Raw genomic sequence first — 144,179 nt, 5'->3', positions numbered from 1 at the left:
TGTGTTTGGGTAATTTGACAAGTTCCCTGTGCCGAATCGTGAGCATCGAGTGTCTTATAAATGGCTACAGACTCAGCAAACCTTCCACGATCCCCTGAATTCAGAAAATGTTGCAATGGCATGGAAAATCACAATTGTATATCTTAATTGAGAAAGTTTGGAAATGCAATCAGCCAGGTCGATATGTTGTTTTAAACTGAGAGAGATTGCAGAACTCTGCAGTACAAACGGACCCGAGTGTTCTGGTTCATGGATCTGAAAAGGATAGCATGCAGGTACCGCAAGTGATTCTGAAGGCAAATTAAAAGTTGCAGTGTAGTCAATGGGGAATTGAGTATGAAGTAGTTGACTTGCTGCAACTGTCCACAATTCTGGCGTGGTGCATCTTGAGTATTGTATATAATTTTAAATTCCTTACTTAAGAGGGATATAATTGCATTTGAAATGGGTCAGGAACGATTCACTCGATTTATTCCTGGGTAACTTGTGAGCAGGCAATGCGTAAACCCATGGGAATGTGGTGCAATGAGAGCTGATATTATTGAAACTTAAATATTCCAGTTGGAAAATCGCAGGGTGGGTGTGAACGGGATAGTCACTGGTGAAGTGAAACAAACGAAGATGTGCCTGGATAAGCTACAGCAGCCATTTAACTGCAATCTAATTAATTAGGAAGCAAATAAAGTGGTGGACAAAGACATGAAGCATGGCTAGCCTGATAATCCTGTTTCATGCTCGCACTCTGACCTGTTTACCAATCCAACTGCCACAGTGAATGTCAAGACAAACTGAAGGAACAGCACCCACTTTGGGCTCGGCATTTAACTCTCTTCGAGAGTACATATTCATTTTGGACAAACGTTAACGATAACGTCTGCCACCATGTTCTTTTCTGTCTCTTGTTTTTTTTTTTGCTGGTTCCGTATTTCTCCCTTCTTTGCTCACTGACTTTGCATTCAGAAGATTTCGGCAGAGGATCAGCAATAGTCATTTTCAATTGCAGGAAGTCCTCGCAATCCACGGTTAATATGCTCTATCATCTTATGTTCATTTTTAAGACTATTTATTTAGTCCACATATTGTAATTACTTGAATTTAAAGTCGTCAGTTACCATGACGCGAAATAACACTCATGTACCTTTATTCCAGAACTTTGGATTATTAGCCCAGCATTCTACCATTCTTGCCTGATGGAAATATTTATGAGGCATCTCTTTATCATTTCCCACGTTTGTGTGATTATCAGTAATTCTCAACATTGCACATTCTGATTCGCATTAAGTGTATTAGCAGTTTTATTTTTGCAGTTCATGGGCTCAGATTGGTGGCAAAAAAGATGCCCTTGGGCCCATCGAGTCTGTGTTAGTCATGAAGCACCAATCTGTTCCAGCTCTTGGCCCCGAACCTTTCAGCTATGGCGTTGCAGGTGCTCATCAGAATGTTTCATAAATTTTGTGAGAGTTCTCGACTCTACCACCCTCTCAGGCAGTGAGTTCCAGATTCCCACCACCCACTGGGTGAAAAGGTTGTTCTTCAAATCCCCTCTAAATCCACTCCCCCAGCCATTGTCCTTTCTACTAAGAGGAAAAGTTCCTTCCTACATACGCTATCCATGTCTTTCATTATTCTGTATATCACGGTCAGATTCCCCCTCAGCATTCTCTGCTCTAACCTCAGCCTCTCTCCGTGGCTGAAGCGCTCTTGCCCGTGCAACATGCTGGTCAATCTCCATTGTACGCTCTCTCGTGCATTCACTTCCTTCATATATTGTGGCGAACAGACCTGAACACAGTACTCTACTTGTGGTCTTACGAGGGTTTCATGCAGTTCCATCAAAACCTCTCTGCTCTTGAATCTTATGCCAGGCTAATAAAGGCAAGTATAACATACACGTTCTTATTCCCTTCATTGACGCAACTTTTTCCCACCACATATGCTTACTTTGTTGGGCAGCGAACTCTTGCCGGGACTCCATATTGCTCAAGTATTTTCTTCAATTAAGTTTCTTGAATACAACTCTGGCCAATGTGATTCTCTGACGCCAAAGCGTCAAGTAAATGCCAAGGCTCTTTTTATTGCTGATTTTTATCCATCTTTTAAATGAGAAAACCTTGGAGACAGAACTCCTTTCACACACAATTCTGGGATTGATTCCTGAATCTAATAATCTTCGATTTGGATGTTACAGTACCCGATTAATGGCCAGGAGGTAGGAATGTGCATTGACGGCACACCCGTTTAATGAGCTGCTATGTACATTTTCTAATTGCACTGCAAGATCTGTGCACATAGTGCTGTACCGTGTGGAACGCAGCAATTGCATTTGCCTTCATCAGCTTTATTCGATATCATTCATTTCGAACACCTCCCGTTGTCAGATTCTAAACATTTTGGCCATTATTACATGTAAATAAACCTAAAATGGTGTTTCCGTGACGAGAAAAATCAAAATCTTTCATTGGACTCACATTGTTTCTTATCCTTGAACAATTCGAGAAATAGTGTCCAAGGAGATCTCAGCATATTAGACAGTTCGTCTCTGAATTTCCTCTGAGTCACTGCGTAAATACAGGTGTTTGTGCAGGAACTCAAATACAAGAGCAGATATCCCACCTCAGTGGCGATATATCCGGGTTTGGAGTAATCACCTTGATAATAAACGGCGTTTGACATTCTGGTAGCTGCGAAACTTGCGACAGATGTTAACCACAAAAGTATAAAACTGCCTGACACGGCGAAGAGTAAAACGATGGATTTCCTTCGGCTCGTCAACTGTGCGTCACTGTGACTCTCACTGACCTTAACCCGGAGCTCCCTGCGTGTTCTGTTGGCCAATAAAATACGTTTGACGGTCAAAGAATTGAACAATGTCATGAGAACAATTGGAAGCAATACAACGGAGAGAGACTGCATCCAACTGTACGCTGTCCACGCGGGTAATGTATAAACAGCTTCTATTGTCCGGCAGCCCCAATGCACATTGTCAACTACTCGTTCAGCTTCATATGAAAAGAACATAGGAACACACTTTAAGCAGGCCAAGATGGAGAATATGAGTACAATCGTCGTTGCAATTCTCTGAGTGCAATATTTATCTTTAAAGTCCTGGCAGCAGATAGAAACAAATCGGTCAAATGTAAATGAGACTGTGAACCACACTGACATATCCAAGTTGACAAAATTTATGTACAGCATGCATTTACAGGCAGCAGTGTAGGACAAAAAAGAGTTTGGAAAGTGATAGTTAAATATCAAATACACAATTACGTTAAAGATCATGACCAGTAGATCTGCTGCAGCTATAGCCACCATATAGACCGAGATACATTTGGAGAGGCCACAGTTTCTTCTGGAGAGAATCACGATGGTCATAATGTTCGCTGCGTGAAAGAAAGGGAAAAGAAGAAAGTTACGGTGACCCATATGGAAACATTCATCTTTGTCATTTATTAACACAGCATGTACCGGTGTCATTTTACCAGGCCCTGTTAACGGGAGTGAGGAAATAGAGTTTAAAAAAATCAACAGAGAATCACATTTTCTCCTCAGAAACGTAGGTGCAGAAAACAATGGAAATCGGACAGAAAAAAGGAACAAAGGCACGGATGTATTTATTATCCGTTTTAAGCATGGATTGAAGGGGAAGTTAGATCGGCCACTTACACCAATCAACACATTGATTATTTCTTGAAACTGAAGGCCAGGCAGGAATGTTGTACATATACGTCCACTCAGGCAGTGTCTGCGAAAAAAAGATGTATCCTTTTTTGTCTGTGACCTTTCATCAGACCTAAACCGCTAATTCATTTTCTCTCACTGTCTGGTGTGTTTAGCATTCCTGTCGACCTATTTTGAAGCGTTACCAATTTGGAACCTTTATTTAAGGAATGGTTGGTGACTTTTCTGCCCTAATATCCTACGCTGCCTATCCTGTTGCGAATCTCCAACACGTTATGCTTTATTTCAGAATTCCTGTACTATCCGCAGCGTTGGTGTATGGTGTTCAGTTCTCCTTACCCCAGAAAGGACGTACTGGCGCTGGAGGGTGTGCAAAGCAGATTCACTAGGTCATCCCAGAGCTGAAGGGGTTGGAGTACGAGGAGAGGTTGTGTAGACTGGGACTGCACTCGTTGGAATTTAGAAGGATGGGGGGGTGGGGGGTGGGGGCGGGGGTGGGGGCGGGGGCGGAGGGAGGATCTTATCGAATCATATACAATTATGAGGGAATAGATAGAATAGATATGGGCAGGTTGTTTCCACTGGCAGGTGAAAGCAGAACTAGGGGGCATAGCTTCAAAATAAGAAGAAGTAGATTTAGGACTGAACTCAGGAAAAACTTCTTTACCCAAAGGGTTATGAATATATGGGATTCCTTGCCCAGTGAGGCAGTTGAGGCTCCTTTATTAAAGATAACGATAGATAGTTTTTTGAAGAATAAAGGGATGAAGGGCTATGGTGTTCGGGGCCGGAAAGTGGAGCTAAGTCCACAAAATATCAGACATTCAGACATTCTCATTGAATGACGGAGCAGGCTAGAGGGGCCAGATGGCCTACTCCTGCTCCGTGTTTTTATTGGTGGAATGTTTTCAAAGTGATGCTTCCGAGAACAAAATACTGCCTATTAAGTCACTTCGGCATTTTTTTCACGTGACTGAAGTAACTTGAACTCTGTGATCTCTGGGGAGCTTCGTTTAAATGCCTCCCAGCACATATTCAATTTCAAGTCGGCTGGTGAAAACAGCACCACGTTATGACGGAATAGGCGTCCATTCGGCAAAGTGACCAATCTGACTTGCTGGCTGTGTTCACGACTGTGAGCGGCAGTCACTCTAAAAGATCATATAACTCGAGTGTCGAAATATGATTAACCTTCTTCCTGCAGCTTGGGTAATTTTGTCTCCCTGTGTCCCCACAGCACCTCTTAAGAGAGCCCCTACAACTCCATAGTGATCTCACCTGCACTCACCTGGCAGGTCACAAAACTGCTCATGGACCGTCTCCCACCCCTATAACTCCCCCCGCCGCCCCAGTAGTTCAAGTGTTCCTCAAATATTTACTCCCACACACCTCCCAAGCATGCCAAATTTTATCTCCATCTTGCATGACTCACTTCTCCATTCTTCCCATCTGTTTCATTCAAGGAGAAACTCGAGTACAACAGGCGTGAGTGGGCAGAACCGGCCAGAATGATGCCGGAACTCATGACCCTATGCCCAATTCCATTAAAGCCCTTCAGTGCAGAAGGAGACCAGTCGGCCCAATAATCTGCACCGGCCTTCCGAAAGTCCATCCCATCAGCTATATCCCCGTAACAGCGTGGCCCCACCTAGCCTGCACATCATGGCAATTCCACCTCACCTGCACACCATTGGATTCTGGGAGGAAACCAAAGCATTCGAAGGAAACCCAAGCAGTCACGGGGATAACGTGCAAACCACACAGTCACACAAGGCTGGAATCAATCCCGCGATCGTGGAGCTGCGATGCAGCAGTGCTCACCACTGTGTCACCATGCCGCCCACGTGCCATCATGCCATGAGCAATGAGAATTCTGGCGAGGAACAGGACTGTTCCTGTGCTGAGGTGAGGTCGGTGCCAAATGAGTACCTCAAAACAACCATCCATCGTGAGACCTCACGTGAGTCACATTTCTCCTGTCACTGTTCCCTGTCATGCACGAATGTTATCAGCCTTCTATTGCAGGTCAATGAGCAGACATGTCCGGACCACACTTGTGGCTACTACGGACCCCAGCACCCGACATTTCAGAGACCAGCATTGAAGAAGCATCACACCTGTCACCCATACTGTCCAGCAGTGCAGATACCCAGACTCCGGGAGCTCAAGTAGAAGGCAGGCTTCTGGGTCACTCACTGGTGAGCTCCTCACAACTGAAGATCCACATAAGGTGGAGTCAGGGACGTTCCAGTGATCTGGCACTGGGGACGGGGAGATGCCAGATTCCAGGACACTGCTGAACCCTTGGCCAATGACGTGCTTTGGGTTCGGTTGTCCCAGCGTTGATTGAACTGCAAAGGCAGAGAATAACGAGCGTCAGGAAGGGATTGCAGCATCCTGCCTCGGAAAGCATGTTCTCAACTGGAGGTGTCTGAAACCCCTCTGTCCGGGGAGATGGTGCCATCACTGTGACTGTCTCTGTCAGCGCTGGAGAAAATGATGACGATGTTGAATGTGCTGAGGAGAAACTGCCTTAATGCTTTCATTATGTGATGCACTTTCTGACTGTCTTCTGACCAGTTCTCTTTGCTATTCTGCATGCAACAAGTCCAACAAAGCGAGGATGGCATCTGCAATGGAGGACTTGGTGCAGGACTCCATGGTGGGGGATATCCGCATCATAGTTAAGGTCATGAACTCCGTGGCTGAGAGCATGAATTCCACGTGCATCGCTTGCATTGCATGGTGCAAGCAATATCCACAAGTGTCAACACCAGAAGATTATGGGTTTCTGGACCTTACCCAGCTGCCCCTCCAGCCCATGGTGGAGCCTAGGAGCCCCGGGCACGCGAAGGGAAGAAGATAGACAATGACACAGCTGACGGCTATACTATGTGTCCTTGTAGATAACGCAGAATACTTCCAGAAATTGCTCCTTAACTATACTTTCCACTCACTTCCGGTGACGACGATGTGCTGAGTAGTCATACGTCAGGTGGCTTTCCTCCCGCAAAATAGACACTTTTTATCAAAAGTTTACCACAAAATCGGACAAATCGTCCTTCTAACCTTATTAAACAATGGGGAAGAGAGAAGGGGGAAAAGTGCCCTGAAAAAGCCTGTCACGGGGCGGAGCTCAGGCCAGGCGTGGACGGAGCCTGGAGCTGAAACAATTGGATGAGCCGATCAGCGCAGGAGGCAAGTTTCACCGGAGCGATGGGGCAGACCAACCACACACGAGTCCATTCCTCACAGGGGGATAGCTGGATGGCGTTCTTCTCTGAAGCACTGAGGGAACACAGGCCGGAAATGAAAATGGACATCCAGGCAGCGGTAAAACAGGCGGTGGCGGATGCCCGAGCACAAAGATGGTTCGCCTGGACAAAGCGGAAAAGAAACTGGAGGCCCAAGAAGCGATTATTAAAGACGTGAAAAGAGCCGCAAGTGACCAGAGAGACCGCATCGTTGCCCGGGAGAAACGTGGCGAGGTTGGTCGCGACACAGGGCAGTTTGAGAGAAAATGTTGAGGGCCAAGAAAACCGGAGGTGGCATGCTGTCACAGTGGTGAGCACTGCTACCTCAGAGCGACAGGATCCCGAGATCGATTGAAGCCTTGGGTGACTGTTCAGTTTGCAGGTTATCCCCGTGCCTTCGTGGGCTTTTTTGGGGTGCTTTGGTTGCCTCCCACTGTCCAACGATGTGCAAGTTAGGTGGAATGGCCATGATGTGCAGGTTAGGTGAAGTAGCCAATGATACGCAGGTTAGGTGGAATGGCCATGATGTGCAGGTTAGGTGGAATGGCCACGATGTGCAGGTTAGATGGGGCCATGCTGTTACACGGATCTAGCAGGTGAGATGCTCTTTAGGAAGGCATGTCCAGACTGGCCTCATTCTGCACTGTAGGCAAAACCTGCGGATTGTGGGCCGACCGGAGGTGATCGAAGGTACAGATCCCAGAAACTATGTGGCCCAGATGCTGGGCAACCTGGTGGGAAGGGAGGCTTTCTCCATTCAATCAGAAATACACAGAGCACACTGGTGGCTGCGACCAAAGCCCAAAACCTCGGACCAGACAACGTAGCAATAGTAAAATTGCGCCGGCATTAGGACCGGTAGAGAATCCTGCGCAGGGCCAGCCAGTCTAAGAACTGCAGCTGAGAAAGAAACGAAGTTAGAATTTCCCAGAACATTGGGGCTGACCTGGTCAAGCCCCGGGCTAAATTTAACAGAGCAAAGGCGGTACAAGAACGGCCTACATTTTGGTATGCTGTACCCAGCCAAGCTCTAGGTCACATACCAGGGTAAAGAACATTTCTTCATAGCTCCGGCGGAGGCTGGTAGGTTTGTCTCAGACTCCGAGCTGGATCAACGACAACAAGGGAAACAATGAGGAGCCCATGGGAAGGAATGGCAATGCGGCAATGAGCCGACACAGCGAATGACTTGCATCAAGAACAATTTATGCGGGAGAACGTGGCCTCGTTGGAGACAATGATGCTAGCGACAGAGGGAAGGCGGAGGGCCAATCAGGAAGATTACACGGTCAGACAGGACATCGAGTGGGAAGGATGTCCAGAGAGCGGCGAGCGAAAATCCGGACAGAGACTGCCGGGAGGGGGGTCACTACACTAGCGGGATAGCTAGCACCGGGATCATGCAGCCGCCAGAGGTCGCGGCTAACCTTCAACAGGGGGGACAGTTGCAGGTAGGGTGGGATGGGGGCAAATGAGGAAACAAGCAGGAGGATAGAAGGGGGCGAGCCACGGGAAGGGGGAATGGGACGGGACGAAGGCAGGGGTATATATAAACTGATAAGAGCAAAATGATAACGGCAGTATGGCTACAAAGGTCTGCAACCGGGGGCCCGAAGCAAACAAGTACTAAGTAACCACCTAGTACGGCGTCTGGGTGAATAGAGACCCAGGGGAGCTGTGGCATATCCACGTGGCGGATGCACAGTTAGCAGCCATGCTGGGTGCCCGCTGGACAACGGGAAACCCCGGAAGCAGGGGCCCGACTACATGGGCAGAAAAGGTGCCGGCGGCCATCTTGGACGGATGCATCCACCAGATAACTGTGATTGATCCCACCAGAGTGGTGAGGGGGAACAAAAGCACCCCTACCTGGATAGTCACCCGTCAAGGGACTCAACGGCCCAGTGAAAATATCGAGAATCTTCATCCACGTGAGAAACATGAAAGCTGATATAATCTTCCTTCAAGAGACACACCTTTAGAGTAGGACCAGCTGCGGAAAAGGAGGGGCTGGGTAGTACAGGCCTACCATTCCTGCTAATGGGACGTGGGACAGAGCGGTAGCCGTACTAATTAAAAGCAGTGCACCAAATCCGCCAGGTTAGGGGACCCTATATGAATACGGGCACAAAGGGAACCATGGTTGACAAGAGAGGTTGAATGTCTTGTTAAGAGGAAGAAGGATACTTATGTAAGGCTGAAGAAACAGGGCTTAGACAGGGCGCTGGAGGGATACAAGATAGCCAGGAGGGAACTGAAGAAAGGGATTAGGAGAGCTAAGAGAGGGCATGAAAAATCTTTGGCAGGTAGGATCAAGGAAAACCCCAAGGCCTTTTACACATATGTGAGAAATATGAGAATGAGTAGAGCGGGGGTAGGTCCGATCAAGGACAGTAGCGAGAGATTGTGTATTGAGTCTGAAGAGATAGGAGAGGGCTTGAACAAGTATTTCTCTTCAGTATTTACAAACGAGAGGGGCCATATTGTTGGAAAGGAGAGTGTGAAACAGACTGATAAGCTCGAGGAGATACTTGTCAGGAAGGAAGATGTGTTGCGCGTTTTGAAAAACTTGAGGATAGACAAGTCCCCCGGGCCTGACGGTATATATCCAAGGATTCTATGGGAAAAAAGGAATGAAATTGCAGAGCCGTTGGCAATGCTCTTTTCGTCCTCGCTGTCAACAGGGGTGGTACCAGAGGATTGGAGAGTGGTGAATGTCGTACCCCTGTTCAAAAAAGGGAATAGAGATAACCCTGGGAATTACAGGCCAGTTAGTCTTACTTCGGTGTTAGGCAAAGTAATGGAAAGGGTACTGAGGGATATGATTTCTGAGCATCTGGAAAGGCATTGCTTGATTAGGGATAGTCAGCACGGATTTCTGAGGGGTAGGTCTTGCCTTACAAGTGTTATTGACTTCTTTGAGGAGGTGACCAAGCATGTGGCTGAAGGTAAAGCAATGGATGTAGTGTACATGAATTTTAGTAAGGACATTTGATAAGGTTCCCCATTGTAGGCTTGTGCAGAAAGTAAGGAGGCATGGGATAGTGGGAAATTTGGCCAGTTGGATAACAAACTGGCTAACCGATAGAAGACAGAGTAGTGGTGGATGGCAAATATTCAGCCTAGAGCCCAGTTATCAGTGGTGTACTGCAGGGATCAGTTCTGGGTCCTCTGCTGTTTGTGATTTTTATTAATGACTTGGATGAGGGAGTTGAAGGGTTGGTCAGTAAATTTGCAGATGATACGAAGATTGGTGGAGTTGTGGATAGTGAGGAGGGCTGTTGTCGGCTTCAAAGAGACATAGATGGAATGCAGAGCTGGGCTGAGAAGTGGCAGATGGAGTTTATCCCTGACAAGTGTGAGGTTGCCCATTTTGGAAGGACAAATATGAATGCGGAATACAGGGTTAACTGTATGGTTCTTGGCAATGTGGAGGAGCAGAGAGATCTTGGAGTCTAGATCTTTGAAAGTTGCCACTCAAGTGGATAGAGCTGTGAAGAAGGCCTATGGTGTGCTAGCGTTCATTAGCAGAGGGATTGAATTTAAGAGCCGTGAGGTGATGATGCAGCTGTACAAAACCTTGGTCAGGCCACATTTGGAGTACTGTGTGCAGTTCTGGTCACCTCATTTTAGGAAGGATGTGGAAGCTTTGGAAAAGGTGCAAAGGAGATTTACCAGGATGTTGCCTGGAATGAAGAGTAGGTCATACCAGGAAAGGTTGAGGGTGCTAGGCCTTTTCTCATTAGAACGGGGAAGGATGAGGGGCGATTTGATAGAGGTTTATAAGATGATTAGGGGAATAGATAGAGTAGACAGTCAGAGACTTTTTCCCCGCGAGGAACATACCATTACAAGAGGACATAAATTTAAGATAAATGGTGGAAGATATAGAGGGGATGTCAGAGGTAGGTTCTTTACCCAGAGAGTAGTGGGGGCATGGAATGCACTGCCTGTGGAAGTAGTTGAGTCGGAAACGTTAGGGACCTTCAAGCTGCTGTTGGATAGGTACATTGATTAGGGTAGAATAATGGAGTGTAGGTTAACTTCTTAAGGGCAGCACGGTAGCATTGTGGATAGAACAATTGCTTCGCAGCTCCAAGGTCCCAAGTTCGATTTCGACTTGGGTCCCTGTCTGTGTGGAGTCTGCACATCCTCCCCGTGACTGCGTGGGTTTCCTCCGGGTACTCCGGTTTCCTCCCACAGTCCAAAGATGTGCAGGTTGGGTGGATTGGCCATGAAAAATTGTCCAAAATTCTTTGATTAACCTAGGACAAAAGTTCGGCGCAACATCGTGGGCCGAAGGGCCTGTTCTGTGCTCTATTTCTCTATCTAAAGGCAGCCACCTGCTGGTGCACGAGCTTAAAAAGCAGGCAGCCACAAGGCAAATTGCGCAAATTAGAGACAGCAGATGCACATTAGAAACAGACCCAGCCAAGGTCAACAAAACCTTTGATGCCGTTTACCGGGGGCAGAATACCTCGGAGACCCCAGCAGGAGACTCTGGGTTCAAACAGTTCCTCGACGGACTGCACGTGCCAGTCGTGGGGGATGACAGGGAACGGCCAGGAAGCACCTCTAGAGCAGGAAGAAATCATGGAGAGTATTATATCCATGCAGCGTTAAAGTAAATGGGACGGATAGTTCTCGGCGGACCAGAGATGTTCACAGACTTACTGGTGAGGGACACACTACTGCCTATGCTGGCACAAGCCTCATGATCGCAAATACTTAAAAAAAAAAAGACCCAACCAAATGCGGTTCCGACAGACCCATCTCGCTACTTAACGTAAACACCAAAATATTGGCCAAATTCGTACCTGAAAGGCTGGAGAAATGCATACCAGAAGTGGTCGCAGAAGACCATACGGGATTTGTCAAAGGTATTAGCAATAAAATGGATGAACTAACAGCGCATTAGATATAAATTAGTATGATATAATTGCGATTACGGAGACATGGCTGCGGGGCGAACAGGGATGGGAACTGAATGTCCCAGGGTTCTCAGTATTTAGGAAGGACGGACATAAAAGAAAAGGTGCTGGCGTGGCACTGCTGGTGAAAGAGGAAATTAACACAATAGTGAGAAAGGATATTAGCTCTGACAATGTGGAATATGGATGGGTAGAGTTGAGAAATACCAAGGGACAAAAAACATAAGTGGGTGTCATAATTAGACCCACAAAGTGCACTGGTGATGTTGGGAATGGCATTGAACAGGAAATTAGTGATGCGTGTAATAAGGGAATATCTGTGAACATGGGTTATTTTAATCTTCACATATATTGGGCAAATCAAATTAGCCACAATACCGTAGAGGAGGAGTTCCTGGATTGTATAAGGGATGGTTTTCTTGAACAATATTTGGAGGAACCAACGAGAGAGCAGGCCATCTTAGACTAGGTACTGTACAATGAGAAGGGAATTATTGCCAATCTGGCTGCACGAGACCCCTTGGGGATGAGTGACCATAACATGCGGAATCATTTATCAAGATGGAGAGTGAAGTCATTGATTCGGAGACTAGGGTGCTGAATCTTAATGCAGGGAACTATGAGGATATGAGACGTGAGTTGGCCTTAATAGATTGGGGTAAGTTACTAAAAGGGATGACAGTGGATAGACAACGGAAAACATTCAAGGTACGCATGGGGGAACTACAGCAAAAGTTCATTCCTGTCCGGCACAAAAACAATGGGGTAGGAGGGTAAAATGCGTTGCTTACAAAGGGAATTCGAAATTGTATCCATTCCAAGAAAGAAGCATACAGATTTGGCCAAGAAAAATAATAGGTCTGAGGATTGGGAGCAGTTTAGATTTCAGCAATGATTGGCCAACAAGGGGTAAGAACAGTACGAAAAGAAGCTTGCAGGGAACACAAAGACTGACACTAAGAGCTTCTACAGATATGTGAAGAGACAGAGATTTGTCAAGAGAAATGTTGGCCCACTGCAGACAGAAACAGGGGAATGCATAAAAGGGACAAAGAAATGGCTGAGCAATTGAATACATACTTTGGTTCTACCTTAAGAAATGTGGAAACAAATCAGATTCCAGAAATGCTGGAGAATGAAAGGTTTAGTGACAGGGGAGAACTGAGGTTGATCAATATTTGTAGAGAAATGGTGCTGGGAAAATTGATGGGAATTAAGGCGGATAAATCCCCTGGTCCTGAGAATTTGCATCCCAGAGTGCTTATGGAACCAGCCTCCCTGGACAGGCGCCGGAATGTGGCGACTAGGGGCTTTTCGCAGTAACTTAATTGAAGCCGACTCGTGACAATAAGCAATTTTCATTTTCACTTTCATTTTTTCCAAATGGCTCTGGAACCAGTGGGTGCATTGTTGGTCATCTTCCGGGATTCTATAGACTCTCTAGAACTGTCCCTGCAGATTGGAGGGTATCTGACGTCCCTCCGGTATTCAAAAACGGGGGTAGAGAGAAATCAGGGAATTATAGATCAGTTATCCGGACATGGGTAGTGGGGAAAATGCTTGATCCATTATCAAGAAACTTAGAGCGAAACTTAGAGCTTTAGAAAGCAGTGGCAAGATCAGTCAGAGTCAGCGTGGATTTATGAAGGGAAAATCATGCTTCACAAATCTTTTGGAATTCTTTGAAGATGTAACCAGTACAGTCGACAACGGGGAGGCAGTCGATGTGTTATATTTAGACTTTCAGAAGGTGTTTGGCAAAGTCCCGCATAACAGATTATTGTGCAAAATTAAAGTACATGGGAATTGAGGTGAATAAAAAACTAGTTGGTGGAGAGAAAGCAAAGAGCAGGGCTTACTGTGTCATTTTCAAATTGGCAGGCAGTAACCAGTGGGGTACCACAGGGATCGGTACTGGGACCCAGGCTATTCACAATATATATAAATGATTTTGATGAGGCAACAAAATTTAACATCTCAAAGTTTTCAGGTGATACCAAATTAGGTGCGAGGCAGAATTGTGAGGAGGATGCAGGGATGTTATTGCACGATCGGCACAGATTGGGCGAGTGGTCAAATCAATGACAGATGCAGTATAATTTGGATACGTGTGAGGTTATTCATTTTGGAAGCAAAAACAGGAAGGCAGATTCCTGTTTGAATGGTTGTAAATTGGGAGAGGGGAGTGTGCAGCGGGACCTGGGAGTCCTTGTGCACCATTCGCTGAAGGTGAGCATGCAGGTGCAGCAGGTGGTAAAGAAGGCTAATTGTATGATGGCCTGCATTGCAAAAGGTTTCGAGTATAGAAGCAGGGTTGTATTGCTGAAATTGTACAGTGCCTTAGTGAGGCCACACTTGGAGTATTGTGTGCAGTGTTAGTCTCCTTCTCTGAGGAAGGATGTTCTTGCTCTCGAGGGAGTGCAGCAAAGGTTTACCAGACTGATCCCAGGGATGGCGGGACTGTCATATGAGGAGAGAGTGACTCGGTTGGGATTGTTCTCGCTGGAGTTTAGGAGAATGAGGGGGGATCTCATAGAGACTTATAAAATTGTTACAAGACTAAACAGGGTGGATGCAGGGAGGATGTTACCAATGATAGGTCTGTCCAGAAACAAGGGTCACAGCATTCAAGGTAAACAATTTCGGACACAGATAAGGAGACACTTCTTCATACAAAGAGTGGTGAGCCTGTGGAATTCATTAGCACAGGAAGTAGTTGATGCTAAAACTGTGAATATATTCAAGAGGCGGATGGATATAGCAATTGGGGAGAATGGGATCAAAGGCTTTGGGAAGAAAGCAGAATAAGGCTTTACACGATTATCAGCCATGATCGTGAGAAATGGTGGGGCGGGCTCGAAGGGCCAAAAGGCCTCCTCCTGCTCGTATCGTCTATGTATCTATGTGGACAGCTATCATCGAACATCAGGCGACTGCTCAACATGGTCATGACACCATCTACGGAGAGAACACCAGAGGTGATCATCCCCTTGTCGCAGAAAAGGCTTTTGACAGAGTCGAGTGGAAGTACTGCATAGAGGTACTGGAGCGGTTTGGCTCCAACAGGATTTACCTCCTGGGTGAAGCTCCTGTACAACCCTCCGACAGTGAATGTACGGAAAAAGAACACCAGATCCCAGTACTTCAAGCGCATTATTACTGCTGCGGTTCACCCTCGCGATCGAACTACTAGCAATCACACTCATAACAGCAAAGTACCGGAAGTGAATTTGAAGAAGAGGCAGAGAGCGTCGACTCTCTCTCTGTGTGGATGACCTCGTCCTCTATATCTCGGACCCACAAAGCAGCATGGAAGGAACCATCATGCTCCTGAAAGAGTTTGGTGCTTTCTTGAGCTACAAACCCAAAAGCGAGATCTTCCCTGTGAATCCACAAGGGGGAGGGGCAGCGCTGGTGGGACTACCGATTAAACAAGCCCAACACAGTTTCAACTACCTGTGGATTCAAATCGCTCATGACTGGGCGGGGGTCCGCAAATGCAACCTGACCAGCCTGTGAGAGGAGTTAAAATAGACCTGCAGTGATAGATTACACTCCCACTCTATAAGGCGGCGAGTGTTCACGTGGTTAAAATGACCGTACTGTCCAGGTATCTCTTCCTACTTATATCTATCGCAATCTATATCCCCAAGGCCTTTTTCTACTCAACGAACAAACTAATGAAAGTGTTCGTATGGGTGCGAGGAGGGAGGGTGGGAAGAATGCTACGATTTCAAAGATGGTCCCCGAGAAAAAGAAATCCAGGGGGCAACTAGCCTTCCCAAACCTTCAACACTATGAAATGAAAATCGCTTATTGTCACGAGTAGGCTTCAATGAAGTTACTATGAAAAGCCCCTAGTCGCCACATTCCGGCGCCTGTTCGGGGAGGCTGGTACGGGCTGGTACTACCACTGAGCAGCAACGGCAGAAAGAGTAATGTGATGGATAAATGATCCAGAAGCCAAGTGGGTGCGTGCAGAGGAGGCCTCCTGCAAGGGGAGCTCTCAACGGGCCATCGGCACGGTGGCGTTCCCATTCCCACCCAAGAAGTACTCGAACAAGCCCAGTGGCGGTAGCATCGCCCCAGTCCTGGAAACAGCCACGACAACAATTCTGCCCAACTGAAATGTCCGATAAGGCCCGCATGTGCAACAATCACAGGTTCACGCCAGCACTCACAGACGCCACCTTTAAAATATGTAGACAGGACTGGGGGAGGACATTAACAGTTAGAGACCTACACACCGACGGTCGTGTCACAACAATGAAATGACGGAAAGTGGTCAACTGGCAGGTGGCAACAAATCTGGTGCCTGCAGCTGAAAAACATCCTACAAAAGGAAATGAGGACATTCCCTACTCGGAGAATTGCTGGGTACCCACATTCTAGGCAGAGGGAACTGTAATGACATGTACCGATGACTGATAGACGGGGACCAACGCCAAACTCGACGCAACGTAGAGGAAGTGGGAGGACGGCTTGGGGCTTAAAAGAGGGTGGGAATTCTGGAGAGAAGCACTGCACAGTGTCAACGCCACCTCCACATGTGCACGACTCAAACTGACACAGCTGGAAGTGATGATTAGAGCCCACATGACCAGAACCTCAATCAGTATATTCTTCCCGAAAGTGTAAGGCAGATGTGAACGTTGTCTTGCCCCAGACATGTTGGGGCTGGAGAGTCTTAATTGAGGCAATGTTCAACGTGGTGATGATGAGAGTGGAGCCGACGCCCTTCGCCTTGTTTCCCTGATCGTCTACCATAGAATCCTGCTCAGTTAGCGGTCAGCAGCACCACCTAAAGCTACAGACTGGCTGTCCGACCTCTGGAAATTTGTGCAAATGGAAAGAATAAAATTCGCCATTCGTGGGTCGGAAGAAGGCTACATAAAACATGGGAGCCATACATCCGATTGTTCCAGGGCTTGTTTGTGGCCAGCAACTAAGTACCCAGGAGACAGGATAAGGTAGCTGAAACCCAATAGGAGAGAGGGGAAGGGTGAAGATCCGTGGAAACAAGAACGCGTAGCCAAACAGTGAGAGAGAAGGGTCAGTAGTGAAGGAGGATGAGGGGAGGGGAGGGGGACAATGGAGGAGACCAGAATGGAGAAAACAGAGGGGTATAAACTGGGTAGAGAAACACACGAGAAGGCAGCGGCCACAAAGAATCAACCAAGACGAAAGGAAGACACAAGAACGAGAAGGAAGAACGGTCCAAAGTCGAATCTCATGCAAATAAATAACACAAACCCACCGAAATTCTGTGTGTGTTTATACTATGTATAACAAAACCAAATACAATTTTTTTTTTAACTATACTTCCTCCTTTCCATGTCTGGTTCAACACATGACATCCCGCTGGCCCGTTAGAATTTGCCAGCACTTATCCTAATTCTGCACCCTCGCATTAACGAAATACACAGCAGATGGAAAACGTATATTGAGGGCAATGTCGGTCTTTGTCGTCAGCAGAAGACCATAAGACAGACACGCCTTCATCGCGAACCTGGGCGAAAGCTGTAAATTCTTCCCTCAATTCACAATATGGTCCGTTCTGACATTGGAAAGAACTGAATGCATCCCATTCAAGGTACGGGGGGAAGGGGGGGTTTCAGGGCTGAGCTGAGGCACCTAGAGGAATATCCGGAGGTAAGTCGCAGCATTTTCTGTCCTCCAAACCGATGGTTTACAAATCATCTTGCAATTATATCAGGTGGAAGTGTCTGTAGCCCAAGCATTTGTCCACATTGCGCACAGTCTTTAGAGTCAGCATCAGAAACATAACAACTAATATTGAGTGAACAACCCATTGGACAAAGGGGTAGAAAATTCCGCACTCGCGAAAGGAATTTCAGTATTCCGTTCTTTGTGATTTATAGACCTGGGTGGCCTCTGCCCTGTTTCACGCCCTATTCCAGTACTGCTGACACGCATAACCTCATTCCAGCTCAATGAGATCTGAAAAGTGGTACAATATTCAATAGGCAGCAAAGCAGGCAGCTAGTCTCACAGTCATGGACTTACCGGGAACGCCAAACGCCGCAATGAGAGAATAGTAAACGTCTTTTATCTGCAGGATTGCCGGTCGTTCCATTTCTTCAGAAGCAAGCGCACTCTGTCCGGAATTTTATGTTCCAATTGAAGTGCATCTCAGACGAATCAAGGAGCCCCCTGTTTATAGAGCAATCGAGTCCCAGCTGGGCAAATCGGGTGACCTAATGTTGCACAATTTTCACTTTCAGAGGCTCAACAAATAATGTCAGAATTTCGGCATCAACGCTCACGGCGGCTGCCATTGGGAAATGGTGCACCTCAGCATCAAGCGTTCAAGTCACTAAACGGAATGCACGGTAATCTCAGAGGGAATGCGCTCCCGGCACAGGACCAATACCTCAACCTAAAGTCTCTCCTGGGTCCTTGCTAGATAATTTGAGGATTGGTTTTAGCACAGTCAGAATAATTTTAAAGTGTATGTATTGATTTCACAATGAAAATTACATTCTACCGTTATTGGTGCCAACTCTGTCCTGCAGTTCGAACCCAACTCAGCACGGAAAGAGGCTCTTCGGCCCATCGTGTCCTTGCCGGTCATCAAGCTGAATTTACTCTAATCCCATTTTCCAGCACGTGGTCTGTAGTTTTCATCCTTTGGCATTTCAAGCGCTCATCTCAATATTTAAATGTTCTGTGGTTTCCCGGCCGTGCCACCCTTTCAGGCAGCAAGTTCCAGATGCACGACACACTATTGGCGAAAAATATGTTTCTCAAATTCACTCTAAATTTCCTGTTGCGGACCCCTTCCCTCTGGAGAAAAGAACCTTCCCATACACCCTATCTATGTCCCTCATAATTTAAAACACCTCAATCAGGTCCCATCTCAGCCTTCTCTGTCCAAGGAACACAGCCGTGGCTCTCTTCATGAGCTGATAAGTTCACGCCAGTCAACATCCTGGTGAATCGTCTCTGCTCCCTTTTTAGAGTAATTTAATATTTTCTATTATGCGGCAACTAGAACTGCACAGGGTACTCTAGCTGTGGCCTGACCGACGATTTATGCAGCTCCACCATAACCTGCCTGCTCTTATAGTCTGTTGCACGGCGAATGCAAGCATCATACATGATCATAATCACCATATCGACCTGTCCCGATGCTTTCAGAGATCTGTGGGCATGCAATCCAAGATCCCTCTGGTCCCCTATAATCCCGAGCATCCAACCAATCATTGTATATTCCCTTCCAGGCAGTCCTCCCAAAATGTATCACCTCACACTTTTCAGGGTTAAATTCCATTTGTCACTGTTCTGCCCATCTGACCATACCGTCTATATTGTCCTGTAACTTAAGGCTTTCTTCCTTACTATTAACCACAGCACCACTTTTGTGTAATCTGAAAATTTACTGATCATACCTCCTACATTCACATCCAGATCATTAATGTATACTACAAACAAAAAAGAACCAGGCAACATGTCTCAACATCCGGAGGCCTTGACATCTTTCATTAAAAAGTGCTTCGAAAGGGGGGCCATGAGACACATCGAGACTCCCAGAATGCCTTGATCCACTGCTATTCGCATACTGCCACAACCAGTCCACAGCAGTAACCATCTCCTCAGCCCCACATTTAACTTTGGAGCATTTCGACAACGTGGAGTCCCATGTCACACTCCTATTAATTGTTTTAAAATATTTTTACTGAGGCATTTCGATATGTTCATTAAACACAACTTAAACCAAAAAGAGAATAAACAGGAAAGCTCATAACAAACAAATTATACCCCACCGTCCCACTGTCCCTGCCGTTCCCCTCCACCCATCTTGCCTTTATCATTTTTACTTCTATTTCAACAAAATCCATTTGCGGACTACCAGGGAGGCAAAGACCATAACGTCGGCACCTCGCGTCCCCTGGACTCACGGGTCTCCGGACACTTCGAAAATCACCACTACTGGACTTGGGTCAAACTGCACGTCAGCTTCGAACAAGCCCAAAACATGTTGACTGTTTCATGGGCCTTCCCGTGCACCACCCACACCTATACCCTACCCAGTCGAAGAACCTGCTCATTATGCCCTTCATCATATGCGCCCTATGAACTATTTTGAATTCAATAAGGCTAACCTAGTACATCAACAGGGTGCATTTACTCGCCTCAAATCCTCGTCCTATAACCCAGCCTCCAGTTCCCTCTCCAATTCTTCAACCTACTTCCGTTTATCTTCTCCAATCGGGGCTCCCTCCCAAGCCATTAATTCCTTATAAATCCCCTGTTTCTGACACCATTTTATCCTGCAGCCCCGGAGGCGGCAGGCCGGGATAAGGACGGTACACACTTCCTTACATAATCCCACACATGAAAGTAGTGGGACCAATTTCCTCTGGGCAGCTCATACTCCTCTTCCGATTCCTCTCTGCTCGAAATTCTGCCCCCCAGAAATATGTCCCCAAAGCATTCGATCCCCGCCCGCTGTCACCCCCGGAACAGTGCATCCAGCACCACCCCATCCCTCACTATGATTTCCACAAATCGGTGCCCGGACCGATGCACCCTCGAGCCTTGGGTACTGCCGCAACTCTCCCAACGCCCTCATGGCCGCCACCACCACCGGGCTCCTGGTATACCTGTCCAGCGAGAATTATTAGAGGCTTCGTCAACAGGGCCAGTAAGCTTGTTCCCTTAGACGAGACTGCCTCCATCCACTCCCATACTGAACCCAGCCATATCACGCACGCCGTGACCATGGCTATATTCGCGACATAGTAATAGACCATTATGTTTGGCAAACCCAGCCCCCCCCCCCCCCACACACACACATCACCGTCCCAATAGCACCTTATTTGCCCAAGGGGTTTTCCTGCTCACTTGAACTCCGCGGTAAAAGCATTAATTTCCTGAAAAATGTCTTTGGAATAACGATTGGAAACTCGGGAGTTGCATTATTTCCACAGTCTGCACCCGCCCTTCCAACGACTGCGGGAAGCAAGTCTCATCTCTTCAAATCCACCCCCCCCCTCCTCCACCGGCACCTGCTGTACCAACCGTGCCATATGCCGTTGATGGATCTGTTCCCATCCCCACGCCACCTCGAGGCAAAAGTATCTGAAGTTCTTCTCTACATGACACCCCCCATCCCCATTACTTTCCAGGGGGCCCGATATGGAAAGAAAAAGGTTGTCTGCATATAGCGAAACCCTGAGCTCCACCCTTCCCCCTTCACCAACGCAGTATCCCTTTCTAACTCCTGTACGCTCTAAATGCCATTGCCAATGGCTCTTTCGCCAAAGCAAACAGCAACGGGGAGTATTCGCATCCCTGCCTTGACCCACTATGAAATGCGAAATACTCCAAACTCACCACATTCGTCCTTACACTTACTATCGGTGCCCTATACAACAACTGGACTCAACTCACAGACCCCAGCCCAAACCCGAACCATCCCAGTCCTTCCACAGATATTCCCATTCTACCCGATCAAAATACTTCTTCAAAATTAAGGCTAATGACTCCTGGGATTATGCGACCGAATGCCATCCTTCTCCCTAACCTCATTGTATGTCATTTCCAGCAGTGCGAACAGACTCCACCCCCCCCCCCCCCCCCCCCCACCACCACCACCACCAAACCTTTTAGAAAATTCTACTAGGAACCCATCTGGGCCCGGGCTTTCCCTAACTGCATCGCATTCAACACCTCTACTAGTCCAATGGTTTGCCCAGCCCCTCTACCAGGTGTTCCTACACCTTGGAGTACTCCAGCCCATCCAGAAATCACCACATTCCCTTTCCCCAGCCAAGGGCTGCGATTCGTGTAACTCCTTAGAAATTCCTGAAAAACTCCATTCACCCCCACCAGATTCAAGATTACTCTTCCCCTCCCATCCTTCACGTCTCCGATGTCCCTTGTCTCATGCTACCTGATTTGGTGAGCCAGCATTCTACTCGCCTTCTCAAGATATTAATTCACTGCCCCACCTCCGGGCCCTCCGTTACTCCCGGAACTCCCCACTGCAGTCCCTGTACACGCCAACCTGAACTCCATCTGGTGTATCTGACGTTCCTTCAAACACCCAGACTCAGGGTCCTGCGAGTGCCTCCTATCCACCCGCGGGATCACATACACCAGCCTAGCCATCCTTGTCCATTCCATCCTATCCCTATGCGCCGGAATGATATAAATTCACCCCTGCCCATTGTCTGAAGCACCTCCCATAACACGGCGGTCGAAACCTCCACCATGTCATCAGCTCCACATACCCTGAATAACGGCCCTCACCCACTCGCACACCCCCTCATTTGCTAGGTACCACACGTCTAATCTCCACTACGGCTCCTGCCCCCACCTCCCCCCGCCCGTCCATTTGCAAGTCAACCCAATGTGGCACGTGGTCTGAGACCATAATCGCTGAATACCTCAACTCCTCCACCCCGTCAACAGAGTCTTATCCGCCATTAAATAATCGATCTGTGACCACATGCTGTTCACATGGAAGTTTGAAAATTTCTTCATCCTCAGCCTCCCAAACCTCCATCTGTCGACCCCCCCCCCCCCCCCCCCGTTGAACTTCATGAACCGCTTCAGATCCTTTGCCAACGTGGACACCCTTCTCGACCCGGGACTCTACCGGTCCAGTCTCGCCTCGATAATCAAAAGGTGAGAGTCCAGGTTCGGAATCTCACCTAACACCGCCTCATGAATTCAACATCGTCCAAGACTGCGGTATAAACGTTCAAGAGGACTTCTGGCATCCTCTCCAATTTCCTACTCGGCATTACAAACCTGCCTCCCGAGTCTACGGATATATTACCCACTTCAAATGTTAACCGCTTATTTATCAGCAACACTGACTCTACAACCCCCCCCCCCCCCCCGCCGCCCCCCGCACCCTACCACTACCGCTCCTTCATGTCCGATCCCTATTGAAAAACTTTCCCTACCCACTTTTTCGTTTGCCGGTATTCAAATGCATTTCCTGTAAAAATGCTACATCCACCTTTAAGCTCCTCGGGTGCAGAAACATGCATGACCAGTTGAGTGTCCAATTCAGCCTCTCATGTTCCATGTAACCAGCCTCGCCGGGAGCTGCCCTACTCCCCTCCGCTGCCGATCAAATATAACCCTTCTTGGAACAGCCCTTGCACGCGTCACGCGACACTCCCGGCCCGCCCTCAGATGTCCGCAGTGACCAACTCCCTCCTTAATACACTTCAACAGCATCACCCTCGTTAGCAATCCCGCTCCCACAAACTAAACAACAATCCCACCCCCATATAACATCTGCTCACCCCCCACCTTCCACACTGCGCTCAAGTTACTAGCTCGCCCAGCTAGCCCGGCAGCCCGTGCCAATGGCGCCAAGGATTCTAATTCTCCCCCCCCCCCCCTTATTGATTCCGGGCGGGTTTCAGAATCCGAAACTTCACTCTCTTCTTAAAGACGGCAGCCTTAACACCAATCCGCGGGGAACACCTTAGTACTCAGGCTTCCAGTCACAAAAACAACATTAGACCATCACCCTCTGCCTCCTGTCACTAAGTTAATCTTATTCGTCCATGTTGCCAAATATCTCTGGATCCCTTGCTCTAGATCAAAATACTGTAATATCGCTGGAAGTGACCAGACTCTACCATTATTCCTTGTGAAGTTACACAAACAATCCAAACCACGACCCTGCATTATTGAACGAATTCGATTAGTCTCATGGATGGAAAAGATTCAAGGTCGTGGTCATACAGTGAACATGAGGAATGCAAATACCTCTCACAAAGTGAACTTGCAATTAGATAGGTTCAAAATTTGATGCAGGAAATGCCTGTGCGTTAAAGCATGAGAATAGATCGTCAGCGATCATTTAATAATTAACCAATGATTATTGAATATCAGGTATATCTGCGGTCTCTTTCTCGTTGAGAACATTAATTTTAAAGGCAATGGAGAGAATACATCGCGGAGGCTAGCTGCAGTGATGCTGAGGGTCATGTCATTGGCTCGACATATATTAAAGCATAAAAATGTGGATATTTTATCATTCATAATAAGTGATAATTTAATAAATCTTTTCAACTTCGGCAATAGCGGGACATTACTGTATTTTGTTTGTTCGTCAGTGACACTGGTGATCGACAGAGAAATCTTACACGCAAATGAGCAGAAAGGTTAGCAGAAACCTCTATGTGCGAAGAGTTGCTTTGAGCATGGAATATTTTGTCTCACAGTATGGTCAAGGGAAGAATATGAGACCATTTGTAGCCGTCATATGAAATGAGTGTAGAGAATGAGGAACGCAAGTTTGGAATACTTTGTGTGATTTCTCAAAAATTCGAGAACAGATCGAGTGGATGAAATGACCTACACTGATTCAATACATTTCTATTATTTTCGTATGGCTCTTCAATTCCGACATTATTTCTCTTTATAACATTCCAGATGCCACATGCCTACGGGACACTACTAAATAGTGTATTAAAGACAAGCGCGCAGCATGTTAGATTGCCAGGGGTGCAACAGTCAACCATGATGTACCAGTTAACCCAGTATGCATGGCCTCTTCTATCGCATAATTATTCACCCGTGTTTCATGTGGAACTCTGCCCACGACAATAAGACTGGAACACGTGGAAGAATATGTAGGCTATTCGGCCCGTCGTGGTGCTCCTCCATTCAGAGGGATCGTGGGCATTTGCTGGCAGTGGAATTCTCTTGTCCCACCGGGAGACCCTCACTCCCCCCCCCCCCCCACACACACACACACACCCTTCACACCCCTCACATCCGTGGGTTTCGCGGCTGTGTGGTATGTCTTCAATGGAAAAACCCACTCCTAGTCGAGGAGCAGCGAATGCCTCTGCCAACAAACAGGTGCTGCCACCCCCCAACCCACCCCCCACCCAGAAACGGCGGGAGGCTGGAAGATGCCATCCAATGACTGCCCTGATAAAGCACTGCATTCTATTATCACCCAGCCGCGCGGTTCTCTGCATCACTGAATATCTTTCCGAATGAAATAGAGAGGTTTCTAGTTTCTGAATATGTCAAGGAACACGGGCAGAGCATGGCAATATGATATTAAATAGGGAATCAGCCATGATCACATTAAATAGCGCGAAATAGGCACCAAGGGCCAAGCCGCCTCCTGCTGCTTCTATTTTCTGTCTCTGTTTCCATTTTTTACCTTTTGCATTGGTGTTAAATTTCTTCATCCCATGATTCTTTTGGGAAAGAGGATACTTTTTAATTAAGTTCTCGCTAACAATCTTATATTGATACTCTATAATACTGTTCTGCTGCAGGAAGAATCCTTCGCAAAAATCGACTGAAATGAAAAACTGGTAGATATTTCTTCAATTGTTAAAAATGTATAAGGTGGTGGCACTGCTAATGTATGAGTACCTCGAAAATGTAGGACTAGTGGGCCCATTCTCAGAGTAAGGGTCACCCATCTGAAACAGAGATGAGGTGGAATGTCTTCCAGCAGTGGCCAGTGAGTCTGTGGAACTGATTACCGCAGAGAGCTGTAGAGGCTGGGTCATTAATTAACTTTGTCAAAGGCAGGGATACATTTATTTTGAAACAGTAAGGGAATCAAAGGATACAGGACAAGGCAGGAAAGTGGAGTTGAAGATTAAGGTTGAGATGCTTTGTTCCGCCCGGCAGCCCACACCTTCACGTGGGTTTCCCAGCAGCATGGGATGGGTTAAATGGAAAATGTCACTGACAACCACGGCCTTCTTTGGTAGGAAGTTCCATGGGTGAGATTTTCTGACCCAACAGCACGGTAGCATAGTGGCAGCACGGTAGCATAGTGGTTAGCATAAATGCTTCACAGCTCCAGGGTCCCAGGTTCGATTCCCGGCTGGGTCACTGTCTGTGCGGAGTCTGCACGTCCTCCCCGTGTGTGCGTGGGTTTCCTCCGGGTGCTCCGGTTTCCTCCCACAGTCCAAATATGTGCGGGTTAGATGGATTGGCCATGCTAAATTGCCCGTAGTGTCCTAATAGTAAGGTAAAGGGGGGGAGTTGTTGGGTTACGGGTATAGGGTGGATACGTGGGTTTGAGTAGGGTGATCATTGCTGGGCACAACATCGAGGGCCGAAGGGCCTGTTCTGTGCTGTACTGTTCTATAACAGCACCATTTTCCGGCGCGGCAGGACCCGGCCATCAGCAGAATGTTCTCTTCCCACAGCCGGCCAATGGGGTTTCTCTGAAGTGGAGGATCCCACCGACGGAGAATCACACAGCATAGGTTTACTACTCTCTGAGTCAAAGGCGACACCGTAGCACAGTGGTTAGCACAATTGTTTCACAGCGCCATGGATCTAATTTCGATTCCCGGCTTGGGTCACTGTCTGTGGAGTCTCACGTTCTCCCTGTGCCTGCGTGGTGCTGTCCGGGTGCTCCGGTTTTCTCCCACAGTCCAATGACGTGCAGGTTAAGTAGATTGGCCGTGATAAATTGGCCTTAGTGTCGAAAATGTTAATGGGTTTATTGGGCTACGGGGATAGCGTGGAGGTGTGCGCCTGAGTAGGGTGCTATTTCTAATGGCCGGTGCAGACTCGATGGGCGAATGGCCTCCTGCACTGCAAGTTCCATGATTCTAAATGTATCCAGCTCGGTCCTAAATGGTCCACTCCCAATTCTGAGACTGGCCCCTTGTCTGCAACCCTGCCCCGTCCCCCAGCCATAGGAAACAACATCTCTGCATCTAGTCTGTCCAGCAATCTGAGAATGTATATGTTTCAATGACATCAGCTCTCCAGTATGTCGTTTCTTAGTTAAGGGTCGAAACCTGCACACAGTACTCCAGATCTGGTCTCACCAAAGCACCATAAATCTGCATTGACATATTCTGTACTCAAGCCCTCTTGCAATGATGGTTAACCCTTTATTAACTGCTTGCTCTAGCTTCTCGCTCACTTTGAATGACTGGTGTACTCGGACACCCAAATCCATTTTACCTCAACATATCCCAATCACCATTTAAATAACACTCTGCCATTCTGTTTTCTGTCCAAGTGTATCACTTCACATTTCTCCACACTGTACTGCATCTGTAATGCATTTGCCACTCACACAAATTGTCTAACTCACCTTGAAGCCTCTTACCATCCTCCACAGCACTCACATTCCCACAAATGTTCGTGTTGACAACAAACATGTAAATCTAGTTTTTGCTTCCCACATCCAATTCATTGATGCATCTTGTGAATAGTTGATATCCAAGTACTTATCCCTGTGATCCCACTGATCACTTCCAGTTACATCAAAAAAATTCCAGTTTATTCCTTCTCTTTGTTTCATATCTGTTTTCAAGTTTGATCTGCCAAGTTGGCGATGACAATAATATTGGAAGCAAGTGGTGAGGATGACAGTCTACAGAGGGATGTGGATAGGTTAGGTGAGTGGGCAAAAACTTGGCAGGTCGAATATAACATAGGAAAATGGCAGTTTATGCCAAGTTAAAGTGAATAATATAGAGACATGCAAACGGGAACGAGAGAAGTATATGAGGGAGAAGCAAAATAAACATGTTAATCAAAATTATGAAGAATATGATTGCAAGAAAGAATTAGTCATGAAGTTTCTCAAGCAAAATATTATTCTATTCAGGTTGATTCAACACAAGATAATTCATCCATCGATCAGTTTAGCATTATTATTCGGTATGTGCTTAAAGGTATTATCTGTGAGCGACTACTTTCAGTTGTGCCAAGTAATGATGGTACAGGACAGGGACTTTTTGATCTATTGATTGAAACATTGCAACATCTTAAAATTGACCCCCAAAAATGTTTATCTGATAGCACAGATGGCGCTGCAAGCTACCATGGCCAGTATAATGGTTTACAAAGTAAAATTGCTGATGTGGCTGATCAACATGTTCATATATGGTCCTATGCCCATGTCTTGAATTTGGTGATAACTGAAACAACAAAATGTTGTGTGCCTGCAGTTTCTTTTTTCAATTTGCTCCAGAATATAGCAACTTTTGTGAAAGCATCATACAAGAGAATGGCTGTATGGATAGAAGTTGTTGGAAAACATCAAAACGATTAAAGCTAATTGGTGAGACCAGATGGTCAGGAAAATCCATTGCAGGAACAACTATATTTGGACGTTTTGATGATGCCGCTGCCAGTACTTTCGTAAATCTATTGACATGCTTATCAATGATACAAGATTCAGAAAACTTTGATGCAAAAACAAAACATGAAGCAAATGTTTTACTTCAAAGTCTTCTAAAGTTTGAAACCATATTGACAGCATTTATTTACTTGTATATATTTGAAACTACAACCCCGTTACCAAGTTATCTACAGACAAGTGGTTTAGACATGTTTACTGCATGGAGTTTGGTAGATTCAGCTACAACAAAGTTGAAGGAACAGACAAGAATATTTGATAACGTTCACAGCAAGGCTTTGGAATTTGTAAGTACATGTAATGACAGAATTTCACAGATGAATATGGATGAAAATCAAACATTGGAAATTGATGCGTTGGAAACAGCATTGCCAGTTAAGAGGCAGAGGAAGAAGAAAAGAATGGCAGATGAGCTTATTGATGATGAAAGAAATTCCTCAGATTCTCTAGCTGATTTTCGAGTAAATGTGTTTAACCTAATAATGGATCGCATTCTTCAGTCACTAGAATCACGCTTTGTACAACACAAACAGTTGTATAAAGATTTGTCCTGCTTGGACCCAGAAAAGTTTAAAACTATTGCAGAGAAGGGCCTTGAAGATGAAGCATTGGCAGATATTAAGCTGTTTCCACAAATCAGCAAAGATCAAGTAATATTGGAATTGTTTTCTTTTGCTTCAAACTTTGATGTATTAAAGCTATTGCTTAATGATGGTGAGAATATGGATTCCAGTTGCAACAATTGTAAAGTTTGCAGCACTTGCCCATCGTGTGTACTAGAAATTCTGGCATCCAACAGAATTCATGACAAGGCATATGATAACCTTTATGAACTTTATAAAGTCATCTGCACACAATCAGTTACTCAAGTCCAATGTGAGTGGGCATTTTCAAAGCTAAATATCATAAAGACAAGGTTAAGAAATTCGCTGTCTGAGGAGAATTTGGAATCATACATGTTGCTATCCATTGAAAAGGAATTGTTAGATGAATTGAATGCAGAAGCAATTATCGGCAGATTCGCACAATCATCTAGCGAACACAAACGATTGCTCTTAATATAGTGGACTGCATGCAATGTTCTATTGTGCTTTTTAACTATCTGTTAATGTGTAAATTGTGCAGTAAACTATTTAAAAATATCAACCAATTACTTAAACTAAAAACAAATTTAAAAATTCAATTACAACATTCTGTATTTACATTTGGTATCTACTGCCAGTAATATGTACAGTACATGTACACTGTAATTACTAAGAAATACAAAAAATTTCATTGTACCCTTTTTTCCGTATGTATTTTTTGAAAATTTTATATATTCGTTATGAAAATTAAATGATAGCATTGTAGTTGCGGGTGGGGCCCCTTTGTCTCCTGGCAACCAATATTTTTAGACCCAGTCCGCCACTGCACACACACACACCCTATAAATATCCCTCGGGATGTTAAATATTTTAAATCAGTCGCCTCTTACACGTCGAAACTCCAGCGGATAAAAACCTAACTCCTCCAAACTTTGCACTTCAGTCATCTCTCTCATACCTGGCACTCGTGGAGTCAAAAGTGTCTATTCGCCAGCGCCCTTCCACTACGCACTTATTTGGTAAGGTTTCCTATAATAGCATCTCGATTGTATTCCTGATTTAATTTCCATTTAAATAAAGTTAGCGGAAAACATCATCCGTTCTGTATTGTGTCCATGAAATCCCTCCGAGATGGGTGTTTTGGAAGAGTGCATCAGAACAGTCTCCAGTCCAGTACAGCATTCCCAGGTGTCAAAGATTGGGATGCAATTATCTTTAAATTAGTGACTCAAAATGGATTGTCAGGGGTCCTGATTAATAATAGAATGCCTCAGAAAAGCTGGTTCAAATAACTTCACTCTGATCTAATTAAACAAGGACGTGTCCACAGCATACAAAAATGTCCTAAGAGATGTAAAATAGGTTCTGACTTCATCTTGCCTATTTTAAACCATCAATGACAAGCAAGATTGATACCAGCTGTTTTACATTGTTAATATCAGCGATATAATTCTCTTGCCATCATTTACCTTACACCACCATTGCAATTAAACGTTATCGCAAATACCCATTTCATCCTGTGGCTAGGAACCATGTTTCTCAACTACACAAAGTCCAAATATACCCATCTCGACTATTTCAATGCTGATCTCAGAGGCTAACGAATTGAACCCTTCATAAGATTCAGCTCATCCATAGTTCTGCAAGGTGGAGGTGATCAATAATCTGTTGCCTGTGCTTCAACCAGACCCAGCCTTCTTCACTCGTCATTGCTGTGCCAATTGTTCGATACTGGCTAAGTAACGGCTAAGAATCACCTTGATTTAAAAGAATACGCATGCTTGTTCCAAAACCCTCCCTTCCAAGAAGGAAATACGAACAGTAAATGGACAAAATAAGAATACCAGTACAAAACTGATCCTGTACACTATAAAATTGAACACTAGTAAAACGGGGAAAGAAAACGATTGGTCTGAACTTTCCTTCGGGAATGCCTTCAACCTCTTCCATAAGTATTTGCCCGCCAATCAAAAGCCTTCCATCCAACTGTGGCGTCGGCAGTTTCAGTGACCCATCTCTAGGAATTGTTGTCATCTGCCACTTACTCGACTTCGAACGATTCATCCCACCCCCAACTTTAAATTACTCTGTCTCATAAAAACATAAGTACATACGATCTAGGAGCAGGAGTAGGCCATCTGGCCCCTCGAGCCTGCTTCGCCATTCAATGAGATCATGGCTGATCTTTTGTGGACTCAGCTCCACTTTCCGGCCTGAACACCATAACCCTTAACCTCTTTATTTTTCAAAAACTATCTATCTTTAGCTTTAAAACATTTAATGAAGGAGCTCCTACTGCTTCACTGGGCAAGGAATTCCATAGATTCACAACTCTTTGGGTGAAGAAGTTCCTCCTAAACTCAGTCCTAAATCTGCTTCCTCTTATTTTGAGGCTATGCCCCCTAGTTCTGCTTTCACTCGCCAGTGGAAACAACCTGCGCGCATCTATCCTATCTATTCCCTTCAGAATTTTATGTTTCCAAAAATCCCCCCTCATCCTTCTAAATTCCAACGAGTACAGTCGCAGTCTACTCGACATCTCCTCATAATCCAACCCCTTCAGATCTGGGATTAACCTAGTGAATCTGCTCTGCACACCCTCCAGTGCCAGTCCGTCCTTTCTCAGGTATGGAGACCAAAACTGAACACAATACTCCAGGTGTGGCCTCACTAACACCTTATACAATTGCAGCATCACATACCTAGTCTTAAACTCCATCCCTCTAGCAATGAAGAACAAAATTCCATTTGCCTTCTTCATCACCTGTTGCACCTGTAAACCAACGTTTTGCGACGCATGCACTAGCACACCCAGGTCTCTCTGCACAGCAGCATGCTTTAATATTTTATAATTTAAATAATAATCCCTTTTGCTGTTATTCCTACCAAAATGGATAAACTCACATTTGTCAACGTTGTATTCCATCTGCCAGGCCCTAGCCCATTCACTTAACCTATCCAACTCCCTCTGCAGACTTCCAGTATCTTCTGCACTTTTTGCTTTACCACTCATCTTAGTGATGTCTGCAAACTTGGATACATTGACTTGGTCCCCAACTCCAAATCATCGATGTAAATTGTGAACAATTGTGGGCCCTACACTGATCCCTGAGGGACACCTCTAGCTACTGATTGTCAACCAGAGAAACACCCATTAATCCCCACTCTTTGCTTTCTATTAATTAACCAATCCTTTATCCATGCTACTACTTTACCCTTAATGCCATGCATCTTTATCTTATGCAGCAACCTTTTGTGTGGCACCTTGTCAAAGGCTTTCTGGAAATCCAGATGTACCACATCCATTGGCTCCCCGTTATTTACTGCACTGGCAATGTCCTCAAAAAATTCCACTAAATTAGTTAAGCAGGACCTGCCCTTTATGAACTCATTCTGCGTCTGATCAATGGGACAATTTCTATCCAGATGCCTTCCTATTTCTTCCTTGATGATAGATTCCAGCATCTTCCCAGTGTAGTCACGTCCCGATTCCAAAATGGACACTCGCAAAGAGTGCAGGGAAAAATGGACAGCACTAGATAAAGCAAGCAGGTGCAAGGTTTTATGTGGATTAGGACTTCCAGAACCCAGAGAGAACTGAAACCAATAGCCATTAGCATAGTAATGAGCGATCTCCGGGGACAAAAATAAACATTGAAACAATCGGTACCAGGACTGAATTCCCGGCGCCAGTGGAAGCTAAAACAAAGGCAGGCCAACGGGCACAATGATCATTGAACAACCCCAGTATTGGAGAAAATCAATACGAACGATTGGGACATGGTTCAATTAATTGGGACCACGTCCGGGGTCCACCCAGAAGGGCGCGAAACCCCTGGGGGCTAAAACACAGAGCCCCCAAGGTCAGTTCGCTCTCTTGGAAGATCTTTTACTCCTCTTCGGCACCTTCAACTTGGCATTTGGCTCTCAGCGACGAGAGGCCGCCAAGCACCAACAAAGTAAGTCTAAGGTCAATGTACGCTACAAGATATGCGCTCCTAGCTACTATTCCATATCAGATCGAAGCCAGCAGTATCAGAGCCGGACAACGGCCATTGTTCCTCTGACTGAGTGGGCAACTCGAAGCTAAGTATAGGCTTTAGTAGTAGTTGTAGTTTAGCGAGTAGAGTTTATGCATTAGGGCAGCACGGTAGCATTGTGGATAGCACAATCGCTTCACAGCTCCAGGGTCCCAGGTTCGATTCCAGCTTGGGTCACTGTCTGTGCGGAGTCTGCACATCCTCCCCGTGTGTGCGTGGGTTTCCTCCGGGTGCTCCGGTTTCCTCCCACAGTCCAATGATGTGCGAGTTAGGTGGATTGGCCATGATAAATTCCCCTTAGTGTCCAAAATTTCACTTAGTGTTGGGTGGGGTTACTGTGTTATGGGGATAGCGTGGAGATGTTGACCTTGGGTAGGGTGCTCTTTCCAAGAGCCGGTGCAGGCTCAATGGGCCAAATGGCCTCCTTCTGCACTGTAAATTCTGAGTAAAAATTGACTGTGTTTGTAAATAACTGTGTATTCATTTCAAACTTACTAACTGGTGTACTGAGTTATTGATCAGTATTCGGCTCTGAACCCTGTGGTGGAATCAGAAAGATACCTGGCGACTCTTGAGCAAAGGTAATTAAAACAGAGCAAATTAAGGGAAAGCATAACGAGAACACCTACTCCCGAAGTTAAGCTCACTGGCCTATAATTACCCGCTTTCTGCCTACCTCCTTTTTTAAACAGTGGTGGCACGTTTGCTCATTTCCAATCCACCGGGACCACCCCAGAGTCTATTGAATTTTGGTAAATTATCACTAGTGCATTTGCAATTTCCCTAGCCATCTCTTTTAGCAGTCCAGGATGCATTCGATCAGGGCCAGGAGTTTTGTCTGCCTTTAGCCACATTAGCTTGCCCATCACTACCTCCTAAGTGATAACAATCATCTCAAGGTCCTCATCTGTCATAGGCTCATTTCTATCAGTCACTGGCATGTTACTTGTGTCTTCCACTGTGAAGACCGACCCACAAAATCTGTTCAGTTCCTCAGCCATTTCCTCATCTCATTATTAAAACTCCCTTCTCATCCTCTAAAGGCCCAATATTTACGTTAGCCACTCTTTTTTGTTTTATATTTTTGTAGAAACTTTTACTATCTGTTTTTATATTCTGAGCAAGTTTACTCTCATAATCTATCTTACTCTTCTTTTTGGTTTTTGCAGCTTTCTGTTGCCCCCTAAAGATTTCCCAGTCCTCTAGTCTCCCACTAATCTTTGCCACTTTGTATCATTTTTCCTTCAATTTGGTACTCTCCCTTATTTCCTTAGATATCCACGGTCGATTTTCCCTCTTTCTACAGTCCTTCCTTTTTGTTGGTATAAACCTTTGCTGAGCACGTTGAAAAATCGATTGGAAGGTTCTGCACTGTTCCTCAACTGTTCCACCATTACGTCTTTGCTCCTAGTCTACCTTAGCTAGTTCTTCTCTCATCCCATTGTAATCCCCTTTGTTTAAGCACAAAACACTAATATTTGATTTTACCTTCTCACCCTCCATCTGTATTTTAAATTCCACCATATTGTGATCGCTCGTTCCGCTAGGATCCCTAACTATGCGATCTTGAATCAATCCTGTCTCATTACACAGGACAAAATCGAGGACCGCTTGTTCCCTCGTAGGTTCCATTACATACTGTTCTAGAAAACTATCGCGGATACATTCTATAAACTCCTCCTCAAGGCTGCCTTGACTGCCCTGGTTAAACCAATCGACATGTAGATTAAAATCCCCCAAGATAGCTGCTGTACCATTTCTACATGCATCCGTTATTTCTTTGTTTATTGCCTGCCCCACCATAATATTAATATTTGGTGGCCTATAGACCACTCCTATCAGTGACTTTTTCGCCTTACTATTCCTGATTTCCACCCAAATGGATTCAACCTTACCCTCCATAGCACTGATGTCATCCCTTACTATTGCCCGGATGTCATCCTTAAATAACAGAGCTACATCACCTCCCTTACCATCCACTCTGTCCTTCTGAATAGTTTGATACCCTTGGATATTTAACTCCCAGTCGTGACCATCCTTTAACCATGTTTCTGCAATGGCCGCTAAATCATAGTCATTCACGATGATTTGCGCCATCAACTAATTTACTTTATTCCGAATACTACGAGCATTCAGGTAAAGTACACTTATGTTGGCTTTTTTACCTGTTTTGAATCTTAACACCTCCATCAGTAACCTCTCCTAAGTTATATTTCTGTGTAACTTTTCTCCTAATTTTCTTTGTCGTTGAACCCATATCTTCATATAACAACCTACCGCGTCGCTTACCATTAATGTGTTTACTTCCAGTTTTAGTCCTTTTAGTATTACTTGGCCTATTCACTGAACTCCCCTCAGTCACTCTACCTTGTACTGTCGCTCTTTGTGATTTTTGACTATGGCTTCTCTGCCTTACGCTTTCCCCCTTACTTCCTTTTGCTTATGTCCCTGTTTTACTATGTTCCAACATCCTGCATCGGTTCCCATCCCCCTGCCACATTAGTTTAAACCCTCCCCAACAGCTCGAGCAAACACCCCCCTAGAACATCGGTTCCAGTCCTGCCCAGGTGCAGACCTTCCGGTTTGTACTGGTCCCACCTCCCTCAGAACCGGTTCCAATGCCCCAGGAAGTTGAATCCCTCCCTCTTGCATCATCTCTCGAGCCATGAATTCATCCTATCTATCCTGATATTCCTACTCTGACTAGCTCAAGGCACTGGAAGCAATCCTGAGGTACTACCTTTGAGTTCCTACTTTTTCGTTTAACTGCTAACTCCCTGAGCTTGTAGAACCTCATTCCGTTTTTTACCTATATCGTTGGTTCCTATGTGCACTACGACAGCTAGCTGTTCACCCCCCCCCCCCCCCCCCCCCCCACAACCACCAGAATGTCCTGCAGCCGCTCCGACACATCCTTGACCTTTGCACCAGGGAGGCAACATACCATCCTGGAGTCTCCATTGTGTCCGCAGAACCCCCTGTCAATCCCCCTTGCGATTGAGTCCACTATCACTATAACCCTGCCATTCTTCTTCCTACTCGGGCAGCACAGTGGCCTAGTGGTTAGCACAACCGCCTCACGGCGCTGAGGTCCCAGGTTCGATCCTGGCTCTGGTTCACTGTCCGTGTGGAGTTTGCACATTCTCCCCGTGTCTGCGTGGGTTTCACACCCACAGCCCAAAGATGTGCAGGGTAGGTGGATTGGCCACGCTGAATTGCCCCTTAATTAGAAAAAATAATTGGGTAATCTAAATTTTTTTTTAAATAAAAATTCTTCTTCCTGCTCTGGTGCCATGAACCATGCTGCTGCTGCCTTCCCCTGGTGAGCCATCTCTCTCAACAGTATCCAAAGCGGTATCTGTCTCCCCGGCTTGCGCAAAGCATACATCTCATACATCTTACTCTAATGTGGTGGAGTCATAGAGTTTTAAAGCACAGAAACCGGCCCTTCGTTCTGTCGTGACCCTGTTCATCAAAACCCTGTTTATTCTAATCCCATTTTTCAACACTTGGTCCGTAGCCTGTTGTACTGTGTCATTTCAACTGCTCATCTGTGTTTCTTAAATGTAGGCAGTGAGTTATAGATTCTCATCACCCTCTGGGTGAAAAGCATTTTCCTCAAACCCCCTCTAAATCTCTTACCCTCACCTTAAATCTATGCCCTCTGGTTATTGGTCCATTAACAAAGATGAAAGGGTTATTTATATCTATCCTGTCTATATCCCTCATAGTGCTGTAGACCTCAATGAGGTTCCCCCCTCAGCCTTCTCTGCTCGCAGGAAATCAACTCAAGTGTATTTAACTTCTCTTCATAGCTGAAACACTCAAAATAAGGAAACATCCTGATAAACTCCTTTGCACTGCACCCTTTCGAGTGCAATCACATTGTTCCTATAGTAAGGAGACCAGAACTGCACACAATATACTACTGTAGCTGTGGCCTAAACGGGTTTTTTCAGCCCCATCATAACCTCAATGCTCTTATATTATGTGCCTTGGCAATTAAGGCAAGAAACGCATATGCCTTCGCAACCATCTGATATACCTGTCATGTTGTCTTCAAGGATCTTTGTACAAGCACATCAAGATCCTCCTGATCTTCTGCACTCCCTAGCGCAGTAGTATTCATTGTCTATTCTCTTGCCTTGTGAGTCCTTCCAATGTGTATCACCTCACACTATTAAGAGATAAATTCCATTTGCCACTGTTCTGACCGGTGGACAATTTTTATTTGGTTTTCCTTGTGAAGCATCTTGGAAGAATTTTCAGAGATTAGGAGGTGATATTTTTCAATGCGCTAATATCGTGTTCTGCTATTCTTTAGGCTATGTTGTCAGCATATTATTTACAAATAAGAATTTTCCCCAGAACAGGGACAGTCATATCAGTTAAATGTCGTTTTCGTTAAAATGGTTGCTACAACATAAGGCACCACATTCCGAAACCACTGTTCACAGTAGGAGGACTTACTGTCCCAACGATGCATTTCTTGCAGGAACTGCTGACTCCCATAGCATGGGTGGTGACTCCAAGTGACTGTAAGTCAGACTCCAAGGTCCCCAGCATGCCATCCAGCGAGCTCTCTGCTCCCTTTGATGCTATCTCTGGGGCCGGATCTAGCGAGATCTTTACAGATTCACTGGGGCTCAGGAGCTGCAGGATAAAAGAGTGACGTTAAAATAGTTGTGCGTACCAAAGTACATGATACATGTGAACGTCTCGATTCAACCAGGCCGATGTAGAAATTATCAGGAGTGCTGGACTTGATTTGCAAAATCTGGGAATTCATGAAATGCTGGAATTAAAGGTAGTTTCAGCTGTAAACTCGCCCCGAACAGTGATGCAAAGAAAGCATTTGAACCGTTCACTAGATTATAATGGAAGGAAAAGTCTACCGCTACATATAATGGATGATAAACCTGATAGATCCATTTTACGCCATCTTATTTTTGGGCTTAGAGATTGGAAACATTTGAAGGTGGACGGGTTAGAGCAGAACTTACACATTCTCACAGATCATAAGAATAAAAATCACGACATTGTGTCCTGTGATACCTCCAGTGTGTTCCACTTGATTCCCTGCTCGGTTGAAGTATTGGAACACAATGAATGTCCAATTAGACCAGGTCCACACTGTACCCAAATGTAAAATTGGCCCCACAATCTCCTCGAACATTATCAATTACTTGCTGTTTAACATATCTTGTCCAGTAAGACACTTACGCCAGCCAGGTTGGTCATAACATCCTCCAGCTGCTTGTCTGCTGACGTTGGACGCAACATGGTGCCCATGGTATTCCGAGAACCCTCCTGAATCGTACTGAAATAACATGGAATGAAATGAGTTAGACTGTCAGGCAGGCGTAAGGCTGGAGCAGTAAATTAACCTGGCATTGCAAATGATGATGCTGAGTGAAAGTACTATATCAATATCCTCATTGTGCTTCATCAATCTCAGGATGTGCATATCACTAGCAAGGTCAAATTATTTTTTGGCCTCTTGGTTCCCCTTGACATGGTAGGCCTTCTTTGCAGGCGAATTGGGAGTCCTTGCGGTAAAGTTTGGCCTATCTTGCTTGAGAAATGATTTTGATCCAGTAGCGTGAAATATGTCCATGGTTGCACAGGGGATTGTCACTGACTAGCAGTTCAGAATCCCAGCATCATGCTCTTGACCGGGGGTTCGAATCTCGTCATGAGAGATGGTGAAATTGGAGTTGAATAAAATATCTGGTATTAAAAGTGCCCATGAAATGAATGTCAAAAACATTCCTCAAATCGTCTCAGAACCTTCTGCTTCTCAGTTTAAAATTATGGTCCCTCATTACTGATAGCACGGTAGCAGAGTGGTTAGCACTCTGGCTTCACAGCGCCAGGGTCAATTCCCTACTGGGTCACTGTCTGTGGGAAGTCTGCACGTTCTCCCAGTGTGCGTGTGTTTCTTCCGGTTGCTCCATTATCCTCCCACACTTCAAAGATGTGCAAGTTAAGTGTATTAGCCATGCTATATTACCCGTAGTGTCCAGAAAGATTGGGTGGGGTTATGTGGACAGGGTGGAGGTGTGTGCTTGGGTAGTGTGCCTTTCGTGGGCCGGTGCAGTTTCGATGGGCCGAATAGCCTCCTTCTGCACTGTAAGTTCTATGAATCTATGGTTCTATGTTAACTGGGCTGCCTCTAATCCCAATATATTCTTCCTAAATTATGGTATCCCAAGCAATTCATAGAATAAAATCTCTATAGTGCAGACGTCGATTCTGCATTTATTTAAAACCTTTACTGTCGCAAGTAGGCTTACATTAACACTGCAATGCAGTTACTGTGAAAATCCCCTCGTACCACATTCTGGTGCCAGGGATAATTCAGAATGTTTAAATGACGTAACAGCGCATTTTTCGGGACCTGTAGGAAGAATCCGGAGCACCCGGAGAAATCCCACGCACACAAGAGGAGAACATGCAGACTCAACACAGACAGTGACCCAAGCCGGGAATCGAACCTGGGAGCCTTGATCTGTGAAGCAACAGTGATACCCACTGTGCTACCATGCTGCCCACCCTATGAAAGAGCATCCTACCCAGGCCCACTCCCCCGCCCCATCCCGGTAACCCCACCCAACGTGCACATGATTGGACTCTAAGGGACAATTTTAGCACAGTCAATCCACCTAACCGGCACATTTCTGGATGGTGGGAGGAACCCAAAGCACCAGGACGAAACCCACGCAGACACGGCGACAACATGAGAACATGACACACTGTCACACTTGGTCGGAATTGAATCTCAGTCCGTGGCGCTGTGTCATCGTGCTGCCCCATATTAGCTCCAAGTGTGGTCATATCGGGGTTTATGGAGCCCAGGTTACACCTTCCCCAGACCCCGTTTTCTATTCCTCTAGATATTCCACGAATTGTTTAGGTTATGTTCAGTACTTGTTCCTCGTGCTGTAATTGTATGTGTGCCTGGCCCAATCTACCTTTGGATTTCTACTGTTTGAGGTTTTACAGCAAAGTAACTGGGGTAGATAGTATTGATTTATGGTCCTATTGTCCTTTCCTAAATTCTGCGTATTATGTCGAAGAAGACTTGACGAACTTTCTTTCAATATGGTACACACCACATTCGCAATGTATTTGTAGTGCAGAGCATGGATGTTAAAGATGACAGGTGCATTTGCCTTGGGTGATCTCGAGTTTATTGAGTGTTCTTGCAGCTGAACAAATCCAAGTAAGTGAAGAGTAGTCTATCATATGTTACGGCACCCTGAGCGAGTGCACAGTCAAGTCCAAACCCACAGACCCCGGAGTTTTCCGAAGGTCTTTAACCATTGACTGGTCAAATTAGTTAAAGTGACCCAAAATCCCAGATTTAAAATTAGAACTTTAACAGATTATGTATTAATAAAAAGAGGAAACGGTGAATATGTACAAAATGGTAACAGAACGATGGTCTATCCGTCTCCCACATCTCAAAACCCTGTCCCGCCCTCTACCCAGACACACACAAGAAGACAACAGCGAAGGGTTGGAGGGGATAGGAGAAACGGGGGTTAAAGTGTAGGTTTGTGATTAGTCTTCACTGCTCTGCTTGCAACCTCTAGGAAATATAGTTACTCAAGAGGTTCAGGTTGGCTCGATCCCGTCCTTCGTACCACCAGATGGCGCTTCACCTAAAAATTCCAGGTCGGTGCGATTCCGCTCTTCGGCCACCAGATGGAGAAAGGTCTAGTGTGTTGAGATCAGTGCTCCTGCCGACGCCGGCCACCAGAGGGTGCAGTACACATGGGGCTCAGGTCAGTTGGCCTCTGATCTTCTACCAGAAAATGGAGATTCCACCTCCCTGTGCGATTCTTTCAGCCTGCCTGAGTAAACTCAGGTTTTATTTCCTTTATCTGAACTCTACCTGGAATTCTACCTGTATGTTATTCTGGCTGTAGGTTATTCTCAGTTTAAATTTCAGTTTTGACCTCTTCCCAGCCTCTGACATCAACAGTTCGAAGATTACTGAACTTTGGGGAAAGGGCTTACACCTTCACATTCAAGATCTCTTTCGCAGTTCTGGTGGCTGTCTGTGCTCCCTTTAAACAATAGAATGTTCACAGATTCAGCCAAACAGCCTCTTCGAATCGGCCGGCCGAGAGAGAGAGAGGAGTGAGAGAGTCTTCATGCTTCTTACTCGCTGGCATCATTAACAGAACCGAACAAAAGTTGGATCTCTCCAGAAGACCCGCCCTCTCTCACGAAAGCATCTAACTGGCCACACCAACCATAGACCACGATAGGAGAAGGTTGAAAATTCCACATCCACCGATTGGCTGCTTGCCAATTATTTCAATCGAATTCACAGGTACAGCCATGGAACCCACGTCTTCGCCCAGCCTAACTAGACAGGGGAGTTCCAGCTGTGCCTAAAATCTGTAGTTTATCAGGAATCCCAAATGACACAGAAGCATCGGAGCAGCTAACCAGAAGACTTTCGATCAAAGCAAGCAGCAGGACGGGAATAATAAGGGAGACTCAGGGCAGACTAAATGTTTTACAACAATATCCTAACACGGACTTGAAGACTTCTGTAGTGCAGTTAACATACATATTTTGAGGTGTCAGGGACCGAGCTGCACACTGCAGAGTACTCAGATGAATAGTGATTGCATTGATGTAGCTCCTCCAGTCTAATATCTCGTCAAAGCCAAACTGAAATGAATTGAATTGAAAACGCGTATTGTCACAAGTAGGCTTCAAATGAAGTTACTGTGAAAAACGCCTAGTCGCCACATTCCTGGGCTGGTTTAGCTCATTCAGCTAAATCGCTGGCTTTTAAAGCAGACCAAGCAGGCCAGCAGCACGGTTCGATTCCCGTACCAGCCTCCCCGGACAGGCGCCGGAATGTGGCGACTAGGGGCTTTTCACAGTAAATTCATTGAGGCCTACTCGTGACAATAAGCGATTTTCATTTCATTTCATTTCATTCCGGCAGCTGTTCGGGGAGGCTGGTACGAGAATCCAACCGTGCTGCTGGCCTGCCTTGGTATGCTTTAAAAGCCAGGTATATAGCCCTGTGCTGAACCAAGGATTTGAGGAAAGATCTGGCGACAGAAATAGCTTTAAAATGATTGAGATTAAACTCCCCATTGGTGCAGCTGGTTATTTCGTGACGACCAGATGGCTGACGTGGTACTTGCCACTGTGAGCTGACGACTGGCTGCCTCTCCTCTCACATCCCCAATAGGTCTGGCAATAGGGGCGAGTTTTCCCGTCTTCCCTGCCGCGGGAATTACAGTGGACGGGGCGGAAAATGGGACAGACCAGTTAACGGTCAATTGAGTCTCGGGGCAGATGCGACCGGAAATCTATCCCGTTGTCTTCATTGTTCCGAGAACTAACTCGTTCGTGATATCTCGTCATTCTATATAATGTATCCACCAGGGGTACCATTTCATTTTTTCTGAACCTTTTCTAGCATTCTTCCTACATTTGCAAAGATCGATCTTCTTTTCATTTCGAATGTATGTAATTGCATTGTCTGAGATACTTCTATATTAATAAGGCTTGTCTGCCGAATACTTCCTCTCGTTTTCCTTTTGTTATAATTGTGTATCCAGAAAGCTAGGATTTGCCAAACGATCTTGTTAATATTCGAGGTGGTTCAGATGCGGATTACTATATTACTACCTGGAATAGCTGATTCTCTTATGAGGAACATGTGGACGGATTGGGCTTGGTTGCACGGAAATTCAGAAGAATGTGGGATGACTATTGAAGTGAACGGTATTAACAAGGTGGATGTGAAAATGATGTTTCCTCTTGTAGGTGAGTCCCGAACTAGGGGGCACTGTTTGATTACCAGTAATTCTCAACATTGCACATTCTGATTCGCATTAAATGTTTTAGCAGTTGTGATTTTTGCAGTTTATGCGCCGAGATTAGAGTCATATAAAGAGGTCCTTGGGCCTATCGAGTCTGTGCCGGCCATGAAGCACCGATGTTCCAATCCTATTTTCCAGCACTTGGACCCTAACCTTGAATGCAATGGCGTTTCAAGTGCTCGTCCTAATGCTTCATGTGAGAGTTGCCGTCTCTACCACCCTCTCAGGCAGTGAGTTGCAGATTCTCACCACCCACTGGATGAAATGGTTGTTCTTCAAATCCATTCCCCCAGCCATTGTCAGCTTTCTCTGCTCTAACCAAAACCATCTCAGCCTCTCTCCATAGCTGAAACGCTCCAGTTCAGGCAATATTCCGGTGAATATCCCATGCACCCTCTCTAGTGCCATCACTTACTTTATGTAGTGTGGGAACAAGAACAGTACTCTACTTGTGGCCGAAGGAGGGTTTTGTACCATTCCATCATAACCCCCCTGCTCTTGAACCTTATACCCGGCTAATAAAGGCAGGTATCCCATACACGTTCTAATTCTCCTCATCCATGCAACTTTTGCCCACCATATATGCTTAGTTTGCTCGTCAGCCAACTCTTGCCGAGACAAAATACACCTAAAGTATTTTCCTCAATTAAGTTTCTCCATAGACAACGCTGGCCAATGTGATCCTCTGACGCCTATGTGTTAAGCAAATGCCAAGTCTCCTTTTGTTGCTGATTTTTATCCCTCCTTTGAATGAGAGAACGTCGGAGACAGAACCCCTTTCACGCACAATTCTGGGAATAATTCCTCAATGTCATAACGTTCGATTTGGATATTACAGTATCCCCTTAATGGCCAGGAGGTAGGAATGTGCATTGACGGCACTCTCCCTGTTAATGAGCTGCCATGTACCGTTTCTAATTGCACTACAAGATCTCTGCACATAGTGCTGTACCGTGAAGAACGCAGCAATTGCATTTGCCTTCAATATCTTTATTCAATATAATTCATTTCGAACATCTCCTGTTGTCAGATTCTAAACATTTTGTCCATTCTTACACATAAATAAACTTAAAATGTTGCTTCCGCGAGGAGATGAATCTTTGATTGGACTTAAATTGTTTCTTATCTTCAAACAATTCGACAAATAGTACCCAAGGAGATCTCAGCATAATATTCAGTTCGTCTCTGAATTTCCTCTGAGTCACTGCGTAAATGCAAGTATTTGTGCAAGAACTCAAATACAAGAGCAGATATCCCACCTCAGTGGCGATATATCCGGGGCTGGAATAACCTCCTTGATAATAAACGCTGTTTGATATTCTGGTAGCAGCAAAACTTCCGACAGATGTTAACCACAAAAGTATAAAACTGCATGACACGGTGAAGAGTAAAACGATGGATTTCCTTCGGTTCTTCAACTCTGCGTCACTCTGACTCTCACTGCCGTTACCCCGGAGCCCTCTGCGTGTTCTATTTGCTAATAAAATTCGTCTGACGGTCAAGGAATTAAACAGTGCCATCAGAGAAAATGGAAGCAATACAACTGAGGTAGACTGCATCCAACTGTACACTGTCCACGCGGGTAATGTATAAACAGCTTCTGTTGTCCGGCAGCCCCAATGCACATTGTCAATTACTCGTTCAGCTTCGTATGAAAAGAACATAGGAACACCTTTTAAACAGGCCAAGATGGAGGCTGTGAATACAATCGTAGTTGCAATTCTCTTAGTGCAATATTTATCTTTAACGTCCTGGCAGCAGATAGAAACAAATCGGTCAAATGTAAATGAGACTGTGAACCACACCGACATATCCAAGTTGACAAAATTTATGTACAGAATGAATTTACAGGCGGCAGTGTAGGACAGAAAAGAGTATGGAAAGTGATAGTTAAATATCAAATACACAATTACGGCAAAGATCATGACCAGTAGATCTGCTACGGCCATAGCCACCATATAGACAGAGATACATTTGGAGAGGCCACAGTTTCCTCTGGAGAGAATCGCGATGGTCATAATGTTCGCTGCGTGAAAGAAAGGGAAAACCACGTTAATGTGACCCATATGGAAACGTTCATGTATGTTACTAATTAAAACAGCATGGACTGGTGACATTTTACCAGGCCCCATTAACGGGAGTGAGGGAAGAAAGTGATCAAAACATTCAACAGCGAATCACATTTTCTCCCTCACAATATGGAGAAACAGCATGAGAAATCAAGTGAAGTCGGACAGAGAAAAGACAGCAAAGGCACGGATGTGTTTATTATCCGTTTTAAGTAAGGATTGAAGGGAAAATTCGACAGGGGTGACGCACACCCATCGACACATTGATTATTTCTTGATACTGAGGACCAAGCAGAAATTTTGGAAATAATCATTAATATAGGCTGTCTCTGCGAAAACAGGCGTATTCTTCTTGGTCTATGACCTTTCATCAGACCTAAAGCAGTTAATTCGTTTTTTCTCACTGTCTGGTGTGTTTCTTACACCAGTCGACCTCTTTTGAAGTGTCACCAGTTTGGAACTTTTTTTAAGCGATGGTTGGTGTCCCTTATGCCCTGATCTCTGCGCTGTCTATCCTGTTGCGTATCTCCAACACGTTCTGCTTTATTTCAGAATTACTGTACTATCAGCAGCATTGGTGGAATGTTTCCAAAGTGTTGCTTCCGAGAAAACTATACTGTATATTAAGCCACTTCGATATGTTTTCCACTTGACTCAAGCAACTTGAAATCGGCCATCTGTGGGGAGCTTCGAAGCACTTCTTCCATTTCCATTTGGGGTGATGGCTGTCATGAAAACAGCACCACGCGTTACAGAGGTAGCCCGCAGCAAACTTATCAATGAGCAAATGCAGGAAAGCGTCCACCTATGACGGGGCAGGCGTCTATCCAGCAAAGTGTCCAATCCGCCTTGTTGGCTGTGTTCGCGACTGTGAGCGGCAACTCACTCCAAAAGATGGCAGGATTGCAGCCTCGAAAGATGATTAACCTTCTTCCTGCAGCTTGGAGAATTCTGTCGCCCTGGGTTCCCCACAAGCACCTCTTAACACAGCCCCTCCGCAGTGATATCACGTGCACTCACCTGGCAGGGTCACTTAACTCTTCATGGTTTGTCTCCCGCCTCTACACTTCCCCCCGTCAGTAGTTCAAGTGCCCCTCAAATGCCCACTTCTACACACCTGCCAAACATGCCAAATTATATCTCCATCTGGCATGACTCCGTCCTATATTCTTCCCATCTGTTTCATTCCAGGACAAAGTCCAGTACAACAGGCGTGGGTGGAGACAGCCGGCTATTGAATAGGGATGGCAACACCCATGACCCTAAGCCCAGTTCCATAGAAGCCCTACAGTGCAGAAGGAGGCCCCTCGGCCCAAACAGTATGCACGGGCCCTCCTAAATCCTCGTAACAGCATGGCCCCAGCTAACCTCCACATCTTTCGCCTGTGGAAGGCAACCATAGCAGCCAAAGGAACCCCACAGGGAGAACGTGCAAACTCCACACAGTCACCCAAGGCTAGAATCTAACCCGGGACCCAGGCGCAGTGCTAACACATTGTGTGATCATGCCATCCCCGTATCACCCTGCCATGATGAATGAGCTGTCTGGCGAGAAACAGGACTGCTCCTATGCAAAAGTGAGGTCGGGGCCAAATGAGAACCTCAACACATCCATCCATGGTGAGAGCTCACGTGAGTGACCTTTCGCGTATCAGTGTTTCCGGTAACAAACGAATGTCATCTCCCTTTCATTGCAGGTAAGTCGGCAGACAAGTCCATTGCATAATTGGGGCTGCTCGACACTACGAGCAGCTCAAAGGCAGACATCTCAGAGACCAACATTGAAGAGGCATCACACCTGACAGGCACAATGTCCTGCAGTGCAGATACTCAGACCTCGGGAGTTTAAGCACCAGCCAGGCTTCTATTCCGGGTGACTCACTGGTGAGCACCTCACATCCGTAGATCCACTGAAAGTAGAGTAAGGGGCGTCCCAGTTATCTGAAACTGGGGTCAGGGGGATGCCAGAGCCCAGGACACTGTGAACCTCTGGCAAATGAAGTGCTCTGGGCCCGGTTATCCCAGAGCTGATGGAACTGCGAAGGCAGAATCATGAGCTTCACAAAGGGATGGCAGCATCCTGACTCGGACTCCTAGTCCAACTGCAGGTGTCCAATAACATTCTGTGTAAGGAGATGATTCCATTACTCCAATGCAACAAGTGCAACAAAACGAGGGTGGCATCTGCAATGGAGAACTTGGTGCAGGACTCCATGGTGGGGGATATCCGGTTCATGCTGCATGTCATGACCTCCGTGGCTGAGAGCATGAATTCCACGTTCATCGTTTTAACTGCATGGTGCAAGCAATGTCGACAAGTGTCAGCGCTGGAGGATGGTGGGGCTTCTGGATCTTACACCAGCTGCCCCTCCAGCCCATGGAGAAGCCCAGGGGCCCCGGGCAGGCGAAGGGAAGAAGATAGACAGGGATGCAGTTGACGGCTGACAGCTCACGCGGGCTGTAAGATTATTCTTATGTGTCCGTGTAAATAAAGCCGAATGCTTCCAGACGTTGCTGATTAACGATACTTGTTTCTCACTTCTTGTGACGACGATGTGCTGAGCAGTCACACATCAGGTTGCTCTCCTACCGCAGACCTGCAAAATTGCCACTTGTTAGCGATAATTCGTCAGTAAACTCGACAACACGTTCATCCAAACTTAGCAAAACATGGGGAAAAGAGGGGAGGGGTGAAATACCAGGAAAAAGCCAGACGATGAGCCAAGCAGAGACCAGGGGTGGAAGGAGCCTGGAGGAGATATAATCGGACGAGCCGATCAGTAAACAAGGCGGCAGAGCACAGGGTTGGATGGAGCGAGAGGACAGACCAGCCACACACAAAGCCCTCCCTCACTGGGGGGTATATGGATGGCGCTCCTCTCGGAAGCACTGTGGGAACACAGGCAGGAAACAAAAATGGGCATCCAGGCAGTGGCGAAGGACACTGTGGCCAGAGCCCTAGCACAGATATGGCTCGCCCTGGGCAAAGCGGAAAAGAGACTGGAGTCGCAAGAGATGACGAGCAAAGACCTGATAAGAGCAGCAACTGACCAAAGAGACCGCATCTTTGACCTGGACAAAAAGGTGGCGAGGTTGGTCGCGACACAGGGCAGATCGAATGGAAACGTTGAGGACCAAGAAAGGTCGAGAAGGCAAAACCTGAGGATTGTGTGCCGACTGGAGATGATGGTATGGACGCCACAAACTATGAGGCCCAGATTTGGGGCAACCTGGTGGGAAGGAATACCTTCCCCAGTCCACCAGAAGTAGCAGAAGACTGGTTGCTGTGGCCGAAGTCCAAAGCCGGGGACAAGCCAAGGACAGTAATAGCGATATTGCATCGGGACCATGACTGACAGAGAATCTTGCAGGGCTAGGCCTGCAGCTGCAAGAAGATCAGCTCGGAAGATGACAAAATTAGAATTTACCAAGACATTGGGGCTTACCTGTCCAAGCACCGGGCTGAATATAACACGGCAAAGGCTGTCCAAGAACGGCACACGTTTTGGTATGATGTACGCAGTCAAGCTCTGGGTCACATACCAGGGAAAGGGACATTTCTTTGCAGCCCCCACGGAGGCGGACACATTTGTCACGGGGTGCGGGCTAGAGCAGCGACAGCAAGAGAAACAATGAGGAGCCCCCGGGAAGAAACGGCAATGGTCCGACATTGGGGGGGGGGGGAGGATAGTAAAACGTCTCTCCCCCCACAAACACATCCTGAACAACTAACAGCAAGTCACGACCTAAGAGATCAGTCTACGCGGGAAAATATGGTCACATTTGAGACAACGAGGGTGGCGACAGAGGCAAGTCGGAGGGGCAATCAGGAGGAGGCTAATCAGGCTAATAATGTGGATAAAGCGGGCAGGAACTCTGGAGAGCGGCGACGGGAAACCCGGACTGTAACTCCCGGGAGGTGGTCACCGTACGCGCAGGATAGCTGGCACCGGGAGCATACAGCAGATAGAGCATCCTCAACAGGGGGAGGCAGTATCACGCAGTGTGGAGGGGGGGGCAAGCAATAGGGACGGGGGCCGAATGGGGAGACGATCAGAGGGGAAGTGGTAGAGGGGGGAGTGCCATGGGAAAGGGGGGAAGGAGACGGGAGGGAGCAGGGGGAGAAAGAAACAGAGAAGGGCAGGATGAGAACGGCATCATGGCTCCAATGGGCCGCGACCGGGGCACGGAAACAAAACTGCACAGTTGGCAGTCACCTTGAATGGTTTCTGGGCGACGGGAGACCAGGAGTGCATTAACATATCCATGTGCCAGACGCATAGTTGGCGGCCATGTTACGTTTCCCCTGGACAAAGGGAAATCCCAGAACGTATGGATCCGACCACAAGTGCAGAGCAGCGGCAGCAGCCATCTTGGATAGCCCTCAAACAAAGGGACACCATGGAGTGCAGGGGCGCGTCTACCAGGTAAGTACAGTTAATCCCACAGGAGCGGGCGGCAAAAGCCCCCCCCCCCCCCCAACCCCACCAAGAGAATCACCTGGAATGTCAGGGGACTCAGCGGCCCAGTGAAAAGATAGAGTCTTCACCCACATGAGAAACATGAAAGCCGACATAGAGACACACCTGAGAGAGAAGGGTGACTGCTGGTAAGGAAAGGCTGGGTGGGAGAGACCTACTATTCCTGCTACGGAACGAGGGCCAGAGGGATAGCCATATTATTTAACAAGAGGATGATGTTTACAGCGACCAAGACGGCCACTGACTCAAGGAGTTGGGAAGCCATGGTCAACGGGGGACGAGATGGGCACCGGTATTCTTCGTAAACGTTTACTCTCCCAACTGAGACAACACGGAATTCATAAAAAAGACCATGGTGGAAATTCCCGACATTGAAACGCACCAACTGATCATGGGCGACGGAACTTTAACTGTCTACAGGACCCGCGGACGGGCATGTTGAACTCCAAAACGGGAAAGGCCTCCCGTTATGGAGCAGATTCTCTCATGGACGCCATGGACCCATGGCGATTCAACCACGCAGGAAAAAAAGAGTACATTCGAATATCGACTTCTATGTCATGGGGAAATTGGTGCTTCGAGGACTGGTCAAGGTGGAATACTCAGCGATCTTAATCTCCGATCACACATTACACGGATGTGAGATTGGAGACAGGCAATGTCGAACGCCCCACGTGGAGGTTAGTTACTGCCCTACTGGTCAACAGGGCCTTTAGCGAGAAAATATTGAGGCCACAACTGAATGCACGAAGAACAACTAGAATTTCTCACTCTCCACATTCTGGGAGGCGCTGAAAGTTATGATTAGGTGAGAAATTATCGCCTTTAAAGCGCAAATAGACAGGGAAGAGAGGGTGTCTAGGCAACAGCTACTTGACTCCATATTGGAGGTGGACTGTAAAGACTCCGAGGCTCCCACAGTAGAGCTCCTTGGAGAGAGAAGAAAGGTACAAATGGACTTTGACCTGATCTCCACGAGGAAAGCAATGCACAAACTCCACCAGGCATGGGGGACCTTATACAAACACGAGGACAAAGCCTGGCACCTGCGGTTGCACCAGCTGAAAAAGCAGGCAGCCAGAAAGGAAATACCACAAATCAAAGACAACAGAGGCACATTAGAAACAGGCCCAGACAAGGTCAATAAAACCTTCGAGTCCTTTGACCGGGGGCAGTACACCTTGGAGCTCACAGCAAGGAACCCATGGATCAAACAGTTCCGATATGGACTGGACATGCCAATCATGGGGGATGATGGGAAACCAGGCCTGGAAGCAGTGCTAGAACTGGGGGAGACCATGGAGAGTATTCGGTATGTGCAGGCGGGGAAGGCAAAAGGGAGGACGGCTTCCTGGCAGACGTCTGCAAGAAATTCACGCCAGCACTGTTCGCGTACCTGTGGGAGATTTTCATAGGCTTGCTGGCGGGGGCACACTACTTCCTGCGCTGGCACCAACCTCAATATCGCTAATACCTTAAAAAAGACAAGGGCTCAAGAGAATGCGGTTCCTACGGACCTATCTTACTAATAAACGTCGACATCAAAATATTGACCAAATATCTAGCCAAGAGACTGGAGAACTGCGTACCAAAGCTGGTTGCAGCGCATCAACCGCGGTTTGTCAAAGGTAGACTACGAGCATCGAACATCAGGCGATTGATCAATGTAATCATAGCCCCATCCGGCGAGAGAACACCTGAGGTGATGCTCTCCCTGGATGCAGAAAAGGCCTTAGACAGAGTCGAAAGGAAATACCTCATAGGTACTGGAGAGGTTCTGGTTCGGAGCAGCATTCACCGCCTGGTTGAAGTTCCTGTACAATGCTCCCATGGCGAGCATCCAGGCAAATACCCCCAGCTCCCAGTACTTTTAGCTGCATTGGGGCACGAGGCAGGGACGCCCGTTATCCCCGCTGCAGTTCGCCCTAGCGATTGAACCACTAGAGATCTATTTCAGAACAGCAAAGAACTGGAGGGGTATCCGAACAAAAGGCAGAGAGCATAGAGTCCCGCACTATGCGGCCCACCTTCTCGTCTAAATCTCGACCCACAATGCAGCGTGAAAGGAATCAGCGCACTTGTGAAAGAGGTCGGTGCCTTATCAGGCTACAAACTCAACATGAGCAAAAGCGAGATATTCCCTGTGAATCTGCAAGGGAGAGGAGCAGCGCTGGTGGGACTGCCATTTAAACATGTCCGGCAACATTTCCGCTACCTTTGGATTCAAACGGCTCATAGCTGGATAGAGGCCCACAAATGCAACCTGACCAGCCTGTGAGAGGATTAAAAAAGGACCTGCAAAGATGGACTACACTCGCACTCTCCCTCGCGGGGAGGGTGCAGGTGATCAAAATGGACGTACTGCCCAGGTACGTACTTAGATCCATCCCGATTTCTATTCCCACGGCTTTTTCAACTGACTGGTTAAACTAATTTTGGCGTTCGTATGGGCGAGGAAAAATGCTGGGAGTCAAAAGAAGGTCCCACAGAAAACAAACTTGAGAAGGGGGCTAGCGCTCCCAAACCTACAAAACTACCACTGGGTAGCAATAGCAAAAAGAGTAAGGAGATGGGTAGAGGAACCAGAAGCCGAGTAGGTGCATGTAGAGGAGGCCTCCTGCAAAGGACTTCCCTCCAGACCCTCGCCACGGCGGCACTCGCATTCCCGCTCCAGAAGTACTCGAGCAACCCAGTAGTGGTAACTGTGCGCCAGTCATAGAACCAGCTATGACAATAATTCGGCCTAACTGAAATGTGCGATAAGGCCCTCATCTGCAACAATCATAGCTTCCCGCCGGCACTCACTGACGTCACCTTTAAAATGTGGAGACGGGACGGGGGGGGACATTGACAGTTAGAGACTTATACACTGATTACAACACTGAACTGATGGAAAGAACTCGACTGGCATAAGAACATAAGAACTAGGAGCAGGAGTAGGCCATCTGGCCCCTCGAGCCTGCTCCGCCATTCAATTAGATCATGGCTGATCTTTTGTGGACTCAGCTCCACTTTCCGGCCCAAACACCATAACCCTTAATCCCTTTATTCTTCAAAAAACTATCTATCTTTACCTTAAAAACATGTAATGAAGGAGCCTCAACTGCTTCACTGGGCAAGGAATTCCATAGATTCACAACCCTTTGGGTGAAGAAGTTCCTCCTAAACTCAGTTCTAAATCTACTTCCCCTTATTTTGAGGCTATGCCCCCTAGTTCTGCTGTCACCCGCCAGTGGAAACAACCTGCCCGCATCTATCCTATCTATTCCCTTCATAATTTTAAATGTTTCTATAAGATCCCCCCTCATCCTTCTAAATTCCAACGAGTACAGTCCCAGTCTACTCAACCTCTCCTCATAATCCAACCCCTTCAGCTCTGGGATTAACCTAGTGAATCACCTCTGCACACCCTCCAGCGCCAGTACGTCCTTTCTCAAGTAAGGAGACCAAAACTGAACACAATACTCCAGGTGTGGCCGCACTAACACCTTATACAATTGCAACATAACCTCCCTAGTCTTAAACTCCATCCCTCTAGCAATGAAGGACAAAATTCCATTTGCCTTCTTAATCACCTGTTGCACTTGTAAACCAACCTTCTGTGACTCATGCACTAGCACACCCAAGTCTCTCTGAACAGCGGCATGCTTTAATATTTTATCGTTTAAATAATAATCCCGTTTGCTGTTATTCCTGCCAAAATGTGGCAGGTGACAAAGAATTCAGGTACCTGCAGCTGAAAAACTTCCTATGAAAGGAAACGAGAACATGCCCACGACCACCGCGACAGTCACTAATTGGGGAAATCCTGGATACAGATATTCTCGGCAGAGGGAACTGTAGTGACATGTACAAATCACTGATAAAGAGTACAAACGCCAAACTCGACGCGATGAGGTGGAAGTTGAAGGAAGACTTGCGGCGCGAAATAGGGTGGCGACACTGGAGAGAAGCACGTCACAGGGTCAACTCCACCTCCACATACGCAAAACTCAACCTAACACAGCTAAACGTGGTGCATAGAGCCCACTTGATCAAAACCTGAATGAGTAAGTTCTTCCCGAAGGTGGAAGATAGATGTGAACGGTGCCAAGGAGGCTCGGCCAACCAGGCCCACGTGTTCTGGTCTTGCCCCAGACATGCTGGGTACTGGACAGCTTTCTTCGAGGCAATGTCCAAAGTGGTGGGGGTGAGGGTGGAGCGAGGTCTTAGCCTTTGCCTCCCTGATCACTTGCCATAGAATCATGCTCGGCTGGTGGTCAGCCGCGCAACGTATGGCTGCAGACTGACTGTCCGTCCAATCGGAATTTGTCCAAATGGAGATAATCAAATTTGCCATCTGTGGGTCGGAAGAGGGCTTCCGGAAAACATGGGAGCCATTCACCCGATTGTTCCAGGACCTGTTTGTGGGCAGCAACCAAGTAGCCAGGAGCTTAGATAAGGTAGCTAAGACGCAATAGGAGAGAGGGAGAGGCGGAAAACCCGGGGATACAAGTAAGCGTATCCAGACACAGTGAGAGAGAAGGGGGCTGTAGGGAAGGAGGGGTGGGGGAACAATGGAGGAGAACCAGGATGGAGAAAAGAGAGGGGAATAAGCGGCGTATGAAACACATGAGAAGACAACGGCCACAACGAATACTGCAAGACAAAAGGAGGACACAGGAACGAAAAGGAGGAACGGTCCAAAGTCGAGTCTCCTGTAAATAAATAACAAAATCCGACCGAAATGTAAATAGCATCTGGGGCCCTCCCCCCACATCCTTGTAAAAAAAAACTTTCATTCTGTGTGTGTTTATACTATATATAACAAAACCCAATGAAACACGGGTTTCATTATGGGCAGCACGGTAGCATGGTGGTTAGCATAAATGCTTCACAGCTCCAGGGTCCCAGGTTCGATTCCTGGCTGGGTCACTGTCTGTGCGGAGTCTGCACGTCCTCCCCGTGTGTGCGTGGGTTTCCTCCGGGTGCTCCGGTTTCCTCCCACAGTCCAAAGATGTGCGTGTTAGGTGGATTGGCCATGCTAAAAATTGACCGTAGTGTCCTTAAAAAAAAGTAAGGTTAAGGGGGGAGGTTGTTGGGTTACGAGTATAGGGTGGATACGTGGGTTTGAGTAGGGTGATCATGGCTCGGCACAACATCGAGGGCCGAAGGGCCTGTTCTGTGCTGTACTGTTCTATGAAACAGTTTTTTAAAAAACTATACTTCCTCTTTTCCATGTCCCGTTCAACACATGACGTCCCGCTGGCCCGTCAGGATTTGCTAGCGCTTATCCCAATTCTGCACCCTCTCATTAATGAAAGACACAGCAGATGGACAACGTATATTGAGGGCAATGCTGGTCTTTGTCGTCAACAGAAGACATAAGCCAACCTGGGCGAAAGCTACAAATTCTTCCCTCATTGCACAACATGCTCCGTTCTGACATTGTAAAGACGCGAGTGCATCCCATAATAAGGTGTGGGCTTTTTTCGGGATGAGGCACCTGGAGGAATATCGGAGGTACGTCGCAGCATTTGTGGTCCTCCATACCAATGGTTTACAAATTACCTTTCAAAGATTGGAGGTGGAGGTGGCTGTAGCCCAAGTAATTGTTCACATTGCGCACAGGTTTTAGATTCAGCTTCGGAAACATAACAGATAATATTAAGTGAGCAGCCCATTGGACAAAGGGGAGAATATTCCGCGCTCGCAAGAGGAATTTAAGACTCCCGCTGTGTGAGGCTTTTCGACCTTGATGGCCTCTGCCCTGTTTCACGCACTATTCCAGTACTGCTGGCATGCATAATTTCATTCCAGCTCAATGAGATCAGAAAATTGGAACAATATTCAATCGGCAGCAACGCAGGCAGGTAGTCTAGCAGTTATTCGGCACACGGACTTACCGGGAACACCAAACGCCGCAAGGAGAGGGTAGTAAATGTCCTTTATCTGCAGGATTGCTGGTCGTACCATTTCATCAGAAGCAGGAGAACTCTGTCCGAACTTTTATGTTCCAACTGAAGTGCATCTTAGACGCATCAATGAGCACCCTATTTATAGAGCAATCAAGTCCCGGCTGGGCAAATCGGGTGACCTAATGTTGCACAATTGTCACTTTCAGCTACTGAACAAACAATGTCAGAATTTCTGCTTCAACGAACATGGGGGCTGTCATTGAGCAATGATGCACCTCAGCACCAAGCTTTGACGTCACTCAACGGAATGCACGGTAATCTCAGAGGGAATGCGCTCCAGGCGCAGCACCAATACCTCAACCTAAAGTCTCTCCTGGATCCTGTTTAAATAGTTTCGAGGATTAGTTGACCACACTCGGAAGTTTTAAAGTGCATGTATTGATTACTCCATGAAAATTACATTCTACCGGTATTGGTGCACACTCTGCCCTGCAGTTCGAACCTTGCTCCAACTTGACTGACGGCAAAGTTGCCCTAATATTATCGTTGTGACTTTATCCTAATAGTCGAGTTATCTGTTTTTTACAGCGCGGAATGAGTCCCTTCGGCCCATCGGACCCGTGCCGGTCATCAAACAATTATTTAATCTAATCCCATTTTCCAGCACTTGGTTGGTAGATTTGTATGCTATGACATTTCAAACGCTCATCTAAATCTTTAAATGTTGCGTGGATTCCCGCCCGTGCCACCCTTTCAGGAGGCGAGTTCCTAATGCCACCCACCCTGTTGGCGAAGAGTCTGTTTCTCAAATTCCTTCTAAATTTCCAGATCATTAATGGACACTATAAAAACAAAGAACCAGGCGACATGTCTCGACCTCTGGAGGCCTTGACATCTTTCATTATGCAGTACTTCCACAGGTTGTCCATGCGACACGTCTACTCCATACGCCCAGGGGCTGGTTTAGCTCACTCGGCTAAATCGCTAGCTTTTAAAGCAGACCAAGCAGACCAGCAGCACGGTTCGATTCCCGTACCAGCCTCCCCGGACAGGCGCCGGAATGTGGCGACTAGGGGCTTTTCACAGTAACTTCATTTCAAGCCTACTCGTGACAATAAGCAAATTTCATTTTTTTTTTCATCTACTGCAATTCGCATACTGCCGCAACTGGTTCAGAGCAGTAACAATCTCCCTAGCCCTACATTTATCTTTGGAGCGTCTCGACGAAGTGGACTCGATGTCAGACTCCTATTAATTGTGTTTAAATATTTTTATTGAGGCATTTATATATTTTCATTTAATATTTGCAAATTAAACCAGAAAGAGAACAAACAGAAAACTCATAACAAATAATTTACACCCCACCACCCCACTGTTCCTGCCCTTCCCCTCCGCCCATACTGCCTTCGTCAATTTTACACCCTCTATTCCCTTCCCTCCCCACCCCCACTGCTGACGTCTCAATTATCCTTGACGAACTCAATAAACGGTTTCCATCTCCGGGCAACCCCCCCCCCCCCCCCCCGACCCCTCTGAAGGCGAACTTGATATTTTCAAGCCTAATAAATTCCGTGAGGTTACCGATCCACACCCGGCTTCGGCCATCCAGAGACACTCCATTCCAACAAAATCCATCTCCGGACAACCAGGGAGGCAAAAGCCAAAATGTTGGCCTCTCGCACCCCCCAAGACTCTCAAGTCTTCAGACACTTCGAAAATCACCACTTCTGGACTCGGGGAAACCTTCACCTTCAGAACCTCGGACATGACATCAGGGAAGATGTAAGAACTTGCGAGAAACCTTTCAGCTGCGGATAAGCCCAAAACATGTTGACGTTGTTCATGGGCCTTCCCGTGCTCTGCCCACACCTATTCTCCACACCCGCGAAGAACCTGCGCATTCTGTCCACTATCATATGCGCCCTATGAACTATTTTGAATTGAATAAGGCTAAGCCTACATGAAGAGGGTCAATTCACTCTTGTCAAAGCCACCTCCCATAACCCAGCCTCCAGTTCGCTCCCCAGCTCTTCCTCCCACTTATGTTTATCTTCTCCAATCGGGGCTCACTCCCAATCCATTGATTCCTTAAAAATCTCCTGTTTTTGACACCATCTTCTCCTGCAGCCACCGAGGTGGCAGGCCGGGATAAGGACGGCACATGCTTCCTAACATAATCCCGTACATGCAATTACCGGAACTCATCTCCTGTGGTCAGCTCATACTCCTCTTCCGATTCCTCTCTGCTCGAAAAGCTGCCCCCCACATATAGGTGTCAAACCATTCGATCCCCGCACTCCGCAACCCCCGGAACCCTGCATCCACCACCACCCCACCCCTCGCTATGATTTCCAAAACTCGGTGCTCAGACCGAGCACCCTCAAGCCTTGGGTGCTGCCGCCACGGTCCCAACGCCCTCATGGCTGCCACCACCACCACCGAGCTCTTGGCGTATCTAACCACCGAGAATGGCAGAGGCGCCGTCAATAGTACCACTAAGCGTGTGCCCCTACAAGAGGTTGCATCTGTCCACTCCCATTCAGAACCCAACCTCACTACCACTTTGTGACCATGGCTATATTCGCTTTCCACTAATAGTTCATTATGTTTGGCAAAGCCACACTACCCCTCCCTCCCGCATCTCCGTCCCAACAGCACATTCTTTGCCCCAGGGCATTTCCCTGACCGCACGAACTCCCGAGATCAAAGCATTAATATCCTGAAAAAGGCCTTTGGAATAAACATCGGAGGGTTCTGGAAATCAAATTTGAACCTCGGGGGTTCCATCATTTCCACAGTCTTCACCCACTCTGTCAGCGACACCGGGGGGCAGGTCCCATGGCTTCAAATCCCCCCCACCTCCACCGGCTCTACCAAACGTGCCAGATTCAATTCATGGAGCTGTTCCCATCCCCGCGCCACCTGGATGCCCAAGTACCTGAAGTTCTTCCCCACCACTTTAAACGGCAGCTCGCCCAACCTCCTCTAATGCCCGGAACTGGATCGGAAAACCTCACTCTTCCCCATGTTTGATTTATACCCAGAAAATCAACCAATTTCCTCTAAAATGTTCATGACATCCGCCCCCATACCTCCCAAGGGATCCTCTTTTGTCTGCATGTAGCGAAACCCTGTGCTCCCCCCCCCCCACAGACACACACACACACAGCCTCACCCCGCAGTATCCCTTTCCAATTCCTGTACGCTCTAACTGCCATTGCCAATGGCCCCATTCGCCAAGGCAAAGAGCAACGAGGAGCGGAATATGGGCACCCCTGCCTTGTCCCATAATGTAATGCCAAATATACCAAACTTACACATTCATCCTTACACTCACTATCGGTGCCCTATACAGCAATTGTACCTAACCTACACACGCCAGCCCGAACCCGAACCATCCCAGTACTTCCACAGATATTCCCAACCTACCCGAACAAAGGCCTTTTCCGCCACTTCCATATTTTCTCCCCTTGAGAGCATTATTATCACATTCAGTAAACGCTTAATTTTCGCCAACAGATGCCTCGCCTTAACAAACACCGCCTGGTCTTCCCCTATCCCGCGTGGCACACTGGCTTCAATCCACGAGCCCAAGATCTTTGCCAACAGCTTGGCATCCACATTTCGCAGTTATACCGCGCGGGAGGACTCACAAAGTTCCGGATCCCTAACCTTCAAAATTGAAGCTGACTCCTGCGATTATGTGAGGGGAAGCTCCCCCTTCCCCTTAGCCTCATTGTATGCACTTTCCAGCAGGGGCCACAGACACCTCGAAACTATATATAAAATAATACCAGGAACCCATCTGGACACGGGGCTTTCCGTACCTGCACCTCCACCACAATCTCCAACAGCTGCACCAGTCCAATGGATTCCTCAGCCCCTCTACCAGGTCCTTCCACACCTTGGGGTACTCCAGCCCGTCCACAAATCGCCGCATTCCCTCTCCCCAGCCAGAGGCTCCGATTCATATAACCTCTTATCAATTCATCAAAACCTCCATTCGCCCCCACTGGGACCAAGACCACTCTTCCCCTCCCATCCTTCACGCCTCCGACGTCCCTTGTCGCCCATGCTACCTGAGTTGGCGAGCCAGCATTCTACTCGTCTTCTCGCGATATACATACACTGCCCCACCTCCCGGTCCTCCATAACGGTTGGTACTCCTCACTGCCGTCCCCGTAGATACCAGCCTGAACTCCATCTGGAGTATCTGACATTCCTTCAACAACCCAGCCTCAGGGTCCTCCGAGTACTTTCTATCGACCGCGGGATCTCATACACCAGCCTATCCATCTCTACCCATTCCCTCCTATCCCTTTGCGCCGGGATCGATATAAACTCCCCCTGCCCACTGTCTTAAGCTCCTCCATAATACGGCGGTCAAAACCTCAACTGTGTCATCAGCTCCACATACCCTGAATTGCGGCCCTCACCCACTCGCATACCACCTCATCTACTAGATTCCCCACGTCTAATACCTACTGTGGGTGTTATGTCCCCCCCTTCCTGGTCCACTTTCAAGTCAATCCAATGTGGCGCATGGTCTGCCTGAAGTCTGCCACTCCCGCCAGCAGCTTCTTATCCACCATGAAGTAATTGACCCATGAGAACATCCTGTGCACATGGGAGAAGTCTGAAAATTGCTTCACCATCGGCCTCCCAAACCTCCATGGGTCGAACCTCCCCCAACCCATCTCCCGACACCACAATGCACTTAATGAACCGCTTCAGCTCTTTCGCCACCGTCGACACCCTCCACGACCCCGGACTCTACCGGTCCAATCTCGACTGGATAACCATATAAAGTATCCCCCCCCCACCTCCCGCATAATGAATCGGTGGAAGTCCAGGTCCGGGTTTTGCCCAGCAACCGCCTCATGAATTCAACATCATCCTAATTTGGTGCATAAACATTCACCAGGACAACTGGCATCCTCTCCAATTTCCCATTCACCATTCCAAACCTTTCTTCCGAGTCTTAAGATATTCCCCAACTCAAACGCTACCGGCTTATTTATCAGCAACGCCCCCTCCACACCCCCCCCCCCCCCCCCGCAACATCCTATCCAATCCTGAGTAACAAACTTGCGCTACCCACCTTTTCCTTAGCCTCGCCTGGGCCCAAATCTTCAAATGTGTTTCCTGTAAAAATACCACATTCACCTTTAAGCTCCTCAGGTGTGCAAACATGCATGACCGTTTGACTGGCCCATTCGGCCCTCTCACATTCCATGTGACCAGCCTGGTCAGGGCGGGGATGGGACGTTTCGGCGTGGCCAATTCGGCTGGCCCATTCGGCGTGGCCCATTCGGCGTGGCCCATTCGGCGCAGCCCTTTCGACGGAGGAATTTATCAGCGGAGGAATTTTTCGGCGGCAGGACAGGCTTCAGAAAGACAGGTTAGTGCAATGAGCAGACATTTAATATCGGTCTGGGTGAAAAATACAAGACAGAAGAAGGAACATTTTTTACAACTTACTCTTAGTTCTAGGATGCGCAGCATTTCTCTCCCGCTTTACAGGCTGTCCCTGGTTTGCACATGAGCAGTGGGTGACTCCGGAAGGAGCCGGCGAGGTGAAGCGAACAGGCGGCCCAGTTCAGGGGGACAGCAGTCGGCGAGGTGAAGCGGACAGGCGGCCTGGTTCAGGGGAACAGCACCCCCCCACCCCCAAGGTTTAAAAGGTTTATTCAAAACCTTGGAACCATTTCACCTTTGCCCAGCTCCCATCCCCTGCTGATAACCCTTCTTGGGCCAGCCTTGACACTCTCTTCTTGAAGACGACAACCTTGACACAGTTGAACCTAGCTCTCCTCTTAGCCAGCTCCACACCCAGGTGCTGGTATACCCGGAGCTCTGGAATATCTAGCTCTAGGTCTCCAGCCTCAGCTCCACACGGTAGATCACCACCTTCAGCGGGTCTACCACCTTTGCCATGTCCTCCTGATCCTCCTTCCTCTGCTGACTGAACGTTTCGTTCTGTCTACCATTGGGCTGGTCCCTTGCTGTCCACCCTCATTCCGTGAGTGCACAAATATATTCTTGTTCTTGCAGCTCCTTTCTTTTGAACCCATTTCTGGTCCACAAATCCATTCACCGACCTCATCAGTGGAGGATAACCTTCCTCCACCACCTCTCGACCTTTTGTCCTCCAAAACATCCATCCGGCAACCAGGGAAAAGGACCAAACAAACTGCCTTGAGCGGGATGTGTGACCACTCACTCAGTGGCCCGCCACGGATTCTCCACACTCCGCTTCATTGACTACATCCCCGTGTTTAACACCGTAATCCTAGCCAAGCCGGGATATCCAAGGTCCTAATTGAGGCCGTACTCATGTGTGCGGACTTGGATTCATGTTGCATTACATTCACCCCCCCACCATCTGGCCTGGGCTTGCGAAATCCTACCAACACACCTGGCTTGAGACAATTCACACCTCTTTAACCAGCGATAATCCCTCTCTCCAGTTGCTTCGTCTGGACCTGGAAAGACTGAATTACCTGCAAAGACTCGCTTTCAAAGTATCGCCTTGCATCTTTCAGTTTGTCTATATATGTTTCTGGAACCCAATTCTTCATTCACCTGATGAAGGAGCTGCGCTCTGAAAGCTAGTGATTCAAAATAAATCTGTTGGACGCTAACCTGGTCTTGTAACGCTTCTTACTATATTTCCGAATGAAATAGAGTTTTCTAGACTCTCAATATGTCAAGGGAAAGGGGCAGAGCGAGGGATAATTATGTTAAATTTGGGAGAAAGCCATGATCACATTAAATGGCGAAATTGGCTCCAAGGACCAAGCCGCCTCTTCCTGCTCCAATGTCCTGCGTTTACATTTTTAACCTTTTGCATTGGTTGTAAACTTCATATTCTCATCATTCTTTTGGGAAAGATGATTCTTTTTAATTACATTCTTGCCAACAATATTACATTAATGCTCTCTAATAGTGTTCTGCTGGAGGAAGAATCCTTCCCAAAAATCGACTGAAATGAAAGGCTGGTACATGGTTCCTCAATTGGTAAATAATTATAAGGTGGTGGCAGTGTTAATGTATGAGTACCTAGAGAATCTAGGACCAGAGGGCCAAATCTCAGAGTAAGGGTTACCCAGCTGAAACAGAGATGAGGTGGAATTTCTCCCAGCAGAGGCCAGTGAGTCTGTGGAATTGTTTACGCAGAGAGCTGTACTGGATGGGTTATTCATTAACTTTGTTCAAGGCAGAGATACGTTATTTTTAATCAGTAACGGAATCGAAGGATAGGGGATAAGGCAGGAAAGTGTTGAGGATTATGGTTGGCATCCTCTGATCCGGCCGGCAGCACAGTTCTTCCCGTGGGTTTCCCAGCAGCATAGAGCGGCTTCAATGGGAAAATCCACTGACAACCACGGCCTTCTTTAGTAGGACGTTCCATGGGTGGGATTCTCTGTCCCAACAGCGCCATTTTCCGGTGCGGCAGAACCCCGCCTTCAGCGGGCCAATGGGGTTGCTCTGGTGAAGGATCCCGCCGATGGAGAATCACACTGCATAGGATTACCACTCTCTGAGTCAAAGGCAGCACGGTAGCACAGTGGTTAGTACTGTTGCTTCATAGCTCCATGATCCAGTTTCGATTCCCGGCGTGGGTCACTGTCTGTGCAGAGTTTGCACGTTCTCCCCGTGTGTGCGTTGGTTTCCTCCGGGTGCACCGGTTTCCTCCCACATCCCAAACATGTGCAGGTTAGGTAGATTGGCCATGTTAAATTGTCCTTAGTGTCGAAAAATGTTAGGTGGGGTGACTGGGTTACGGGGATAGGGTGGAGGTGTGGGCCTGGGTAGGGTGCTCTTTCCAAGGGCCGGTGAGGACTCGATGATCCGAATGGCCAACTTCTGCACTGTGAATTATATGATTCTAAATTTACCCAGCTCGGTCCCAAATGGTCCACTCCCTATCCTGAGACTCTGACCCCTTGTCTGGAACCCTCCCCCGTACGCCAGCCAGAGGAAACAACATCGCTGCATCCAGTCTGTCCAGCCCTCACAAAATGTTATCTGGTTCAATTAATTCACCTTTCATTCTTCCAAAGTTCAGTGAATCCAGGCCCAGTTGACCCAAAGTCCCCTCCGACGGAAATCCTGCCATCCCAAAAATCAGTCCGATGAACCTTTGCTGTGCCCCGGCTGTGTCAAGTATGTCCTTTCTGAGGTAGAGAGTCTAAAACTGCACGCAGTACTCCAGCACTGGTCTCACCAAAGCCCCGTAAAGCTGCATTAATATGTTCTACACTCAAGTTTTGTTGTAATATAGGTCAACATTACATTTCCCTTATTAACTTCTTGCTTTAGCTGCACGCTTGTTTTGAGTAACTGGTATACTCCGACATCCAGGTCCATTTTACTTCAACACATACCAATCTATCACCATTTAAATAACACTCTACCATTCTGTTCTCCGTCCAAAGTGGATAACTTCACATTTCTCCGCACTATACTGCATCTGCAAACTTTTTCCCACCGGTTCAACTTTTCGAACTCACTTCGAAGCTTCTTGACATCCTCCACAGCACTCACATTCCTACAAATATTCGTGGTGACAGCAAACTTTGAAATGTAGATTTTGGTTCCCTCATCCTATTCATTGATGCATATTGTGAATAATCGGGACCCAAGTACTTATCGCTGTGGGACCCCACTGATCACTGCCAGTCACTTTAAAAAAGGGCCAGTTTATTCCTACTCTGTTTCATATCTGCTAAACAATTCACAGACAATGGCAAGTTAAAGTGCATAGTAGAGAGGCATGTAAGGGGGAACTAGAGAAGCATATGAGGGAGAATGAAAATGAGGAACACTGTAATAAATTTAGGTAACGAAAGCTGGGAGAACGCTCGATTGATTTATAATCAATTGGGACTGCTGCGTCCACAAGATGATGGCATTTGGTGGAGGAATGATACAGAAGCGTATCTTTTACCCTCAACAATTTTATTCGTGAAACAGTTCAGTGGACATAAATATTAGATATTTCTGCGCAGAATAGCCTATGTGGTGCCACATAGTGTTAGGAAACCGTCACTTGTGTCAGTTCACATTTGTTTGCCGCCTGGAATCTATGATCCTGAATGGCTGCTGCCAATATTATCTGGTTTAGCACTACAACTACACTTAAACGCACCTTGGTCGCCGCCGTTCGTGTAAGCATGCACTCCACATTAACCCTTAGCATCGCACGGATATAATTTTTTGAATCTATCTTATTTCCTATTTTCTTTCAAATGTACGAGCACACATTTCTTCCACATTCCCGTTATTAACATCTTTCCGTTTATCAACGTCAGCAATGCTATATTTCAGAGTTGATCTTTCTATCGGCATACTGGGTGGTTCTTTGGATATTATGAAGGCACTTACATGGGAACAAAAGATGAAGAATCCTTTGATACTGCGTGGTTGATATTATTGTGATCTCAAATCCAATTTCCTCCAATTAAACTGGTACTGGGGAGATATACGTATTATATTATATTTATAGAATAACTGGGTACGGTCCACAATATAAATATAGATAATCATTGAGTTACAATCCAGATGTGAACCCTAATTAGTTAAACACAAAAATAATTATGATGACAGGTCATGCGATGTTTGAGGTCATGGCTTGCTGGAATTGGTGGATACCAGTTTGATCAATTGGAAACGTAAGTGTAGTAATGTTCAGTTCGATTATAGTGCATTGTGGAGGAATGATACAGAAACGTGTATTTATCGTTTCACAAGTTTATTCTTCAAACAACTCAGTGGAGTTACAATCTGACCTGGACGAGAGAAGTGAATGTACCATTGCCAAGTTTGCGATGACAAAAATATTGGAAGGCAAATGGTGAGGATGACAGTCTACAGAGGGATATGAACAGGTTAGGTGAGTGGGCAAAAAATTGGCAGATCGAATGTAACATAGGAAAATGGAAGCTAAACACGTTTATATGAATAATAAAGGAGCTGAATCTTATTTAAATAGAGAAATGCTGCAGAAAACTGCAGAGCAGAGGTATTTGGGAGTTCACGTACATAAATCGCGCAAAGCTGGCATGCACATTCAGCAGGAAACTGGGAAGGAAATTGTATGTCTGTCTTTATTTCAAAGGGAATTTAGCAATAAGTATAAAAAGGCACTAATTCGACCATACCTGGAATATTGTGAATAGGTTTGGTCCCCTTATCTAAGGATAGATATACTGGCATTGGAGGCAGTCCAGAGAAGGTCTACTAGGTTGATCCTGCATACGTGAAGAAGGGATTTCAGTTGGAGGATTAGTTGCCTTCAATACTCTGTATTCATTTTAACGGGCTGCCAGACTATATTTCATGGAAATAGGCACCGCAAAGCATGATGGATATTTACACTTATTTTTAGTCAAGACGTTCTGTATGAAACAGTCAGAAGTCATACAATGTAAACAAGCATACAGCTGCAAATTGTTTTGCTGACAGAAGACAATTATTATTTTTCTTAGGTGAGGAACTCAAGGCCTCTTATTAAACTCTAACTCCGACCTGCTCGCTTTTCTGTCTTTTTGCTTATCTAAATAATGCATTTTGTCCTAGATATTGCTTACTGTATCATATAAATTGTTTGCCTTACTTCTGTAAAGGGGGGGCATTTGGAATGACTGTGGTCTCTCTAATCCCTCCCCCCCCCCGCCCCACGAACTTCGTGTTAAATAAAGGAACTTTGGCGAAAACTCGAAGTGCTGACTATTAATTTCTTCAATAATACGGAGGGTTTTCTTATGAGGAGACGTTCAGTAGATTGAGAGCTTTAGAGGGAATGATCTCAGAGCAGTGTTTCATGCAAGACAGAAATGAGTACATTCTTCTCTTTGAGCATAGTGAATCTGTGTAAGTCATTAGCGCAGAGAGCTGGAGAGGTTGTGTCGTTAAGTATCTTAATGGCTGAGATAGACAGATTTTTAATCAGGAATGGAATCAAGAGCTATGGGATAAATTGGGACAGCGGAGTTGAGGGTTGTCATATGAAATCATTCATGATCTCATTGAATCATTCAGCTAACTCAATGGGCCGAATGATGCACGTCTGCTCTCATGTTCTATGGAGACCATCAGTTGAGCAATAACATTTCAGTTAAGCAAACAATCGCAGCGAAGCATTATTAATTGCTTAATTTGGATCCATATTCTTTGATAATTAGTTTTCAAAAACTTTGGCAGTTTGAGGGGGGGCGAACGGTTTTGGCTGGGAGATGCATGTTTGAGAAGCTTGATCGGTTACATTTATTGCAAAAGGAATAGTTTGTTATAGCAAGCGTTGCAGTAAGGCTTGTCCTTGTTCTCCTTGAAGACACCTTGACTGAGCTGTTTTAGGCAGAAGGCGCAGACAAAGTGCTCCGGGTGGAATCTCATCCCCATGGCTGCAATGCAACGCCCATTGATGGGTTTTTGACATCCATTGCACAACGACCCCTGTCGCTGGTGATAGTGCAACTCGCAGTAGGGCATTCCACCGACTTCAAAGAAACTGCCGCTTAAAAACGGGTTGAGGCAATCCTAGATTGGAAACAAAACAAGGGAAACGTTATCATTTGACCTTCAAAGGCATTACCATCACTAAGTTCAACATCCTCAGGGTGGAGGCGGGAACGTACCAGAAACTTACCATTCTAGTCTTACGAATACCATGTCTACAAGAGCAGATCAGGGGGCAGAAATCCTGCGGAGAGTAACTCACGTCCTGACTCTCCAAGACCTATCATCTATACGACACAAGTCACGAGTGTTATGGAATACCTTCCAGTTGTCCGGATGAGTGCAGCTCCAAGAACACCAGAGAAGCTCCACACCATCCAGGACAACGCAGCCCCGCTTGATTTCACCCCTTCCATAAACATTCTGCCACCAGCGTCATACGGTACCAGCCGTGTGTCCATCTACATCATCTATAAAATCCTCAACAGTACTATCAAGTAGCACTTACACGGCAATACCCTGCTCACGGATGCTCAATTTGGGTTCCGCCATGATCACTCCTGACCTCATTACAGACTTGCACCAAACATGGAAAAATGAGCTGAATGCCAGAGGTGTAGTGAGAGTGACTGCCCTTAACATCAACGCAGCATTTGACCGAGGTTGGAATCAAGGAGCCGTTGCTAAACTGGAGTCAATGGCAATCAGGGGAAAGCTCTCCATTAGTGAGAGTCATACTTGGCTTAAAGGAAGATGGTTGTCGGGTTGGAGGTCAATCATCGGAGCTGCAGGACATAATTTCAGGAGTTCCTCAGGGGAGTGCCTAGGCCCACCCATCTTCAGCTGCTGCATCAATGACCTCCCTTCCATCATAAGGTCAGAAGTGGGAATGTTTCGGATGACTGCACAATGTTCAGCACCATTTGGATGTGGGTGTCGCTGGTCAGGCCAGCTTTATTGCCGATCCCATGTTACTCTTTAGAAGGTGGTGCTTAGTTGCCCTCTTGAACCGTTGCAGTCCTTAAGTTGTAGGTCATTCCACTGTACAGTTAGGGTGGAATTCACATGTCGGCCAAACCAGATAAGGACGGTGGATTTCATTCACTAAAAGACATCAGCGAACCAGATGTTTTTTCTGACAATGAGCAATGGTTTCGTCGTCATCGTTAGGCTTTAAGTTGCCGATTTTTTATGTAATTCAAATTTCACCATCTGCTGTGCCAGGATTGGCCTATGGATTGCTAATCCAATGACAATACCACGACACCATTGCCTCACCCAAGGTAAAACTTCAGCCTTTTGTATAGCCTATCACTCATGTTTACTTATCTGTTTCTAGGAGAAAGGGATGGCGCAATAATATTTTCACTGGGCTGGGTAATGCTCTTGGGCCTGGGGTCAATTCCCACCACGACAGATGGTGGAATTTAAATTCAATAGAAATGTGGAATTCATGATGACCATAAAACAATTCTAAAATACCCATCTAGTTCACTATTGTTCTTTAGGGAATGAAATTTGCTCTCCTTGTCTGTGAGTTCAACTCCACATCAATGTGGCCCAGCAAGCCATTCCATTCCAGCGCAATGCAGGTATGGGTAATGAAGGCTGGACCCAGGCAGTGGTGCTCATCCCATGAAGGAATACATAGAAGCATAGAAAACAGGAACTGAGGGGGGTCATTAGGCCCTTCGAGCCTGCTTCGAATTTAATTACTATCATAGTAATGATAGTAATGGGTGCTCCGGGTTCATCCCACAGTCCAAAGATGTGCCGGTTAGGTGGATTGGCCATGATAAATTGCCCTTAGTGTCCAAAATTGCCCTTGGTGTTGGGTGGGGTTACTGAGTTATGGGGATAGGGTGTAGGTGTTCACCTTGGGTAGTGTGCTCTTTCCAAGAGCCGGTGCAGACTCGATGGGCCGAATGGCCTTTTGCACTGTAAATTCTATGATAGCTGATCATCCAACTCACTGGCCTAATCCCGCTTTCCCCACGTCCTTTGATCCCCTTAGCCCTATGTGCTATATTTAACTGCTACTTGAAAATATACAATGTTTTGGCATCAACTGTTTCCTGTGGTAACGAATTCCACAGGTCGACCATTCCCTGGGGCAAATAGATTTCTCCTCATCTCTGTCCTAAATGATCTACCCCGTATCCTCAGCCTGTGACCCCTGGTTGTGGACACACTCGCCATCGGGAACATCCTTCCTGCACCTCCAACGTCTAGTCCTGTTGGAATTCTACAGGTTTCTACGAGATCCGCCACTCATTCTTCTCCATCGAATACAATCCTAACTGATTCAAGCTCTCCTCATGTCAGTCCCATCATCCCAGGTATCAGTCTGGTAAACATTCGCTGCACTCCCTGTAGAGCATCCTCAGATAAGGAAACAAAAACTGCACACAATATTCCAGGTGTGGCTTCCAAGGCCCCCTATAACCGCAGCAAGATATTCCTGCTCCTGTATTCGAATCCTCCTGCTATGAAGTTCAACATACTATTTGCCTTCTTTGCCGGCTGTTGTAACTGCATACTTACCTTCAGTGACTGGTATGCAAAAATAATTTTTTTAAAATTCAAATCAACATCCGTATCCAGAGCATTCAATCAATTTTGGAACGCTGTCCATTTCAAATTTCACATTACAAGATCCATGTCCTGACTACGCGCACTGATTCGAATAGCTTCTCTTTAACTACCCACTGCTTAGCACGTCTATCTTTCACAGGCCCGGATTCAATTCCGGCCTTGGGAGACTTTGTGTATTTTTCATTTTCTCTGGGCAATCTGCATTTCCTCCGGCTGCTCCGGTTTCCTCCCATAGGCCAACAGAGTGGTTGGATGGATTGGCCATTCTAAATTGCCCCTAGTGTCCCAATATGTGCATGTTAGGATTAAAGAGTGGGCCTGGGTAGTGTGCCCTTTCGGATAGTCGATACAGACCTGATGGGCCGAATGGCCTCCTACATTTTAGGGATTCTGTGATCTACAATTATATTCTGTGATTCTGCGATCTATCAATTCCATTCCATTTATAATTAAGCGCAAAATGTAACATCTTGGAGAATTCATCTCTGAACAGAAATTTCAGAAAACGAAATTCAAATTTTTAATCACGAGCTTTTGGAGTGGAGCTCCTTCATCAGGTGAGTGAAGAGGTAGGTTACACAAACACAACATACATAGACAAAGCCAATAATGCAAGATGATACTTTGAATCCGAATCTTTGCAGGAAATTAACTCTTTAGAGGTCCAGACGGTGCGAATGGAGAGAGGGTTAATCACTCGTTAAAGAGGTGTGAATTGTCTCAAGCCAGGACAGTTGGTAGGATTTCGCAAGCCCAGGCCAGATGGGTTAAATGTAGTGAGACATGAATCATACTCGTGCGACTCGGCCAACGTTTTCTACCTCATTCACAGCAGGAAAGGATGTCCCGAAGCGTGGTACATTGGCGAGACCATGCAGACGCTGCGAGAACGAATGGACGGACATTTCGCGACAATCACCAGGCAAGAATGTCCCCTTCCAGTCGGGAAACAAGTCAGCAGTCAAGGACATTCAGCCTCTGTTCTGTGGTTAAGCGTTCTCCTAGGCGGCCATTAGGACGCATGACAATGCAGAATCGCCGAGCAGAAACTGATAGGCAAGTTTCGCACACATGCCTACAGCCTCAACCGGAATCTTGGATTCATGCCTCTATTCATATCTCAGACGTCGTGGTGGGGCGTGGGTGGGTTAAACGTAGTGAGACATGAATCCAGGATCCAGGTTGATGCTGTTCTCAGCAACCAAACAAGAGTCCTGCAGCAGCACCTCACAAGCCAGCCACTTTTAACACCACGGAAAACAGGGTAACATGCTTGGGAGATTATATTGCACGCAATTTCTCCTCTAAGGCACACTCTCCAGGTTTGCTGCCTCGAAATCCATTCCTGACTTTATGTTTACTTAAACCAATATAGCCTTTCAAAAATAAGAATCGAAAATGCAGGATAAACTCAGCAGATCTAGCAGCATCTGTGGAGAGAGAAATTGAGTGATGGTTTCGAGAATGCATCACCCTCTGAGAAGACCAGCTTTGCTATGACTATTCGAGATCATCAATGAACGTAACTCTCCCATTCCATAAAAACATTTAAAAAGGGAAAGAGCATAGATTTATTTGAAACAAATCTCGTTGAATTCACACAGAGAATGGAATGGGTGGATGTCTGATTGTCTTGATGGGTGGGAAGGAGGCTTGTGTTCATGCTAAATATTAGTATGGCCGAAATGACAGTTTCTGTGCTGTGGGGCTTTATCTAGTTCTGAGTAATTTACTGATCTGGGAGCAGTTTTCATCGCCATTTCGCGCCAATAGATCTGCACAATGTGGTGCAGAATAGGATCATCTGCCCCTGGAGCATCCTAACGTTCTACTCTAATGCCACCAACAATGATATGTATACTACAAAGGACAGTGACATACATAAAAGGGTAGATTCTCATTAGGCACATTACAGCCTCAACATCGGGCCCAACATTGAGTTCAACAACTTTAGACCATAATCTTTCTCACTCATCTTGATCACTTTTTGTTTTATTTTTCCTTTCGTAATTCACCCCCTCCTCCTCCAAAAGACGGCCTGTCATTTGTTCTTTAGTTTTGCTTCCACTTACCACTGATCTTTCTTCTCCCATATAACACATTCTGAAATCGTACCTTCACGATCAGCACCTCCTTTAGTCCTTAACGCTACCATTAACACCCCCGTTATCTTGTGTCCGTCACATCTTTGCCAATCTCTCCTTAGCTCCGACCTATCCCTGACCCCCTCACCTCCCCATCCCACCTCTCCCACTATAAAATCTATCACATTTCTGCCCCTCTTCTGCTCTGAAGATGTTCCACGGATTCAAATCGTTAACTCTGCTTCTCTGTCCACAGATGCTGTCAGACCTGCTGAGTATATCGAGAACTTTATGTGTATAGTAGCCATTCCTAATCGATTTTGACACAGGTAAAATAATATGAAATAGGGATTTGAAGATAAACACTGTTGCAGACACAGCAGCACATCTTGGTGGCCTGCTGAATACTCCATGCGGTATTCACGTCCATTGACTTCAGCAGTTGTGATCGACCGTGGTGCATAACGGACAATAATAAGAAATCCACCTATTTTGTGCTCCTCCCTAAATACAATTTCACTTTAATTCGGAATCTGGTGTGTATTCCAGCTGGCTTGCATTCCACACTCGTTGCCTATTTAATATACTTCTTGCTGAAGATACTGTCGTACACAAAGAGCATTGCCCTGACGCAGGTGCCAACCTGAGGATCGCATCTCAACCTGAAAACCAATCTGTCCTATCGGGTGGATGCAGGGATTAGAGCCCAAAGTAGGTCAGAGTAGAACGTAATCCCCCAACTCACCGCCAGTGATGCAAACAATAAAGTGGCGATCGGATTGCTGCTTGTGGTATCTCTCAATGCGTAAGTGTCTCGTTTTCACCCGTATGCAGCCTCCAACCCCCTCCCTCCAAAACCACCAGCGATCATAACATCAAAAGCATTCTTCATAAAGCTGACTGGGGCGAGATAATATTGTGCATGCAACATAATTGCAAATCAGTTTATCTCCTGTGGGAACGCAGCAACATATACAAAATCTGAACGTGTTTCCTTTGACCAATGACTACTTACCCTGCAGACAAAGCATTCTGGGTGCCAGACGTTATTAAGCGCCGAAAGGTAGTTGTCCAAAACGGGGCGATCACAGCTGCCACACTTGGGAGCAAACATGTTGAAGTAGTCTTTGCGGCAATAGGCCTTCCCGTTCTTCTCGTGGTATCCTGAAGAGGAAGGGAGAAAGGCGTGTGACGCGCGTTCTTAACAGCATAGAGAACTGGGATGAAAATAGGCATGACAGCGATAAAGGCTGAAACTTCCGCAATACCATATCGATGACCAGTTATGAATTCTACCCAGTATTGAGTTCCAATGGCATGAATAGGTTTGTGTAATAGTTATGTTTTGTAAGGCTGGTCCAATGAGAGCTTACTTCCGTGGCGTGGCTGTGCCAAGTTCAAAGTCAAGCCAGAAATGTTAAGTGCCGCACTCCACATCAACATTTCGGATTAACCTCGGCAACCATCAAGTGAAAAGCAGACATAATATCGGAGGTATTTAGAATTAATCTAGTCCATATCCAATATACTTTACATTACTCAAAATATTTTGGCCAACTGAGGAAAAGCTATGCAGCCAAATATAAATTTGCAACTATTGGTCCGTACCTTGTGGGCCAAAACATATCACTTAGCATCAGGAGTAGACCATTCGACTTATTCAGTAAAATCAGTAAGATTATTCCGAGCCACGCCACGGAAGTAACGTCACATTCCAGCTGACCTAATAACCTTTCTCCCCCTTGTTAATCGAGTCTATCCATCGCTGCCATAAAAATACGAAAATATTTTGCTTCCACTGACTGTTGAGGAAGAGTTTCAGAGACTCACGAACGTCTGAGAGAAAAACGTTCTCCTCATCGCTGTGTTAAATGAGTGGCCCCTTATCTTTCAATAATGACCCCTAGTTCTTGATTCTCTGTCAAGAGGAAACATCCTCTCCACATCCACCAATATCCAAGATATTTAAGGTTTCAGGCATATCTAGAGCATATCCAAGTTTGATTATCCCCTCCTCCGTACACCTACAATTCCTGCACCCGATATTTCAAATCTGTGTGTTATTGGTGTTGCTGTTCAGGAAAATACTTATTTCTTATACATGCCGTAAGATGGCTTGCGCAGCACTCGGCGGCATCTGTGCCTTTCACCTCGGGTCAGAACTCCACTCTGGAACTTGATAGTCAAGGAAGGTGCGCTGCTCAGGCAGCCAACCGTGTGGATTATCAAACTGTCCGTTTGATAGATGATAGATGGCAGATCCTTCTGTCATGTGCCAACGGCAGGCAGTGAGAACGAGAGAGACGACTGACCAAACACGTGCTTTAAAGAATCAACTGGCGCTTAAAGAAAATTGCATCCGCGACCAGCACAGTTCGTGGTTCTAAACTACAATAATTCATGCAAAAGTTGCATGCAGCCTCAGCAAGTCAGACTCCATAAGGGGCTAATTGCCTCAATGGGCTGGTGGGTCAGTGTGGATCAAATTGGTGCACAGCATTTCATCCCAGTGCTGGCTGGGATGCATTTGGAATCGTCGTCCTTGACCCTTCACATTCAATGGCATTATCATCGCGGAATCACCAACGATCAATACTTCAGGGACAACGATTGACCGCAAACTCAACTGGATAATCCATATACAAAGAATTTCTACAACGGCAAGTCAGAGGCTGAGAGAATCTGGCTCTCCTCCTGACGCCGCACTAGGACCAGGGCTGGGTCATGTCTGATAGGCGGGGACCTGCGAGGATGTTCATGGCGGGTAGGCGGGGCATGGCCGTGAATGATACCCGCTCAGAGTGGAACGTGCGTAGTTTGGCGGGACAGATGAAGAAGGCACGAGTTTTCTAGAATTTGAAGGCCTGAACGCAGACGTGGCGCTGTTACAGGAGACCCATCTGAGGGTAAAGGATCAGATAAGGCTAAGGAAGGGCTGGGTGAGCCAGATGTTCGATTGAGGCTTCGACATTAGGGCCCGTGGGTGATGACACTGGGGGGTAAACGGGTGAGGTTCCAGATGGAGAAGGTGGTGGCGGACCCGGGGGACAGGTACATGATAGTGACTGGTGCATTGGGCGGGTTGGTCAGTAGAGTCGGTTAGCGTATATTCCCCAAACTGAAATGACACTGGTTGGGTTAGGGAGATGTTTACTGCCAGACCGGACCTGGACACTCAGACGTTGATATTGGGTGGGGGGGTGGTGGATTGGAATATCAAGTTGGGCCCGAAGATGGATAGGACCTGGCCGCGATCGCTGGTCCCTTCAATGGATGGCGGGGGGGAGGGGCGGGGAGGGGTCAGGCTGTCATCCGGGTACATAAAGGAGATGGGAGGCTTGCATCCATTGAGGTTTCTGTATCCTCATGGTAGGGAGTACTCCTTCTTGTCATTGGTCCATAGGATGTACTCGAGAATGAACACTTTTCTGGTAGTGAAGGCGCTGCTAGCTGGGGTGAAGAAGGAAGATTATTCGGCGACCGTGATATCGGGCCATGCGACACACAACCTCGATGTGGTCTTGGAGAAGGGTCGGGCCGCGAGGTTGGCGTGGAGACTAGAAGTGGGCTTGATAAAAGAGCCAAGTTTGTGGTCAAGATGAGGAAGGTGATTGAGGAGTATATGGAGTTTAACCAAAATGGGAAGCTCTCATTGACGGTGCGTTGGGAGGTGTTGAAGGCGGTTGTGAGGGGTGTTGTCATCTAATTCAAGGTGAAAGTGGGTAGGGAGGCGCTGGAGTAGGGGTAACGCTAGTAGAGGAGATTTTGGAAGTTGATGGAAGATATGGGGAGGATTCAGAGCCGGGGCTATTGGGGAAAATAAAGGAGTAGCAGGTGAAGTTTGTTCTGCTCGTAGGTTGGCTCGGCAGTTGAAGCGAGCACGGAGGGTAGTGTATGAGTATGGTGAAAAGGCAGGTCGATTGCTGGAGTGCCAGGTCAGTCGGCAGGCAGCAGCGAAGGAGATGGAGGGAATTACGGATGGAATGGGGGGGGGGCGTTGGCAGTGAGGTCGGTTTGATGAATAATGTGTTTAAGGACTTTTATAGGGGCTTGTATGTGCAGGACCTACCGGAGGATGTCAGAGATTAGGGAGTTTGTAGAGCGACTGACGTGGCGAGAACTGGAAGAGTTGGAGAGGGCCGGGATGGAGGAACGATTGGGGGTGGAGGAAGTGCAGGCAACGATAGGGAAGACGCAGTCAGGCAATGTACCGGGCCGGGATGGTTTCCAGGAGGGGTTTTATCAGATGTTTAAGGATACGTTGGTGCTGCTGAATGTTTAGGAATGCGATGGGAAAAGGGGGGTTGCTGGAGACAAAGAGGCAGTCATCCATTTCATTATTCCTTCAAAGGAAGAAGGATCCGATGGAGTGTGCGTCATATACACTCATTGCTCGACTGAACGTAGATGCCAAGACACTGGTGAAGGTGTTGGCGGTGCGAAGGGAGGGGTGTATTCCGAATGCGGTGGGATGCGCGAGGGCTTTGTGATGCCTTCCCCAGGTACATAGGCGGGAGTGGAAGGGATGCCATTTCGGGGTTGCGGCAGCTCATTTAAGGTATTTGAAGGTGTAGGTAACAAGGGACTGGGCACAACACCTGAAGTTAAACCTCACGAGCGCGGTTGAAAGGGTGAAGCAGGAGTGTGGAGATGTGGCAGTCTTCCTTTGTCCTTGGCTGGCCCGGTGCAGGCAGTCAAAATGAATATTTTCCCACCGTTTTGGAGTTTTTTTCCAGTTTCTGCTGGTATTTTTTGCTAAAGTCACCCTTTCGAGGGGTCGACAGCGTGAGGAGGGATTCAGGTATATCCAGGTGCAGAATTTTGCAAGAACGGTTCTCCTGAGCTTCCCGGTGATACCGTCCTCATTATTGCAGGAGGCGCTGTCAGTGAGGATGGGGAGTGGGGGTATTTCGGTGAACTGCAGCAGGATTATGGAGGATAAGGAGTCCACGGGAGGGATTAAGGCCAAGTAGGAGAAAGAATAGGAGATTGGGCTGGAGGAATGTTTATGGTGTGAAGTGCTTGACCTGGTGTGCAAGGCTGGGTTGATTCTGTTAAAAGTGGTACAAAAGACGCACTTAACGAAGGCAAGAATGAGCCGGCTATTTGAGGGGAAGGGGTGCATCGTTAAGAGCGCTGAGGGAGGGGCCCCGCCAATCATGTCCATATGTTCTGGTCCTGCCCGAGGTCGGACAAATATTTGGGATCGTTTTTCAGCAATATTCCCGAGGTTGTGCATGTGGAACTGGAGCCGGGACCCGTGAAGGCCATTTTCGGGGTGTCAGACCTGTCGGAACTACAGACGCGAGATTCATTGATTGCTCGCAGGCAGATTCTGCTGGAGTGGAGGTTAACCTCTCCCCTCGGTCCCTCGGCCTAGCTGGGGGATCTGCTGGAGTTCCTGCATTTTGGAAAAGGTGTAATTTGCTCTGAGAGGGGCGGAATCCATCGGAGATGTGGATTTTTTTTGTTTTACGTTTTGGTGACCTGGTTTCTGTCAAGGAGAGATTGGAGGGGGAGGGGGGCTTGAGGGGGGGGGGGGGGTGAGCGGGGTAGCATTGTTGTAACAAGGTCAATATATTGAAAATTTAGGGCAGCACGGTGGCTTAGTGGTTAGCACAGCCGCCTCACGGCGCTGAGGTACCCAGGTTCGACCCCGGCTCTGGGTCACTGTCCGTGTGGAGTTTGCACATTCTCCCCGTGTCTGCGTGGGTTTCGCCCCCACAACCCAAAAATGTGCAGAGTAGGTGGATTGGCCACGCTAAATTGCCCCTTAATTGGAAAAAATAATTGGGTAATCTAAATTTATTTTAAAAAAATATATATATATTGAAAATTTGAATTAAAGTATTTTGATAAAAAAACAAATAACGTGTTAAAATCGTCCAAGTGTACATGTCTAGGCTGTGTGAAAGGTTGGGGTGGGATATGCTTCACGAAATGAATCTATCTTTGAACGGAACACGCCCAACGGTTTGGAGGTAACCCCTGAGGTAGCTCAGAAAAACCTACCCTCGTTTCCAAACACGTCACCGCATTGCACACAGAAGAAATGTTCCGGATGCCAGGTTTTATCCAGGGCTGTGAGCACCTTCTGAAAACATACAAAATAAAGCCAAGTGAACGAAAATAGTATTTGATCATTTGACATATGAAGAAGGTTCAAAGAGTCATACTGCACAGAAAGTCCATTTGGCCCATCGCTCCTGTGCCGTTAAAAAACAACCACCTAACCATTCTAACCCCATTTTACAGCACTTGACCCATTGCTGTGTATGATCTGGTTACGCAAGTGCACATCTAAATACATTGTAAATGTTTCGAGGGTCTCTGCTTCAACCACCATTACAGGCAGCGAATTCCAAATTCCCACCACCACCTCGACAAAAGGTTTTTCCTCACATCCTTTCTGAACCTCCTTCCCCTTACCTTAAACCTATGCCACCGCCCCCCCCCCCCCCCCCCCACGCTCATTGACCCCTATACCATCCTCTGTATTCTATCTCTGCCCCTCACAACTGTATGCATCTCAATCATGTCACCCTCAATCTCCTCTGTTCCAAAGAAAACAATCTAAATCTATCCAATCTGTCTTCATAACTAACACTCTCCAGCCCATGCCATATCTTGATAAACCGTTGTACTCTCTCCACCGCGATCACATCCATCCATAAATGTGCATTACAGAACTGAACACAATACTCTAGATGTAGCTTAACCAACGTTTAACAGAGTTCCAACATGACCTCCATGCTCTTAAACTCTGTGCCTCGGCTAACACAGGCAACCATTCCATATGCCTTCTTTACCATTGTATCCACCTGCTCTGTTATCTTAACGGACCAGTGTACATGCACAACAAGGTCCCTCTGATTCTTCGTGCTTCCCAGGGTCCTGCCGTTTATAATGCATACCCTTGCCTTGTTTGTCCTGCCCAAGTGCATCACCACACATTTGTCCGGATTGAATTCCATTTGCACTGATCAGACCATCTGACCATCCCGTCTCTATCCTCCTGTAATCTAAGGTATTCTCCTCATTATTTATCCCACCAATTTTCTTAACATCGCAAACATATCGATCAACCCTCCTACATTCATATCTAAATCATTTATACAAACCACAAAGAGCAAAGGCCCAAACACTGGTCCGCGTGTGACCCCACTTGGCACAGGCTTCCAGTCAGAAAGACAAACCTCAACCATCAGCCTCTGCTTCCTGACACTCGGCTAAGTTTGGATCCAAAATGCCAAATTTCCTTGCATCCGTTGGGCTCTTGCCTTCGCTATCAAAGTTTGCAGATGATACCAAATTAGGTCGGAGGGTGAATTGTGACGAGCATGCAGGGATCCTACAGCAAGATCTGGACAGTTTGGGCGAGTGGGCAAACCAAGCAAATACAGTATAATTTGGATAAGTGTGAGGTTATTCTTTTTGGAAACCAAAACAGAAAGGCAGATTACTACCTGAATGGTTGTAAATTGGGAGAGGGGAGTGTGCAGCGGTACCTGGGTGTCCTTGTACACCATTCGCTGAAGGTAAGCAAGCAGGGGCAGCAGGCGGTAAAGAAGGCTGATGGTATGTTGGCCCGCATTGCGAGAGGTTTCAAGTATAGAAGCCGTGATGTATGTGTTGCTGCAATTGTACAGGGCCTTGGTGTGGCCACTCTTGGAGTATTGTGTGCAGTTTTGGTCTCCTTCTCTGAGGCAGGATGTTCTTGCTCTCGAGGGCGTGCAGCGAAGGCTTACCAGACTGATTCCAGGTATGGCCGGACTGTCATATGAGGAGAGATTGATTAAGTTGGGACTGTTCTCGCTGGAGTTCAGAAGAATGAGGGGGAATCTCATAGAATTTATAAAATTCTCACAGGACTCGACAGGCTAGATGCAGGGAAGATGTTACCAATGATGGGCCTGTCCAGAACCAAGGGTCACAGCCTGAGGATTCAGGGCAAACCATTTTGGACAGAGATAAGGAGACATTTCTTCACACAAAGACTGGTGAGCCTGTGCAATTTATTGCCACAGGAAGTAGTTGATGCTAAAACTTTGAATATATTAATGAGGCGGATGGATACAGCACTTGGGGAGAATGGGTCAAAGGCTATGGGGAGAAAGCAGGATTAGGCTATTGAGGTGGATGATCAGCCATGATCGTGATGAATGGCGGAGCAGGCTCGAAGGGCCAAAAGGCCTGATCCTGCTCCTATCTTCTCTGTATCTATGTATGAGGAGAGATTCAGGTCTATATTCTCTAGAGTTCAGAAGAATGAAGGGAGATCTAATTGAAGTATACAAGATGCTGAAAGGTATGGATAAAGTAGACGTGGGGGCTAATGGTTCCTCTTGTGGGGGATTCTTAAACGAGAGGTCATAATCTTAAAATAAGACGTAGCAAATTTAAATGGATTTGAGGAGAAATTACTTCTCCCACAGGATTCTGAATCTGTGGAATTCGCAACCCCAGAGTACGGTGGATGCAGGGGCAGTGAGAAAATCTAAGGAGGAGGAAGACATCATTTTAATTCTATTAATTTTAATTAAACATTTTACCCAGAAAGGTTATGTAGAACAGGCAGGGCGTTGGAGTTGAGGCCAGCATGGGATAGCCATTGAAGGTGTTAGTCTGGGGAGACTAAATTGGCTATTCCCGCTTCCAGGCTATGTGTTCCAGGGAGGAGTTGCTCTGGCTAATTTCGCAAACGAGCTCTTGGCCTGTAACATTATAGGTAACAGCTGAGGAACATATCAACAATGGGCGAATGGCGGAGAAGACTCGATGGGCTGAATTGCGTAATTCTGCTCCCATACCTTATGAACTTGTAGAGGAACAGACAGCTGACACTGTTTTGTCGGTGGTGGGCGGTGTGAATGTTTGTGGAAGGGGGAGTAATCAAGCGGGCTGCTTTGTCTTGGATGGTGTCGACCTTCTTGACTGTTGTTGGAGCTGCACTCATCCAGGCAACTGGAGAGTATTCCATTACACTCATGACTTATGCCTTGTAGATCGTGGACAAGCCTTGGAGCGGGAGGGGGGGGGGGGCTGTAAGTGAGTCACTCACCATAGGATTGCTAACCTTTGACTTGCTCTGGTCGCCACAGTATTAATATGGCTAGTCTAGTTCAGTTTCTGATCAATTGTATCCCCCAGGATTTGTTTGTGGGGAGGGGGGGGTCAGCGGCGGTAATGCCAATGAATGTCAAGTGCGCTGGTTGGATCCTCTCTTGTGGGAGATGGTTATTACTTTGTACTTGTGTGGCGCAAATGCAACATGCCAATTGCCAGCCCAAGACTGGATATTGTCCAGGGTCTTGCGGCATTTGGACATGGATTGCTTCATTATCTGAGGAGTCGGAAATGACGGTAAACATTTTGCAGTCGTCCGCAGACATCCCCACCTGACCTTCGAATAGAAGGGAGGTCTTTGATGAAGCAGCTGAAGGTGGTTGGGCCTCTGACACTAATCTGAGGAACTCCTGCAGTGATGTCCTGCAACTGCGATGATTGACGTCCAACCACCACAACATCTTCCTTTTGCCAGGTATGACTCCGCCCAGCGTAGCCTTTTACCCCTGATACCCATTGACGCCAGTTTAGCTATGGTTCCTTCATGCCATCTGCTTCACTGATGTCAAGGTCCCTGGCGGTATGAGGCAGCAGTGTTAACCACTGTAGCACTATGATGCCACGTGCCATGAAAGGATTTTTCAGGTTGATAAGAGGCCTGTTTGGCCGTATTATGAACGCTCCCTCTATGGCTATCACGTTCCTGGGGCGGAACGCGAACCTGGTCATTTTGGCGCAGAGCTAGGGGTGCTGCCCACTGCAACACAAGACCTCATTTTGTGGAAGGATTAATGAGGTAGAATGCTAGTCGGTGACAGAGAGTGGTCAATGGTGCACTGGCCACCATATTGATATTCAGTGGTATCAACTTGAATTTATCTCTTGTGCGTGGAGTGACTTATAACTTCGCGCAAACCCACAACACCCCACACAGTCCCCTCCACAGAGCCTATCTTTTACTCTATATGTTGCGTGGTTCCAAGTAAACATTGTTTAACTCAATGTTATAATGGAGCTATTAATAGGTTGGGACGGATTCTCTAGAAATTCACTGGTGGCAGGACTCCCCGGTGCCACCGGCAATGTACCCACGTCATCGGCTTTCCCGGCGACACTGTCACTCCTGACGGATGCAAAATCCCGCCCATGGTGTAGATTGTAGAATAAAGAATAAGAATTAAAAAGCCTGTCATAATTAATATGTATTGAGATAGCAATTCCAGTTACTCTTCAAGGGCTTACATCACGAATAGGACCTCTGCAGTAGGCGCAGCGTGGAGAAAAGAGATTGTGGTAATCCTCGTGGCAATATGCTCGGCCATCGCGCTCGCAAAACCCTTTCGATCCGATTTCTTCTTTGCAGTGAGCACAGGTGAAGTGTTCCGGATGCCAGGTCAAACCCATCGCCGTGACAATCTATAAATCCCAACAGATATTAAATCAGCAGACAATGCATATACACAAACATATCAATTATGAATAGGAATAGGCCACTCGCCCCCCCCCCCCCGCCCCCCGAGCAAAATGGGCGACCCCTTATTTATAAACAGTGTCCCCGAGTTCTGTATTCTCTCACAAGAGGAAACATCTTCTCCACACCCCACACCCCCTGTCAATACCCCATGGATTGATAAATATTTTAAATCAATCGCCTCTTACACTTCTAAACTCCAGCTGATACGAACCTAATTCCTCCAACTTTTGACCATAAAACAACCCCCTCCCCATACCTGGTATTAGTCTAGTCAATCGTGTCTGTTAGCCAGCGCCCATCCACTACACACGCGTTTCGAAAGGTTTCCTAAAGTATCATCTCGATTGTATATCTGATTTAATTTCCATTTAAATGAATTTTATGGACTGGTTTAACACAGTGGGCTAAACAGCTGACTAGCAATGCTTGGAATGCAGAACATTGCCAGCAGCGCGGGTTCAATTCCCGTACCGGCCTCCCCGAACAGGCGCAGGCATGTGGCGAATTGGGGCGTTTCACAGTAACTTCATTGAAGCCTACTTGTGACAATAAGTTATTATTATTAATACGAAGTTAATGGAAAATATCATCCGTTCTGTAATGTGTCCCTGAATGTCCTGTGAGATTTGTAAGAGTCCATCAGAACAGTCTCCATTCCAGAAGAGCATTCCCATGTTCAAATATTGGGATGCAATTATCTTTAAATTAGTGACTCAAAATGGATTTGTTAGAGGTCCTGATTAATAATAGAATGCCTTTGAAATTCTGGTTCAAATAACTTCACACTGATCTAATTAAACAAGTGGTGTGTCCACAACATAACTAAATGTTCTTAGAGATGTAAAACAGGTTATGACTTCATATCGCCTATTTTAAGCCATCAGTGACAAGCACGAATGATATCAGCTGTTTTTCATTGTTAATATCAGCCATATCACTCACTCGCTATCATTTATCTTACACCACCATTGTAATTAACCATTATCGCATTCAACCATTTCATCCTGTGGCTATCAACCATGTTTCTCAACTACACAAAGTCTAAATTTACCCACCCTCGACTATTTCAATGCTACTCTCAGGAGCTAACAATTTGAATCCTCTTTAAGATTCAACTCATCCATATCTCTGCAAGTTTGAGGGCAGCACTGTTGCATTGTGGATAGCACAATGGCTTCACAGCTCCAGGGTCCCAGGTTTGATTCCGGCTTGGGTCACTGTCTGTGCGGAGTCTGCACATCCTCCCCGTGTGTGCGTGGGTTTCCTCTGGGTGCTCCGGCTTCCTTCCACAGTCCAAAGATGTGCAGGTTAGGTGGATTGGCCATGATAAATTGCCCTTAGTGTCCAAAATTGCTCTTAGTGTTGGGTGGGGTTATTGGGATAGCGTGGAGGTGTTGAACTTGGGTAGGGTGCTCTTTCCAAGAGCCGGTGCAGACTCGAAGGCCGAATGGTCTCCTTCTGCACTGTAAATTCTATGATCTATGATCATGTATGTGTTGACTGTGCTTCAATCAGACCGTCTTCTTCACTCATTATTGTTATGCCAATTGTTCGACACTGGCTAAGTAACGGCTAAGTATAATATTGATTCAAAAAATACACGTGCTTATTCCCAAACCCTCCCTTCCCAGAAGGAAATAAAAACAGTAAGACGGCAAAATAAGAATACCAGACTAATTGGTCCTGTATACTTTAGAATTGAACACTAGTAAAACGGGCAAATAAAACTATTAGTCTGAACTTTCGTTCTGGGATGCGTTCAACCGCTTCCAGGAATATTTGCTCCCCCAACACTAGCCTTCCAATCAACCGTGGCGACTACACTTTCAGTGATCCATCTCTTGTGCTCTGCAATCGTAGGAATTGCAGTTATCTGGCACTGACTCGCCTTCGAACAATTCACCCTCCTCCTCATCCCCAGCTTTTAATTACCCTTTCTCATAACTCTTCCGCTGATGTGATAGTCATAGAGATTTATAGCACAGAAAGAGGCCCTTCGGTCTGTCGTGTCTCTGCCAGTCATCAAACACCTGTCTATTATAATCCCATTTTTCATCACTTGGTCAGTAGCCTGGCGGGCTGTGACGGTTCAAGTACTCATCTATGCGTTTCTTAAATGTTGTGATGGTTCCCGCCTCCACCACCCTTTCAGATAGTGAGTTCTAGATTCCCATCACCCTCTCGGTGAAAAAGGTTTTCCTCAAATCCCCTCTAAATCTCTGACCCTCACCGTAAATCTATGTCCCCTGGTTATTGGCCCATTAACAAAGAGGAAAGGATTATTCCTATCTACCCTATCTATCCCTAATAATGTTGTAAACTTCAAAGAGGTCCCGCTCAGCCTTCTCTGCTCTAAGGAAATCAACTCCAGTGTAGCCACCTTCTCTTCATGGCTGAAACACTCCTGGTAAAATCCCTCAGCACCCTTTCGAGTCCAATCACATTCTTCCAATAGTGAGGAGACCAGAACTGCACACAATATACTAGCTGTGGCCTAAACAGGTTTTATCAGCCCCATCATCACCTCAATGCTCTTACAGGGTACACCTTGGCAATTAAGGCACGTAACTGATATGCCTTCGTAACCACCTTATTTACCTGTAATGCTGTCTTCAATGATCTATGTACATGCACATCAAGATCTGCCTGAACTTCTGCACTCCCTAAAGCCTTACCATTCGTTGTCTATTCCCTTGCCTTGTTAGTCCTCCCAAAATGCATCACCTCACGCTATTCAGATTTAAATTCCATTTGCCACGCTCTGTCCGTTGGACAATTTCCATTTGGTTTTGCTTCTGAAGCATCTTGGAAGAATTTTCAGAGATTAGGAGGTCATATTTTACAGTGCTCTAATATCCTATTTTGCAATTCTATTGGCTATGATGTCAGTTTATTATTTATAATTAGGAATGTTCCCCAGAAAACGAACAGTCATAATATCAGTTAAATGTAATTTCCTGTAACTGCCGACGTTAAAACGATTGCAACATCTGAAGACTCCCGACATTTCGAAACCACTGCTCTCAGTAGGAGGACTTACTGTCCCAACGATGCATTTCTTGCAGGAACTGCAGACTCCCTTCGCATCTGTGCTGACTCCAAGTCGTTGTAGGTCAGACTCCAAGGTCCCCAGCATACCATCCAGCGAGCTCTCTGCTCCCTTTGATGCTATTTCTGGGGCCGGATCTAGCGAGGTCTTTGTAGATTCAGTGGGGCTAAGGAGCTGCAGGATAAAAGAGTGACGTTAAAGTATTTGTGCGTACGAAAGTACCAGATACATGTGAACATCTCGATTCAGCCAGGCGTCTGTACAAATTATCAGGAGTGCCGGACTTCATTTACAAACATTTGGGAATTCAAGAAACGCTGGAATTAAAAGTGGTGTCAGCTGCAAACTTGCCCTCGGCAGTGATGCAAAGAAAGCATTTGAACGGTTCAATAAACTATAATTGAATGAAAGGTCTACCGCTACATATAATGGATGAAAAACCTGATAGGCCCATTTTACGACACCTTCTTTATGGGCTTAGAATTTGGAAACATTTGAATGTGGAAGGGTTAACCCACAACGTACACATTCACGCAGATCATAAGAATAAAAAGCATAACATTTTGTCCTGTGATACATCCAGCGTGATCCACTTGATTCCCTGCTCGGTTGAAGTATTGAAACACAATGGATGTCCAATTAGACCAGGTCCACACTGTACCCAAATGTAAAATTGGCCCCACAATCTCCTCGAACATTATCAATCACTTGCTGTTTAACATCTCTTGTCCAGTAAGACACTTACGCCAGCCAGGTTGGTCATAATATCATCCAACTGCTTGGCTGCTGACGTTGGACTCAACATGGTGCCCATGGTATCCCGAGAACCCTTCTGAATCGTACTGAAATAACGAGAAATGAAATATGTTAGAATGTCAGGCAGGCGTAAGGCTGGAGCAGTAAATTAATCTGGCATTGCAAATGCTGATGCTCAGTGAAAGTACTATATCAATATCCTCACTGCGCTCCTCAATCTCAGGATGTGCATATCACTAGCAAGGTGAACCTATTTATTGGCCTCTTGGTTTCCCTCGAGGAGATGGTGGGCCATCTTTGCAGGCGAATTGGGAGTCCTTGCGGTGAAGTTTGACCTATCTTGCTTTAAGTTCCATGATTTTGATCCAGCAGCGTCAGCTATGCCCATGGTGGCACGCGGGATTGTCACTGACTAGCAATTCAGAATCACAGCATCATGCTCTTGACCCGGGGTTCGAACCTCATAATGATAGTTGGTGAAATTGGAGTTGAATAAAATGTCGGCTAATAAAAGTGCCCATGAAATGATTGTCGAAACGTTTCCTCAAATCGCCTTGTCAAAACCTTCTGCACATTTTCCCCGTGTCTGCGTGGGTTTCCTCCTGGTGCTCCGATTTCCTCCCACAGTCTAAAGATGTGCCGGTTAGGTGGATTAGCCATGATAAATTACCTGCCCTTCCACATTCAGAGATCTGTGGCCATGCAGCTCAAGGTCATAGCTAAAAGAGCAGGCTCCAGCTTTTATGACGCTATGCGCTCGATTTTCAAGCCACCTTAATAGGTTCTGTGTATCTATCCAATTTGTTATCTTATAGAAGATTTCGATAAAATTGCCTTTCATTCCAGGGAATAGAAGCCTAAGAGTGTACGAACATCCCTATTTCTATCCTAACTACTGCACTACTTCTGCAGTGTTCCAATAAATGTACGGCAGCACTGTAGCACAGTGGTTCGCACAGTTGCTTCACAGTCCAGGGCACCCGGAGGAAACCCACGCAGACAACATGCAGACTCCACCCAGACAGTGACCCAAGCTGGGAATCGAACCGTGGACACTGGAGCTGTGAAGCAACAGTGCTACCCACTGTGCTATCATGCTGCCAACCCTCTGAAAGAGCATCGGACCCAGGCCCACTCCCTCGCTCCATCCCTGTAACCCCACCCAACGTACACAGGATTGGACACTAAGGGACAATTTTAACATAGTCAATCCACCTACCTGGCACATTTTGAGATGGTGGGAGGAAACAAGAGCACCTCGAGGAAACCCACGCAGACACAGCGACAATATGCAAACACCACACACAGTCACCCTTGGTCGGAATTGAATCTGAGTCCGCGGCACAGTGCCACCGTGCTGCCCCATATTAGCTCCAAATGTGGTCATACCGGGGTTATGAAGCCGAGGTTATACCCGCCCAAGCATCGTTTTCTATTCCGGTTATTTTCTGTACTTGTTCCTGGTGCTGTAATTGCATGTGTGTCTGCCCCCAATCTACCTTTGGACTTTCACTGTTTATGGTTTTGCAGCACATTAAGTGGGTAGAAAACATTGGCTTGTGGCCCTGCTGTCCTTTCCTACATTCTGCGTAGTATATCGAAGAAGCCTTGACGAACATTCTTTTCATATGGTACACACCACATTCGCAATGTACTCCTAGTGCAGGGCATGGATGCTGAAGGTCATAGGTGCATTTGGCTTGAGTGATGCGAGTGATTGGGTGCTCTTGCCACTTAACAAATCCAAGTAAGTCAAGAGTATTCTACCATATGCTACGGCAGCCTGGGCGAGTGGATAGTCAAGACCAGCCGCACAGACCCCGGAGTCCCAACATAAGTGAATTAACCAATAATTTGGGTTTTTCGAAGATCTCTAAGCTTTGACTGCTCAAATCAGTTAGAGCTACCAGATTTATAATTAAAATATTGATAGATTGTGTATTAATAAAAAGATGAATAGGTGAATTTATATAAAGTGGGAACAGGACAATGGTCTATCAGTCTACCTCATCCCAAAACTCCGTATTACCCTCCACCCAAGCACATACAACACAGACACCAGATAAGGATTGGTGGGGTAAGAAAAACGGGGATTAAAGTGTAGGTTTGAGACGAGTCTTCGCTGCTGTTGTTGCAGCCTTTGGGAAATACAGTTACTCGAGAGGTTCAGGTTGGCGCCATTCCGTCCTTCGAACACCCGATAGCGTTTCACCTAAGAAGTCCAGGTTAGTACAATTCCGCTTTTCAGCCACCAGATGGAGGTAGGTACAGGGTGTTCAGATGGTGCTGCACACAGGGCGCTCAGATCAGTAGGCCTCTGTTCTTCTACACCAAGTGGAGATTCCGCCTCCCTGTGCGATCCTTTCAGTCAACCTGAATAAACTCAAGTTTTCTCTCCTTTATCTGAACTTTACCCGAAATTCTGGATGTACTTAAGGAATATTCTCAATTTAAGATTCAGCTTTGAGTTCTTCCTAGCCCCTGACATCAATAGTTCGCAGATTACTGATGTTTGGGGAAACGGCTTGCACTTTCACATTGAAGATCTCATTTACAGTTCTGGTGGATGTCTGTGGTCCCTTTAAACAAGAGACTCTTCACAGATTCAGCCAGACAGCCTCTTTGAATCGTCTGGCAGAGAGATAGATAGAAGGAGCGAGAGAGTCTTCAGTCTCCTAACTCGCTGGCTTCATTCATAGAACCGAATAAAAGACGTTAAGTATCCAGACGACCGCCTTCTTTCGTGAAAGTATCTAACTCGCCTCACCAACCATAGACCGCGAAAGGAGAAGGCTCAAAAATCCGTGTCCACCGATTGGCTGCTTGCCAAGTATTTCAATCGGCATCACAGGTTCTGCCCAGAACCTAAAGGGGACGTCTTAGCCCAGCCCATCTGGACAGATGAGTTCCAGCTGTGCCTAAAATCTGTAGTTTAACAGAAATCCCAAATGACACAGGAACATCGTAGCAGCTAACCAGAAGACTTCTGCAAAGTAAGCAGCAGGACGGGAATAATAAAGGAGACTCGGGGCAAACTAAAGGTTTTACAACAATATCCTAACACGAACTTGAAGACTTCTGTAGTGCAGTTAATAGACATATTTTGAGGAGTCAGGGACTGAGCTGCAAACTGCAGCTCAGATGAATAGTGATTGTATTGATGCCGCTCTTCCAGTCGAATCTTTCGTCAAAGCAAAACTGATTGGATTTGAGGAAAGAAGATCTGACGGCCTAAATGGCGTGAGAAGGATTGAGATTAAACTCCCCATTGGTGCAGCTGGTTATTTCGTGACGACCGGATGGCTGACGTGGTACTTGCCACTGTGAACTGATGACTGGATGTCTCTCCTCTCACATCCCCAGTAGGTCTGGCAATAGGGCCGAAAGCCATTAAGGGGCGAGATTTCCCGTCTTGCCTGCCGCAGGAATTACAGTGGACGGAGCGGAAAATGGGACAGACCATTTAACGGTCAATTGAGTCTCGGGGCAGATGCGACCCGAAATCCATCCCGTTGTCTTCGTTGTCTTCAATGTTCCTAGAACTACTTCGTTCTTGATATCTCGTTAGTCCACGGAATTTATCCCCCATTTGTACCATTTCATTTTTTCTGAACTTTTTCTTGCAAAGATCGATCTTATTTCTATTTCGCTTGTATTCTATTGCATTGCCTGAGATTCTTCCATATTAATAACGCTATGCTTGCCGAATACTTACTCTCATTTTCCTTTTGTTACGATTGTGTATCCAAAAAAACTAGGATTTGCCAAACTCCCTTGTTAATATGTTCAGATGAGAATTAGTGCATTGCTACCTGGAATGAGCGGATTGTTTTGTGAGGAAAGTGTTGACGGACTGGGCTTGGTTCGACTGGAATTTAGAAGAGTGAGGGATGACTATTGAAGTGATAGCGATCCTGAACGGTATTGACAAGGTGGATGTGAAAATCATGTTTCCTCTTGTAGGTGAGTCCAAAACTAAGGGGCACTGTTTGAAAATTAGGGGACGCCTTTATATGATAATGATGAAGATTCTTTTCTTTCAGAGGGCTGTGTGACTTTGGGACTCTGTGCCTCATAAAGTGGTGAAAGCGGGATCACTAAATATCTTTAAGGTGGAGTTAGAAAGATTCTGGTTGCGCAAAGAATCAAAGGATTAGACAGGGCATGTGGAACTCAACATAAACAGATCGGACATGTTGTTATTGAATGGCGGGTCAGGATCGAGGGGCCGAATGGACACTTCCACCCCATTTAGTAAGTCCACATAGAACCAATTTATTTAAATTACCATATACTATATCCAGTGAATTCCATTTCGAACATTTCCCCAGTATATTGTCACTTAAACCATCTGAAAATACGTATTTTTTCATTCAACCCAATTATGATTTGTTCTCTGTATGTGTTTCATTAGAAACTTCCAATGGATTTCTGCTTCATTCCAGCCAGGAAAAGCGAGGCATTGTTTTAACGTAAAATCTACACCTCCAAAGCAAGCCCTTTTCGACCTTCATTTTGGATACTCCAGACCAGCATTAGCTATTAACCAGGAAACCAAACACCATTTTGCCACTATGACAAGCAGATTGCTACCCAACCTTGGGATCTTTCTACTCAAGTCGTAAAATTATGTAACATAGAAAGGGTCACTTCCGCTGTGCCTTGAATTGACTTCCATCACCCTTTGAGGAAGTAAATACAAAAAAACATTCCTCATATCCTCTCACGTTCTCTGTCAAATTATCTTAAATTTTTAATGACGGTATTTTCCGGTCGCGCCCGCCCCAATTCTGGAAATTCCCGCCGGAGGTCAACGGACCTTTAAATGGTCCATCAAACCTTCCATACCACCCACCCCGCGGCGGTGGTGCTTGAAACTTTACCCCAAATTTTTCAATCATTCCAGATGATTATTGCTCACCTGTAACCATGATCATCTGAATTGAGTTCATCGTCTGTAAAATCCTTAGACTTAGCTCCACCGACACATGTCTTGTAGACCGGTTGTAACTGGAACAACACAATTAGTGATGATAGTGTACATCTAACTGAATCATGTAAACGGTACTGTGAACATGAGAAGAGTTATTTTCTATAATTTCAGCATTCGTCATATCGTCAGCGAGCCAACAACATTTTTCTGATATTGTGGGGTAGATTTGCCACCCAAATAACTTTTCAAGGGAAAAGTCCTCTTTGGGACATTCAATACGCTGTGTGGTGATGGTTTAGCCTTAATTGGAAGAGAGTGGGCATCCTTATCTGAAAGTGACAAATGAGGGATAACGTGCACAAAGCTGTGATGGTTTCGCATTGCACTACAGGAGGAGTACAATGGGGGAAGTGGTGGCATAGGCGTGGTTGTATTGTCGCTGGACTCGAAGTCCAGAAACGTAGGGCAACGCTCTGGGTGGCCAGGTTCGAATGCCACCATGGTGTTTGGCGAAACTTCAATTCAATCATAAAGAAATCCTGGAACTAGAAGTCTAATGGAGACCACGAAAACATTGTCGATTGTTTATGAATGGAAATCTACCATTCCTAGCTGTTCTGGCCTACTTGTGACTCCAGATATCCTGCGATGTGCTTGACTCGTCAATTACCACAACCCCCCCCCCCCTCCCCCTCCACCCATCCCCCCCCCCCACCCCCCACGACCACCCATTATATGGCCTATGAAGCCTCTCAGCTCAATAGACAGCTCTTCCCGCGACACCCACATCCAATTAAGGAAATAAACACCCGACGGGACTTTCCAGTCCTGACCATAGCGGGAATCATCGGGTCGGGATGGAAACTATGACGGACCAGTTAATGGTCCGTGCATCTAGTCTGTGCGGCCCTGTCAGAATTTTATACGTTTTAATGAGATCCCCTCTCATTCTTCTCAATTCTAGTCAATACAGACGCAGTCGACCCAACTTTTCCTCAAACGACAAGGCTGCTATCCCAGGAATTAGCCTGGTTACCTTCACTGCACTCCCTCTATGGCAAGTATATCCTTTCTTCGGAAAGCAGACCAAAATGGCACACAATATTCCAGAGGTGATCTCTAAAGGCCCTGTACAGTGCAGTAAGACATCGTTGCTCCAGTACTCAAGTCGCCTCTGGCAATGGAGGCCAACATGCCATTTGCCTTATTAATTGCTTGCTGTAGCTGCATATTTGCTTCAAGTGACTGTTGAACTCGGACGCCCATGTCCCTCGGTGTGTCAGCATTTACTGATCTATCACCATGTAAATAATATTTCCCATTCTGTTTCTCTGCCCGACGTGGATAGCTTCACATTTCTCAACGGCTGTACTGTATCGGTCACATATTGGTCCACTCACTCAACTTATCTAAATCACCTTCAAGCTTCTTAACAGCCTTCTCGCTATTTATCCTTCCATCAAGTTTCGTTTCATCGGCAATCTGGGAAATATTACTTTGGGTGTCCTGGTCCAAATTATTGACGTGTATTTGCATAGCTGGATCCTGAGCACTGATCACTGTGCGACCCAACGAGTTACTACCTTCCACTTCGAAAGACATCCATTTATTCCTACTCCCTACATCATGTCTGCAAACCAATTCTAAATCCATAACAATCAATTATCACCAACTCATGCACTTTAATTTTGTGCACTAAGCTCTTACGCGTCCAATATTTCCATGGCCACCTACTTGAGGGATATAGATTATCAGGCCCTTAGGATTTATGAGCTTTCATTCCCATTAATTTCACCAGCACAACTTTTCTAATGATATTAATTACCTTCAATTGCTCCCTCACGCCAGAATCCCAATTTCTTAGCATTTCTGGGAAGTTATTTGTGTCTTCTTCCATGAAGACAGAACTGAAGTAATCTTTAATTGCCACTGTGATTTACGTTGTCCCTCGGACAATAAGGGAATAAAAGACCTACATTTGTCGTCATTAATCGTTTTTACATATTACCATACTGACAGAAGAATTTACAGTCCATTTTTATGTTACTTGCAAATTTATTCAGACTTTATTTTTCCCATGCCAATTTAGCTCTCGGTCTTCCTTTGCTGAACTCTCAATACTTCGGCTCGTTAGTTTTCTAACAACTTAGATATTGGGTCGTACTTTCAAATGAGACTTCTTCACTTTCCATTCTAATGAAGACTTTTATCATGTTATGGTCACTGTTTTCCAACTGACCTCGCACAACATACTCATGTATTAACCCCTTCTTATTGCATAACAGAAAATCAATGCCAGCATGTTCGATAATTGCTTCCTCAATATGCTGGTCTAAACAGAAATCTTTCACACACTCCACGAAATCATCCACCACAGTATTGTTGCTAACTTGATTTGCCCATTCTATATGTAGATTAAAGTCATCCATGATTACTCTGCACCCTTGTTACATGCATCTAGTATTTCGTTTGTAATGCCATTCCGTACCTTACCACAAGGAGGCCTATCGAGAACTCTTACTAGCTGTTTCCGCCCCTTGGTGTTTCTTAGCTCCACCAGATTCATTCCACATCACGCAATATCCTCCCACACTACTGCACTGATTGTGTCCTTAACTAACAACACAACCTCACCTCCTGTATATTTTTACACCCTCAGATATTCAGTTTTCAGCCTTGGTCACCCTGCAGCCATGTCTCTATCATATACGAATGCTCCATGGACTCAGACACAGTGCTTTTAGACAGTAATTTTACCATTTGTGCACATGATATTTCGGGCTATGGGGCCGTTTGTGACTAGCCCTTTCTTCCTTTACCTTACACTTTTGCTTTATTATTGTCTGTCCTTCATTTCTATCAGTGTTCCATCCTCCTGCCACTCTAGTTTAAACCACCACTCTAGTTTAAACTATTCCCAACAGCACTGGCAAGTATTCCTGTGAGGATCTTGGTCCTAGTCCTGCAGGAGTGCAAACTGTTCGCCTTGCACAGACCCCACCTTCCTCAGAATTGGTCCCAGTGTCTCAGGAATCCAAATAACTCCCTCCTACACCAAACCTGTAGTCACGCAATCATAGGATGATAGAATACTTATAGTGCAGAAGGGGGCACTTGGCCTTTCGCATCTGCACTAACCCTCGCAAATAGCACCCTACCCAGGCCCACATGCCTGCCTATCCCTGTAACCTCACCTAAACTTCATAACCTTGGACACTAAGTGGCAACATAGCATGGCCAATCCACCTAACCTCCATATCCTTAATAAATCAATAAGTAAACAGTCATTATCCTTGTCACAAGAAGGCTTACATTAACTGGCCGATGGCGTTACTGTGAAAATCGCTCAGTCGCCTGTTTGGTTACACAGAAGGAGAATTCGGAATTTCCAAGCACGTCTTTCGGGACTTGTGGGAGGAAACCGGAGGAACTGTGGGAGCAAACTGGAACAGCCGCAAGATACCCACGCAGACACGGAGAGAATGTGAAAAATGCACATGGACAGTCACCCAAGGCCGGAATTCAACCTGGGCCCCTGGCCTTGTGAGGCAGTAGTGCCACTGTGCCGCCCTTCCATCTGGTTTATCATCCTATTCTTGCTCTTGCGAGTAACAAACACTGGGAGTAATCCAGAGATTTCTAGCTTTCGGGTCCTGCTTTTTAATTCGCTGCCCAGCTCCATATACTGGTCTTTCCCCGGTCCCTCTTATTACCTATGTCATTGGTGCACTATAGGCCATACCCCTTTAGAATGTCCTGCAGGTGCTCAGTGACGTAAATGCGGGTGAGACATATATCTCCAAAGGTAACATTGATCACTTCTTCATTCATTTGTTAATTTCCTCAATGAGGACTTAAAGCCAATGATTGGCCAAATTGGTAGAGGCACCACTGTCATTAAATATGCATAAATTGTTGCTTACTACATTCTGCTTGAATCCTATCACATATGCTGGTTATTGGTACCTTATTATGGCAGCCACAGCTGAGGGACCCACTGTTAGAAATTAAGAATTCACAGCTCAGATAGTTTAGTAAAAGGGTTCTATACCTCAAGTCCCTTGTGCCACAGCGGGTAGTGTTCCTGCCGCCCAGTCAGGATCTCCAGTATCTGTCCCACCCCAGGGCCTTATAATGTGGTCAACCTGCAAATCCTTCCAAACACGCAAGTGTCTGGCAGTAAGAGCGTGAGAAAGTCCTGGTCAGCCACCCTTGATACCCCCATGGCAAAAACTAGCGACCAGAAAGTCTGTCTTAGTCCACCACTGAGTGCGGTAAAGGAATTAAAAAACTTAGTTCCCGAAAACCTGAATAGGTCCCCCGTCGCCCCCCCCCCCCCCCCAATCACAAAAGACTATTATAAAGGTACAGAAAGTAATTAGGAAAACTAAAAGAATATAGAGCGAGGGGAATTGATTCCAAAAGTGGGGAGGTTGTGTTTCAGTTGTAGAGGGCATGAGTGAATTGTGCTCAGTATAAACCTCCTTATTTAAGGAAAGTTTTTAATGTGTTAGAAGCAGTTGAGAGAAGGTTTATGAAACTAATACGACGAATAGGCGGGTTGTCTTATGCGGAAATGTTGATATCAACTCGAGTTTAGAAAAGTAAGAGATGACTTGATGGAATCATTTAAGATCCTGAGCGGTATTGACAGGGGGTATTTGGGAGGATATTTCCTCTTCTGGGAGAACCTGGAACTACATACCATTGTTCAAAACTATAAAGTTGCTCATTTAAGACAGAGATGAGGAGACATGTTTTCTCTCAGAGGATCATAAGCCTCTGGAACTCTTTTCCTCAAAACACAGTGGAAGCAGAATGTTTGAATATCTTAAGATGGAGGTGGATAGATTCTTTATTAACATGTGGGTGAATAGATGTCACGGTTCGGCAGCATTATAATTAGATCAGCCAAGATCTCGTTGAATCGCGGAACTGACTCGACGGGCCAAGTGGCCTACTCCCTCTGGTTCATATCTCCATATTTTTGACTAACATCTTATAAGAGGCATTTGATATGTGTTCCGGAGACAGCCCTTAACCAATACATTCTCAATCCAACTAGGAGAGATGTTTTACCGGATGTGGTGAAAGTGAATGAATTTGGATAAGTAAACCAAGTGTCCGTGAGAAACCGTTTGTGCAAGAGTGATCATAACATCAGAAGACACAGATTAGGAAGAGCAAAGATCTTGGGTCAATCTTCAAACTTAATGGAGAGTATAAAGATCCAGGAGGTCTAAGAAAGGAAGTTAACAGGCGTTTGTATACTGTGTCCTCCAGCGGCGTGTGGTAAATGCAATGGGAAATTCGATTGACAGTGGCGTGAACAGGAAACCCTGCTGCCGGCCAAGGCTGAGAAACACAACGCGGGGAAGCCAAAGAATCTCACTCCAACAACTCCAGTAATGTCTATGGATGGAGCATGCTGAAAGTCAACACTGATGGCGGGATTTTCCGAACCCTACCCCCCCCCCCCCCCCCCAATCACCCGCGGGCCTGTATACCGGAAGTTCAAACTCGATACCAACAGGTCTTTAAATAGCCCATCGGACTTTCTGTCGCCCGCGCGATGATTCCTGTGGTGGTCTGGAACGGAACATCCGCCACTGTTAGCGTGCAGGGAAATGCACAAACTAGTGTGGCCCTGAAATACGTATCTAAAATATTCCCTCCTTAAACGATATCGGATTACTCACTAGACTATCGTAGGAAATTTCATTTTCAAGAATTAACTGTGCAAGGATTGAAATATATTGGGTTTTTTTGGTTGGGGGGGACGATGCAGAAACTAATATTGGCATGGCAGTGGCTGCAAAAGTTCAATGACATCATTGGCCATTTGTTCTGTTTCAGTAATTTCAGATGGGGAAATGGTGTTGTTGAGGAACCCAAGAGGATTTCCTGGTTCGCTGAGTGATTGACCTTTCTTTCAGGGGTCATGGTTAAGTACAGCCTGGGACAGGCAACGTTCTCTCTTCTTTCTCGATTAGCAATTACATAGAGTAATACATTTGGATTTTCTCCTTGCGGCTGCAGGCCCGAAGTCAACGGAACTCTCAATGATCCACTTAGTTTTCCGTACTACCTGCGACAAATCCCGTGGCAGACGGGACTGGGAAATTTAACACAGAGTCAATGCGTTTTACAACACAAAAGGAGGCCCTTCGGCCCATCGTGGCTGTGCTGGGCATGAAGCACTTACCTTTTCTAATCCCATTTCCCAGCACTTTGTCATTAGCCTTGGGTGCTTTCAAGTGCTCATCTAACTGCTTCTAAAATGTTGTGAGAGTTCCCGCCTCTCACCACCCTTTCAAACACTGAGTCATAACACCCAAAATATCCCACTAATATCTGCACAATTGGAAAGAAAAATAAGGGTACATTTTCCAGTTCCGACCACCGAGGAATTTGTTGTGGGCCGTCGGAAACTTTAACAAACCAATGAGACTTGAGGTTGGGTAAGAATGTCCGAACTCGGGGTGTGTGGCACAGGAAATAACTACCCATAATGCAGGGGACATGCACACCACGAAACCTATTATGCCCCCAGCAGGTACAAATGAGCAAATACCCGACGATTATTCCTCACGATTGCCAATTCATGTATTCAAGTTGCCCTACTGAAATTGAGATGTTTCTTACCTGTACTGGTTTTGCGGAGGATGCTTCACTTCCACCACCGGGGCCCTGCGGAGGTAATGCTTTGCCATTCACCGAAGACGGAAAAGGACTATTCCGTGATGCAAATTCTGGCAGAAGGTCATACTCAGATGGAGCTGGGTGATCCGGGTTACCTCCACGGTCAGTTACTGAGGTTTGCTCAAGTTCAGCCAGCAATATATCTGAAATGATAACAGAACGTTCAATAATAAAAACAATAATCGCTTAGTGTGACAAGTAGGCTTCAATGAAGTTAATGTGAAAAGCCCCTAGTCGCCATATAACGGCGCCTGTTCGGGGAGGCCGGTACGGGAATTGAACCCGCGCAGCTGGCCCTGTTCTGCATTATAAGCCAGCTGTTTAGCCCACTGTGTTAAACCAGCCCCTATGCTGAACCAGCCCCTTGACCACCAATGTAGAGTTGCAGTGTGCAGTGGTATACAGACCAGTAATACAGATAACCGGGGTTATGGCCTGGACAGTTCAGTTCAAATCCCACCAGGGAAAATGGTGAGATTTGAAATCAATAAAAATCTGGAATTTAAAGTCAAGAATTAAGAAATGACCATGAGATCATTGCCGGTTTTTGCGAAACCCATCCAGTTCATTTTGCCGACCATGTGACTCATGATCCACAGCAGTGTGGTTTACTCTTAAATAGTCCAAGAAACTGCTCATTTCCAGAGCAATGGCTGACAGAGATGTGCACATCCAAATAATAAATAAATTACAACTTCATTTGTACTGGGCATTGCACCGCCTCTGCACACTATTGGTTTACTTATTAAAAGAAAGCAAATGCATCAGAAGAAGTTGAGAGAAGCATTTTGAGGACAGGCTGGAGAGCTGTGGTTTGTATCACTTGAGTTTAAATGAGTAAGAGGCGAATTGATTGAAATCTTGAAGATCCTGATGGGTATTGACGCATTGAATTTTTCGTCTTGGAAAGTCTCGAGGTAGTGCATCACTCTTTAAAAACAAGGAGTCGATCATGTTGCTTCTCTCAGAGAGGCTTGAGTCTCTAGAACTCAAGACTTGATAAGTGTCACAAGTAAGCTTCAATGAAGTTACTGTGAAAAGCCCCTAGTCGCCATATAACGGCGCCTGTTCGAGAAGCCGGTGGAAGTTGAATCTTCAACTATTTCGAAGGCTGAGCTCGATAGGAGCGTAATGATGTGATACGCTATTGGGGGTAGGCAGGAATATGGGGTTGAAATGATCTTCGGATCTTATTGAATAGAGGAGCGGGCTCAAGGGGCCGAGTGGCCTAATCCTGTTCCTAATTTGAATGTTACTTAAATTTCGTCTGAAGGACCGAATTGGTTTATACACTGATTCCCAGTGAATTCCAATTCTCTTCCCGCACTAAGTCAGACCACCGTCAATGTCCATGGTTAGTAATTCCCGGAACAGGTTGCTAGACTGATGCCAGGGGCTTATATATTCATGGGCACCACCCCACATCAAGTGTGGCTGATCAGAGTCTCTCCCGCTCTCACCGCCAGCCATTGCCGCCCAGGAAGCATATTTGCAGCTAGACAATCACCCTGCTTTGTTAGCGATATGAAAGCACCTTCTCTGGCCATCAAGTCCCGAATCAATGAGGTCTCCTTATCCTTATCGCAATCCTTTCACTGGTCAGGGAAATAAGGACCATGAATAGAGAAGGGATTTGACCTTTAGTGAACAGTATTCTTTTTCCACTGCTATAGGTCTTCCGCAAGGCACGTTATGTTAAAATTGATTCTGGAATGCACCTTCTGTGTTGCCAAAGTGCACTGTTTCATGAGTACAGTGATCACAGGAAAGAGAAAACTACACAAATCATTGCTCCGTATTCACTGTTCAGCGGGTCCGTGTGGAATAGGATTGGGTTAGGGTCAACCTACGTTTGTGATACGAACAATAGGAAACGCAATCGACTGCTAAAACTTTCTATTGACAATAGCCCCTAGTGCGGGGATGTAGTGAGGAGCACAACCATAGTTCCGGGAATTACTAGCCATGGTCTGACTTAGTGCATTACCACTGGAATAGTAATCCCAAGGGGAATGCCCTGACGTGAAGCCCACCACAGAAAAGGCGAAACTTGAATTCAGTAAAAATCTAATGAACCATGTTGATCGTTGTAAAAATCCGTCTGCTTGACCTACAGATCAGAGCAGATCCGCCGCAAAGTGGTTGACTAATAATTGCCCTCAGAAAATGGTCTACCACGTCACTCAGGTGAAGGCTACGTAAGGCTGGGCAATGAATGTTAGCACAGCCAACGACTCCCCAATCCCCTCAATGATTTTTTGAAATATCTTGGTCTCTAAGCAGGTTTAGTCTTATGTGTGAGAGTCAACGGCGGAGGACGTGTGGCCATGCCAATGAATGACAGTGCTAATGTTGTTGTCTCTGTAGCGGAGAGCTAGTGAAACATTAGTGGTAGGAAATAGAATGTTTGAAAATCCAAATGCACTACATCCACTGATCACATGTTATGCAATAGAGTCAAAACATTTTACAGCTGAGAAAGAGGCCCTTCGGCCCATCATGTCTACGCCGGCCATCAAGCATCCCTGTATGTTTTGGCGTTATGGCTTTACAAGTGCTCACCTAAATGCTTCTTAGATGTTGGGAGGATATCCGCCTCTACCACGCTTTCAGGGAGAGAGTTCTAGATTCCCACCACCCTCTGGGTGAAAAAAACATTTCCTCAAATCCCCTCTAAGTCTCTTGTCCCTTACCTTTAGTCTATTCCCCCATGTTTTTGACTCCTCGACAAATGGTAAAGGTTTCTTCCTATATATCCGATGTCCCTCATAATTAATACACCTTAATCAGGTCCCCCTTCAGCCTTCTCTGTTCCAAGGAATTCAACAACAGCCTATCCAGCCTCTCTTCATAGCTGAGACTTTCCAGCCCAGGAAACACCCTGGCGAATCTCCTCTCATCCCTCACTTGTGCAATAACATACTTCCTATAGTGTGGTGACAAGAACTGCGCACAGTACTTCAGCTAGGGCCCAAACAGGTTTTTTATACAACTTCATCTTAATTTACTGCTCTTATATTCTATGCCTCGTCTAATAAGGGCAAGCAACACAAATTCCTTCTTAACCACCTGCCTTCTCGCTTTTAGGGATCTTTGGAAATGCACCCCAAGTTCCTCTGGTGGTCCAAGCTTCCTCGTGTCCTACTGTTCATTGTACACTCCCTTGCCTTGTTAGTCCTCCAAAAATACATCACCTCACACTTTTCAGGGTTGAATTCCATTTGCCTCTGTTATGCCGATCTGACCAGTCTGTCTATATCATCCTGTAATCCAAGGCTTCCCTCCTCCATATTTACCACAGTACCCATTTTCGTGAGATAATGGTCACCAAAATGGCGAATTGATTTGGCAAACGCAACTGTTATATTAGTGAACCAGGTGACTGTTTTACAGCAATGAGCATCATAGCGTCATAGAGGTCGACGGCACAGAAAAGCCCGTACGGTCCATCGCATCTCCTCCGATCAGAAACAGCCGCTGAATTGTCCTAATCGCATTTCCCAGCACTTTTCCTATAGCCTTGTATGCCTTTTGATCGCAAGTGCAAATCTAAATGCTTCTAAAATGTTATGTGGGTCTCTGCCTCCACCACTCTTTCAGGCAATGATTTCCAAACTCCTCCACTCTCCGGATGAAAAAGTATTTAATCAAATACTCTAAACCTTCTGCAACTTACCTTAAATCCACGCTTCCTGGTCATTGATCCCTCCACCAAGGGGAGAAGTATGTTCCTGTCTACTCTATATGTGCCCTTCATAACTTTATACACTTCAATCATGACGCCCCTCAGTCTACTCTGCTCCAAGGAAAACAACCGCCTATCCAATCTCTCTTCATAGCCAAAACTCTCCAGCTCGGGAAACATCCTGGCAAATCCCCTCCATCATTCGACTTTTAATTTCAGATTTTTATTGGAATATTTTTATTCAGATATCGCCACCCGCCGTGGTGGAATGTGAAACTGGATCGTCGGAACATTACTTTGGATTTAGCTTGCGGTGACGACACCACTAGACCACCTCCTCCACCGATTTAGGATTGCCCAAGTGACCTGCTACCCACGCTAATAATGGAGTTACCCATCCTCCTGTCTAAAAGCGGGAAAATTGCTTATCTTCTTAGTTTTGTCGTACACCAACAAGAGGTGCATTTGCAATGAAACATACTGTCAGGTCTATCAATGGGAGGGAGGCGCCAGCCGGTGCAGCGGGCATCCAATCCGGACCAGATTGCTCTGTATTTACTGATGGAATCAACAAATACAAATGAGCCGATCAGCAAGCAATGGAGTGCACAAACCTTATTTCGGCCACATTTGGAATATTGGGCACAATTCTCGTGGCCACACTACCAGAAGACGGTAGAGGTTTTGGAGAGGGTACAGAAGAGGTTTACCAGGATTTTGACTGTTCTATAGGGTATCAGCTATGAGGAGAGGTTGGATAGATTCGGATTGTTTTCACTGAAACGATCGAGGTTGAGGGGCGACACGATAGACGTTTACAAAATTATGAGGGGCATGGACAAAGTGGCTAGTCAGAAGCTTTTTCCCAGGGTGGAAGAGTCAATTATTACGGGACACAATTTTAGGGTGCGTGGTGTAAAGTTTACAGGAGATGTGCCAGGGAAGTCTTTTACACAGAGGGTGGTGGGAGCCTGGAACTCACTGCCGGTGTTGATGATTTCCAGGGATAGTGTGTGAGGGCCGGGTTACATTTTGTAGGGAGGGAGAGTTTGAGATGGGGTTGGGGGTCGACGGGGAGGCAGAGCTTGTGTGTTTATGAGGGGACAAATGGGCAGGAGAAGATTAGAGTCAGTGTTGTTTGAAATCCATGAGTACAGCTTCATAATTAAACGAAAGATCCAATTTTTATAGAGCTTGAATTGAAGCTGATAGAAACATGTGATTGACTGTGCAGTGAGGTGGTAGAACGACTACAATAGTAACGTTTAAGGGGCATCTTGAAGAGGATGGAAATAGAGGAATACGGAACCCGGAAGTACAGAAAGTTTTATTTTTGAAGGGCATTATGATCGGCGCAGGCGTAGAGGGCCGAAGGGCCTGTTGCTGTGCTGCACTTTTCGTTGTTCTTTGAAATCAGAGTCTAATTGGTGAGTTAGAAAGATCAAGAAAACACAGATCCAAACTAATGGATGGTTAACTTGAGGCACGCGCACAAGGAACACAGATAGATGACGAGGCAAGGAAGGCCAGGCAGAGGCTCCTGAGGTTTTACTGTTTTTGGAAAGGCAAGCAGGTTTGAGACTCGACCTCCAACAGGCCAGAAACAGCGGGATGTGATTCACCATGAGATGAGGTCAACCACAGAGCGGAGCAGGTCAGCTGAGGAGGTTTGCAAGGCGCAGGGCGCCGAATTTAAGACACCACGGGGTGAGGTCATTTACCGAGCAGTCGTGGTGAGTAAGATTGCTACTCGACCAGGGCAGGCCAGCGGCAGCAAGGCGCAATGGGCGATACCTCAAAGCAAACCTTAGCCATGAGGAGACACCGAGTGAGGCAGAAGGTTACCTTGAAGACCCCAGTCAAACGATGTGAGTGAGATTTTCAGAATGGGACACTGTGAGGGGTGGAGTTAAACTGTCAGGCGGTGGGAGGAAGAGAGCGAGGGTGTGAGGGAGGAGAGTATGCGAGGAGGTTAGCCAGTGTTGCTGATTTCCAGTGATAGTGTGTGAGGGTCGGGTTACATTTTGTAGGGAGGGAGAGTTTGCAATGGGGTTGGGGGTCCATGAGGAGGCAGAGCTTGTGTGTTTGTGAGCAGACAAATGGGCAGGAGAAGATTAGAGTCACTGTTGTTTGAAATCCATGAGCACAACGCTTTGCGCAGGTGAAGGAGACACATCCTGAGTCAGTGAGACACATCCAGAGTGGGAATTCGAACTTGGTAATATGGTGCAGTGAGGTCATTCGGTGCAGAGTGGGAGAACGTGCGAATTCCCTTTCTTCTGGCCTGTAACTGTTAACCTGCAGGGAGAGAACCTGAGAGCATCCTGGGAAGTAAGTAATTTTTATTTTATTTGTATTACCTTTTCACATTGTGGGGGCGGGGAAGTGGACTGCAAGTGACATCACAGTAAAGCTGTGACCTGATTGGCTGGTTGGGAATCTGTTAAATTTGATGAAAAAATAACATTGCAAAAAAATATCAAATTGATTAACTAGATTGTGGAGTAACTAACCCTGAGGGCAGAGATCGGTATTTAGCATTTAATTTTACAGTAAGAATCATCTAGCGTCAGGGCCATATAGTTAATTGTAACTCAATCTATCAATAATTCAATTGTTTATTTTAAATTAATTAACTAGTGCTTAATTGTCACTCAGCGGGGTGCAGTGCTCCAACAGTGAGATGTGGCAGATCTGTGAGGCTTCCAACGTTCCGGTCGCCAACATCTGCAGTAAGTGTAGCCAATGGCAGCTCGTCACAGACTGCGTGGTTCGGTTGGAGCAGCAATTGGATGCACTTAGGAGCAAGGAGATGGCGGAAAGCGTCATAGATAGTTGTAGAGATGTGGTCACACCCAAGGTGCAGACAGCGAGATGGATGACCACCAGAAGGGCCAGGCAGCCAGTGCAGCTGATTGAGGTGCACAGATTTAGGAAGAGCATGATAGGTCAGATAAAAGGTTTATTGGCTCCCCTTTGGAGAAAGGCCAAAATGAGCGAGCACAGATTTAAAGTAAGGCGCAGGAGATTTAGATGAAAACCCTTTTCGCCCAGAGGTGATGGGAATCGGTAACTCACTGCCTGAAACTGTGGCAGAGGCAGGATGCCTCACTATTTAAGGAGCATTTAGAGCATTTGAAATACCATACCATCTAAGGCTAATGGTCAATTGCTGGAAAATGGGATTAGAATCGATTGGTGCTTGATGGCTGGCACAGACACATTGGGTTGAAGTCCGCTTGCTGAGCTGTAAAAATGCTATGATCAGGTTCATTAATATACCAATGTCCCTGAAGGAAGGATATCTGCTGTATTTACCATTTCAGACGCACGGCAAAGTGGTTGAATCTTAAGTGTCCTCTGAAATGACCTAACAAGCCAATCAGTTGTATGCAATCGCAAGGAAGTGAAAAAACAGTGTTCCACGTGGCGCCGGCCTAACAGTACAGTGGGTTTTCCTTCAACACATGCACTGCAGTGGTTCAAGAAGGCAACTGCCCACCTGCTTCACAAGAGCTGCAAGGGAGTGGCCATGAACTGCCATTGACGCCCATATCCAGTGAAGGAATGAATCGAATCCAATCCTTGAGTGATAAAATATGCAATGCAAATCTCAGTGAGCGATATCAATGTGTATGTGTGGAGGGAAGGGAGAAACCACGCCCTCACCCTGACCCTCCACACACACACGTAAATACAAGGGGTGCATGCCTAGGGATAGGAGTAAGTGATTCAACAGATCGATCCTGCCCTGATACTCAATACCATCATGGCTGATTGCACCCGTCTATTCCTTCTTTCACTCACTACCACATATGCCTTTGCCTTATTGTCAATCAAAAATCTTTCAATCTCTCACAAACTTACTCAATGACTGAGCTTTCACAACCCCCTGCGGTGGGGAATTCCAAAGATTCACAATCCCCTGAGTAATTAAATTGCTCTCATCTCAGTCCTCATTGCGATTTCCCTTATTTTGAAATTGTGCCCCCTGGCTTTGGACTCCCAACCGTAGGAAACATCTTAACTTCATGGACTCTGTCTATTCCTTTAAGTATTTTGGTGGTTTCAATGAGATCACCTCTCGTTCTTCGAAACTCTCGAAAATGCAGGGCCAGTTTGCACAATCTCCTTCATAAGACAGCTCCCCCCCCCCCGCCCCCATCCACGGAATAAGTCCGGTAAACATTCGTTAACCCCCCCCCCGATGAAAGTAATATCCTTTTTGAGGTCAGGGGACAAAAATCACACATAATACCTCAGTTGTGATCTCAACATGTTACATCCCACTGGTTCCATAGGATTAGAATGGAACATAACCACACAATTGCTGCTGTTCACAAGGAGGCCATTCGGCCCATCGATTCAGCACCGACCCCATGAAAGAGCACACCACCTATGCTCACTCTCCCGGCCTATGCGGCAAAGAGGACTGAGATGAGAGCAATTTAATTACTCAGAATATTGTGAATCTTCGAAATTCCCTATCGCAGGGGGCTGTGAAAGCTCAGTCATTGAGTAAGTTTCAATCAGAGATTAATCGATTTCTGATTGACAATAACCCCACTTTCCCTGCATAATCCTGGACATTAAGGAGCAATTTAGCATGACCAATCCACCTATCCTGAACATCTGTGGACATGAATCACTGACCTGTACTCAAATCCTCTTGCAATATTTCTATTCAACATGTACAGAGTGCTGAGTCCCAGAAGAAACAAAGTGAACAGGAAAACGGGTAAAATAGAACACTGCTATTCACTGTTTTTTTTTCCTTTGATAGACAGAGATGAAGGTTGGTGTACATATCAATGAGGGGCAGGGCCTCTGTTTCTGTGTTTGTATGGAGAGATAGTAAAAGCGAATGCCTATGTGTATCAGTGAAGAAGACAGAAGCTTGAATAAAGGTGAAGGATGACCCTGTATATGAGTGAGATACTCTGATTGATGTGTGTGTTTTGTTTTTGGTGAGGTGTGCGTTCTGTGACGTGCAATCCGACCTTTAACATTTGCACCTCTTGCAAACCAGTCCAAACCGGCATTTCACGAGTTAACTTCCCCAAGACTGGTGGTCATGTCAAACAGTGTACGCAGCTGCCTTCGCAGAGTGCAGGGACATCTTACTCATTGCGAACCAAGATTGAAGGAAGTGAAACCGCCGCAAACGGAAACCCTTCACTGCTGCAGTTTGAAGCATTTTGCTCATGCAGGCAGAGGCTGACACACCTGCAGCTTTATTTGACCAGAGCGTCCAAAACCCACCCGCTCCGGCATCGACTTGCGCTGGCATGTTATGTTGTTATTGAAAAATTATCTTTGATTCACTGCCCACGTTCAGGTTCCATTGTAAACCTTGCTCCCTGTCTTGTCACCGCGGAAGTATGTGCCTAGGAGGGAAAGCTGAGAGCTCAGCAAGCAGACTGGTCTCCAGGTTCAAAACCGCACTTAGCAGAACTTGTAAATGAATAGTTTCCTTTCTCAGAAGTTTGAAGACGAATCAGAACAACCGTATGTGAAACACGTGTCTGGGGAATGTAGATTATATCGTTATTTGAAATGAAAATCGCTTATTGTTACAAGTAGGCTTCAAATGAAGTTACTGTGAAAAGCCCCTAGTCGCCACATTGCGGAGCCTGTTCGGGGAGGCTGGTACGGGAAACGAACCGTGCTGCTGGCCTCCCGTGGTCTGCTTGTAAAGCCAGTGATTTAGCCCTGTGCTAAAATAATAATAATAATTTCATTTTTTCTCAAAGAATCCTTCAAGAACTTGTTCAAAGATGTGCAGGTTAGGTGGTTTGGCCATGCTTAAATATCCTTCAGTGTCCAGGGATATGCAGATTAGGTGGACTGGCCATGCTGAACTATCCTTCAGTGTCCAGGGATGTGCAGGTTAGGTGGATTGACCATGCTGAACTACTCCTTTGTCTCCAGGGATGTGCAGGTTAGGTTATGGGGCTGGGTAAGTGTGGGCAGGGGAAATGAAATGAAAATTGCTTATTGTCACAAGTAGGCTTCAAATGAAGTTACTGTGAAAAGCCCCTAGTCGCCACATTCCAGCGCCTCTTCGGGGAGGCTGGTACAGGAGTTGGCCTAGGTAAGGTGTTCCATCCGAATGTAGGTGCAGACTGGATAGGCAGAATATCATTCTTCTGTTCAATAGGATTCTATGATTCTAAGCCCTCTATTTCTTAACACCAACATACGAATGGGGAGCAGAGTGAAGCCATTCAGCCCCTCGAGACTGATCCGTCATTCAATGAGCTAATCTGATTGCGGACTGGACTCCATATTGCCGCCTACGCCTATACACGTTTTGATTGTTAGTCAAAGGCCTGTCTACCTCTGCCTTAAAAAAATAAATATTCAATGACCCTGTTACTGCCACTGTGTGGGGAAAAATTTCAAAGCCTCACTCACGGCTGAAAGAGAGAACGTGATGTGGAGATGCCGGGCTTGGACTGGGGTTAGCACAGTAAGACGTCTTACAACACCAGGTTCACCTGAGGAAGGATCTGCGCTCCGAAAGCTCGTGTTTGAAACAAACCTGTTGGACTTTAACCTGGTGCTGAAAGAGAGAACGACCAATCACCCTCATCTGGGTCTAAATGGGACGTCCATTGCTCAATTGTTTCCCTTAGGTGTCGAGTTGATTAAAATTAGAAAGGATATGCTTCAGTTGCACAGGAATTTGGTGAGACTACATCTGGAGTTTTTGGGTACAGTTATGGTCTCCTTGTCGAAGGAATTATGTAAATGTATTATAAGCCATTCTGAGAAGGTTCACTGGACCAATTCCAGAAATAGACGTGCTGTCTTATGAGGAAAAGATGGAGAGGTCAGGATTGTAACCACTGTAGTTTAGAAGAGTAGCTTGATTCAAACCTTTAAGATCCTGAGGAGTATTGGCAAGGGGTAGTTGAAAAGGATGTTTCCTCTTGTGGCAGAATCTAGATCTAGGGGTCACTGTTTAAAAATAAGCGGTTGACCATTTCAGACGGATATGAGGAGAAATGTTTTCTCTCAGAGGGTGGTGAATCTCTGGGACTCTTTTCAACAGGCAGTGGAAGCAGAATGTTCGAATATTTTTAAGGCTGAGGTGGATAGATCGATTATTGCTTAACAAGGGGGTGAATTTATCAGGCTCAGGGAACGTGGGGTTAAGGTAACAATCAGATCAGCCATGATCGTATTGAGAGATGGAACAGGCTCGAGGGGCAGAGAGGCCTACTGCTACTCCTGCTCCAAGTTGGTATGTTCGTATATCATATGTACTCTCTCCCACAAGGGGGAAACGTACTTTCATCATCCAATCTGTGAAGATCTGCTCAAGTTCGCAAATGTTTCAATAATATCACCTCTCATTTATCTGAACTCCAATGGATACAAGCCCAAACTCTCCCATCTTTTCTCATGTAGTGAGGCGTGAGTAACTGAAGAGATCGCTTTGCAACAGGAAAACACCCTGGCTTGCTGCACATCCAAATTACAGATTCTGCCACTCGCTGGATATTTGAAAGCATGTATTAAAACATAATCCCCTAGTTACACCTATTAAATGGTATTAGTCCATGCACGGATAGTTAATAAATAAACCATTTCAACATAGAAACATAGAAACAAATAAGCAAGCCGGCTCCGCCCTTCATTATGATCATGGCTGATCTACAAGTTCAATACCCTGATCCCGCTTTCCCCCTGTATCATTGATCCGTTTAGCACTAAGAGCTAGATCTAACTCCTTCTTGAATTCATGAACAAATTTAAATAAAATGCTAAGAATTTTACATGTGCTGGCGAACTCTGGAGGTAATGCCAGAGATTGTCTGATCAGGAAATGTTGCAGAGAATAGGTTTCTTCCCAAGATACTAATTGGCGACAATGTAAGATTACATTAACACAGCAGGTAAATTGGTATTTCATACTTACATATTTTGACAACAAGATTTAACACACAATTCGGCCTATCGATTTTGTACCGGCCTTCAAGCACCTATCTATTCTAATCCCATTTTGCAGCACTTAGTCCGTAGTACTATGGCTTTCAAGTGCTCATCTAAATAATTTTTAAGTATTGTGAGGGTTTCCGCCTCTACAACCCTTTCAGGCAGTGAGATCCAGTATCCCACTACCCGCTGGGTAAAAAGGCTTTTCCTCAAATCCCTTTAAATCTCCAGACACTTACTTTAAATCAATATCTCCTGGTTATTGACCGTCCCATTAAGAAGAAACATTCCTTCCTATCTACCCTATCGATGCCGCTCATATTTTTGTACATCTTGATCAGGTTCCCCCTTAGCCTCTCTGCCCTCGAGGACATTTCCTGAAATGGTAATGAAAGCAGGTTCATTACTAACTTCCAACTGATATGTAGAGGAAAATGGGAAAGTAATGTTCCTGGAGTATAGAGAAAGAGCAGGCATTAACTGGGGAGTATTCCATCGCATTCCTGACTCTCCAAAGTTTATCCACCATCTGCAACGCACAAGTCAGGAGTGTGATGGCATACTCTCCACTTCCCTGGATGCATGCAGCACCAGCAACATTCAAGATGTTCAACACCATCAAGGACAAAGTAACCCCGCTTTATTGGCACGCCATTCACAAGCATTTACTCCCTTCACCAGTGGCAGCTGTGTGTACCATCTACAAGATGCACTGCAGCTTTTCACCAAGGTTCCTTAGTGAGCACCTTCCAATCTCACGACGACTACTATCTACAAGGACCACAGCAGCAGATACCTGGGAACCCCAACAACTAGAGGTTCCCCTCCAAGTCACTGACCACCCTGACTTGGAAATATATGGTCTTTCCTTCACTGTCACTGGGTCAAAGTCCCGGAACGCCCTCCCTAACAGCACCGTGGGTGCAACTACACCTCGGTGACTGCAGCCACCTTCACCTTCGACCTTCTCATGGACACTCAGGAACGGGCAATAATTGCTAGCCTAACCAGCGGTGCCCACATTCCTTAAATATTAACTTTAAAATAATAATCGGTCAGTACAATTAAAATGTTGGCACAGACGCTCGGATTCTGACGTGACAGTTCTGAATTTAATACAGCCATTTATAAATTGGACTCCTCGTCCATCGAATTGAGGAGCCACTTTGGCCTCCATATATCTTCGACTTCGCCATCACTTTTACTCTCCACCTCGACACTTTTCACAACTGCAATCAGACCTTATCAGTCACTCACCGAGTTCATCCATGACAAAATTGAAGGGACGCTGATCACGTCTAGATGGCTCCAGCCTTCGGTCGAAACTCTGGCGATGAGGCGGGGGAAGGGAGGTATATTGAAACGATCGCTGCCTCTCCCTTGTTTCCTGTTGAAGCCAATTTGCTCTGCCCTTCAGGAAGTATCAGCACGCATGTGCATCTGGCTCTCAGTTGTTTAACTCGATTCCTGCAGTAATGCACGCAGAGACCGAGAATCTCCCTTTCAGAGACCTAGTTTCGGGCTCCATATGCCATCTAGATGCGGGTTCCGCTTTTCTTCTCAATTACCAAACCATTTAAACGCTTACATTTGCAAAGCTCCTTTCCTGCCCGCTCCAGCCCAACCCTCTTCGTCCCATGATGTGAATCATGCAATGTAGAAGGAAGGCATTCGTCCCAATGTATCTGGGTCATGAACTTTGACCCGGCTATTTAATTAGGCTCACTTGGCAGTTAATCCACGCCCAGCACCCATTCAAAACATTGTCCCTATCCCAGCTTCTCCAGTGTGTGCATATCTGTAAAGAAAGCATATGGGATACTTGCATTTATTAGCCAAGGCATAGAATATATGAGTAGGGAAACATTGAAGATACATTTAGATGAACACTTCAAACGCCATAGTTCACAAGGGCACAGAGAAGTGCTGGAAAGTGGGAGACAATAGTGCTTGATGGCCGGCGGAGACATGACAGGCCTAGGTTCTGTACTGCAAAATGCTATGGATCTACCTGGAGTTCCTCAACTCTGTTCCCATGTTGGCACATCTCCTTTGGAGGCCAAAAACTCGCCTTAAAGAATTGGCAGCATGCATGTATTGCTATATTTAATTTGTGCAACTTACAAAGCTGAGGATTCTCTACTTCTTTTTAAACCCTTATCGGTTTGTCACGTCGAAGCTGTGTGTGTACGTGAAACACTGCTACAATCTATCCATCTACTGAAGACCTGTGATGCAGTGCTTAATAAGGGTGGAGATCTAGTTCCCCTGTTTCAGCCTCCTTTTCAACCGTCTCCTCACTGTCCCCTTCCCAGACTATATTTTCTATTCATTTATGGGATGTGAGTGTCGCTGGCTCGGTCAGAATTTATTGCTCATCCCTAGTTTCCTTTCAGAATATGGTAGTGAGCTACTTTTTTGTACCGCTGCAGTCCCTGAGGCGTAGGTACACCCAAGGACTGTTGGGGAGGGAATTTGCAGGATTTTGAACCAATGATAGTGAAGGAACAATGATATATTTCCACGTCAGGATGGTTAATGACTTGGAGGGGAAATTCTAGCTGGCGGTGTTCCCATGTGTCACCTGCCCTTGTCCTTATAACAGGTGGGTTTGGACGGTGCTGCCGAAGGAAACTTGGGGTGTTCCTGCAGTGCATCTAATAGATGGTGCACACAACTGCCACTGCGCGTCGGTGGTGGAGGGAGTGAATATTTGTAGAAGAGGTGCCAGGAAGCAGGGCTGCTTTGTCCTGGATTGAGCTGACCCTATTGAGTGTTGTTGGAGCTGCACCCATCCAGGGAAGTGGAGAGTATTCTATCACAATTATGACTTGCGCCTTGTTGATAGGTTTTGCTGGGTCAGGGGGTGAGTTACTCGCCGTAGTATTCCCGGCCTCTGACCTGATTATGTAACACGTTAATTTCTTGGTCAATTGCAAGCAGGCAGGATGTTGATAGTGGAGGATTCAGTGATGGTAATGTTTAGGATATCCTGCAGAAGAAGCACTGTGAGGCCGGCTGATTGATTCTGGTGACCCTGCTGGTGAGGAAATGAGGCTCTTTCGGTTGGATCTGAAAACCTTTAACGAGCCAATGGGATTTACGCTGCCTGACCACTAACAAGGCACCGGAAGTGCATCACCAATATCGCCACAATGTCTATTGTCCTGTGGTTCACACAGGAGGCGCATTCATCTAATACCTGCCTTTTAAGAGAGGGACTAATGAATAGGATGTAATTACAAATTGTTAGTACAGACTAAAGTCTATTCAGTGGGTCTCAGGGAGTTTGTGAACTTATATAATGTATTGTACAATATATTAGAACAGTAGAGGGGAATTAGTCAGGATAAAGACACCAACCAGCCACATGCTGATGTGGCAGAAGACACAAACGCTGTTAAGGAAATTCTTACCTTGTGATGAACACGACCTGTAAGGTCTTCAATCACGTTTCTTTAGTCTAACTTGGTTTTCTAAGACCTAAAGATGCAGTCACACCAACAGTGTTGGCAACAGGGGAGCAGATTAGGGAAAGAGCCCAAGGAATATAAGTGTAGAAAATACCCACTCAGCTTGGGTGAACACCTGCAACTTAAAGTTTAAAAGTGTGAAGCAGGTAATGTTCAAATGTAAATAATGCCTTGCCTACGCGACCTACGATGTACAAATATCGTAGGTATTGCTGTTTAGCACTGGGCTAAATCGCTGGCTTTGTAAGCAGGCCAGCAGCACGGTTCAATTCCCATACCAGCCTCCCCGAACAGGCGCCGGAATGCGGCGACTAGGGGGATTTTCACAGCAACTTAATTGAAGCCTACTTGTGACAATAAGCGATTTTCATTTCAGGATTTCTCAGTTAGGTAGTGTCAGCTCCAGAGACCTTTCACTGACGTTGTGCTCTCCTAACGCATTAGTTAATAAATGATCATTTTGTACCTGAGTCTCCGCAGCTAATTTTGTATAATAGTTCAGCATCTTCTCCTTCAACGTGTGCACATCAGAAATACGGAAAGCGTCAACCCATCTGCCCCAGCACTTAATTAGATCCGGTTGAGCCTAGCCACAATTCCACTTTTGCAGCCCACCACCAGAGACCCATTGATTTCTTTGGATCCCAACAGTGTTTCAATCTTAGGTTCGAATAGATTTCACAACTATTGACGCACAGCCTGACAGATAGAGGCTTTACTGTGATTTCAGTGAAGATTGTTGTAAGTACAAAATTTGTACCCCAGCCATTACTTTCACAAGCCGTTTTTTTTTGTTGATCCCTAAATGCAAAGTCTCAGTGTTTTAGGGTCGTATTCGTATGTTTATATCAGACATTTATGCTCCCACTAATCCTTCCATATTTACTCATTTTCCATCTTTGCTTCCCTTGCAAGTTTGTCTCTACTTTTATTTCATTATTCTGATTTATTTCGTATGACTCCCAATGATGGAAAGTGATTTTTTTTAAGGACTTAAGACTTGGGAGCAGTAAAGTAACTCATAAGGTCAATCGAACGTGCTCCTCTATTTACGATCCTTGATAACCATCTGTCATAGAATAGTTATGGCGCAGAAAGAGGTCATTTCGGATACAGTGACCATAATTCAGTAAGTTTTAAGATACTGTTGGATAAATACAACAGTAGTCCTCAGGTAAAGGTGCTAAAACGGGGAAGGCTAATTATAACAATATTCGTCAGGAATGGAAGAAGTTAGATTGGGGGCGGATGTTTGAGGGTAAATCAACATCTGGCATGTGGAAGGCTTTCAAATGACAGTTGATGGGAATTCTGCATCGGCATGTTCCTGTGAAAAAGAAAGATAAGTATGGCAAGTTTGGGGAACCTTGGATAGCGTGGATAACCAGGAATATTGCGAACCTAGTCCAAACGAATAAGGAAACATTTGAAAAGGCTAGAAGACAGGGAACAGATAATGACCGTGAGGAAGACAAGTCAAATAGGAAGAAACTTAAGCAAGCAATCAGGAGGGCTAAAAGTCGTCACAAAAAGCCAAAGGCAAAAAGGATTATGGAAAATTCAAGTTTTTTACATGTGCATAAAGAGGCACTGAATGAGTACTTTGCATCAGTCTTCACCAAAGAGAATAGCTTGGTGGAAGATAAGTCTGGGGAAGGGGTGTGTAGATAGTTTGGGTCACATTGAGATCAAAAACGAGAGGTGCTCGGTGCTTTGAAAAAACATTAAGGTACATAAGTCCCCACTGCCCCATGAAATCTACCCCAGAATACTAAGGGAGGAAATTGCTGGGGCCTTGACAGAAATCTTTGTATCCTCACTGGTTATAAGTGGAGTCCGAAAGGATTGGGGAATAGTTAATGCTGTTCCTTTGATAACGAAGGGTAAGTATAATCCAGGACATTACAGGCCGGTAAGCATTACGTCAGTGCTGGGGAGATTCGAGAGAATTCTTCGAGACAGGATTTACTCCCATTTGGAAGCAAACGGGAGTATTAGCGAGAGGGTGAATGGTTTGGTGAAGGGGAAGTCGAGTCTCACTAACGTGATCGAGGTTTTTGAGGGTGTAGTGAAGATGATTGATGAAGGTAGGGCAGTGGATTTTGTCTATGTGGACTTCAGTGAGACCTTTGACAAGGTCTTCTGGCAGACTGCTACAGAAGGTGAAGTCGCAGGGGATCAGAGGTGAACTGACAAGATGGATACAGAACTGACTCGGTCATAGAAGACAGACGATAGCAGTGGAAGGGTGCTTTTCTGAATGGAGGGCTGTGACTAGTAGTGTTCCGCAGGGATCAATGCTGGGACTTTTAATGGTTGTAGAATATATAAATGATTTGGAGGAAAATGTTCCTGGTCTGATTAGTAACTTTGGGGACAACACAAAGGTTGGTGGAATTAACAACAGTGATGGGGACTGTCAGAGGATACAGCAGGACATAGATCTGTTGGAGACTTGGGAGGAGAGGTGGTAGATGGAGTTTAATCCAGACAAATGTGTTAATGCATTTTGGAAGGTCCAATACATGTGGGAAATATACAGTAAATGGCAGAACCCTTAAAAGTAGACAGGCAATAGGGATCTGGGTGTACAGGTCCACACTTTACTGAAAGTAAAGATGGAGAAGATAGTCAAGAAGGCGTATGGAATGCTTGACTTCATTTCCCGGGGCATTGAGTATAAAAATTGGCAAATAATTCTGCAGCTGTATAGGACATTAGTTCTCTGCACTTGCAATATAGTGTCCAATTCTAGTCACCACACTACCAGAGGATGTGAAGTCTTTGAAGAGGGCACAGAAAGGGCTTACCAGGATGTTTCCTGGAATGGAGGGTATTAGCTATGAGGAGAGGTTGAATATCCCTCTGATTGGTTGAAGTCAGAAATAGGAAATGAGCAGTCACCTTGTTGGGCCTTTTATTTTCATTAATGACTTGGCTGAGGGAGTTGAAGGGTGGGTCAGTAAATTTGCAGATGATACGAAGATTGGTGGAATAGTGGATAGTGAGGTGGTCTGTTGTCGGCTGCAAAGAGACATAGATAGGCTGCGGAGCTGGCCTGAGAAGTGGCAGATGGAGTTTAACCCTGACAAGTGTGAGGTTGTCCATTTTGGAAGGACAAATATGAATGCGGAATACAGGGTTAACGGCAGAGTTCTTGGCAATGTGGAGGAACAGAGAGAGCTTGGGGTCTATGTTCATAGATCTTTGAAAGTTTCCACTCAAGTGGATAGAGCTGTGAAGAAGGCCTATGGTGTGCTAGCGTTCATTAACAGAGGGATTGAATTTAAGAGCCGTTAGGTGATGATGCAGCTGTACAAAACCTTGGTAAGGCCACATTTGGAGTACTGTGTGCAGTTCTGGTCACCTTATTTTAGGAAGGATGTGGAAGCTTTGGAAAAGGTGCACAGGAGATTTATCAGGATTTGCCTGGAATGAAGAGTAGGTCTTACGAGGAAAGGTTGAGGGTGCTAGGACTTTTCTCATTAAAACGGAGAAGGATGAGGGGCGACTTGATAGAGGTTTATAATATGATCAGGGGAATAGATAGAGTAGACAGTCAGAGACTTTTTCCTTGGGTGGAACAAACCATTACAAGGCGACATAAATTTAAGGTAAATGGTGAAAGATATAGGGGGATATCAGAGGTAGGTTCTTTACCCAGAGAGTAATGGGGGCATGGAATGCACTGCCTGTGGAAGTAGTTGAGTCGGAAACATTAGGGACCTTCAAGCGGCTATTGGATAGGTACATGGATTACGGTAGAATAATGGAATGTAGATTAATATGTTCTTAAGGGCAGCACGGTAGCATTGTGGATAGCACAATTGCTTCACAGCTCCAAGGTCCCAGGTTCGATTCCGGCTTGGGTTACTGTCTATGTGCAGTCTGCATATCCTCCCCGTGTGTGCGTGGGTTTCCTCCAGGTGCTCGGCTTTCCTCCCACAGTCCAAATATGTGCAGGTCGGGTGGATTGGCCATGCTAAATTGCCCTTCGTGTCCAAAATTCTATGATAATCTATGGTTAACCTGGGACAAAAGTTCGGCACAACATCGTAGGCCGACGGTCCTGTTCTGTACTGTGTTTTTTCTATGATTCTCTATGATTCGATGATCCCCGTTTTGTTCTCTCTCGAACGATGGAGGATGGGGGTATGACCTGATAGGTCTACAAAATTATGAGTGGTGTGAACAAAGTGGATAATCAGAAGCTTGTTCCCAGAGTAGAAGAGTCAATTAGAATGTGCAGTGCAGAAGCAGACCATTCGGCCCAACGAGTATGTAAAGAACACCCTACTTAAGTCCACACCTCCACCCTCCCCGTAACCCGACCTAACCATTGTGGACATTAAGGGCAATTTAGCATGGCCAATCCACCTAACCTGCACACCTTTGGACTGTGGGAGGAAACCGGTGAACCCAGAGGAAACCCACGCAGACATGGGGAGAATGTGCAGACTCCGCACAGACCGTGAACCAAGCCGGGAATCGTACCTGGGACCCTGGTGCTGTGAAGCAACTTTGTTAACCACTGTGCTACCGTGCCTCCCACTATAAGACATTGATTTAAGGTGCAAGGGGCAAAGTTTAGAGGAGATGTGCAAGGGAAGCTTTTTACACAGACGGTAGTGGGTGCCTGGAACTCACTGCCAGAGGAGGTGATGGAAGCAGGTGCGATAGTGCCATTTAAGGGGCACCTTGACAAATACATGAATAGGATGGGAAGAGAGGGATACGGACCTCGAAAGTGTAGACGATTTTAGGTTAGATGGGCAGCACGATCGGCGCAACCTTGGACGGCCAAAAGGCCTGTTACAGTGATATATTTTTCTCTGTTCTTATTTGACGCAATGTGTCTGCACCAGCACCCCAACTGAGCATCGTGACTTAGTGCCAATCCCTTGTCTTTTCCCCGTCCCCCTGCACATTGTTTCAAACCAATTGATCGTCGAATGCCCTCTTGAAAGCTTCGATTGAACCTCCCTCCACCACACGTCGAGTCAGTGAATTGCAGACGCCAACCACCCGTTGTGTGGAAACATTTTGTCACATCACATTTGCTTCTTTTGAAAATCACTTTACATCTTTGCTCTCTCTCACTTTCAATCGTTTTACGAAGAGGAACAGTTCTTCATTAAGTACTCTGTCTAACCCCCACCCCCCCCCCCCCCCACCCCCCTATCCCCCATGTTTTTAAACATCTCTATCAAATTGTCATCTGGATTCGAAACGTTAGTTCTTTTCACTCCCTGCAGCTGCTGCCAGACCTGCTGAGATTTTCCAGCATGTTCTCTTTGGTTTCAGATTCCAGCATCCGCAGTTATTTGCTTTTATCTCTATCAAATCTTCTCCTCTCCAGGGAGAACAGTCCCATTCTCTCCAATCCATCCTCATAACTGAAACCATTATTCCTGGAACCATTGTTGTAAACCTCTAATAAACTCACTCCAATGCGTTCGCACCCTTCCCATAGTGAGGTGTCTGGGCCGGTTTAGCTCTGTTGACTGGGCAGCTGGTTCGTGATGCAGAATTAGGCCATCAATGCGTGTTCAGCTTATTCATCAGGACCCTGTCTTCTCACCCTTGCCTGAGACGGTCTGATGCTTGGATTAAATAACCACCAGTCCAGCTCTCCCCCTCAAAGGGGAAAGCAGTCAATGATCATCTGGGAGTATGGTGACTTACTTTATACAATACTTGACGCGAAGTTGAACTAGTGTCTTCTATATGTTCAGTAGAACCGCATTGCTCTTGTTCTGTACAAACTCCATTTTCCGATCCTAACCCAAAATCATCTGATTTGCTTTTAACCCAGAAAACTAGCAATCACTTGTAAACACTCTCAGAAAAGCAGTTTATGGACTTCCGGTGACGGGGGTGTGCTGAGAAGTAACACATGAAGTGGCTCTACTCCCACGAACCTGAAAAATAGGCTCTTTTCACCCTAATTAGACCGCTAACACCAAGTAAAAATATTCCCGCACCTCTACCTACAACACAACGAGAGGAAAATGCCAAACAGCAGCCAGTCCAGAGGCCGAGTGGAAACCAAGAGCAAATAAAGCCGAGAGAGACCAATGACTGAGCCCAAGCAATACACGAGTCAGCGAAGCTCTGGCCTCGCGAGAGAGGGAAGGACCGGTACCCCGCGCAAGGAGCCCCTCCACCACCCCACTTCCCCGCCTCCCCGCCCCTCCCCGTCCCACCACACACACACCGGGGCTGGGTGAAGGATGTTTCTCACAAGAGAATTACAAGACAATCAGGGAGAGGCAAAATGAAAAATGAAATGAAAATCACTTATTGTCACAAGTAGGCTTAGAGATAGAGATAGAGAAATACAAAACAGAACAGGCCCTACGGCCCACGATGTTGTGCCGAACTTTTGTCCTAGGTTAATCGTAGAATTTTGGCCACTAAGGGCAATTTTTCATGGCCAATCTGGGTAAAGAACCTACCTCTGACATCCCTTCTATATCTTCCACCGTTTATCTTAAATGTATGTCCCCTTGTAATGGTGTGTTCCACCCGGGGAAAATGTCTCTGACTGTCTACTCTATCTATTCCCCTGATCATTTTATAAACCTCTATCAAGTCGCCCCTCATCCTTCTCCGTTCTAATGAGAAAAGGCCTAGCACCCTCAACCTTTCCTCGTATGACCTACTCTCCATTCCAGGCAACATCCTGGTAAATCTCCTTTGCACCTTTTCCAAAGCTTCCACATCCTTCCTAAAATGACGCGACCAGAACTGCACACAGTACTCCAAATGTGGCCTGAGCAAGATTTTGTACAGCTGCATCATCACCTCACGGCTCTTAAATTCAATCCCTCTGCTAATGAACGCTAGCACACCATAGGCCTGTTTCACTGCTCTATCCACTTGAGTGGCAACTTTCAAAGATCTATGAACATAGACCCCAAGATCTCGCTGCTCCTCCACATTGCCAAGAACCCTACCGTTAACCTTGTATTCCGCATTCATATTTGTCCTTCCAAAATGGACAACCTCACACTTGCCAGGGTTAAACTCCATCTGCCACTTCTCAGCCCAGCTTTGCATCCTATCTGTGTCTCTTTGAAGCCGACAACAGCCCTCCTTACTATCCACAACTCCACCAATCTTCGTATCATCTTCAAATTTACTGACCCATCCTTCAACTCCCTCAACCAAGTCGCTAATGAGAATCACAAACAGCAGAGGACCCAGAACTGATCCCTGCGGTACGCCACTGGTAACTGGGCTCCAGACTGAATATTTGCCATCCGCCACCACTCTCTGTCTTCTATCGGTTAGCCAGTTTGTTATCCAACTGGTCAAATTTCCCACTATCCCATGCCTCCTTACATTCTGCACATGCCTACAATGGGGAACCTTATCAAATGCCTTACTAAAATCCATGTACACTACATCCACTGCTTTACCTTCATCCACATGCTTGGTCACCTCCTCAAAGAAGTCAATAAGACTTGAAAGGCAAGAACTACCCCTCACAAATCCGTGCTGACTATCCCTAATCAAGCAGTGTCTTTTCAGATGCTCAAAAATCCTATCCCTCAGTACCTTTTCCATTACTTTGCCTACCACCGAAGTAAGACTAACTGGCCTGTAATTCCCAGGGTTATCCCTATTCCCTTTTTTGAACAGCGGCACGGCATTCGCCACTCTCCAATCCTCTGGTACCACCCCTGTTGACAGCGAGGACGAAAAGATCATTGCCAACGGCTCTGCAATTTCATTTCTTGCTTCCCATAGAATCATTGGGTATATCCCATCAGGCCCGGGGGATTTGACTATCCTCAAGTTTTTCAAAATGCGCAACACATCTTCCTTCCTGACAAGTATCTCCTCGAGCTTATCAGTCTGTTTCACACTGTCCTCTCCAACAATATGGCCCCTCTCGTTTGTAAATACTGAAGAGAAATACTTGTTCAAGCCCTCTCCTATCTCTTCAGACTCAATACACAATCTCCCGCTACTGTCCTTGATCGGACCTACCCCCGCTCTACTCATTCTCATATTTCTCACATATGTAAAAGGCTTTGGGGTTTTCCTTGATCCTACCTGCCAAAGATTTTTCATGCCCTCTCTTAGCTCTCCTAATCCCTTTCTTCAGTTCCCTCCTGGCTATCTTGTATCCCTCCAGCGCCCTGTCTAACCTTAGAACATAGAACATAGAACAGTACAGCACAGAACAGGCCCTTCGGCCCTCAATGTTGTGCCGAGCAATGATCATCCTACTCAAACCCACATATCCACCCTATACCCGTAACCCAACAACCCCCCTTTGGCAACATTTGGAAAAAAGATTTAAATATATTACTCAGTAATTAGGTTGTTTTAACCGAGGATTTTGTGTTTAACAGCCAGCGTATCTATTTCTTGAGCTGTAAGCAATTTTTAGTGTCACCAAAGCAACTGCAGAGTGGGGAATGTTACTTCAGTGAAATTGACAGGCTGGGATTGCTTTGATCAGTGAAACTAAAGAACTACATCCATGACCAGGTGAAAGGCTGCAGCTCAACATACCCTTTCTCACAATGTGCTTTTAATGTTCAACTGGGGATTGCCTATTCCTTGGAAGGAAACTTCAACAGTCGTGTGCTTCACTCTCCTTAAGTTGCACTTCCCTGCTTTCGACTTTCATCACAGAAGCTTACACAGCATCATCTTCCACTACTGAAGAGGAGCAAATGGACCAGCATTCATACTAGCAACTGCAGGAGCGGAAACATTACCAGCCTTCTCCTTAGCCACATGCAGTTCCACAGAGCGGAGGTGGGTGCTCCACACAGAGAATCAGCTTCAAAAGCTTGAGGCCCACAATACAGGGTTTACATGCAAAGGATTAGCTTTGTTGACATGTTGAATACCAATTCCTTCATGAGGTTCCCATGGCAGATCACAGCTGACATTTGCAGCCTCTTGGAAAAAGATCTCTTTGCCAATGGAACAGGGCCACCTCCCTTCCTCCCCCCGCCCCCCCCCCCTTACCCTGTTTTGTGGCATGTTTTGTCTAACCTTGTTTCTTCATCCTTACATAAGTCTCCTTATTCCTCTTAACAAGACATTCAACCTCTCTTGTCAACCATGGTTCCCTCACTCGACCATCTCTTCCCTGCCTGACAGGGACAAGACATTCAACCTCTCTTGTCAACCATGGTTCCCTCACTCGACCATCTCTTCCCTGCCTGATAGGGACATACATATCAAAGACACGCAGTACCTGTTCCTTGAACAATTTCCACATTTCCTTTGTGTCCTTCCCTGACAGCCTATGTTCCCAACTTCTGCACTTCAATTCTTGTCTGACAGCATTGTATTTACCCTTCCCCCAATTGTAAACCTTGCCCTGTTGCACGCACCTATCCCTCTCCATAACTAAAGTGAAAGTCACAGAATTGTGGTCACTACCTCCAATATGCTCCCCCACTAACAAATCTATCACCTGCCCTGGTTCATTACCAAGTACTAAATCCAATATGGCCTCACCTCTGGTCGGACAATCTACATGCTGTGTTAGAAAAGCTTCCTGGACACACTGCGCAAACACTACCCCATCCAAACTTCAAATGAAGTTACTGTGAAAAGCCCCTAGTCGCCACATTCCGGCGCCTGTTCAGGGAGGCTGGTTCGGGAACTGAACCGTGCTACTGGCCTGCCTTGTTCTGCTTTCAGAGCCAGCGATTTAGCCCTGTGCTAAACCATGCGATTTAGCCCTGTGCTAAACCGTGCTAAAGCTGCGGTCAAGAGTGTGGTTTTGGATGCTTGGTAACTATGGGGGTGGTCCTAGACAAGGCAGTGAGGTGACTGAATGCTCAGGAAAATACTGTTAAGGAGTGGGGGAAAACCGTAACTGAGCAAGGCGATGGATCGTCGCCCTAGAGAAAGAGCTGGTCGGGCCACAGGGAGCCTGAAGGGGAAAATCGAAGGTCAAGAGAACTGGCAGAGGTCCCAAAACCTACAGATCATGGGCCTGCCGAAGTGGAGCGAAGGTAGGAACTTCACTGACTATGTGGCCCTAATGCTGGGCAACCTGGTGGGAACATTTAGCTTCCCCAGCCCACCAGAAATAGACAGCACACACTGGTCGCTTCACCCAAAGCCCAGAGCCAGGGAACAGCCAAGGGCGATAATCGCCAAAATGCATCAGTACCGTGAATGGATCTTGCACTGGGCGACACAAACTAAGAACTGTAACACGGGGGGTTGCCGGATTCGGTTCTACGAGGACAATGGTGTTGCCCCGGCAAAGCGTCCGACGAAGGCCTCACTCTACAAAAGCAGCGTAAAGTTTGGAACGCTGTACCCAGCCAAGCTCTGGGTCACATTCCAAGGCAAGGAGCAATGGCCACTGCAGATGCGAACAAGTTTGATTCGGAGAATGGTCTAGAGAAATGGCAGCAGGGACAGTGAAAAGAGCTCATAGGGAGAGACTTTAACTTTCTGCTTTCTGAATTGCCAACTGCGAACCACCATGTCAAACACTTTCCGTGGGATTGTGCCTTGTCAGACTCTTCTGTTCGTCCAAAGTGCTCCCACAGGTGCTTCCGTGACGGGACTATTGCTACCACCACTTGGTTCCTTGAATATTTATTAGGTGGGAATGGGAGTGCAGTGCACATTGATCGCTTCACCCAAGGGGACGGGGGAGGAAAGAGAGGAAGGAAGGAGCAAAGGCAGCAGAGTGCAGGAGAAGATGAGGGGAATGGCAGATATGAAGCTCAGAGAATGGACGGCAGGAGGATACGCAACCAGCTACGGGAGGAGGGCCACCACACTAGCTGAGTAGCTAGCACTCGCAGGCAACCGCTTTGGAGCGTCCCTGAAGAAAGGGAAAGCCCGGAGTGCAGGGACGCATCCACATGGCGTGATCTCGGTTGGCAGCCATGTTGGGTGGCCCCTGGACAAAGGGAAATCCCGGTGTATAGGGACCCGACCTCCTGGTGAGAACGGTGACCATGGCTATTTTAGAGGGCCCTCTACCAAAGATAAATGACAGAGTGCAGGGGAGAAACAACCAGGTAAGTATGGTTGATCCACAGAAGTTGGGGGACAAAACCCACCTATCAGGCTGGTCACCTGGAATGTCAGGAGTCTTAGTGGTCTAATGAAAAGATCCAGCCTATTCGCCCACCTGAGGAGTTTGAAAGCCAACATAGTCTTCCTCCAAGAGATGTACCTGGGAGAGAAGGACCGACTGCGGGTAAGGAAGGGCTGTGTGGGACAGACTTAGCATTCCTGCTATGGGACGAGTGCCAGCGGCAGCCACAGAGCTAAGTAAGAGGGTGATGTTTACGGGAATAAAGATGGTGACAGACCAAGGGGGATGGTACATCATGGTCAGCGGTGTCCTGGACGGGGTACCGGTATCCCTGGTGAATGTGTGTGCATCCAACTCGGATGACACAATGTTTATTGAAAAAGACCATGGCGGAAATCCCCGACATAGTTACACAGTGACTAATCATGGGGGGAGGCCTTAACTGTGGACAGGATCCATGGACGGACAGGTCGAATCACAGAGCAGGTAGGACGCCCAACATGGCGAAAGAACTCGGCACATTCATGAAGCATAAGGGGGCAGTGCACCTGTGGCAGTTCACCCACCCAGGGGAGGAGTTCTTGTCACAAATATGCAAATGTATATTCACAGATCAACTTTGTCGCGGGGAAATCAGTGCTTCCAGGAATAGAAAGAGCAGAAAATTATGTGATTATAATCTTTGACCATGCTCCATGGATGGGAGGTTGTAAACGGCTGTGCCCTACGTTCTACGTGAAGGTTGAATTCGGCCCTCCTGGCCGATAATGCCTTCTGTGAGAAAATAACAGGCCATACATTACTAATAATCAGAGTGGGGTGGTCTCACACTCCACGTTCTGGGACTGCTCAGGGCTGTAATCAGGGCTGAGATTATTGCTTATAAAGCAGGACAGATAGGGAAGAGGGGGGGGGGGCTCCTGTAGAGGGACCTCCCTCCGGGCTCCAGCCACGACTGCACTCCCTTCCCCAAGGAATAAACATTCAAGGCAACAAGTGGTGGTCGCAACAGTCAGGTCATGGAACCACCTGTGAGAGCACTTTGGACGAACCGAAGACTCTAACAAGACCCCCATCTGCATCAATCACAGGTTCAGACCGGCGACAATGGACGCCACTTTGAAAAGCTGGACAGGGGTGGGGGGGGGGGCACTGACAGTTAGGGACAATTACATTGACAACGGGCTGACAACGTTTGAGTAACTTACACAGAGGTTCCAGCTGAATCCGGGGAGGGGGGGGGCGAACTAGAATACATGTAGTTCCAAAACGTATTGTGCGGGGAAACGAGGACATACCACGACCACCACGACAGTCACTGCTGGAGGGCCTATTGGACAACGACAGACTAGATAACTGGAACTGTGGTGATATGTGCGGGCGATTACTAAGCAGGCTAACATCCAACTGGACGAGACAAGGGAGAATTGGGAGGAGGACGTGGGGTTTGAAATTGGGTGGGGATTCTGGAGGGAAGCACGAAACAGGGTCAACGTCACAAGCGCAAAGCTAAGCCTAATGCATCTAAAGGTGGTACACCGAACCCATTTAACCAGAATCTGAATGAACAGGTTCTTTCCAAAGATGGAAGATGAATGTGAATGGTGACAAGGAGGCCGGGCCAACCATGCCCACATGTTCTGGTCTTGCCCCAAACTTGCGGGGTACTTGACAGTCTTTTTCGAGGGGACGAGGGTACAGCCGTGCCCAAAATTGGCACTTCGGGGTCTCAGAGCAGCCTGATATATTTATGGGGAGTAGGCCCAAACCCCTACTCACGGGAGAATCCTGCTCCACTGGTTTTCATCTGAGTTTTCATTCCTCAATTGATTTTTTTTCATCTAGAATTGTTTATTCAGAGGATTTATTGTTGCTTGTGGTGGTAATGTCACTGGACTCGTTACCCAGACGCCCAGTCTAATGTTCTTGGGGCATGTGTTCAAATCCCCGCATGGTAGCTGGTGAAACTTTAATTCAATTAAGGCAATCTGTAATATTATGTTCATCTCAATAATGGTAAGGATGAAACTAGCATCATTGTTAGAAAATTCCATCTGGTTCACTGATGTCCTTCAGGGAAGGAAATCTGCCATCCTTACCCGATGTGGCATCCAGTCTACTGGTGACTCAGTTTTCCTCTGAAATGGCTGAGTAAGGCACTCAATTTAAAGGCAATAAGGGATGGGCAATGAATGGGCAATGAATGTTAGCCCACCCAGCGACGCCCACATCCTGCACAATAAGAAAAAAGTTCTGCCAGGACTATACCTACCTCTGCATTTGAAATTGTTGAAGATTAGGAATGTGATTCATAAATTGCATATCGTTCACTTCATTCATATGTCGAGAGGACCCTTCACTAAATAATGCTGCTCCATTGTCGAACATTAGATCTAAAATAGACATTCCCTCCGTAGCTCAACATACTTTTCAACAAAACTGTCTCAATTGAAGTTCGCTTTATGCTTTCAGCGATGCTTCAGAGGATAGAAGGTATCCATAGATATAACTGGGTAGGTGATAATAGATATAAATGGGTATGATATAATTTGGATTACGGAGACATGGCTGCGGGGTCAACAGGGATGGGAATTGAATGTCCCAGGATTTTGAGTATTTAGGAAGGACAGACATAAAAGAAAAGGTGGTGGCGTGGCACTGCTGGTCAAAGAGGAAATTAGAAGAGTAGTGAGAAAGGATATTAGCTCTGACAATGTGGAATCTGTATGGGTAGAATTGAGAAATACCAAGGGACAAAAACATTAGTGTCATATATAGACCCGCAAACTGCACTGGTGAGGTTGGAAATGGCATGAAACGAGAAATTAGAGATGCATAAGGAAATATCGGTGATCATGGGTGATTTTAATCTTCACATAGATTGGGCAAATCAAATTAGCCACAATGCCGTAGAGGAGGAATTCCTGGAGTGTGTAGGGGATGCTTTTCTTAACCAATATATGGGGGAACCAACCAGAGAGCGGGCCATTTAAGACTGGGTGTTGTTTAATGAGAAGGGAATCATTGCCAATCTGGCTGCACGAGACCCCTTGGGGATGAGCGACCATAACATGATATAATTTTTAATCAAGATGAAGAGTGAAGTAGTTGATTCGGAGACGAGGGTACTGAATCTTAATAAAGCGAACTATGAAGATATGAGGTGTAAATTGGCCTTGATAGATGGCCTTGATAGATTAAAGGGATGACAGTGCAAAGACAATAGCAAACATTCTTTGAAGATGTAACCAGCACAGTTGACAAGGGGGAGCCAGTCGACGTGTTATATTTGGACTTTCAGAAAGCGTTTGACAAAGTCCTGCATAAGAGATTATTGTGCAAAATTAAAGCGCATGGAATTGGGAGACATGCATTGAGGTGGATAGAAAATTCGTTGGAACAGAGTAGGGATTAATGGGTCCTTTTCAAATTGTTAGGCAGTAACTAGTGTGGTACCGCAGAGATCAGTGCTGGGACCCCAGCTATTCACAATATATATTAATGATTTGGATGAGGGAACAAAATGTAACATCTCAAAGTTTGCAGATGATACCAAGTTAGGTGAGAGGGTAAATTGTGACGAGGATGCAGGGATCCTACAGCAAGTTCTGGACTGATTGGGCGAGTGGGCAAATCAATGGCAGATGCAGTATAATTTATATAAGTGTGAGGTTATTATTTTTGGATGCAAAGCCATGAAGGCAGATTACTACCTGAATGGCTGTAAATTAGGAGAGGGGAGTCTACAGCGGGATTTGGGTGTCCTTGTGCATCATTCGCTGAAGGTAAGCATGCAGGTGCAGCAGGCGGTAAAGAAGGCTAATGGTATGTTTGCCTTCATTGCGAGAGGTTTCGAGTATAGAAGCAGGATGTGTTGCTGCAATTGCACAGGGCCTTGACGAGGCCACATCTAGTGTATTCTGTGCAGTTTTGGTCTCCTTCTCTGAGGAAGGATGTTCTTTCTCTCGAGGGAGTGCAGCGAAGGTTTACCAGACTGATTCCAGGGATGGCGGGACTGTCATATGAGGAGAGAATGACTTGGTTGGGTTTGTTCTCGCTGGAGTTCAGAAGAATGAGGGGGGATCTCATAGAGACTTACAAAGTTCTAACAGGACTAGTAAGGGTAGATGCCGGGAAGATGTTACCAATGATAGGTGTGTCCATAACCAGGCCTCACAGTCTGAGGATTCAGGGTAAACCATTTCAGACAGAGATAAGAAGATATTTCTTCACAGAAAGAGTGTTGAGCCTGTGGAATTCATTACCACATGAATTAGTTGATGCTAATACTTTGAATATATTCAAGAGGCGGCTGGATCTAGCACTTGTGGAGAACGGGATCAAAGGTAAGTGGAGAAAGCTGGATTATGCTATTGAGTTGGATGATCAGCCATGATCGTGATGAATGGCGGAGCAGGCTCGAAGGGCTAAAAGGCTTCCTCCTGCTCCTATCTTCTATGTATCTATGGATCTGCGAGTTTGGTTCCTGTCTCAGGCACTGGAACCTGGAGCCTTTACTGATTGGTATTGTTGCAGGTGCTTCACCGGTAGCTATTAAACTATAGTGTCCTTCACTCCGCAGCTGACCAGATTACGCATAGAATTGAGTTTCAGTTCAGAACTCTTATTACATGGCCATGTTCATTGCCAGACCTCCCGTCCGAACTGGCACTACGTTTCCGTGTCATACACTTGTGTACTTAATGTTCCCAATCCATGTCCCTACCCTCCTTCCCATTATCTTGTACATTCAACAATTTTCATATGTTCCCCGTGGGCTTTCCTGCTCTAACAATGATTATTACTAAGTGGGCTTTCTGCAGCTGTATTCATCACTGTTATGTTCATGTTCTATCACATATTCCAAAATTCATCATTCGCAAATTCCCCCCCCTCCAACCCCCATCATGAGTGAGGGACTTTGATGGTGATCCCAGTCCAGTCCCTATCCTTTTCTCCATTATCGATTCCACATGGTCTTTTTACAATTATGGTATTTTCTTTAATGCGTGTCATTGTTGAGTGACTAAATCTAGTTGCCATGTCTACAACGTGTAAAATCAAAATGTTCTTTTCTTGGGCTTTGTCAAGGGGCTAAAGCATTCTAGGCTGGGGTTCACCCGGGGAGGCGGGTGGGAGGGGGGTTGCATCTGTGAGGCCTTGAAGCCATATTTAAATATTATTGGAGACTCATAACAGGTGTAACCACAGCTGCAGCTTGTCTGTCCTACCAACACTTCCAGGGCAGAGCCCAACTTCCACATCTATCCTGAAACACCGTTTCACTCCCTTTGACTGTGGGACTTCTTTGATTCTCTGATTCTATGAGCAGCCACTAGCTTCACTGCTCAATAATATTTAAACAGAACAATTAGCCTTGTTGGTTGTGAGGGTACTTCACCACTATAGGGTGTGTTTGCTGCTTGCTTGTTCCTGCTGGTGTGTGCAGATGCCTGGAAGCAGATGTTGCTGTTTCCTTCCTTGTCTGTAGCTGGAAAGAAGGACAATCCTTTCTGGATCATGGAACATCGAGCTCAGGGGGACGTATGAATCCAGAAAGCAATCTGGTTTGAACCAAGAAGATGCTGTGGAACCTGAACATGACATTATTCCAAATGGGCCACCTGCTAACGCTGCTGAAAAAATGCTTCTTCAGATTGTGATGTGTTCTGTAGCTGATGTGGTGAGTGCTGCATGAAACTGGCAAGTCACCGCAAGCTAAACACACTGGAGGTCAACGATGTTCATCTGCACCTTGATCACCAGTGGAATATCATGATGCCAGGATTTGGCTCCGGTACTGTGTGTGTGTGTGTGGGGGGGGGGGGGGGGGGGGGGGGGCGAGGGGGGGCTGACAGCAGTGGTTCCTGGACGGAGAATAATGCTAATACGTGGAACAAGCAACACCTTGATGGACAGATCATTTCCACGCTATAGTTCTGGACATTCGCAGACATATCCTCCACTTCGGTTGAGGGCACTGCGAATGGTGACAGCTTGTGTTTGTTATTCTTTGAATAATCTAATCTCGCGTTGTTCTGGTACCAATAAGGAACGGTGACTTTTTCTTGTTGTTTAAAATGGTTGCTGGTGTTGATTCTGCAGAGGCTCCCGAGGCCGTCAGACCCCAGTGGAGGCAGCAGCAACAGCGCACCCTGAAGATGTCACCCCATGTGCAGGGGGCCATCGCATACGTGGAAGACCCGGCTGCCCGTCAGGTTGAGGAGAGGCCTAGATAGGGAGGCTAGTGACGTCCCAAGATGCACAGGCGTCATTGATCATTCAATGAGGTAATGTACAGTGTGATGCATAAGACTCCATCGTAGGAGAGAGGCACATATGCCACATCCTCGTGGATGTGACACCAATGGGGGAGGAGGAAGACACCTGCTCCAGGTGACGGCTCTCAATCTTTATTGCACTGGTTCATTCTAGGGCTCGATGCGTCATTTCGTAAATTTGCAGACCACAGGTGTTGGATGATCCGTATGCCTGGATATCAGACATTATCACCTTTGAGCTGGACCAGGCCCACCAAGATGCCCAGATGGAACGATTTGCTGACATCGCTGGGATGTTGCAGGTCCAAAGGGTGATCAATGATCATGTCGCCCTGCATGCACTATTGCACCAGGGAGTGCCCAATGATGGTGCTTCATTCCCTGAATGTTCAGATTGTGTTTCACCACTGCCTCCATATCGTGCACGTGTGCTCCTGCTACCGTTAAGCGTGCATGACAGCAACATGCTGGGGCTCTCGGATATCCCTACTCCAGGGTGACGGGTTGTCCCTTGGGGGATAAGGGAGAGCCACTGTGGTGAGGGCTGACAATACCTGTGCAGAGGCCTGAGACTAAGGCAGAATCCCGTTTTAATGAGGCCCTGGTTGCCACCCGTGCAGTCGCTGAGTGGGGCATCAGGCTGTTGAAAATGCAGTTCTGACGCCAGGACCTCTCTGGTGGTGCCGTGCAGGACATCCCCCAGAGGATATCCCATTTTGTGGTGGTTTGCTGTGCCCCCACCTACAACCTAGCAGAGCAGCAGCGCGACATGTTGAAGGAGGAGAGACATGTGGCCTACTCCCCTCTCACATGCCATGGCTGCGTCCTATCATCTACATCAGCTCTGGGGGAAGATTGAAAGAACTAGGGGCTGGTTTTGCTCACTGGGCTAAATCGCTGGCTTTTAAAGCAGACCAAGGCAGGCCAGCAACACGGTTCGATTCCCGTACGAGCCTCCTCGGACAGGCGCCGGAATGTGGCGACTAGGGGCTTTTCACAGTAACTTCATTGAAGCCTACTCGTGACATTAAGCAATTTCCATTTCATTTCATTTTCGAAACGTTGTCTGACTGCAACCCTGCTGATTCCTGGAATCCAGTTGACCTCTGGCTGCTGTCTTCCTTGGATATTCCTGCCTCCGCCTGATGTGCATCAGCAACTGTGTGGTTGCTGATGCACATCAGATTGTGCCGCAGAAGCCTGTCCACTACTTTCGCCCAATGAGGCGTCTGTCTCTGTGTTTGTGGAAGGTGCGGGTGATAGCTGTGCCACCTCGCCGGTGGTCTGCCCACAGCTCTTCTATGAGGTAGTCTCTTGAGTGGCGGGGGGGGGGGGGGCATCGGGGACGACTGGATGGCCCGGCATCTTCAGATGGAGATCCTGCAAGACAATGGGCCTGAGGACAGTGAGAGGGAAGTTTCATTTTGTCTGACATTAACAAGTCACTTGAGACAGGTCATCTGGGCGAAATGGCAGTGGATCCTCGCATCTCTGGCACAGGCCAACCTCGTTGTCAGTGACTGCTCTCTCCTCGGGAATCCCGCCATCCCCAGGGCTATTTCCTCATAGACGGGAGGACTCGATTCTCTGGCATTATGCCCCCAATCATGGTCGTTTTCCACTTATTAAGGGTTATCTTCTGCAGGGAAAAAGAGAGGACATTGTGATCCACACGGTTGATGGGTCAGGGGGAGTGCACAGCAGGTGGCTTGTGTGGGCATCGCACCTGGGCATGAAGGTATTATGTCAGTTGGTGCCAGGGAGTTCTGAGAACAAGAACGAAGTTCGGATGCGGGGAATGTGCGAGCTATCAGCCTCCGATTTGTTTGGGGGGGGGGGGGGTGTTAGGGAATTTGAGGGCTGGCAGGCAGAACTGAGGCCAGAAGAGATGTAACTTACCTTGCAGCCAGGTGAAGATCCTTGATCTTCCAACATTGGACGGCGAACCTCGTGGTCATGCTTCCCGCACTGACATCTGCTGCTATTGCCTCCCAGGTGGCATTGCTGACTCTGCTGATGGTCCTCCAACCCTATTGGGGGAACAGGGTGGCCCGCATCTATTTCACAGCATTGAGAAACCTTGTGAGGTCGGCATTGCCAAAGGAAGGAGCAGCTTTGCGCGCTGCCATGCATGTTGACTGGGAGTGAGTGGTGATGGAGCGTTTAAAGACAGCTCCTCTTGTCTGCAGGGAGACTCTGAGGCGCGAGTCTAGTGAATCAAATGGCGGCCATACAGCCAGTAATGGCGGGAATCTCACGGGGACACACGTTTGGCACGAAGTGCCATTGAATGTGGTCTGCAATTCTGTCAACACAGCCGTACAGAAACACCCCACTAACCGTCCCCAAAACGACACTTAGAAACCATTCCATTGATTTGCACCCACAATCAACTCTGGTTCTCTGATGCTAAAGGTACTTGCATAATTTCTTGACAAGAAAAATTTGGATTCATTAATAGAATACAATAGCGTCCAGACACTAAATTGTAAATCCATAGTTTTCCCAAAAACGATGACCTTGTTGTTTTCCATGTCAAGTTTCGTATGTACTTTCTTTATCAATGGTCAGCTCAAAGCAAAAACATTTTAATGGATCTGACATCCGTGTGAATAAAATGATTGCTTCTGGACATTTTTCAACGAATCACTACTCTTTTCAGCGATGTAAGGGTATTAAGAACCCCAAATCTGACACTTGTGGAACTTCCAAATACTTTAACCTTATTCCAATCTTTGTCACTTAAGGAGTCCGGGTAATATCTCAACCAGTCTACTCTTCCACTGTCTAATACAGCACAATTGAAGAAAGAACTCTGCAACCAGCACCTTCAACATTGTACTGAAACTTTGAATTACTGAGACAACACCCTCTCTTTGGTCAATATATTTTCTTTTTTACAGTCTTCTGACTCATGTTTTATTTTGAAAGCTGATTATATCACTGATGACAGTTTATTGTTAAATGGAACTTCGAAAATGGAACGCCGTAAACTCCGAGTGACTGAGTGGTTGAAGTTCAAGATCACTTAACAGACAACAAAACCGAGTTACTGCAAGAGCTAGAGCTCAATGTTTTATCGATGCAGGGAGATCAACAACATTTTCAGGCATATCCAAAACATTAAGGTCTTGAAATTAGAATGGAAGTGGATACAGGCACAGCTGTATCACTAATGTTGAGACACTTTATCAACAAAGTTGACAAATCTACCTTTAAAACCGGCAAATATAATCTAAAGACGTACACTGAAGAGGTTTTACCATTAAAAGGATGCATTTTCGTGAACGTAGAAACAAATGGGCAGACGGCAAAGTTGCTTCTTCACGTTGTCCGTGCTCTACTTGGCAGAGTGTGATTGACTAAGATTCAACTGGGAAACAGTCAATCAATTAACGTAATTAAAGATCAACTTGCAACAACCTCTGAAGAAGCACAGAAAGGTGTTCAAAGATTCACCGAGCTCTGTGACTGGTGTTCAGCTACAGCTAAAAATCAAGCCAGGCAGCACATACAAATGTTTCAAATCTAAAGCCATGCCATATGCCATCGAGCCTCAGGTTGAAGAAGAACTAGACTGATTAGCAAGGACAGGAGTCATCAAACCTGTTGCCCCTGGGTGGCAAAGCTGCCTCACAGCGCTCGGGACCTGAGTTCAATTCCAACCTTGGCTGACCGTCTGTGTGTAGTTTTGACATACTCTCTGTACCTGCATGACTTTTCAACGGGTGCTGCGGTTTCCTCCCACAGTCCAAATATGTGCAGGTTCGGTGGAATGGCGATGCTAAATTGCTCCTTAGTGTCCAAGATGTGCAGGTTAAGTGGGGTTACAGGGTTATGGGCAGAGTGTAAGGGAATGTGCCTTGGGTAAGGTGCTCTTTTCCGAGGGTTGGTACAGGCCTGATGGGCAAAATGGTCTCCTTTTGGAATGTCATGATTCTATAAGTGATTAGGCGACACCAATCACTCCTGTAATAAAGCGAGTTGGCTCAGTAAGAAGCTGTGGACGTTTGTAAACAACTTTTAACCCAGTATTGGATGGAGATCATTAGCCACTGCAATTAATTGAAGAATTGTTTGCCGGACTTTCTGGACGACAGGTTTTCATGGAAATTGAATTTTCACAGGCATATCTGCAGATGAATGTGGCTGCTGAATAACAGAAATTATGATGCGCAAAGGTCTGTTGCAACACATAGATTCACTTAAACCAAGCAGGTCCACATGGCCCTCTGAAAGAGCACTCCAACTAGGCCCACTCCCTCTGCACATTGCTCATGGCCAATTCATCTAACCCGCATTTCATTGGGCTGTGGGAGGAAACTGGATCACCCAGAGGAAACGCACGCAGACACAGCGAAAACAGAGTTACAGAAGACATCCTTTTGGAATAACATTGCTGCCTGTTCTTTTTCAAAGATCCATGGATCAAATTCTAAGTGTATGAATGGAACACAATGTTATTTAGATTACATGTTTATTGTCGTTTCAAGTAAGCAGTGTTGCAACATCCTGGGCTACTGCACAATCAATTTCAGCTCTGCGTGACCCAGAGTGACACCACAAGAGAAATTAGATGTTATTTTAAAACGCTGATGACCTTCGCAGAGCCCATTTAACAGCAATCAGCCAGTTGTAACTTTACCATTTATTATGCTCTGCATTATAATTATGTTGATGTGGGCCTAGAGCAGAGGCACCTGCAGTATATATTTGTGTATTTCTTACATACTAATTTGAATACATATCATTTTCTAGGTACACAGTAACCTCTAACATTAAGCCATCCTGATCACATACTAAAAATAGTAGTTCTTGAGACATCGTGAGGCTTGGCCGCATTTGTGAATCCTTAGTTCTGACAAGCATGGATAGACTGAAGTGGTTAATTCTGCAAGATTAGGGCAGCACGGTAGCCTTGTGGATAGCACAATCGCTTCACAGCTCCAGGGTCCCAGGTTCGATTCCGGCTTGGGTCACTGTCTGTGCGGAGTCTGCACATCCTCCCCATGTGTGCGTGGGTTTCCTCCGGGTGCTCCGGTTTCCTCCCACAGTCCAAAGATGTGCGGGTTAGGTGGATTGGCCATGATAAATCGCCCTTAGTATCCAAAATTGCCCTTAGTGTTGGGGGGAGGGGTTACTGGGTAATGGGGATAGGGTGGAGGTGTTGACCTTGGATAGGGGGTAGGGTGCTCTTTCCAAGAGCCGGTGCAGACTCGATGGGCCGAATGGCCTCTTTCTGCACTGTAAATTCTATGTAATCTATGTAATATTCCTTATCAGTATCTCCGAGAAGCTGCCTTTAAGCAGTGCTGCTGTTTCGACACCCTATGCGAGTACACAGTCAGTTTCAGCCCCTCAGACCTACATAAGTGAAACAACCAATAATTTAAGTTTTCCTGAGATATTTAGGACTCGAATGCTCCAATGAGCTACAGGCACCAGATTTATCAGTAATATATTAGCAAACTGATTATTAATGACAAAAGGAAAATATGAAAATATAAAGAAATAACATAACGAGGGCCTATCTAATCCCAACACCCCGTCCCACCCTGCACGCAGACAGACACAAGACAACGTAAGGTAAGGGTTGGTGAGGATATAAAAACGGGGATTGACTGATAAGTTTGAGATGACTCTTCGCTAATGTGTTTGCGGTCTCTGGGGATTGATTTGGTAAAGGATTTTCAGATCGGCGCAGTTTCATCTTTCCTTCACCGGATGGGCTAGGTACAAGGATTTTCAGGTGTGCGCAATTCCAATCGGCGATCACGGGATGGCGCTGTACACACAATGTTCAGATCAATGCACTTCTGCTCTTCTACCACCAGATGGAGCATTCGCCTCCCTGTGAGATTAATACAGCTACGACCCTGGAACTAGCAGTCCTTCACTTGCCTGATTTTTGGACAAGACTGGCGGTTTTATCACCAGTGCTCTCACCTTAAGCCTCAATTTTGAATCATTTCCAGCTCTTCAGGCACAGGGTTAAAAGGGTACAGACCTGGTGACTGATTAGTCGCTTTCTTACTCCAGAAGCCTTCCACAAATGTGAGTGATGTCTGCCTCCTCACTGGGAAAGCCTTCACAGAACTGGCTTCGAGGTTTTAGATGTCTGCTGGCAGAGGGTGTGAAAGAGCAGCAGAGAGAGGGAGAGAGAGTGTGCCTTCCAGCTGTGACCTGGCTGAAACACTATCAGAACTGAATAAAAGATGGAACTCTGTCGAAGACCGACCTTCTTTCTGAAAGTTTCTGGCTGGCTGCATGAGTCACAGGCCAGAAAAGGAGAAGGCCGAGAAATCTACATACACCAATTAGCTACTTGCCAAGTCTATCAAATCGGCTTTACAGGTTCTGTCACAGAATCTAAAGGGGACACCTTGGCCCGGTCCATCAGGCTAGGCGTGTTCCAGCTTTGCCTAAAATCTGTAGTTTAACAGAAATCCCAAATGGCGCGGTAATGTTGTAGCTGCTAAGTAGAAGAATGTAGATCAAAGCAGGGAGCAGGACAGAGATTAAAAAGTGAGACACAGGGGGAAAAAAGGTTTTACAACAAGATTCCAATACTGTCTGTGGTGCCAGTCTGTAATGAGGGTGAGATTAGAAATTCTCAGTTTGTGAGGTAGGTTGAAGGCCCAAGGACAATTGGTAAGGGGGTCTTGGCAAAATCTTGGGGGGCGGGGAGGCACTATCCATTGTGCACTGACCACCAAGCCTTATGCTGCCTTGTAACCAGTAATTATTATGCTTGGATTGTTTCCAGCCGAGGTGGGGTGGTAACTGTTCAAACTGTGTTAAGAATAGATGCTTTCCTATGTTTAGCAGGGAGGCACATGGTCTACCCAGCATCCTACTCCCCACTAACCAATTAACTAATGTTTGGAACAAAGCGATTTTTTTGGATTCATTCCTGCTAACAGTGTGGCATTGTCAGCAGGGATCAATCAGTTGCTTAACACCAATGGAATAGTGAGTCTGTTTCCTCATATTAAGTTTGTTTTTCCAATTAAAGGACAACTTAGTGCGCCCAATCTACCTACCCTGCACATCTTTGGGTTGTGAGGTTAGACCCACTCAGACATACTCATAATAAGTATTATGTCCAGCAACCGACGAATCGCGAATCTGCGGAAGGGTCTGACCAACAGTCAAATGCTAAAAGGTAGTTTGTTATGTTATGGGCCAGGGTTTAGAGAACCTCAAAGTGTATCATGGAGTTCACCTGACCCACAACTTTTAATGTTTATTCTATGAACTCAAGTTAACATTTTTAAAACATACAGTGAACATCTTAGCAACCATCAATTCAAATACAACCCCCAAAGAATACAACACTAAGTAATGCTTAATAACTTCCCACACAACATCCAGAAGACAAAAGAAACATATTTTAACAGAAGCACATTAGGTTCACATTCACTACGGAGAACATTAATTATTCTGATTCACCAAATGATCAAGAGATAGTCTTTTCATGGCAGAGAGAACAGCAGTACACCTGTTTTGTCTGGCTTCAGCTCCAACACTGAAAACGAAACCAAAATACACACTGCAGCAAACAGCCTAAAACGAAAGTAATAAGCCGACAGACAGCCCAGCTCCACCCCCTCTCTGACATCACTGCAGTAATGAAGACGCATTTCTTAAAGGTACTCTCACTACAGATATTTATATACACACCCATTTATAAACACTCATTTCTTAAAGCTACATTTCTTAAACACTCATTTCTTAAAGGTACTCTCACTTGACAGTTAAGAGACATAGACATTGTCGGGCATTGCTTAATCTATTTGAGGCATAGGTCTGTGCAAAAAGTGACAAACTTGTGTCCAGACAGTCGGCCGGTAGACAATCTCCTACAATGTGTTTAAATTCCGTAATGGGACGCAGTGGCCTAGCATGTTTCTCCGCCCATACCCCGCCACTTTAGGTTTTGTACGGTAATTTACCATTTCAGCAGACAGCTGATGTGTCCTAACTCGCTCGAACATTACATGTCTAAGATTATGTATTGGTCTATGCTAATGTTTATCAGGTTCAATTGTGAATTTGTGGGAATTCAACAAGACCAGTTGACTATGAAGTTTTAAGCGTAGTGTGGAGGAATTTGTGATGAATGGCAGCATTTTATTGTGTTTGGATGAGAATTATTTGAGATTTTAAATCCTAGAAGAATAGCTAATGCCCATAAAATCAGCCATCGGACATTGACTTCAATGGAATGGAATAAATAAAACAAATATTGTTTGGTGTCCTTCTGGGGAATTAACCTTGAGATTTAATTAAGCCTTTTGGAAATTTAGAATAGAAACCACAAGGACGCTGACGTAAAATTAATCTTGGTCAAAGCACTGAAGTGCAGGTTTCTCTGTTATTCTGTGTGGTGATATGTGTGCATCTGGTTCCTGTCTGATAGCGTGGTATTGAGACCATAGATTAAGTGGTTTGAGTGAAACAGCTAACAGAGGGGAGTGCAATGAACAAACATTTCTTCTCAAAACGTGTCACCCTAAATCCATTATTGACTGATGATTCCAGGGCGTTGAATAAACACGTGGAGGCATAATCCTGATACAAATTCACGCCTGTTTGAATAAGATAGGTTTAATTGGAAAAGAAAGGTGTTAAGGAGGGCTGTGTTAATAAAATAGGTGGCCGATCATGTTTCTTGTTAAATAAAGAAGGCTGGTGACTTAATGAAGTCCGGTTGAGAAATTTTATTCCACCCCTTTTCCAAACTAGCAGGGAATTAACCCTTTCCTGTTAATAGCAGAAGATGTGTGTGTATATATATATATATTCTTACAGGAATTGGGAAATACAAACATCTAACTTTGGCATCCAGTGAGAAGTTAAAAATGCAAAATAGATGGAGGAGTACCAAGTCACATTCACCAGTGTTAAACAAGTCCAAGCAACAGCGCCACCACTATGCCTGCCAGATTTGATATGTTCCCTTCCTCACGCATGGCCATAATAATGGGAATTACTACATTGCTGCACTGACCCAACATTCTGGAGATTATAAGCGACCTATTTCTCCAACAAGCAACCAAGGTGCTACTACCTGAAATCAAATAGAAATGTGTGTTTCTGTTTTAAAGATGTTACAAAGGCATTCAATTGGACTGCAAAGATTCGCCAGTGTTCCAACTTGGGGTAGGGTTAAGTAATTGAGGGTAGATAATAAAGACGAGATATTCGTAACATAGCAGCTGGTCAAATTTTTCTCTTAAATGATTTCTGCATTACAAAGGTGAAACCATTTTAAGAGTAAAGATGCGAGGGGGAACATAATAATGATCTTTATTGTCACAAGTAGACTCACATTAACACTGCAATGAACTTACTGTGAAAATCCCTGAGTCGCCCCATTCCGGCGCCTTTTGGGAGGGAGAATTCAGAATGTCCAAATTACCTAACAGCACATCTTTCCGGGCTTGTGGGGGGAAAGCGGAGCACCCGGAGGAAACCCACACAGACATGGGGAGAACGTGCAGACTCCACACAGACAGTGACCCCCAAACCGGGAACCGAACCTGGGACCCTGGAGCTGTGAAGCAACAGTGCTACCATGCATGAGAACACAGTCCGGGAACTAGTGGAAGCAGACAAACAGCCAGCAATGGCAGCCATAATGAAAATCAAAGCACATCAAAGGGTTAAGAGCCAGGAACAACAAGGATATGAGTAAGTTGACCGAGCAGCTCGGAATGCCATTTTCCCATTTAGAAAGAAGTTTTGTAACACCAGGTTAAAGTCCAACACATTTGTTTGGAATAACTAGCTTTCAGAGTGCAACTCCTTCATCAGGTACGTTCCAAAAGCTAGTGATTTCAAACAAACCTGTTGGACTTCAACCTGGTGTTGTAAGACCTCGTACTGTGCCCACCCCAATCCAACGCCGGCATCTCCACATTCATGTCCCATTCAGAGAAATTGAATATCAAAAGGGTGCAGGATGAGCTCAGCATAGAGGAACGGTCCAAATGGGAACGTCAAGCGGCTTTAGTCGGGAGAGGTGGAGTATGGAGGAAGGGACTGCAGGTTGTTGTCCCTAACTCCATACGGACTGAATTACTTGAACTATGCCAAGAACCAGACCAGACCAGACGGCATGTTAAACCGCCTGCTTAAAGATTGGTGGAGGGCCGAAGTGGACAAAGAAACCCCATGTTGTATATTATGGTTTCCTATGTTTAGCACACACATAGACAAAAACACACAAGCAGAAAAGAGATGAATAAATTATTAATAAAAAATAAAAGGATAAAGGATCTTTGAAGCACTAGGGTGACTTCTATTTCAGTGTCTTTCTGAGGGTCATTTTTTTGTACTTCGTCCATCTCAGCTGGAAATGGTTTTCCCTGGCAAAGCTGTCTACTCGCTGAAGATTCGGGGTTATTTCAAGTTTACAGCAAGGAAGGCAGTGACCACAAAATGATAGAATTTACCCTGCAGTTTGAGAGGGAGAACTGCAATCAGATGTAACGGGATTACAGTTGAATAAAGGGAACTGCAAAGACATGAGGGAGGAGCTGGCCAGAGTTGATTGGAAAAGGAGTCGAGCAGGGAGGACAGTGGAACAGCAATGGCAGGAGTTTCTGCGGGTTATTCGGGAGGCACAACAGAAATTCATCCCAAGGAGGAAGAAACGTTCCAAGGGGAGGACAAGGCATCCGTGGCTGACAAGGGAAGTTAGGGATAGAATAGAAGCAAAAGAAAAAGCATACAAAGTGGCGAGGTTTAGTGGGAAGCCAGAGGATTGGGGAGCTTTTAAAAGCGAGCAGAGGAGAACTAAAAAAGCAATAAGGTGGGGAGAAGATCAAATATAAGTTTAAACTAGCTGGTATAATAAAGGGAGATATCAAGAGTTTTTTTCAATATATAAAGGGAAAGAGAGAGGAAAGAATAACTACATGGAAAATGAGGCTGGAAAAGCAGGAATAGGAAGCAAAGAAATGGCAGAGGAACTGAATAGTTACATCTCAGGAGTCTTCCCGGTGGAAGACATGAGTGTTCTAAAGGAGATAGTTCAGGAGATTATGAAGGCATTGGTAGTGATCTTTCAGGAACCAATGGAGGCATGAAGGGACCAAGAGGACAGGAAAATGCCGAATATAACACCCCTGTTTAAGAAAGGAGGGAGTCAGGACAGGAAGGTAATAATAATAATCACTTATTGTCACAAGTAAGCTTCAATGAAGTTACTGCAAAAAGCCCCTAGTCGCCACATTCCGGCGCCTGTTCGGGGAGGCTGGAATGGGAATTGAGCCCGCGCTGCTGGTGTTGTTCTGCATTCCAAGTCAGCTTTTAGCCCACTTTGCTAAACCGAATATAGTCCAGTTAGTCTGAATTTGGTCATTGGTACGATTTTAAAGTCTGTTATTAGAGATGAAATCGCAGAGTACTTGGAAGTGATAAAATCGGACTGAGTCAGCGCGGCTTTGTCAAGGGGACGTCATGTCTCAAAAATCTGTTAGACATCTTTGAGAGGTAACAAGAAAGTTAGACATGATCTATTTAGATGTCCAGCAGGCGTTTGACAAGGTGCCGTACAGGAGGCTGTTAAATAAGTTCAGAGCCAATAATGTTAAGGATAAGATCCTGGGATGGATAGAGAATTGTCTATCTGGCAGACGGCAGAGAGTGTGGATAAAGGTTTTTTTTCAGGATGGCAGCTGGTGACTAGTGGTGTACCTCAGGGTCGGTGTTGGGACCACAATCTTTCACAATATACATCAACGATCTGTAAGAAGGAACTGAAGGCACTGTTGCTCGGTTTGCAGATCATACATAGATATGCAGGGGACAGTTGCATTGAGGAATCATGGGGCTGTGGAAGGACTTGTACTGAATAGAAAATTGGCAAATAACTGGCAGATGGAATGCAATGTGGAAAAGTGTGAGGTTATGCACTTTGTTAGGATGTATGGAGGCACAGACAATTTTCTAAATGGGAAAAGGCTTAGAAAATCGGAAGCTCAAAGGAACTTGGGAGTCCAGTTCAATATTGTCTTAAGGTTAACGTGCAGGTTCAGTCAGCAGTTAGGAAGGCAAAAATAATGTTAGCATTCATGACGAGAGGGCGAAAATACAAGATCAGGGATGTTCTTCTGGGGCTGTATGATGTTCTAGCCAGTCCACATTTGGAATATTGTGAGCAATTTTGTTCCTCGTATCTAAGGATGGATGTGCTGGCCTTGGAAACGGGCCAGAGGAGGTTCACAAGATTGATCCATGGAATGAAGAGCTTGTCATATGAGGAGCATTTGAGGACTTTGAGTCTGCACTCGTTCGAGTTTCTAAAGAAGAATGGAGACTGCATTGAAACTTACAGGATACTGAGCGGCCTGGATGGAGTGAAGGTGGAGAGGATATTTCTACTAGTACTCGAACCTGAAGCCACAGCCTCAGAATTTCTTCAGCCAGAGGGTGGTGAATCTGGGGAACTCTTTGCTGCAAAACGCTGTGGAGGCCAATTCACTGAGTGTCTTTAAGACAGAGATAGATAAGGTCTTGATTAATAAGGGGATCAGGGGTTATGGGGAGAAGGCAGGAGAATGGGGATGAGAAACATATCAGCCATGATTGAATGGTGGAGCAGACTCAATGGGCCGAGTGACCTAATTCTGCTCCTATGTCTGTGGTTTAGTACAGTGGGCTGGTCTTATGGAAAAGCTGTAACTGCGGATATTCTGGTGGCAGAGAACCTGGATGAATGAACCTACAGAGAAGACCATTACAGGCTGTGAACATAGACATTAACTTACAAGCGTGCTCTAAAGGAAGCTGTGCTAAAAAGCATCTGAAACATGCACTATTTTTCCTTTTGCTTATTATTTTACCTCTTTGCGCCCCTCAGGGGGCTGGTTTAGCACAGTGGGCCAAAGGCTGGATTGTAATGCAGAGCAAGGCCAGCAGCGTGGGTTCAATTCTCGCACCAGCCGCCCCGAGCAGGCGCCGGAATGTGGCGGCTAGGGCCTTTTCACAGTAACTTAATTGAAGCCTACTTGAGACAATAAGTGATTTTTATTATTATTGTCTCTGTGTGTGTCCAGAGGCTGGGTGGGAAGTTAAAGTGGGGAGTTAGGTATTAATTAATAGTGAACCAGTTGTATTTGCTGCACAATTTATCATAGTTCGTGTTCTAAATAAACAGTAATTGTGTTTAAACTTACAAACCTGGTGACTGTAATTATTGTGCAGCCAAGGGTTAAGGACTTCGGGTTTTTTTATAACAATTATTGGAAAACGAACTTGTTATGTGATCTGTAACAAGTGGGGCTAGAATTGACCATGCATTAGCTCTATTCCCCTTTTACGTAGCCTATTAATTAACTCTTACAGGCCCCTAACAGTCTCTCCCGTTCAGAGCAGGAATAATAGCAACTGCAACCATCCTGTGATGCTACGAGTGTACAGCTGGCAGAAGCATGGCTTAATACGTGATCACCAGTACAGATTAGGATTAGACCAATAGTGTCTGGCTGTTGCGGTAGTGAAAGCGACCTTCAGGCCCCAACTGACCAGAAGACACTCTGAGTTCGAGTTCAGCTCATGAACATCTTTATTGAAGCTATAGAAGGGGAGCTAAGCTCTGGATGGTTTGCTGCTGCCGAGCACCGAAAAAAAATGTTCAATTATACTTCTCTCTCTTACCTCAAGTAATTAACATACACCAATAAAAAGAAGACATTTGTTTTGAAATTATGTGTGTCCACTCAGCTAACAACTAGGCAACTAGGATTACATACGAGTGCAATTGCCAATCATAATTAAGGCACGTACATATTATAATATAAGCAAACACATAGTTGTGCGCACTTCTCTATTAATACTAGCCATATAGAAGTTTAGGGATAAGCATTATCTGTGATGTCCCTTATTCCTATCCCATTGCATATCCTTGCTGTAATTTTAAAAGGTCCTTGAGGTGTATCGGTTGCTGTGGCAACAGTGTTCTGCCAGTTTGTTGTCTGTGGGAATTCAAGCTGCTCAAGCAGCCCATGTGACCACTTAAGTTTTACTTTAAAGCCTGTATAGAGTCTATACATAACCTTGAATAATTTGTTCATCAGCCCTTTCACCGACTCATCTAATTTAACAATTTTGATAATGGTACAGAGAGAATGTTGTTGATGGAAGCTATGTAGATGTATACATGGGGTTTAGGCAGGAATCTTACGTGGGAGGCTGTGGCATAGTAATATTATCACTGAGCTAGTAATCCAGTGACCCAGGGCTATTGCCTGTGGGCCCATGTTTGAATCCAATTGTGAAATTTGATGAAAATCAGGAATTCGATAAAAATCTAGAATTGAAAGTCTACTGATGACCATGGCACTATTGCCGATTTTCACAACACAACGTCTGCTACAGATCTTTTTGGAAAGGGAATCTGCCATTCTTTTCTGGTCTGGTACAGTGGCACAGTGGTTAGCACTGCTGTCTCATAGCCACATAGATCTGGTTTGCTCTGGGTGGTCTGGTTGTGTAGCCATCTAAGATGGACACCAGTGAATACAAAATGGAAGACTGCAAAGAGTGCAGGAAAAAACGGACATGGTCAAAAGCAAACAGGTTGCAGAAGCTTTAAGCATTGGGACACTTGCAAAAACCGGTTTCCCGACAGCTGCTGAGTTCAGGTAGCGCTGTTAATGGGAAAGCCATCTACATACTAATG

At 46.0% G+C, this 144,179-nt stretch overlaps 3 protein-coding genes across 3 annotated transcripts; all 3 read right to left on the bottom strand.

The window, feature by feature from the left end:
- Positions 1-37,036: 37,036 nt before the first annotated feature.
- LOC119966858 (leupaxin-like) lies at positions 37,037-55,048 on the bottom strand. The gene is made up of 3 exons (XM_038798822.1): positions 54,927-55,048; positions 37,852-37,948; positions 37,037-37,281 (listed from the first exon to the last, which is right to left on the bottom strand). Exons 2-3 carry the CDS (start codon positions 37,918-37,920, stop codon positions 37,045-37,047), a joined length of 306 nt encoding a protein of 101 aa, XP_038654750.1. The 5' UTR covers positions 37,921-37,948; positions 54,927-55,048; the 3' UTR covers positions 37,037-37,044.
- Positions 43,544-44,440, bottom strand: LOC119967985 (probable G-protein coupled receptor 139). Its single transcript, XM_038801085.1, has one exon. It carries the CDS (start codon positions 44,438-44,440, stop codon positions 43,544-43,546), a length of 897 nt encoding a protein of 298 aa, XP_038657013.1.
- Positions 55,049-64,678: 9,630 nt separating the features above from the next.
- On the bottom strand, positions 64,679-110,244 carry LOC119967809 (leupaxin-like). The gene is made up of 9 exons (XM_038800813.1): positions 109,947-110,244; positions 97,004-97,203; positions 90,347-90,435; positions 85,415-85,511; positions 84,661-84,843; positions 81,389-81,562; positions 77,093-77,174; positions 72,096-72,244; positions 64,679-66,482 (listed from the first exon to the last, which is right to left on the bottom strand). The coding sequence occupies exons 1-9, from the start codon at positions 109,957-109,959 to the stop codon at positions 66,210-66,212; spliced, it is 1,260 nt and encodes a 419-aa protein (XP_038656741.1). The 5' UTR covers positions 109,960-110,244; the 3' UTR covers positions 64,679-66,209.
- Between the last annotated feature and the right edge of the window lie 33,935 nt (positions 110,245-144,179).

This window comes from Scyliorhinus canicula, chromosome 6 (genome assembly GCF_902713615.1).
Source record: "Scyliorhinus canicula chromosome 6, sScyCan1.1, whole genome shotgun sequence".
In the NCBI taxonomy this organism is placed as follows: domain Eukaryota; kingdom Metazoa; phylum Chordata; class Chondrichthyes; order Carcharhiniformes; family Scyliorhinidae; genus Scyliorhinus; species Scyliorhinus canicula.
The sequence above is the reverse complement of the archived record's forward strand: the minus strand, read 5'-3'. Positions and strand labels throughout refer to the sequence as shown.

Bases quoted from the DNA above. Each gene is read 5' to 3' on its own strand.
- LOC119966858 (XM_038798822.1), bottom strand. From the start codon at position 37,920: ATGGGCACCATGTTGCGTCCAACGTCAGCAGACAAGCAGCTGGAGGAT. The intron at 37,282-37,851 runs GTAAGTGTCTTA...TTTATCCTGCAG, and splicing joins TTATGACCAACCTGGCTGGC to CTCCTGAGCCCCAGTGAATC.
- LOC119967985 (XM_038801085.1), bottom strand. From the start codon at position 44,440: ATGGCCGTAGCAGATCTACTGGTCATGATCTTTGCCGTAATTGTGTAT.
- LOC119967809 (XM_038800813.1), bottom strand. The intron at 72,245-77,092 runs GTAGGTTTTTCT...CTTCCTCTTCAG, and splicing joins TGACGTGTTTGGAAACGAGG to GATACCACGAGAAGAACGGG. The intron at 66,483-72,095 runs GTAAGTAGTCAT...TTTCCAATCTAG, and splicing joins CAGAATGCTTTGTCTGCAGG to GATTGCCTCAACCCGTTTTT.